Source organism: Bombyx mori, chromosome 9 (genome assembly GCF_030269925.1).
Source record: "Bombyx mori chromosome 9, ASM3026992v2".
In the NCBI taxonomy this organism is placed as follows: domain Eukaryota; kingdom Metazoa; phylum Arthropoda; class Insecta; order Lepidoptera; family Bombycidae; genus Bombyx; species Bombyx mori.
The window spans coordinates 172,082-282,932 of NC_085115.1; the positions used below are offsets into that span (position 1 = coordinate 172,082).

Below are 110,851 nucleotides of genomic sequence, written 5' to 3' on the forward strand. Positions count from 1 at the left end.
TTAGTTAGTTGACATCTTTATACAACCATCCTGAAGTCTGAACATACTTATTATAATTTCGATATAGTACATATTAGTACGATATAGTACATGGTTTCGCGTAAATAATGGTACGAATCTAAGGCAACTATTTTTTGCATAATTTGCTTACACTAATTTGGGTTATTCTTTTGAAATGGTATGGCTGACAAAAACATTCTTTTCTTGTTTTTTCTACCTAATTTCAGGATTTGTATACGGGGCTAATAATATTTTATTGAAGTTCTATTCGTAATAATAAATATTACCAAATAATTTACACATGTTACAAATTGAAAATTAACGAGTATGTAATATTAGGGGTTAAAGTATGAAATTGCCGATTTGTACTGAAAAATTGAAATTCGTTTTTTATTTCCATTTAAAATATTTATTTAATCAAAATATCTACCATTATTATCTATACATTGTTGCAATGTAATAAGAGGGTCATTTGTGCCTCTGCGACAGAACTCTGGTGATCTAGATTCTACAAACTGTGTGAAAGCATTTTGTACTGCCTCCTGGGAAGAAAACTTTTTATCACGTAGAAAATTGTCCAAATTACGGAAAAAATGGTAGTCCGTTGGAGCAAGGTCTGAAGAATACAGAGGGTGACGAATGGTTTCTAATTGCAGTTCCTCTCTATGTCAGTTCGAAGTACCTATTACAATAAAACGGCAATTTAATACTTTAACCCCTATTATATCCATTATAGATTCCAATCAATAACAATTTCAAATGTTAAATTCCGAGTTGAGGCTATATAAATATAACCTTATAACTTTACGCGTGAGCTAGCAAATGATTCATGCAGAGGTGAAGAGAGTCGATCTGCTGTCTAAATGCTATTGCATCGAAGAGAGTGACTTAAAATCAGAAGAAAAGGTCTCAGGCGGGCGCATCACGATGCTCAGCAATGAGCGATCGATTGGAGGAGGAGGAGGAGTGACTAGAGGTTCCACGTGTTGTAGCGTGAGCCGCCACTCCACAGTCATGTGATTGGCCACAAAAGTCATTTACAATTCAACAATATTTACATTAAATAGACTGTTGCAATATTCATGTAAATTTGTTTGCAGCCCAAAGCAATATGGGTGTTTCATTTACCGCCGAAATTTCCCGAAGGACACGCTGTGACTCGACAACTAAGCTCTGTAAGTTGTTTGAGCTTTGAATCTAATATTTCATTTTAAACTTAAATAAATTATTACAGGCCGACACGACATCAAAAGCAATTTTTTTTGCATGTGTTCAACTTTGTATATTTAGGATCTCTCCTGATAACTTAACCTTACGGTAGGCAGCGGCTTGGCTCTGCCCCTGGCATTGCTGAAGACCATGAGCAACGATTACCACTCACCATCAGGTGGGCCGCTTACTCGTCTGAATACAAGGGCAATAAAAAATAAAAACTACCTACTTTATTCATGCCAATGTATAACCAATGTCTTAAGAAAGTAATTTAGTTCTCGGAAAAAATCTTTAGATTTATTTCCAGAACTGGGTCATCTTTTATTGATAGACACTAACACGAGGAGAACTTTCTTACGCTACAAATTCAACAAATAATCACGAACAATGTTGTTACCTTACTGATTGGCTCCCACTTGACAAATTGCAAAAATTTACACTTGAATCCCGATTGCACTAGATGGGCGGAATATCGCACAGCTCACTCGACGTTAAGCAATCATCAAAGTAATTTTTCTTATTGCCTTTGTAGGCAGATGAGCATATGGGCCACCTGATGGTAAGCGGTTACCGTCGCCCATGGAAGTCAGCAATGCCAGGAGCAAGGCCAAGCCGTTGCCTACTATTGAGTTACTCTCCGTAAGCCTCGTTTGAAGAAGGACATGTCATAGCGTTCGGGAAACACCGTGGAGGGGAGCTCATTCTAAAGCCGGATGGTACGTGGCAGAAAAGATCTTTGAAAACGTACGGTCGATATGAACGCAGCTGTTCCAGATAATACGGATGAGCTCTGCTCCGGTGGCGGGAGGTGTGATTGTGAAAAGTGGATGAGGGATCATCGAATCGATCGTTGAGACCCGAGTTCAACGTTGATTACTTCACCACAGATATTATAGGCAGGATAGTGGTGCAGCTCCGTTGTGATGGTAATTGTTTCTTCACAGAATTATTTATCGAAACCTGACGCTATAACTCAGCGAGCGATGTTTAACGCGGGTAAGGAATCGTTATAGTTACATTGCCTAGTTAAATTTGGCATCAAAATAATAACCTGCGGCTATTCGCAGAACTCGTTTTTTATGAACAAATAAAGATTAAAATTCCTTTGTAGATACAATAAAATTAACTTTGTATCGTAACCAGAAGCTGCAGGCAACTGGTTTGTTTGTTTGAGTATTTTTATAACATATATTTTTCTCTTTGTAGCTTATGTTTGCAGACGAGCTGGAATTTGAACGCAATCGTCACTTTAGGCTTTTTTTTATCTAACTAGCTTAGAAACTTAAATAAATTTTGGACAATAGTAGAGCAATAAGTACTCGTGAGAACGGTTTACGTTACGTCAATAAGATAACTAATAGCGTCGAATGCCCTTCATCTTGATCGTTTACAAAAATATTCAGAAAATCACGTTTGAGTATTTTGCGTTAAAAAACAAAGGCCCTAAGCATTGCCCAGTTCATTGTACATTTGATATTAAAATGAAAACAAAGTTAATTTCTGCGCAGGACCAAGCGATCCGTAAAGCTCGAAGGTTGGGGCTGGTATTTCAATATCTACAATTGTTCTATTTGTTTTAGCCGGAAACGCTTCAACATTTATATTATTATATTATACTAGCTGACCCGGCAGACTTCGTAGTGCCTCAATCGATAAATAAAATACCTAAACTTTTGTATAAAATTAACTTAAAACAAAAAAAGGGAATCCGTCCGACGGGGGACACATCAAAGGAAAAACAAAATTGTTATTTTTATTTAATTCCGAGCATTTTCATATTTATCTACCTTTTAAACCTTCTCTGGACTTCCGCAAATAATTCAAGACCAAAATTAGCCAAATCGGTCCAGCTGTTCTCGACTTTTAGCGACACTAACGAACAACAATTCATTTTTATATATAAAGGTTTATATTACTTGATAGAAAACACCGTCAAATAAAATAGTAATATTTTTTATTAATCGATTCATTCATACACAAAACTGACTAAAGTCACAACAAGAGCACGTAACATTAGACATCATAGTGGACTAGAGCTAGACTATAATATCAAACACCTTTCTTGTTCACAGATGCTACGTACGATTGGGAATATGCAGGTATGTACATACGTGGATGGGTATGTGCTTGGAGAAAAGAATATTTAATATTTATTCACGTCGCAGTCGCGGTATATACTGTCGCATTAAGCTCTGTGAAGTGCATACGTTGCTTCTTTAATCACCCTGGACATGTATGCCGCGAAGTTGCGCGTGCGGTTTCAACGGAGATTCCGTAAGGGTACTTCAGAAAAGAGTCTTTATTCTCATGTCTCAAGGCGGGTCACATTGCAGTTGTGTTGTCTATTTGCTCTCGTATCCACTTAAAACCAGGCGAGGCGAGTTTGGATACCTTTTTTTTTGATAAGATGGTAAACGGGAAATTTATTACGTTTCTGGAACATTACATCTAGTGTTAGTTAACGCACAATAAATGACTAAAGTTATTTAACTTGACTTAGAAAGCTTTTATATGAATTTCATAATTTGCTGAATCGCTGTTATAAACTTGTTAATGTCTTTTGTTTTTGACACAGTGATACATTCTGAGGAACAAGTTACTTTTAACCTTGAAACTTAATCGTAAATCAGAAATAATGATGAAAGTGAGCGAGAATTAGTTATCTTCTATTTTCTTCTTCTATATATATAAAAATTAATTGCTGTTCGTTAGTCTCGCTAAAACTCCAGATCCGCTGGACCGATTTGGCTAATTTTGATCTTGAATTATTTGTGAAAGTCCAGAGAAGGTTTAAAAGGTAGATAAATATGAAAATGCTTGAAATTAAATAAAAATTACAATTTTGTTTTTCCTTTGATGTGTCCTCTGTCGGATGGATTCCTTTTGTTTGTTTTAAGTTTATTTTATACAAAAGTTTAGGTCTTTTATTTATCGATTGAGGCACTACGAAGTCTGCCGGGTCAGCTAGTGTATGATAAAATAGTATTAGGTGTTCATCTACGAAGTTGCTGTTCAGTTTACAATAAGTTAGTCATTTTTTATTAAATTTTATTATTTGTATTAATTAATATACGCATCCATAGTGTTGAGTCCTCTGTCAGCGCAGTGGTAATTTTTCAAAGCCCTTAATGAAGAAATCAGGTATACGGGATCCACAAACTCTTCAAAGGAATTTTGTATTGCCTCTTGTGTATTGATTTTTTTCCCTGGCAAGAAATGGTCCAAACTTAAATAGAAGTAGAAAAAGAAAAAGTAGAAGTGGATGACGAAAAACATCCAACCGTGGCTCGCGCCACTTCATGCGGCACACACTTATCAAATTTTTTTTTAATATCCAATTTGACACAAATGAACCAACAATGTTTTGATACTAACCTTGAAAGCTGCTGCTAACTCGGCGGTATATTGAGTTGCCGTTGTTAGATTTAGGTATTTTTGGGCGACCACGGGTTTCATATTTTTTTAATAAAAATTTCCACGTCGGAAGCTTTTATCGTGACCACAATCCTGATTAGATTATAAATGTAGTGAAAAGAAAATACTAGTCAATGATTGAATTTTAAACTAAAATTTCTATATTTTTTAACTAAAAATAATTTGAATTCAGAATTGATCATCAGCCATACATAAACTACGTTTTAAATGGGCAGTATTATAAAACGGCAACTTCATAGATAAAGACATAGATTACTATCACTCGTAGAATATTATTTATGAAAATGTACTCTGCGTAAAGGCTACTGTTCCACGTAGTACTTTGATCCAGCGACTAGTAGTATAGTTTTCTTTAGAACAACCACCATCACCGTTCTAATAGTGACGACACGTTTTATTTTCTAAAGTCCATATTGATTTGATTTGATGAATTGATTACAAGCTCTTAACAAATGACGAATTTTATTTTTAGAACAAAACAATTGGTGGAAGAAGTACCCTCAATGCGGTGGTAGATCCCAGTCTCCAGTCGACATACCAGTTAAAGGACTAATAAAGGCGCGTAGAGGCCGGCCGCTGCTCTTTTGCAACTATGATGTGCCACCAGAAAATATGACATTAATTAAAGACGAGAGGAGAGGCTAGTTTCCCAAATATTTTTCTTCCAGTGAAGTTCCCGCCCAGGTCGCCCAGGTCGCCCAGGTCGTCGGGTTGAGCTGCGCACCTAGTAGCAGTGTTGACCGCACTTACCTCTATGGGCTACGTCTCTTGGACGAGGATCGAACACTTGAACGCTTAAGACGCATATTTAGACGCACATAAAGGAAATTGAAAGCACCTAGAAAAAGCCCATAAGTCGGTCCTCTCAAAGGGCGGGTTAACCCAGTGCCTACACTTAAATTTTGAATTATTATAGGAATATGATCATATAAAATGAGCTGCAATAAGATCTTGTGTTTCCTACCTTACCATAAGATAGTCGCTAACTTTTGTTTGTACTGCAGGTAGACACGATTCAAACTGCTATTCAACCGAAAAAAAAGGAGACTATCAATTCGATACTAATGTGTCATTATGTACACGTGTAATATTATTGGAAAAGCATTAAATTGCCATAACTTCAAAATAAATGTACAAAATAACAATAGGCCTATTTGTGATAATACAAGTTTTATCAAAATCCAAAATAGGAGCACACATTTGTTTTGGAGGTCGGTCCCCGTCTAGGGGTGTTATCTGCGAGCGGTATAAAATGTTAAGGCGACTAGTGTTGTTCATGTCGCCGCGCCGCGCCGTGCTTAAAATGTAATTGGCGATATGTTTTGTTTTGGTAATAAAGAAAGGGCTATATACATATTTTCAATAATTCAAAGTTTTTTCTAAACGTTTTGCACTATTAGATAACATCGTTTTTATTTATTTAAAATTAGAATATTTTGATGAAGTTTTGCAAAATCAGTTTTTATTTGATAGAACAGCAGTTAACGATAACTGTAAAATTAGTCGAGCTGGTCGGAGGCCAGGTTCGCTGCGGAAACAACGAACCTGATATTTCATGTCTACCTACAATTAGCATGCTATTGAGATATTCCGATTCGAGGCAAACCCTCGGAACGTAAATAAAACCAATAAGGTTTTGATATACACTACGTTTTGTGTATCAATCCGATGATCGAACGTGGATTTCCATTAAAATCGCAGTGACCCTCACGGGATTCTGGGATCCGAAACATCGTCCGTTATTACACGGAGGCGCAGCTCACAGCCATCGCTACGTATTCTATTCGCTGTCCCTTCACTGGCCCTCTGAACACACAATAGGGAACCTGCAATACCCGTTGGAGAGCCAAGCTCTCCATATATCGGCGGAGTACAACACGCTTGATGAAGCCGTTGCCGCGTCTCGGCGGGACCCATTGGCGGTGCTCGGAATAGCCAATTTATATAAGGTAAGCAACTCATCTTTAATTTATTGTGTAATGTTTTGCCATGGTACTTTTTGCGTGTTGCGCTAATGACTTGTATAGGACTTACTTTAATCTGAGCATGTGTGTATTAGAGTCGTAGAGTAGTCGAATGGTACGTGGCAAAAATATTACCTGGACATACGGTAACGAAGACCGCGAGTGCTCGACTGTTGTTTTTAAACCAATAATACACCGGGTGTGGGAGATCAAATATCTATAAAATGGAAGACTGTTATTATTATAATGGTTCGACGGGTGAACGAGTTCACATCTCTCCTGGAACGTAGTGGTTGCCAGAGTCAATAGCATGACACCCCAATATAAATCCACCATGACACTTGGCGCGTATCGGGTAGCAATAACAAAACACAACAGAGACGTTTATGCCTCAATTGTGTAGTAATATGAAGTCGTCGTGGCCTAAAGGATAAGACGTCTTGTGCATTCGTATGTAGCGACGCACCGGTGTTCGAACCCCGCAGGCGGGTACCAATTTTTCTAGTAAAATACGTACTTAACAAATGTTCACGATTGACTTTCACGGTTAAAGAATAACAACGTGCAATAAAAATGAAAACCGCTAAAATATAATTTGCGTAATTACTGATGGTGGATTTCTTGCGAATCTGCACGGGTCCACCATCCTGCCTATTTCTGCCGTGAAGCAATAATGCGTTTCGGTTTGAATGGAGGGCAGCCGTTATACTGTAAAAACTGAGACCTTAGAACTCATATGTCAAGGTGGGTGGCTGCATTTACGTTGTAGATGTCTATGGGCTTCGGTAACCACTTAACATTAGGCGTGCTGTCAGCTCGTCCAACCATCTAAGCAAACAAAAAAGTAATGACGCAAATTATACGTTTTGCGGGTTTGATTATTTATTGGAAAATGCTTTTTCTTCATCATAGAAGTAATCCGTGATCGTGAGCTCAATAGCTCAATAAAAATTTAATTACAAATTATTTCCTGTCTCCGCGATTCCCGACAACAACCCTCCAGGGCATCACGACTTCAAAATTAATAATGGTAATGACTTCTAGAGCTGACCTTGAAGGGCTCTTAGTAAAATTATTAAGCGTTGAGTCCGTTCGATTTGTTTTACGGATAATACTCATATCGTTCGCTACTTTATTTTTAATTTATTGCTTAGATGGGTGGACGAGCTCACAGCCCACCTGGTATTAAGTGGTTACTGGAGCCCATAGACGTCTACAACGTAAATGCGCCACCCACCTTGAGATATAAGTTCTAAGGTCTCAGTATAGTTACAACGGCTGCCCTACCATTCAAACCGAAACGCATTACTGCTTCACGGCAGAAATAGGCAGGATGGTGGACCCGTGCAGATTCGCAAGACGTTCACCACCAGTAATTACCCAAATTTGCAGGTTTGATTTTTATTACACGATGTTATTCCTTCACTGTGGAAGTCAATCGTGAACATTTGTTAAGTACGTATTTCATTAGAAAAATTGGTACCCGCCTGCGGGATTCGAAAACCGGTGCATCGCTAAATACGAATGCACCGGACGTCTTATCCTTTAGGCCACGACGACTACTTAAGCTGCTATAATTGTTCTAATGCCACATGTGGCAGCTGGGATGGATCCGGCGCTGGCTTCGAGTTTTAAGCTGGATAATCCTTTACTTGATAACCGTAGAAGCTTTGTAACCTTATTTTCTGGATTCAATTATCGGGACCCGTTGAGAGTTATAGCCTAAGTTTCTTTCAATGCACGTATACTATAAGCAGTATATCACATTCCAGACATTTCATAAATCAAGTAGATCTGGGAATTTCATCATTTATTATAGGAAAAATTTTAATGTTTTTTGTCAATCTTTACTATTGTAAATTTTACCTAAGTTATTATTTTAATACTTTTTTGGTTTGTAGGTACTGAGACCGGATGAAACTTGACACCTGTTTCTATTTATTCTTTAAGTTTTTGTTCACTTTAAGAAATTATTTTCCGAGTATCTTACAATATTAAATTATTCAAGGCTTTTGTAATATAGTTGAAATCTTCGTGGGCTGGATAAGACGGTGTGCTCGTGCCCAAGCGATGCGACAATACCATTAGACCTATCGACTTTACACAAGATTGCAATGTTGGCGCGAATTATTTTTATTTTTACTGGTGGTAGGACCTCTTTTGAGTCCGCACGGGTAGGTAACACCACCCTGCCTATTTCTGCCGTGAAGCAGTAATGCGTTTCGGTTTGAAGGGTGGGACAGCCGTTGTAACTATACTGGGACCTTAGATCTCATATTTCAAGGTAGGATGCGGCATTTACGTTGTAGATGTGTCTGGGCTCTGGTAACCGCTTAACACCAGGTGGGCTGTGAGCTCGTCCAACCAACTAAGCAATAAAAAAAATTATATATTATAATTGATTTTTTAGTTTGCCAACAAAACACAGAAGGGACTCAAGATGTTAATCGAGGCAGCGTCGCGGGTGACTTTGAAACGCAAAGGGTTGCCGACGAAGCCTTTGAGCTACTTCAATCCGCCCTTCAAGGAATATTCGTGCTACCACGGCTCTCTGACCGCGCCTCCGTGTACGGAAGCGGTGCTGTGGTTCGTCAGAGCGAAGGCTTTACCCGTTCAAAGAGTAAGAGCTTAAACGAGAATCCAATATTTATTTACGCTATTTATATTCCCTCACTCCGCTTTGTACTAAACAGGAAAGAGGCTTAAAGAAATACGGATTTAGTTTTCGTGCACAAAGGCAGCCCACTGATAATGTTCAGTACTAGCGAGATGAGCGAAGCCCGTAGACATTGACCTGAACTGTTGGACTTTAACATACCAACAGTTTTGACATTGGTAACCCAACTAATTAAAATGTTAACTTATTATTCTTGCTTTTTTACTACAATCGGTATGTTAATTATAGGCGGCTAATTATTTGGAAATTAATTTTTATTTCTTAACAGGAAGCAGTTGAGTCCATACGTCAAATCCTGATTTCTGATGAAATGAGAAAATCGTATTCCCGCCAACCGCAGCCTTTAAATGACAGAAAAGTGTACTTCTTCAATTAAAAGTATTTGTACATGAACAATAACATTGTCTTTCATTTACTATAAACTAAATATGCTGTTTATTTGCTGATATACTGGAAATGGCTTAGATAATACTATGTATCTCCATGAAGTCTTCAAATTGATTCTATAAGAATTGCATCTAGATTGTCGAGAAACCTGATATCATACCTACGTTTTGCACGGCAATGTGTATTTCGTAGGGAGTGTACTGAAGCGATGTTTGAGATGAACTGTTACGCGCTGGGGTTCGGGATAAATAAAGTTCCACCGAAGTATAACTTAAAATTGTATCCAACACTTGAATAATTTAAAACTGTATTCAACACTTAGAACACTTAAAACACTTTACAAATACTTTAAAATTCCCAATTCGCTTTTTCCGCTTCGCTTCAGGTGATCCGTTCGCTGTTTCATTCGAGTAGTTCCGATTAATAATTGACTGCGTGTTATCTCTGCAATGCTTTTATAGGCGATACCACATCCCTAGAAGTATCGAGAATATTCCACACATTTCGAGTATTGTGTTTCCGCTATCTGACAATAGATGGCGTTGTACTTCTCGAGCGTTCTAGATGCTATTAGATACTTCGATATTCGTTCGACTATTCGGCGATAGATGGCGTTACTCTTACCGGCGTAACAATACCTTTATCAAGATCATCTCCTAACTTGCCATTCGAGCATAAATCATCTATAATATCTGATACCGGCGTATTTATGAGTTTTCAGTCAACATTTTTGCTACATGTTATACGACTTTGTAGTAAGTTCTTCTGCGCGGTATTTCCTGAGCGTTATCACATGTTTACCTTCAGGTGAGGTTTGAAAGAAACTGGCCACAGGCAAGGACTCGACTATACGGTATACGGTATAGTCGATGAACATGAGTGACGATAACTACTTAATATTAAGATAGTCCTAAGCTCATCTATCTGTCCACGATGATAAAAAGCAAACCTGGATGACCTTGACTAATCTGACCTTGAGTTTACTAATGGCGGATTTATTTTCTCATACGTATAGGTACCTCTGTTTTAATTAATTCTATTGAAGTATGTAGTTGCTGGATTCCACGAGCACTACAGTTGTATGACATGTGATACAAGGGACATTTGTCATTGCCGATAGCAAGCGTACACTATTACCAGCGGTTACTGAAATTTATACATTTTGTTCATTTTTATTATTGGGCATCGTGAATCATCTAAGGTCAGGTGAGCCGTGAGCACCTGTTCCCAACAACTAAAGTAAAAGTACATACTGTATGATGACCAATATTTACATTTAGTACATTCTGAAGTCGTCGTGGCCGAAAGGATAAGATGTCCGGTACATTCGTATCTAGCGATGCAACGGTGTTTCAATCCTGCAGGCGGGTACCAATTTTTCTAATGAAATATGTACTTAACAAATGTTCACGATTGACTTCCACGGTGAAGGAATAACATCGTGTAATAAAAATCAAACCCTCAAAATTAAAATTTGCGTAATTACTGGTGGCAGGATGTCTTTTGAGTCCAAACGGGTAGGTACCACCACCCAGCCTATTTCTGCCATGAAGCAGTAATGCGTTTCGGTTTGAAGGGTGGGCAAACCGTTGTAACTACTAAGACCTTAGAACTCATATTTCAAGGCAGGTGGCGGCACTTACGTTGTAGATGTCTGCGGGCTCCAGTTACTACTTAACACCAGGTGGGCTGTGAGCCTGTCCACCCATATAAGCAATAAAAAGAAAAAATATAAAAAAAATATTTTAATAATTAAAACAATACAACCGGTTTAGGGATAGGCTTTAACCGTGTGTGTTGCAGTGAACTAGGCTAATGGGTCACCGTGCGACCGATGGGCGACGGGGAAATGACACGTTCAATGATAAGTCGTCAGTAGGTATTCTATCGATTCCTTTCTTATATTAAATTAATGCAATCTAATCGTCCCGAGGACTACTGGCCTGTTATCATTTTTAAGGTACTATTGCACCAAGACTAGCAGTAGACATCGGCTTGAATGTGCCTCTGACGTCACTGATTTTTATGATCGATGGTGACTGCTTACCATCAGACGGGACATACGCTCGTCTGTCTACAAAAATAATAAAAGCATAAACAAAAAACACCAATTGGTTCTATTACTACATACATTTGCATTACGCAGAGACGAAGTTAAGCACAGCGAAATTAACTTTTAGTATTCGTAAAAGTTTGTAGATCACCAAATCTCGTGTGATTGTATTTAAAAAAATCGACTTATAAATTATTTGAAAAGCTATGAATACTTCGCTTTCTGTCTTATGCGTAAAATCCCGGGTTGAGGTAGTTAATAGTTAAGCAACATAATTCTGTAAAGTTGTTTTTGAAGTCAAAAATAATATTATTATGAATAGTTGTGACGAACTGCAAATGTACCTACAGCCACTGGCGACTACACTTTACACAGTTACAGTAGAGCACAGGTAGAGAGACTGGCAATCTGTAACTAGCTGTGTTATTACAAAAGTTAAATGAATGGCACGTTTGAAATTAGAGACTAATTATTATTATATTTAGTTAAAAGATATGTTTTTAAGAGAGAGTTAAGAGTTAAAATGCTTTTAACGCGGCGCCGCGGCGCTCGGAACCCTTTTGGGGGCCATCCACGGTCCAGCTGCAATGAATTGACGTTATTTGGCAGAGTATCGGAGCTATTATCAAGTATACAGTGTAAAACTTGCTGTTAACAAAATTATTGGTGCCTCCAAAATCAATAAATGAAAATACATAATTAGTAAAATGCTCGGCACAAACCCCTACCTAAAAAACCTATAAATTTTATTATTTATATTTATTTAATAATTTTTCTATTTCGATTTGGTGCCTCACACATTCACGACTAATTACCTAAATTGTTTTTATTATACAAGCTGCATCAGTGAAAAAGTTCCTTATGACGCGACGTAGTCTCTTCCTGTCAAAGGCATGCTTGCTCTATCTAGTATCTTATCGCGTTCGTTTCGTGATCCATCGATAAATTTGACACTGAACTCTACGACAGCGAAATATAATAATCACTAATCCCAATGGACGCACATGATAGATTGACGGGCTAATGTAACGGACTAAGTTCACTTATGATAGATTACAATGTTTTTAAGGAGAGTGCGTGCGCTCAATACCCAAACATTATGAGCTGCTCTGTCCTTGCTTCTTTATGTTGTCATACCTGTGTGAACCAGACTACGACCGGAATCGTGAGTATTAATTGTTAAATGGATAATGAATAAAAATGCTAAAAGCTACCGAGCTCTCAAAATGATGATAAAGGTATCCTCCTCCTTAGTATTCCTCAATGCTAAGGGTCATGACCACCTTCGGTATTTCTTTCTCTCGCAGGATCTTTCTTCATTTGTTTTTGTCTCTGACGGCGTTGAAGGCGAAATGTGGAATCAAGAGTGGTGCGAATCTAGTTCGACCAACTTATTGGACTGCGAGCCCGAAATCTTTTTCCATCCACTTTACAACACTACAAAATTGAGACGTTAGTTCGAAATACTGTCTACTAATACGGAGCATCTTTCTTCGGCACCACATCACAAAGGCATCAATGCGTTTACGGTCTGAAGCTTTGAGTGATCAAATCGAATGAGCCATTGTTACTGATGTTGTAGTTATCTACTATTTCTAGGTTCAATGCGCTAGTGAGTTCTAACTTTCCAGACATATCTACCACCATGACCTTGGCTTTGGAAAGCCCCATCTCCTTGCTCATCTGCTCTATTCGATCTAAATTTACTGCAAGAAAAGTAGTATCATCGGCATAACGCAGGCTGGAGATTTTCAAGATATAGGAAGGGTGATGGTACCTAACCGTACGAACTCACAAGAGGTCCTATCCTACCACCAGTAATTACGCAAATTATAATTTTGCGGGTTTGATTTTTATTACACGATGTTATTCCTTCACCGTGAAAGTCAATCGTGAACATTTGTTGAGTACGTATTTCATTAGAAAAATTGGTACCCGCCTGAGATTTGAACACCGGTGCATCGCTCAACACGAATGCTCCGGACGTCTTATACTTTAGGCCACGGCGACTTAATTCTGGCATCTTACGAATTCTGGCAGATCCGTCAGATTATGTGCTCTCCATGGGTGTTGCAGAGAAGAGGCAACAAAATGCAACCTTAGCATACTCCTTAGTGAAATTTAAAAGGCTTTGAAGCTGTCTCATCGACTCTTACGACTCCCTGGCTTGAGCCATATATATATGTGTTGCGAAGTAGGGCTATGAGATGATTTGGCAGCCCCAAACTTTTGTAGAACTTCCCACTCCAACTCCAGTTGACACATTCGAATGCTTTCTTACAGTCAACGTCACGTATCATCACTGACGTATCCAAGTCGTACGAGAAAGGTAAATGTGGTATAAAATTGATAACTAATTTATTTCAGCAATACTGCACTGTATCAGACATATAGTCAGACTCACCTTAATACCTGCAGTCAACGACTCCACGACAACCACACCCGACGATGAAGACACGTCCACTACAGTTGGTGATCATCCCTGAATACGCCAGGCCTGAAAACTCATTAAAGTAGTACATATTGTCAGTGATAACGATGAATGATGAAAGACACCTGTAACTCGGATGTGTCATGCATAGTGAGTTCAGTTCGGTACCGGTGAGCAGTGAGATTATTTACTGATTTATATACTAAATAAATAAAGTTCTGAGTCCATTCGGCTGACACCATTGCTCTTTCTATTTCGGCCGTGAAACGTTGCAGTCTGAAGGCTGATGCCTCAAAACGGTCTCACGATTGGGTGATAATATTCATTCAAAATAGATTATACAAAAGTTACTTAAAACTAGTAAACAGTTTATAGAATTAAATACATATTTATTATTTCACAGAAATCTGGATATGGATTATACGGAAACAGAAATAATGCGATTTTTATAACAAAAAAAAAGAAATGTAATGAAATATAATTTGGGTAAGTTTATATTGTGTTTCCTGGAGTGGTGCCGTTGGGTGCTCTGCTGAAAGGAATCTCCTTATTTTAATGTTATTGTGAATCCCATATTATCACTCAAAGTAAACGTCCCCAATATCTTTCTAGACTTCGATTACCTCTTAGTACGAGACGACCTTGTCTCCCTATATTTATTTCTCCCTCCGATTGTTTTTTCCTCTCTTCATCTCACCATTTATCTCTGCTGTCACACACTGCTTACAGAGTGGCCATAGTACTGATGGTGTTTAGGGTTCGTAAGTTACTTCCTAGCTACCGTAGCTGTTGCGATTTTGGGACACCTCCCTGGGACCTGCAAGCGGAGGCACTCGCTGCGGATTACGCGTGGCGATCCGATCTCCGCTCCAGGTGTGAGCCGCGTCCCTGCACAGCGGAGGTTTGAGCGCGAAAGCTTAAATCTCGGCGTGCCGTGCTCGAGGCGTGGTCTCGCCACCTGGCGAACCCCGTCAACGGGCGACGGACCATTGTGGCGATCTGCCCGGTCTTCTCGGACTGGGTGAATCGCGACCGAAGATGTCTCGCTTTCCAAGCGACACAGCTGCACTGCACTTTGTCGCCCGGATGCCAAAGTACCATCACTGCAGTGGCTGTAATGAGCACATGGTGGAACACACACTCGCGGACTGCCCCGCTTTCGTGGAGCAGCGCTGCCTCCTCGTTGCATAAATAGGACCGGACTTTTCACTTCCGACTGACTGAGGAGGGCGTTCGTCCAGCTCCACCCTTTGTGAGGAGGCAGTCGGTGATGGTCACGGGGCGACCTGAGGGGGTTGAGGCTGCACTGCACGCTACCGTTACTCTAGTGTGCTGGCACCAGGAGAATGGGACAACGCATCGGCGGCTACGACCTGCGATGCGGTCCGCGTTGTCGACGTCGCTGTCATCGCAGAACATGCTGTGGAAGAGCAATTCGGTCGGCAGTATATCGCGTTCTGACCCGGCAGGCTGGTTCTGACCCAGCAGGGTATCCCGGAACACCAGCGGCATCGCCTGTACCGCGGAGACACCCCCCTACTCTGACCAGGTTTTGACTCCGGACGGAGACCGGACGTTGGGTTTAAGAGTGCAAGGGAGTCGCTTAGTGCGGTAGGGCCCTAAAAACACCCTTGGCCTCGCGGTTCGCAGTCGCGGGCCAATTCCACAAACCACGCGCGCCCTCAGGCGCGGGGACCTTGTAGGAGGATCGGCCACCACCCGGAAAAAATAATAATCAAGGAGTGACTTATCCTAACATAAAGCCACCTTGAAATATCGATGAACTCCAGGAAAATTATCCGAGTAAGTTCAGCTCGATGAGCGCAATAATTTCAGGAAAAGGGCACAGACTCGTATACAGAATAATATTATTCTTTACTACTAATTTACGTAATACATAACATATTTTAGTTGACGAAGCAAATAATATCCGCAAAGAATCTATATCTATTAGGTTTATCTAATCTCACCCGAAAATACTTAGTATCGAAAAACATTTCTTACACAATAAGGAAGTCAAACACATCGAACGCAGGTCTATTCAATTTTAAAATTGCTATTATATTATATAATATTCACGATCAGATGGACAACAGGACAGTGAAAATCGATCCAAAGTTTCTGAGCGCTCAACCGAAGAAAACTTCTTCTGATGGTAAAATATTTTATTTTTGTTTTTTTAACCGTGTTAGCGAAGTTGATCTTTGAACTCGCAATGTTTCGTTAATATTCTTGCTTGTAATATTTACTTAACACGACATGTAAGGGAACTTTTCGGGAAAACAAGGTTGGTAATTAGTGTCTGTGATTATTTATTTATAAAAAAAAGAAAAGTTGTGATTTAAATAATAATAAATATATTTTTTATACATAACAAATTAGAAGACGCCCCGGGGTAGCTACACGCAGGTGGCTCACTAACATAAGCTTACAGCTCTTTTATTTGTAGCTTAGCAATATCTATTTTACGGATAATCCATGGTGAATCCTTTTCACCATGGATCATAGGGTCACAAGGCAATCAGATCAGAACTAGACGCCCGCGCGTAAAAGGTTAGCGACGGGGCACTTCGTACTGAAACGAATTAAAACTCTTTGCCGCGTCAACAATCCGCGTCCGACATTCGCACAAGCGGTGGCGATGGGCCGCTGCCAAGTCCATCGCTTCTCAGCACCCTTCTTCTTTTGATACCAAGTCATTGGTCGTTAGCGAAAACTACGACGACCGGACTTCTCGGTCCACTGTCCGAACGAACTATTCAAGAGTACGAGCCATGAGGGCACCCCCAACATGAACCGGTGGATAAGCCGCGCCAGTATCTACTATCGCCCCACTTACTTCCGCAGTGAAGCAGTTCTGCGTACCGATCTGAAGGGTGGAGCAACAGATATACTAGCTAAATACCTAAAACCTCGAACTCGCGTCTCACAATTAGTGGCGGCATTAATATCCGTGGGACCGGTGGCTCTCGCCTATCTAAGCAAAACAAACATACGGACAAGCGGATATTACAAGGGATTCTTTTATTTGTTTCGCTGCAGTATTAACCGCATTAAAATCAGCCAAAAACATTCAGCCATTTAATACAGATATACACATCTCGCCTGATATAAATTGAATAGTAGTAATGTTAAAAATAGATTTCCACACCGGGACACTGGTTGATTAAATAGCTTAGTTTCATCAGTTAATATTAAACAAGATATTGACAAAAGTTAACACTCGACTTAACAACAATACATGTTTTGGAGTCCGGATTCGTTCATGTGGATACCTGATATGTTTTGTATTGTTTATTCGAGTGTAATTACAATAGAGAAATCAATGAATTGAACATGAGAAGTTTAGTTTACATTATACTATATTTGTTTGTTTAGAAAACAGTTTTATAGTTATACCTATATCTCGCGTTTATTTAATGACTATCATTTGTATTCACTGTGCAATTATATCATCATGAAGATAGCCTGTAGAGCAAGTGAAGCATAAATATACCTATGCTGAGCTCATGTCTCATTCGGCATTCCCGTCGTTATGTCTATGAGGTCTGAAAAACACTTGGCATCAAACACAAAAAAGATCGATCATTTGGGATACAGCAATCACATAATTTTCAATTTTATTTCTTTAATTTCATTTATATTTGCAGATAACACTTCCGTAACAGTTTTATATTAAGGCTACATGCCCATAGAAGATAAATATAACTTTGAAACATGTTTACAAAATTGTTATCATAATTTATAAGTCCCGTGCGCGATAATTTGATTGTTGTGTTCTATCCGCATTTGTGAGGGACGGGCTCACAATACCTGCGGTATCACTTACCACGACGTGAATAAAACCGCTCACCCTAAGACTTTTGAAGGTCGAAGTCCTAATGGTATTGTTACAATAACACGTAACTACTGCCCTGCTTTTAAAGTCGGGACGAATAATTACTTCGCGGCAGTGGTACTGGCACGCGCCAAATTTGTCACTTGCTTGAAATGCTGTTTGGAATATTCGACTTAAAAAGTTAAAATCACAACCTCAGTATGGAGCTGATATCAAGTTTTACTACAACACTGTATTGATACCGTCCATAATTATAATAAATATGATATAATGCAAATTTGTTTTCCGTAATGAAGGCTCGGTGTTCGTATTATTCATTAATCGTGCGTGGAACAAACCCCAATGAGAAATTATTGTTCGTGCGGACCATCAATCACAGTTCGGTAGCGGACGTGATTATATCGCCACATCGCCACGTCGCCATATCGCTTTAAGCGGTTAAGCGAGCGGACACTAATTATTATCGTTTCGATAACACGCAATGATGTATTTAAAAAAGTTTATTTTGACTGCTTAGTGACTAATTTTATAAAATAAAAACCATATCTGTGAAATCTAAGAATATGCATTTACATTAGTGTGATTTTCGAGTTTACTGGTGGTCGGAGGCCTTTCCAGTTTTCCAGGACTAATGGGTGAGCAAGGGCTCGGCCAGGAGGGGTGGGATTTGCTAACAGCTACCCGAGTGCCTCCAAAGAAGATCTAACAAGTCATGAGCTTTGCGAATGAATCTAGAACCGGATCGGAATCGCGACCCGCTGAGAAGATTCGGAGAGAGACTCAGCGAGCTGATGTTAAGGTTAGGTTGCACGTCGAACTATCACTGTACGGGGCTCCTGTGTGGTGCCACGCCCTGACCCGCGACAACGTTGCGGCGTTGCGACGTCCGCAGCGCGCGATTGCGGTCACGGCGGTTCGTGGATACCGCACCCTCTCGTTCGAGGCGGCGTGCGTGCTAGCAGGGACGCCTCCCTGGGACCTGGAAGCGGAGGCGCTCGCTGCGGATTACGCGTGGCGATGCGATCTCCGCTCCAGGGGGGAGCCGCGTCCTGGCGCGGCGGAAGTTCGAGCGCGGAAGCTTCAATCTCGGCGTGCCGTGCTCGAGGCGTGGTCTCGCCATCTGGCGGACCCCGCCTACGGGCGACAGACCGTCGAGGCGATCCGCCCGGTCCTCTCGGACTGGGTGAATCGCGACCGAGGACGTCTCACCTTCCGGGCGACGCAGGTGCTCACGGGACACGGCTCTTTCGGTCGCTACCTGCACCTCTCGCCCGAAGGGAGCCGACGCCGAAGTGCCACCACTGCAGTGGCTGCAACGAGGACACGGCGGAGCACACGCTCGCGTACTGCCCCGCTTTCGCGGAGCAGCGCCGCGTCCTCGTTGCAAAAATAGGACCGGACTTGTCGCTTCCGACCGTCGTGGCTACGATGCTCGGCAGCGACGAGTCCTGGCAGGCGATGCTCGCACAGAAGGAGGTGGCGGAACGGAAGAGGGAGAGCTCTTCTTCCCTCTCGGCGCCGTGCCGCCGCCGTCGGGCCGGGTGTCGGAGGAGGGCGTTTGTCCAGCTCCAGCCCCTATGAGGAGGCAGTCTCCTCCCGGTGATCGTCACGGGGCGACCTAAGGGGGTTGAGGCTGCGCCGCACGCTACCGTCACTCTAGCGCGCTGGCACCAGGAGAACGGGACGGCGCGTCGGCGGCTGCGGACTGCGATGCGGTCCGCATTTTCGTCGTCGCTGTTGTCGCCGAACATACTGTTGAAGAGCAACCCGGTCGGCGGTGTATCGCGTTCCGACCCGGCAGGCTGGTTCTGGCCCAGCGGGGTATCCCGGAACACCAGCGGCACCGCCCGGGCGGCCTGGTAGGGCCGCCGTACCGCGGAGACTGACGTCGTTGGTCGTCGACTATCGCCTCGGCGACCCGTCGGTCGGGCGTCCTCGGGGTGGCGCCGCGTGTCTGGTTGTAGTGTTGACCGCGGGAACCCCCCTACTCTGAACGGGTTCTGACCTCGGACGGAGATCGGACGTCGGGTGTAAGAGTGCAGGGGAGTCGTTTAGTGGGTGGGCCCTAAAATCCTTGGGCCCGCGATCTGCTCTCAACACCTGCCGATCGTTGAGTCTCACATACCCCGCGCGCCCCCTAGGCGCGGGGACCTCGTAGGAGGTTCGGCCCCCGGCCCGAGAAAAAAAAAAAAAAAAGCACGTCGAACTATTTGTTTAGTTCGACGTGCTAATCGGGCGGTAAGTCGTCGGATGATTTTTTGGTTTACCGAGTTTATGTATGCCGATAACGCCCGCTTCTTTCCACACCGCGGGAAAGATGCAGATCGTTATAGCGGCATTGAAAATAGATGCCAACATCATGATGAGTCGGGCGGGTTAATAACGTGGTAAGAAATACCGCCTGAACCGGGCATTATAACCTAGACCTTGCTGTTTACTAATTCTAGAGCAAGGTCTGCGGGTTTGCTATGAGTCAGCCAGCACTTCTGCTTTTTCGTCATCATCGAACGCCGCGAGTCAGCCTGAGGGGCCAACGAGGGGGCCATAGTTATTACCGTATCTGATTTAAGAGTTCGAGGTAAGCGGTAGTACACCGTTGGGAGGGCGCGAGTCCTTCCAAGAAATCAGGTATCTCGGACTTCGGCGATGCGAGACTTTGCGTCACGTTGTAGGACACGCATTCGAATACGATTTTCCTCAGTAGGATACCTATCGTAGGCACAGATTGAAGCGTTCTTGGCTCTTAGGAGTTCCCTAACATCGTCGGGGAATTTGAAGCGGCGAAGGAAGTCCTCCGCAACAACTTGCTTCGATGACCTATCTAGTGTCGAGGTTAGCGGTGTCTTGAGGAGACGGGGTAGAGTCCGGGTGGAACGGGGGCGATGGTGGATCAGATTCAGCCAGGTTGACGCTCAGTGTGTGCCAATCCACCACAGTTCTCGTGACAGGAACGGAATTGGGAGCGCGACCGAGCTTCATGACGACGGGACGGTGGTCTGAGTCTAGTTCTGAAACTACTTCGATCGAATGTATGCGCAGAGTTACGTTTTTTAGTAATGCTATGTCGAGTATATCCGGGCGATGCGCGGTATTTAGCAGATCGGGGTTAGCGGAGCGATGATATCGAAAGCGAGATCATCAACTACGGGGTCCAGGCGTCTGCAGTTGGGGGTTGTGGTACGCGAGTTCCATTTGATACGCTTACAATTTAGGTCACTCGCCAGAATGACAAAGCTTCCCATGCTGAGCTGCGCCTCAATATCACTGCTTAAAACGATCTTATCAGGTGGAAGATAAACAGCGTATAACGATTGGCGTGTGCCATTTTAGTGCGAAATACGGATGCTTCGATGTTAGAGAGTGCGGGAGGATCAAGCGGGACGCAATGCAGGGCTCTTCTGTAGTAAATGATGGCACCACCAGCGGCAGCGGGGCCAGTGAGGCAAAGGTCTCCTTACTACGAGAAATCCGCCGCAGCCGAGCAGGGCGTCGGGATCGAGGATCGGTCACCTGTCCCCCTAAGAACTTCGAGCTCCAACCGTTTTGTGCGGGAAGGGACCCAGGCGTGGGGCAGCGCGCTCGTCCGTAATAAGAATCCGGGTGATGGTAGGCCGCGTTCCCCCGACCGCTCCGGGGGAACATGCAGGGCGGCGCCATCAAGGCGGGCGCCCGGCCCGTCGACCGAGGGAATCGGTGGTTGTGTCGCCGGCGGCCGCAAGTCCGGCGTCCCCAGACGGTGGGATAGATGTAATAAAATATGCTCTACGTCGATTCTTTCCCGCCGTCTCAATGGCCCCGACTGGGCTTCGGCCCGAGCCCCGGCTGTGAGTGTCAGAAGTTTTTGATACGGTGATTTTCTCCCGTAAAAATCTCCCTATCCTCGTCCTGTATACTATCTCCCCATGCGAACTTGTAGGACCATCAATATTATCCGTCCGTTGATTTAACTCGTATTCTTTTAAGTTTAAATTTAATTTAGTGAATCACTAATTTAATTTAGTGATGACTTACGGTTCCGAGACGTGGTGCTTCACAAGGGATCTTTTCAGGAAGCTTAGTGTCGCGCAGCGAGCTATGGAGAGGGCTATGCTTGGTATTTCTCTACGAGATCGAATCAGAAATGAGGAGATCCGTAGAAGAACCAAAGTTGCTGACATAGCCCGTAGGATTAGCAAGCTGAAGTGGCAGTGGGCTGGCCACATAGCGCGAAGATCGGACGGCCGATGGGGCAGAAAGATCCTCGAGTGGAGACCACGTACTGGCAAACGCAGTGTGGGACGGCCACCTACCAGATGGACCGATGACCTGGTGAAAATTGCTGGGTCACGTTGGATGCAGGTGGCAACGGACCGGCCGCACTGGACATCAGTTGGAGAGGCCTATATTCAGCAGTGGACAGAAGACAGGCTGAAATGATGATGATGATGATGATGATGATGATGATGAATCACTAATTATTTTGACTGGAGAATTTCAGCATATTTTAATAGGTAAGGTCGCGTTTACTTAACCATTTTCAACTTTTGCTTATTAAATAGTTTACTTGACAAAGAGTTGCGAGAACGTAGGCTACTGGCCCATTGTAAAATCTCGGATTCTGTCATTTTCTTCTGCGAAGCAAGAACGCATTCGAGCGTATGCATTTATATAGAGTGAGATACAGCATCATTGAGGCTATAGCATTGACATTTTATCATCGGAATCTTATGTCTTTTGAGGCCTCCTGTTGTGCAGAGGCAGCCCCGTTGTGAAGTCTATTAACTCCGGTAAAATTGAGATTACAATGAACAGCCTGTCTGTTGTTCCGACATCTACCAGTGCTCTATCAATTTAAGTATAATTAAAACATCAAGAACCACAACTAAAATTCATTGTTTTTGTTTCACTCTCAACTAATACAATCTACGTATATTGTAAATTGTACATAATAATTATATACACCTCAAAAAAAGCTGTTACCAACAGACTTTAATATGTATTTTACACACCAGAAGGTCGCTGAAACTAAATATTATTGTTATCAGAACTTTTTTGGTAAGAGTAATATTATTGTCAGTACAAACGTTTGATATTCATGTTTACATTCGTAGTTGATTGAGTTTATATATTTTAAAAGCTTGTTTATGTAGGTTCGGGCAGCCGATGAAAGTATTGAATCCTTAATGGAACATTTTCGTGTGTGTTTGCTTTCTGTTTGGGATTATTTTCTTACAGTCTCTATGGAACCATCGAGAAACGTACGTTTGAGCCCAACTGTTCCCGAAAATGAAAAAGAGAATTCATAAATTATTAATCGCAACAGGAATACCCGACACCCTCGCTCGTCCCTTCTCCGTACATTTCTGTTTCATTATTTCAAGTTCAAGATTACTAAAATCAAATTAGAAATGGCAAATAGTCTTCTTTTCCTAAAGCGAGCAAAAATACTTGGACCTGTGTAAATATGTGCTGCGCGCGAGACTTCACTTGAGACAAGTGGTGTGGTGCTTTTAGGCTCTTCAAGCACTGGTCACTGTCCTCGTCGAAATCGTCGACCCCGACGAAAAGTTCGACATGCGAACTAGTCCATAGATACAACACATTGAGTTTCTAGCCGGATCTTCTCAGTGGGTCGCGATTCCGATCCGGTGGTAGATATTTTAACGAAGCATTGCCATTTATAGGGCTAATTGGAAGCGCGAAGTTGGAATAGCTCCTTAAGCTATCAACGATTAGGTAGGGAAAAAAAAAAGAGACCAGTGGTAGCAATCGTGTTTGTCTAGTTGCTGCCCCACTCGTCGAGTTGCTACGCATGACCTACAATTTTGCGATTTTAGTTTGGAACTCCATAGTTTTTTGGCGTTGACGTTTCCTCTAACTATTTTCACATCTGACAAAACATTATAAGCATTAAGAAACGCTCCAAAGAGTATGTACATGGAGAACATATTTCTTGTTAATTTACAAATATTCATTTAAATAAAAACCAATTATCAAATCACAAATCGATCGGGTCTATTTTTGCTAGATAAATTACCAGAAGATGTGCTGTGAATATTAGACCAATGAGGTGATTATACTGTCAAATCGGAAAAGGTCATACTATTATTTTTAGGTCCACTGTCCTAAGTGAAAAGGTCATCGTGTTTATGATTTTGGTTTGCGTGTGTACTTTCAGTACGCGATTCTGTCAATCAATCTGCAGCACCCACAGCTTTATTGATTTACATTTATATCACAGCACTCGGTAACGGTAATTGAATGTCAAAGAAGTTCTCAAAGAAACATCTCGTTACTGCTATATTGTAATCATAACGATGTTCCCACAATAACAACCAGTTGCACATTTCTTTTATCGTCTTTAATAGCATACTTGGATTTACGGTGAAGAATGAGCATATGTCCCTATTTATGTTTGTTAACATTTGACAATTAACCAATTTACCATAATGTGATATGTATGTTTATTCTTCCACAATTATTTAGTCCTTCTGTATGATGTCGATTTACTAATGGTTCTTAAAAAAATTTTTTTTTTAATTATTATTCAGTCGTGTTCAACCACCACAAGAAGACACAAGATGACTCTGCCGAAAACAATATAGGTATCGATCATTAACATTCCAAATTTTGTTTTGTGTTTTCTTATATTCTTCTATAACTTCAAATAAAGGATTTTTTCGTATCTTTGGAGCGCCTTCTTATTGTATAATGTCGCGTTGTCTGAACCTTATTTTGACTCTATCTTTTGCTTTTCTTCATATCACATTGTCAGTTTATTAACGAGGAAAGGGCCACTGATTCTAAACATCATTTTGTCAATGAAGCAACCGAGACTTATACTCGTAAATCTATGAATTGTGATAGTTGTAGTGACGAATAGTTTACTTATCAAAACTTTAACATCCTCTTTAATAAAGGCGGTGCAACCTTCGATCAACCACGGTACAACCTGTAGACGGAGTAATTACCAAGCGATATGATTATTTTTGTCTAATACAAAATCTATTGCTTTAAAATATTTTAAAAAATGTATAATAATGACCAAACATATTTATCTTTTTTTATTTAGACGTTCTGTGAATGTAAAGAACCTTAACCATCAAAAAAATCCATTAAACCAACACATTGAATTTGCGATCGTCAAAGACAAGTGCTTGGGCCTTGTTATTTCCACTCGTAACAACATTTTACTTATCAAATCTCATTGCGTAGGTGACGTCTACGTAAATATGAAATGAAAATGTTTACACAATTTTTTAGTGTAAGTAGTTAATATTTTATTCTCTTGTAATTCTTACTTAATTTTGAGGTATCAGTGCGCTAAGTTTTTTTTTTTTTTTTATGATTGAAAGTTTACTGGTGGCCCGAAGGCCTTTCCAGTTTCACCAGGACAGGTGGGCGAGCAAAGGCTCAGCCAAGAGGGGTGGGATTTGCTAACAACTGCCCGAGCGCCTCCGAAGGAGACCTAACAACTCAAGAGCAATTGTTTCGCGAATGAATCTACTACCGGATCGGAATCGCGACCCGCTGAGAAGATCCGGCGAGAAACTCAGCGGGCTGATGCATGGGTTAGGTTGCACGTCGACCTCTTTGTCGAGTTCGACGAGTACGGTTACCGGGGTCCCTAAGCCTGCCCCTAGTATTAGAGCTGAAGGCATCTAATGCAAAGGTCATTGGATCTGATGGATCCGTAAGGACGTGTCTAGGGCGTCGACGGTGACTGGCTCCTGCATGATCAGGATTCGGGGAGTAGTCAGCGGCGGCAACGATAAGGCGATTATCATGACGCATAGCCTTATCGAAGTATCGTTCCGACGCTGACTTCATGTATTTCCGAATTGATTCGAGGCCCAGGTCGTCGTGTAGGTCAACGTTCCTCACGAACCACGGAGCCCCGACAGCTAACCTGCAAAAGCGGGATTGTAGGGATTGGAGGGTGTCTATGTGTGTGCGGGCCGCGTGAGCGAACACCACACTCGCGTAAGTCATGACGGGCCTTATGCAAGTTTTGTAAAGTGTCACCTTGTTCCGAAGGGACATTTTACTCCGCTTACAGATCATGGGGTAGAGTCTACCGAGAATAAACGCGGCACGGTCACGGACTGATTTTATATGCGGGCGGAATGTCATCGATGCATCCAGGGTAACGCCCAGGTACTTGACCTTCCTGGCCCAGGGTATGGGTTGTCTAAAGAGAGTAATCGGGGGTGTGAGATTCCTCCTCCTAATCCGGGAGGAAATCCGTGTGGAGCTTCCCCTCTGAAATAGCACCGCAGTACTTTTCGCTGGGTTGATGTCTATGCGCCATTTTCGGAACCACTGTCCTAGGGCTAGGGCTGCGCTCTGAAGCTTCTTCGCGATTAGGGACTTATTTCTACTAGAATAGTAAACAGTCGTGTCGTCGGCGAATAAAGCTGAATGGGTCGGCGGCGACCGGGGAATATCGTTGACGAATAAGCTAAATAGGAGGGGTGAGAGGACAGAGCCTTGCGGGACTCCAGCTGTGAGAGGTCGTGGGGAGGAGCGGGTTCCCTCGACTCGATATCGAAAAGAGCGGTTCGACAAGAAGTCCCGTATGATGAGCACGAGACTATCCGGCACGCCCATGTTGAATAGTTTGAAAATCAAACCATTGTGCCAGACTTTGTCGAACGCTTTTGCGACGTCGAAGAAGAGAGCTCCCGTGTATAACGGTTTTGGTCGATTAAGCCCCACAAGAATGTGCTCCGTGAGGCGGTGCACCTGTTGAACGCATGAGTGATTTGTACGGAATCCGAATTGTTCATCGATGAGAATGCCCTTGGATGAGACGAAGTCTCTGAGGCGTTTGTAGAGCAGACGCTCATACAGTTTGCCTAGAGACATGAGGAGGCTAATCGGGCGGTAGCTCGTCGGATGATTTTTTGGTTTACCGGGTTTATGTATGCCGATAACGTCCGCTTCTTTCCACACCGCGGGAAAGATACAGTTCGCCATAGCGGCATTGAAAATAGATGCCAACATCACGATGAGTTGGATGGGTAGAAGTTTAATAACGCGGTTAGATATACCGTCGGAACCGGGAGCCTTGCGAGGACGTAGGTCTTTGATCAAGTCTTTAACTTCTATCGGGGTGACGGGTGGTAACGCATCCGATAGTGGCAAGGAGGCTCTGCGTTCTACCTCACTGTCTACTAATTCTACATGAACAGGGTCCACGGATTGAGTGCTGGGCGTGCACTGGGTTTGCAATGTATCGGCCAGCAGCTCTGCTTTTTCGTCATCATCGAACGCCGCGAGTCGCCCTGAAGGGCCTACGAGGGGGGGCATAGTTACTACCGTATCCGATTTGAGAGTACGAGCTAAGCGGTAGTAAGACCTTTGGGAGGGCGCGAGTCCTTCTAAGAAATCAGACCATCTGGCATCTCGGACTTCGGCGATGCGAGACTTTACGTCGCGTTGTAGGGCACGCATTCGAATACGATTTTCCGCGGTAGGATACCTGTCGTAGGCGCGTATCGAGGCGTTCTTAGCTCTAAGGAGTTCCCTAATATCGTCGGACAATTTGAAGCGGTGAAGGAAGTCCTCCGCTACAACTTGTTTCGATGACCTATCTAATGTCGAGGTGATGTGTGACGTTAAGATGTCTATGGCTTCAGCGGTATCCTGAGGAGACGGGATAGAGTCCGGGTTAAACGGGAGCGATGGTGGATCAGATTCAGCCAGGTTGATGCCCAGTGTGTGCCAATCCACCACAGTCCTCGTGACGGGAACGGAATCGGGAGCGCGACCGAGCTTCATAACGACGGGACGGTGGTCTGAATCTAACTCTGAAACTACTTCGATCGAGTGTAAGCGCAGAGTTACGTTTTTTAATAACGCTATGTCGAGTATATCCGGGCGATGCGCGATATTTAGCGGGTAGTGAGTCGGGGTTAGCGGAGCGACGATATCGAAGGCGAGATCATCGACTAACGCGTCAAGCCGCCTGCCATTCGGGGTTGTGGTGTGTGAGTTCCACCTGATGTGTTTACAATTTAGGTCGCCCGCCAGAATGACAGAGCTCCCCATACCGAGCAGCGCCTCGATATCACTGCTTAGAACGATCTTATCCGGTGGAAGATAAACGGACGCGATAACGATCGGCGCGTGTCCCGTCAGTGAGATTCGGCACACTGATGCTTCGATATTAGCGAGCGCGGGAGGATCGAGCGGGACGCAATGCAGGGCTCTTCTATAGTAAATGACGGTACCACCACCACGGGCAGAGAGCCTGTCGTTCCTGACCATGTTATAGTTCGCGATTTTAGGGTCACGGCGCGCGCGCTTAAGTAGGGTCTCCTGCACTAAAAAGATATCAATTTGATGGTCACGCAAAAAGTCAGAAACCTGATCACGTTGATTTGCGAGACCGTAAGCGTTAAAAAATCCTATTGTTACGGATAGGGGCTTTATTCTACTTATATACGCCATTAATTACCGGCGGAGTGAGGGGAGGACGTACGTATTTAATGACGCGTATACGTCGGCGTATTCCTGCACAACGGCGATAAAGTGTTGTGCAGTGGAGGCAGCGCGAATGGCGTCGCCCAAAGCGTTAGCGCGCTCAAAGTTGATCGACTGAAAGAAGTCGATCGCTAAAGCGAGATTTTCGGACGCGGTCGGAGGGCAAGTCGCGGGAGAGGGACGAGTCGCGGGGGCGGGACGAATCGCGGAGGAGGGAGTTGTAGCCGTGTTCGTGTACGGCAGCGGTTTTGCCCAGGCCGAGACACTGGGCACCGCCGCCGGAACGAACGCTGGCTTAGCCTGCGACGCAGAGGGTGCCGAGGCTTTGATGTCTGGGCCGGAAGCTCGGAGGCGGTTTTGGCGGGCGACGCGGCGATTTATTTTAGGGGCTCGGGGGCAACCACGGTAATTCGCGGGGTGACCCTGTGTTCGACACAGGACGCAGCTAGGCGGTTCCGCCGCGGTTTTTTGGTCGCGAGCGCAGAGGGCCGTGGCGTGATCGCCCAAACACTTAACACATCGGGGGCGCGCGTGACAGTTACGGGAAGAGTGCCCGTACAATTGACAGTTATGGCACTGGCTAGGAGTGCCTTTTTTATGGGGGGCTTCGATGGCGATACCGGAGAGCCTACAGACGGTCTGTGTGTTGAAGATTTTCTTACCCTCGGGGGTAGGCTGGAGGGTGACTAGAACCATATTATATGGCTCCCTACCGCGACCGGTGTGCATACGGTGCACAGAATTCACTGGAAAGCCCTGTTCTAACAGATCGACCTTGACGAGCTCTACATCTAACTCTTTAGGGATTCCGCGTATTACAACGCGGAGTTCGCGCTCCTCCTGGAGCGTATAAGTATGGAAACTTATACGTTCCTTACGGAGGTAAGAAGAGAGGGCCCTATGGTCGTCGGGTGTTTGAACCTTAATTTGAATGCCGTTCGCGAGGTTACGGGCATTCGTGAAATTTATATTTTTAGCCTTAAGGGCCAGGCAAACTCGATCCCAAGCTGCCTTCTCCTGAAGGATAACCGGGGGAGGGGTCTGGGTTTTATTTTGTGCCACCGGACGCGGCGACGGAGTGGAGTGCGCTAAGTACCTCAGATACTTTCGAGATGACATTATAAATAAATAAATAAAAAATAAAATATCATTATTCTCCTGTCCTTCTCCCAGTCACCTGGGGTCGGCGCAACATGTTTTCTCCTTCCATACTCCTCTATCATATACCATTTCTCCACCCACTCCCCTTTTATACATAGGTATCATCTTTCACGCAATCCATCCAATTTTTTTAAGTTTATCTCTTCCTCTAAGCCCTTTCATATTCATAGTTAAAACTCTCTTAACAACCTCATTGTAATGACGTTATAAAAAATATATATATATATATTACTAACTGACCCGGCAGACTTCATAGTGCCTCAATCGATAAATAAAAGACCTAAACTTTATTTAATTCCGAGAATTTTACCAATATTAGCCAAATCGGTCCAGCCGTTCTCGAGTTTTAGCGAGACTAACGAACAGCAATGCATTTTTATATATATAGATTAAATTATATTTAGAACTTAAAATGAAATAAAATCGCGTTTTATCAGGAAAGATATTCATATACACACATGTAGATAACTATAAAATATAAATATTTGTATTATATTTTGTAGATAAATGCATATAAAAATCTTATCTAAATACAGACTCTGATACAAATCGTCAAATCGTTTATCTTGCGTCGTACGTCGTTGTCATACTACTCGTGGTAGCGCGGAGCCGCCCGGGCTGGTACCATCGTCCGATTGTTCTTCTTGAAGCAGTCATCCGCTCCGCCATTACACATCACACTCAGAACAGAACTGTAACCTCATGTCTCATGTCACGGCGGGTGGCGACATTTCCATTGTAATACTATGATGTCCCACGAGCCAATTTAGGTATAAATTAGCTATGTTATGTTTTCAAAGTTTTATCCTTATGGGAAACGTTATTATTTTCGAGCAGGAAAACTTTTTAATTATCATTTCGTTTCGTAACCGGCCCTCTGGGAATAGTGACGACGCGCTGCCTTTATTAATTATCCGGCTTACAGCTTCAAACACGATCGAAATAGAGAAATCACAGGACGAGGTAGGATTCGTTACAACTCGTTTATTAATAAGTTCGTAAACGTAAGATATTCATTAAAACTGAGCATCCTCTTACGCCTTGATGTCGTGGCTTGTTACTTTTTATTCCAAAGTTAGAATTATAATTTAATTTTGTTCCTGATTATCATGTTCTGTAATATATTTTTCTTATTTTAGCCGAGCACATTTCAAGATTAAGACCTTCACAATCACCGATTGCTATATCATTGAGCCGGTGTCCGACTTGGTCTTCGCTCGATCCTCTCAAGTTCAAGGGATATTGGGACAGCAACGCTAACGCCATACTTTTAAATAATGGATCTACTGGTATGTAACCGCTCACCTATTTGCGAGACGAGTAAGTGACCTGAAGCAATTAACCAAGGCCATTATTAGATTAATACACTTCTAGCGTACCTCGTACTGTCAAATTTGAGAACTTAATTACGCAACTACAATTTAGACACTCAGTGTAGTCATGCGGCCATCCGAGTAACCTCGACTCGGTCCATGGGCTTGTCATATCAATATGTCTAGTAAAGTTCCTAATGATTACATTTATGAATGACCTCGTGACGTATTTGAGTCATCAAAATTAAATTTTAGATTGATATTTCTTCTTGATACCGGCCGTCTCTTTAAGCCATGCTAAGCTGTTAGACTTAACTAGAAACGATTGAGGAAAGTCTTCACGTTACGGTTTCTTTGTATAACCCACTGATGCACAGTGAGCTTGAGGAGCACGTCTCACTCGCGAGTGATATATACTAATTCAATTAGATTTGTAAACGTTTTCCAATGTATTTGCAATGAGCCCCGAGTGCCACTAATAGCCCTGACTCTTGCTACCGATAGAAGTAATTGTGGCCTAAAGCAGAGTATAATATTACGTTATGTTGGTAAAGGCGTTGTGGATAGAGACAAGCTAATCGTTCATTTGGTGGTCTTTTAAATGGAAACGTTTGTATTAAACACAAATATTATTGGAGATAATATGTAACTAGAGTTTAAAAAAAAAAGCAAAAAAATTAGTTGCTCAATATAAAAACGCCTATAACTAAATATAAAAAAGATATGTGAGTTCCGTTTTTCTTCGTCATAAGGCCGGCCGGCTCTATTTCTCGATCAGGTCCGGCGGTGACAACGCGGCCAGTCTGCACTGTATACTCACAGACCTTAGATTAAGTACCACACTAGATACAGACTGACTAAAATATACAGTTTTCCTTTTCTCTTTTTACAAAACGAGTTTGTTTCATATTTTTGTTACGTTTTCTTGCAGGTTAACTCTAGACTATAGACTTTGGCAATCGTTCTCTATGCACTTATGATTATGATGCCCGTCGTAAATATTGTTAACATAACCATAACCTATAATGAGTAATCACAAACTATTTTAAGTATACTACATAATTTATTAATATAATGTTTCAATATTAATTCGATAAATAAGCACTCGAGAACTATTATTAGTACATACTAGTTACAACTACACAGACTTCAGTTTTATCTTATCAGAGCGCATTGATAAATGAGGTAGCTAAAATCGTGATTTAGTGCGAACAAAAATTATTCGCAAGATTCATACAGGTATAACATAAATATTCTTTTAAAAGCGTAAATACATCGCAAATGACATTCGGGGCGTACAATCCAGGATTTCGTGCCGAAAAACTGTTCTCGTAACAAGCTAGACCGGGCGGCAATGGCTTTACCCTGATTTGGAATAAGTCTAATATTCTCATAGCACACTTTCAGTATTGTACACAGACGAACGAGTAGCTTGCCTATTTCCATCGAGGTCACCGCATTGGATATGTATGATTTTTAGTGATTTAGGAAAGGGAACCTTATTTACAGAGTGGGTTATTTTTTTTCAAGATGGCAATCGAGACGTTGTTGGGATTTATTTCACCCTCTAACTCAGTAATCCTCGTACTTACAGACAAGCCCTTTCATAGCTGTATTGCTGTTTTTTTTTCTTCATAACAATGCTTTTGTGATAGTTGAAGTAAGTATAGAATGACCCAGATAAGTTGTCGGAAAGAAAATAGAATAATGACGAAATGGCGTATTCTCTATTTTAATCGAATAAATACAAACTTAGGGCTCCAATAACGTATAAGATGTGACACGGCGGTATCGTACGTACCTGATAAACGGAAAGTCACTACTTTGAAAATGGAAAATTAAATATTTATAGTTTGTACAAAAAAAAAAAACTTCTGCTAAAATAAACATGAACTACATACTTGTCGTTTTAGAAACTTCAAAGTACCGGAATTTTTAAATCCAAAAGGAGGGTGTCTGCCGCGGACTATACACGTCCATTTTTTTATATCTGATACATTACGTCCACTACAAATTTTCATAATGATTCCCAGAAAATTATATTTATTTAACCAACCTGATTGTGTAGTAATATGATCATTGTTGTCATGATTGTTTCCTTACACCCGTTGCTAAGGTAGATTTTATGTTGTAGCATATTTCACGTTCAACGACGCGTCAGTGAGACCGACCCTCAGCGGGGGCCCCCTGATCGGAGAGTACATCTTCGAGCAGATGCACTTCCACTGGTCCGTAGATGACTTCACCGGATGCGAGCACGTGCTCGATGGCCACGGGTGAGTTAATAATATCTTTATATTTTTAGTATGATCTTTAAAATACAGTACCAAATTTATATAGAGAAAGTATATATAAAGCAAAACTACAATCTTGTTTAAAAAAATATACTGTCTTTAAATTCTCTTTAAATTTTAATGTACAAGTGATTTCATAAAAACTTGTTATAAAATGTCTTTCTTTAGAATAATTTTATGATCACGCCATACACGTAATAAACAACACTAATAATAGTAAAAAAATACCTAAAACTTCATGACACTTCATTATTTAAATCCATTTTAACACTAAGCCTCATAAATAACTAGAGGATCTAACTTATAAACGAAATTATAATATAAGACTTTACTTCCGTGACAGTCGGCTCAAAACTAGTCTTCGAACAATATGCCTATCAAATAAATTACTGTCCATTTATAACATAAAAGTTTACAACGAATATACGTTACGTTGTTTTATGAACTCAAAGCTACAACCGAAGGAACTAAGCTCCCAATTTATCTCTTGTCTTAAAGGGCTAATAGTCTAGTCTTGATAAATTTATAGAGTTTACTGAAGAAGAGAAGGGTTGAGAAAGGAAAAAGGAATTCTGGTTACATGTATTTATAAAATATATAATACGTAATACATATCCGGGATCATACTATTTAAGTACACTCCACATAAAAAATGTCATCCTGATCAACTACGGTCACTGTTAACGATGAGAGGTATCAGAGAGTGCTGACAATCTTCTACGCGGCGCGACTCCCCTTGCTCCCCTAACTCACACAAGATCCGATCTCCAGCTGGGGTCAGAACTGAGCCAGACCGACGCCCGAGCCCGTCGTCGTAGTCGTCGACTATCGAGTCGACGACTACACGTCGGCCGTCTCGGTACGGCAGCCCGCCAGCCGACCCAGACCGCCCCAGGCCGCTAGCGGTCAGGAATACCTGGTTGGACCAAAACCATACTACTAGGTCGGAACGCGATACACATCAACCGGTTGCTCTTACACAGCAGTTCTGAAGAACTGCTTCCATGCTTAGCGAGATAGAGTGCAGGTAGCTAGGTAGGCATCGCGCCGCATCCCGATGTTCCACCTCCTTCACCACCCAGTCCATGAGGATCGGGCGCATCGCCACGACGGTCCCAAGACCGGCCGACCGGTTCGCTGGTCGGCGACAACTCGCCTCCTGCACGGACCACCGAGATCAGAGTCTTCACACCCAGAGACCACATCTCACCCACCTAAAGGCCACTGGTTCAGGTCCCCCGATGTTTGACTAGAGCCGATTCAACGAGCCAGGCGTCACCATGAGTTGGGGGCCCAGCTTCTCGAAGTGATCGCGGAAGTTCCAACAACCGTCCCAACTCCCCCTTAGAAACTCCGGCGAGAAACTCGGTGGATTGTGTCTGTGTATTAAGTTCCACGTCGAGCCCTTTGTTCAGTCATTGCATTTTAATAAATCACTAATCCAACTTGGCGATCCAGGGAATGCAAACGATCTTATGTGTTATACCACCCTATAAACGGCCCGGCGAGAACAAAATTTGAATACGCCGTATGTAAGCTATTCCTTGCTTCAAGTTTTCGTCGAATAAGCTATATTTGACTTCATGATTCAGATTAATTTTTCATTTTACATACCACATAACATAATGATGAAAGTGATGATCCTAAATATTTTTCTTCCCAAAACTAAAGCAAGTTAAAAAAAAAAGAAAATTGATTCACAGACTGAAGACAAAATGGTATTGAACTGAAGTCTGCTTATTTATTTATAAGCTTTGAAGAAAATGATATATTTTAAATGAAGCTTTACGTCATTATACCCCTAAACAATTAAGCTACGCAAGTAGTTTGACATCATGTTCAGGGTTGTAAAGTGACCTTCACTGATTAAAGTTCAGGTCGTGGTTATCCGTGAAATTGTTAGCAAATTTTCATTTGTGACCCGAACCGTTTTGTGGAATTTAGAGATCGCGCGATTACACTTCTGTCCCATAAATACCTTTTTTTTTTTTTTTTTTTTTTTCGGTTAGAGGGCCGAACCTCCTACGAGGTCCCCGCGCAAGAGGGGCGCGCGGGGTATGTGAGACTCAACGGTCTGCATGGTGTTGTGAGCAGACCGCGGGCCCAAGGATTTTAGGACCCACCCACTAAACGACTCCCCTGCACTCTTACACCCGACGTCCGATCCCCTCCGAGGTCAGAACCCGGATGAGGTAGGGGGGCTACCGCGGTCAACACTACAACCAGACGGCGCGGCTCACCCCAAGGACGCCCAGCCGACGGAGCCTTCGAGGCGAATCGAAGGCTCTGAAACGTCGGCCGTCTCGATACGGCAGCCCGTCGGGCCGCCCAGACGGTGCCGCTGGTGTCCCGGAATACCCCGCTGGACCAGAACCAGCCTGCCGGGTCGGGACGCGATACACCGTCGACCGGTCGCTCTATTCACTCCACGGCAGCGCGCTAGAGTGCTGGTAGCGCGCCGCGCGGCCTCACCCCCTCAGGTCGCCCCTTGACCTTCACCGGGGGGAGGCCGCCACCTACAGGGGCCGGGACGTACGGGCGTATTCCCGCCTCCGGCCCCCGGCTCGACGGCGACGAATCGGTGCGGAAAGGGAAGAGCTCTCCCTCTCTCGCTCCGCCGCCTCCTTCTGCGAGATGGTGGACTCGCAGAAGTCGAGCATCGCCTTCCAGGACGCGTCGCTGCCGAGCATCGTAGCCACGACGCGCGGCAGCGAGAGGTCCTCTCCTATGAGTCCCATAAATACCTAACTACTTAAATGTTTTATTTTAACAGAAACGAGCAAGCTGCTTAAGTTCACTATTATTTATGTTATTAATTACTTCGGCCCCGAAGCTGGGGTACATTGTCACATGGCCGCATTGTATATAAGACAAGTAACAACTGGTCGTTCGGTTGCTATAAAAACTCACACAGAAAATTTTCAGAAATTATTTAAGATGATCCCGTGATCTACTTTATATTCTCGCACCATAGAAAAAAAAACATCCTTACTTATTTACTTACTGCGGAGATTTGCGACCATCCGCGATACGTGTTAAGATATCACTTTTCTCACGTATCATCCGACTCCAAAATTAACTTCCCGTAATAAATGTCCAGTATTCTGCGAGATATATGAAATATTTTTCATTGGATTCGAAAATATTCTACACCAGCAGTCAGTTTCCTGGTCATGCCTGGCTATTACTGTCAGATGAACCATACGCTGTCACCAACGATAAGGAAAAAATTATACCAATCCCCGATGGTCGAGAACCTGTTATTTAAACATTTGTATTTTTATACGTTGAGATGGTACAGAGTTTTCACGTAGTTTGACCTACAGCGCAAGCTATTACAGACTTTAAATACCTTAAATGACTGCTTGCTCAGGTACGCCGCAGAATGCCACTTCGTCCACTATAACAGTAAATACGAATCCTTGGAGACGGCGGTGGGCCATCCCGATGGATTGGCTGTGGTCGGATTCCTCCTGGAGACTGTCGACGCTCCCAACCCGAGGTTCGATAGACTAGTACAAGGTCTGGAGGGGATTCAGAAGAGGGAGTCAGTCATGAATGTTACTTCAGGTAAGATTCTTCAAAGAACAAGTATCGAATCCTGGTAGGCTAGGGCCGACGCCTGAGATACGGTACACTGACAGTTGTTCACTCCAATCGAGAATCGAGCCCGGGACCCGTGCTACAGCACAGAGGGTCCCGGGCGGTCACTAAAGTGGGATCACACCCGTAGCATTTTAACTCAATAACTTCCAGGCAGAATCCTTCCCTGATACGCGATCAAAACAGTCATCTTTGCTAGTCATCAGGTAAGCCAACTGAAGCTTATTACCGACATCTGCATGTTACTGAACCATTGAACACAACGCAGGCCATTCGTGCAGACATAGTTGGTAACTTCGCCAAACAGCACGACCAGAACTCTGTCAATAAAAATAAGCTTTATACTAAATAGTTTATAAACGGTATTCCTTGATCAGAAGGTCGCAAAAGTATTTCTTAACAACCGGTGCGACTGTAAAAAAGGTATAAAAAGAAACTAAACTTTACCGAGATTGTTTGCATTGGGTGTTCTATCTTTCTCATTTAGGAATCGGTGAAGGAAACTTTAGCACTAACTTGACCTTTTATATAAGTTGCTTTATTTTATTTTATTCCATGCTTGTTGGAAGATACGTAGTAATCTAATCTATTAAGGTATAAAGCTCGGTTATAGCTATTTCGTTTAACACTGTCTTCTAGAATCAAGAATTGCTTCTTAAATGATCAAAAATAAAATTCCTACTTATGAATTCAGCATAAAATTATGTAATTCACTCGTTACGTTTCCGATCGTATTTCTTTTTATCGTTTCCGAGAGTTTTCCTGTATTTTTAACAGTACTTATACCACTGCTGATTTGACAGAAAAAATTCCAAGGGTCAAGGTTCGCGGGCGCGGAATGCCCACTCTCGGCGGTCCGTGCTCGAGTCGTGGTCGAGGCGATTGGCCAACCCCACGTGGGGGCTACGGACCGTCGAGGCGGTTTACCCGGTCTTTGATGACTGGGTGAATCGTGGCGAAGGACGTCTCACCTTTCGTCTGGTGCAGGTGCTGACCGGGCACGGATGCTTCGGGAAGTACCTGCGCCGGATAGGGGCTGAGCCGACGACGAGGTGTCATCATTGTGGACACGACCTGGACACGGCGGAGCATACGCTCGCTGTCTGCCCCGCTTGGGAGGTGCAGCGCCGTGTCCTGGTCGCAAAGATAGGGCCTGACTTGTCGCTGCCTGGCGTCGTGGCGTCGATGCTTGGCAGCGATGAGTCATGGAAGGCTATGCTCGACTTCTGCGAGTGCACCATCTCGCAGAAGGAGGCGGCGGGGCGAGTGAGGGAAAGCTCTCCTCACTACGCAGAAACCCGCCGCCGCCGAGCAGGGGGTCGGGACCGGGGTCGTATCCGTGACCTTTTTTTTTTTTTTTTTTTTTTCGGGCTGGGGGCCTAACCTCCTACGAGGCCCCCGCGCATACGGGGCGCGCGGGGTATGTGAGACTCAACGATCTGCAGGTGTTGAGAGCAGATCGCGGGCCCATGGATTTTAGGACCCACCCACTAAACGACTCCCCTGCACTCTTACACCCGACGTCCGATCCTCTCCGAGGTCAGAACCCGGATGAGGTAGGGGGGTTACCGCGGTCAACACTACAACCAGACGGCGCGGCTCACCCCAAGGACGCCCAGCCGACGGAGCCTTCGAGGCGAATCGAAGGCTCTGAAACGTCGGCCGTCTCGGTACGGCAGCCCGTCAGGCCGCCCAGACAGTGCCGCTGGTGTCCCGGAATACCCCGCTGGTCGTATCCGTGACCTGGCGGGGAGAGACCCAGACGTGGGGTGGCGTGCTTTGCACGCTCACCCGCAATAGGAAGCCGGGTGATGGTAGACCGCGTTCCCCCGACCGCTCTGGGGGAAGGTGTAACGCGGCGCCATCAAAGCGGGCTCTCGGCCCGCTGAACGAGGGAACCGGTGGTCGTGTCGCTGGCGGCCACCGGTCCGGCGTCCGTGGGACGGTGGGATGGATGTAATGTGCTCTGCGTCAACCCTGTCCCGCCGTTTCAATAGCCCCGACTGGGCTCCGGCCCGGTCCGAGGTAGGGCGCCGGTTGTGAGCGGCAGGAGTTTTTAGTGAGGTTCAACACCCACATACCCCACCTGCCGCGCGGGTGGGGATGCGGCGATTTTCTATTGTTGAAAAAAAAAAAAGGGTCGAGTGTCGAGCAATTTGCCCCCAGGCTTCTAAAATCCAAAACACCTATTACTTTATTGAAGCTCGGACCCAGCTATAATATATTATAAAGACTGCCCTACCCTTGAAACCGAACATACAAATGTCTACCTCCCGGCACCAGCAGGCGATCTGCGACAAGACGTCCACCCACAACTATATATTTGTGTTTTATTCTATATGCAATTGATTTTTCATTGAATGGTCACTATAAATTTTTAGTATAATTTGGCGAGGAGATTCACCACGCGAAGAAAACAATTTCAGTTCGTTCGTATTTGCTCGTTCCGAAATGATTAAATTATGTGGAGTGCCTCACCTTCCCGCTATTACTGAGTGGTCAAAATAAAATTACTGTTCTTTGAGTTTTTATTGAATTCATTTCCGTCCCGGTGAGGCGTTGCGAGATAATGCGACTGTACACCATCACGCGCCGATGTCTACTGCTAAGTAATTTTGAATTTCAACTCAGACGATTCCCGCTAAGATTTCCATGGGTTGGATAAATACTTCAGTCCAAATAAGTGTTATCAGTAGCTTTATCATTTGATCTCCATCACTCCACCATCATCTATCATACCTGTAAATATATGTATGTACACATAGTAGATTTTGAAAAAATACATTATTATCAAAGCGTGCCACATCATTTTATAACAAAATTGTACGTAAGTCATATTCATTGGGAACATTTATCAACAAGATGACCTGGGCCGCGTTCCTGTTTAAGTAAAAAAGAAAGGTGACTCTTGGAGCTAGCGTCGTTCGCCAGCTGTACACGGAACGACTGTTGGACTCTTAATATATAGCTTTTTAATATTTTACTAACAAACGTAGCACGTCGTTATGGTTTCAAGGTTTCATGAATTATGTTCATTCCATTAGTTATTTATTTAAGCTTTATTTATTAGTTTTTCAATGACACGCCCTGCCTGCCGAACTAGTGCAATATCAAAGGAGGCTTTCAGTACGTACCTATGTGGGTATTTGAATATATACTTAAGGCCACTAAATTGTATAGCAATTGCGCAAACCGGTATCTGCCGGTGCCTCTTTTAAGCCACGACAACCGGAAGATTTGCCTCTCATAACTTCTTAACTATCAAATTTGGTGTTTCAGAAAATAAGGTATCGCTCATTCGTCATGAGCAGCTTTAGTGCTATTTTCTTATAATAATTCAACACACCTAGTTTCAGGAGTATTTTAAATAGTGGTGTTTATTAACAAATTTAATTTAATAATTAATAACAAATATTCCAGAATCCCTATTATGGATGGACAGAGAAGACCTTCAAATCGGCAACTACGTGACTTACAAGGGCTCCCTGACGACACCGCCCTACACCGAGTGTGTCACTTGGATCATTTACGAGAAACCTGTACAAATTGGTTCCGAACAGGTAAATAAGAATACAAATATTGTATTTCCATCAAACTTGTGATATATATGTCGGAGAAACCGCATTATTAAGACCGATGGATGGTGGTAGACATATTCTAATAGGGTGATTGAGTTAAGAGAAATAGTGAGTACACCAAACACATTTGTTGACTTAGAAAATTTTAGAAATCTTGTTTTGACGTTAGTAAACCATAACAAATGACAATTCTTAGGATGGAGGCACCGCCCTTCAAAAAGGCTGGTTGGTAAGTGAAGTGGCATCCATGCGCGCCTCCATGAGATAGGCTCTGTCGTAGCACCAAGATAGCCCAGTTCTGATGATATTACGATCATGTTGTCATCATGTTCATGATGAAAGGCGATTTCATGCAGCAGAGATGCGAATGTTGCGATGAATGTGTGGAGTAACGAGAACGGATAGAATACGGAATGAATTTGTTAGAAAATGTTAACTATGAATGTGGAAGGATATAGAGGAAGAGGTAGACCTAAGAAGAAATTGATGGATTGCGTGATAGACGATATGGTTAAGAGGGGAGTGAGCGAAGAAATGGTATATGATAGAAGAGTATGGAAGGAGAAAATATGTTGCGCCGACCCCAGGTAACTGGGAGAAGGGCAGGATAATGATAATGATGATGATGTTGTCACCTCTCGGAAATCGTGCTGCGCTTCTTTTTATTACCAAACGAATGACCGTCTCCGACATATATATAAATGGACATGGGACATACGAGTATAGTTCGAAGTAGGGTCTAGGAGCAACACACATAATGTAATATTTATAAAAGTAAATTTACTATGCTATATTCGCCGTTTATGAGGATATATTTGTATGAATAGCAGTAATATTAATTGTCATCACTAACCGCATTAGACTCTCTAAGTGTTTTGTTGTAGTGGTGTCACGCGTAAGTGCCTCATGTCTCGGAGCTCACAAATTCAAAATCGCATATTATAATAGTATATTGTATTCTGTGCGTGATGATGACGTAACGTGATGAGCGCTTAAATTTTATGATGGATACTTCAAAGAACACGGATAACTGTCGCATCTGATTTTTCTACGGAAATACATATTTTTCTAAAATATAAAAAATACTCACTCGCTAATGACTTTTTGTAGATGGACAGCCTAATTTATCTCAACATTAATAATTCCAAAAATCCCAAGTCTATAATATTGTCCTGCTCTCTCTTGTCGTCAAATAGTTTTGTTCGAGAAGGACCGAATATTTAAAGATCTTTAACTTTGACCCAGACATAATTGACAGGAAATTGGACATCTCGCAACGTTGAATAAGGATCATTAATTAAGAATCTTAGTTTCCTTAATGTCGCTTATGATCACATAATTAATAATAATAAGGCGCTTCTCGGCTCCAGGCCAATTGATTAATTTACCTCTATTGTTTTATACTCGTAGTCTAACGATTATTCGTGGTGTAATTTTATATATAAATCGGCACAATAAGAAGTGTCGCAAAATCACGTCAGTTGCAATGTTAAAAGGATGCCTAAAAATGTTTTATGTTTCTAAAAACTACTAGTACGAGTAGTACAAGCTGTAGCATTCTACAGAGTAGTACCTACTCGACGTATTACAACAAGTTGATACTTTACTAACCTTGAAATCTTACTGATTTGTAATGGGTTTATGTTGTATCCTTCTTTTCCATATTCTATCTTTTAAATTATAGTTCTAACATATTATCAGTTTACCATCTATTATTATTATTATTATTATACCTTACTTTATGTCTTAAAAACCTTGTTATATTATATTGAGTTAAATTAAATTAAGATGATTGATGAACAGTTCGCATCATTTGTACATGCACAACAAAATCAGCAAAAGCAAATTTTACAAATCTTGAAATTGTTGGTACCAGCAGTTTGTAATACAACAGCCAAGATCGTGACGAACGACTTTATCACAAAACATGGTACGGATAACAAGATAAGTATAATCAAAAATTTCAACATGGGTAAATACAACCCAGATACATTCAGAATTGACGATTACATTGATTTTTTGGAAAACAAATGCAAAATTCTTGATATCGATAACAGCGAACAGAAAGATTTGCTTCTGAATTTACTAACACCAGAGATATTCCAAGAATTAAAAGTAGCTTTAACTCCTGATTACGATATAGCCACATACAGCGAAATTTGTAACAAGTATCAGACTTCTATGGCATAAAAAAGACGAGGTATCGAGCCCTAACAGAATTTTGGAATTGCACTAGAGAACAAAATGAAACGATGGGACACTATGTAAACATATTATAAAGTCTTAATCGGGATTTGGACAACACTAATGACTTCCTGGAACGAAATTTACGTAACCGCTTTGCCACTGGATTGAATCATCAATATTTAGAACCCGACTCGAAACAAAGATGGCCCGATTTAATTCAAATGGTAGATGGAATATCAAGAGAAGTAACCTTCCAACAATTTTTTCAATCGCTCAATCCACAGAACAGGTATAATAAATCACACCACAAACAAGTATTAAAAGAATAAATAGGAGCAAAACAAAAACGTACCATTACATCAAAATATACCACGAAAATTAAATCCAATGCATTGTTTACGCTGTGCTGGGCATACATCACCTACACTAAAGGGAGCCGTAAATCAGTTAAAAAATAACAAGACCTCATAGGTCCTCAATATCATCATCGTCATCTACCAGTAATAACGAGGAAAAAAGCGATGATGATGTTATCTGCAGCGTCTTGGGTAAACGTAAGAGAGAATGCAAACAAATCGATGTACGGATCAATGACATACATTGCACTATGCATTGGGACCCCAGCTCTGCGTATCCAATAATAACCACAAAATTATGGGAAAAATTAGGATCAACATCTTTACAAACCGCTCCGAAACTTAAAGCATACGGCAACACAAACATAAAACAAAGGGAATTACAAAAGTGACAGTCGAAGTCGACGGACTGCAAAAACTCCTACTTGTTGCCGTAATGAAAAAAGCCAAATCAATGTTATTTGGCTTAGATTGGAGCGAAGATTTTGCAATGGAGTTCCCAAAACCAGTATACTCCATCAAAACATCAACAGCGAGGACTCTTAGACAAATACTGAATAAACATGTACAACTCTTTAAAAAAGTTAGCAATTATTACGTAAAGATACATGTAAAACCAGAAGCTGAACTGATCCACCTTCCTGCAAGGCCTATAAAATTCAGTATGAAAAAATATTGAAAGGGAGTTAGATAGTCTGATCTCAGAGGGTATAGTAGAAAAAGTAGATCCTAATATTACACCTATTGAGTGGGCTACACCCACAGTTAGCATTCTGAAATCTACAAGAGAAGTTAGAATATGTGGAGACTACAGAGCTACACTTAATCTAGTACTTATCAAACATTTACACCCAGTTCCAATTTTCGATCAACTACGCCAAAATCTCGCAAACGATAAATTATTTTCAAAAATAGACCTTAAAAACGCATGTAATACTTACAATTTGAAATAGCACCGGATTTGAAAAAGTACTTGACGCTGTCAACACATAAAGGATGTTTCCAATACAATAGCTTTTGGGAGTATTGACTGCTCCTTCCATTTTCCAATATTTTCTGGATAAACTGCTAGACGATAGCACCAATGTAGTTGTATATTTTGACGACATAGCTATATCAGGGAAAGATCTTTCAGAACATTTACAAACTTTACCTATTGTATTCAATCACTTACAAAACGCTGGCCTGAAATTTAACTTAAAGAAATGTAATTTCTTACAGAATCAGACCTAGGTCATGTAATATATGAACATGGCATCCATCCAACCAAATCCAAAATTAACGCCATAGCCAAGGCCCCAGCACCGTGTAATGCAAAAGAACTACGATCATTTTTAGGAATAACTTCTACGATCGGTTTGTACCACATCTTCAAGGAATTTCTTTGGATCTTCACGATATAAGTAATGGAAAAAAATAGATGGCGCTGGACTGATCATGAAAACAGATTATTGAAGATACAAAGAAATGCATAACTTCTTCACAACCATTGATTGCATTTGAAGAGAAACGTCCCCTTTATTTAGCATATGATGCTTTCGAAAAGGACAGAGATTAGGTGCAGTATAAGGACTCGAACATAGAACAATCAATTGATTTTGCTTCCGACCAGCGCAAATCAAATATTTTGTTATTGATCATGAGGCTTTAGCAATAGTATTTGATATAAAAAAAATTGATCAGTCCTTGAGAGGAACGAAATTTAATAAATAAATAAATAATATAAATAAATAATATAAATAAATAATATAAATATTTACTAACACTCACACCACGTTAACTGGTCCCGTGATAAGTTCGTAAAGAACTTGTGTTACAGGTACCAGATAACGGAAATAAATGTAAGATTTTTATTATACACATACATATTATATTTAAGATACATCCATAACCCTGGAAAAGACATTTATATTTATCATACAAATACCTTCCCTTGGCGGGATTCGAACCCGCGACCCCCTTGTATAGTGACCATGTCACTTACCACTACACCAGACGGCCGTTATCTTTAATTAATCTAGTTACGGACCATAAGCCAGCCTCATAAACATATTATGAGAGCACGCCGCAACCTTCCTAAACTAGCCAATAACAGATTGGTAAGAGCGGTAAGGCCCTAGTAGTGGGAAGTTATCAATATGACATTTACTATAAGAAAGGTAAAAAATTTTACACGTTATCTGATTGCCTTTCTAAATTACCAAACCCTGAAACGGAACCCTCTGAGATAGAAGGGCTCGTACATAAAATAGAACTAGTATTTTGAGCACTCGGATGACTGACCTTAACCAATCAGAACAGTTACTTATGAAAACAGCTTCATAAGATCATACTTACAAAACTTTGTCAAAATTTAAAAACCGGCTGGAGAGAATCAGGATACAATCCAGAAATAAAACATTCTACAGAAACGTGACTGAATTATATGTTGAGAATAAGATACTCATGAAACAAGGACGCATCGTTACACCTACAGCACTCCGAAAAGCCATTCTTACATACCTTCATCGAAAACATTCTAGCATTTCTGCTATGAAAGCACTTTCACGTTACTATATCTGGTAGCCTAACCTTGACGAAGACAGAATTATTTGTCAAGAAATGTACCAGATACCAACAGATCCGTCCTTGTAACCCTGAATTTCCTGTATTTTCCTGGTTCATACCAGAAGAAGTATGGAAGAGAATCCATATCGACTTTGCTGGACCGTTCGAAAGATGGTATTGGTTGGTACTGTGCGACGCTCTCTCCAAATGGGTGAAAATACGACCTATGAAACACGTCAACACTAGATCACACAATCTAAGCAAATAAAGCAGCCAAAAAGGAAAATAAATAAATAAAAACGCTTTGTCTTACATTAGATAACATATTTTGTACATTTGGTTCACCAAAAATTATTATATCCGATAATGGACCTTAATTTACAACTCATGAATTTAAAGAATATTGCACAAAACAGTGTATTTTACATGTCACATCATCTCCATATTATCCTCGAACAAATGGGCTGGCAGAACGCTTAGTCAGAACATTCAAAACTAGAATGGCATCGGCAGACAACACAAACCTCGTTCGCCGGTTATTGGAATTTTTGTTTACATACAGAAACACGTCCGGAAATCTGGAAGATTGATGCAGTATTTACAATTAAAAGAAAATATTCGTACCACATCATCGATTTACCGACCAAGTGATCAAGTATATATTAAAACACGCAATGATAAAAGATGGGAGCCAGCGGTAATTACATCCCGAAAACATAAATATTCATATACTGTTTGTTGATGTATTGTAAAAATCAGAAAGCTATAACCCCTACTTTCATTCTTAAATGGAGAGTAAGTTAGGCGAAATCGTTGCGGTCAAACGATTATCCTAATGTGAACTGAAAATAGTGTTCATCTACAGATTACTCATCGCCGTAACAAGTTAATATTTTTATGAACCTTAGTATACACGAGGCCTGCCAGACGGTGTTCTCTCGTGTCGGCTGATTTTTAATTGTAATATCGTATGACAACTCCCAACAAAGTACCACCCCAGCTTCATTCTCATCCCTCACGCGCGGTTATGGTTAGCTAGATTTATTGGGAGATTCTTATTTCTAATTAAATAGAAGCCTATCTAAGGTCAGTCAACTCGCAATCCTGATGAGGGTGAAACGTCATGTTAAAGTTTAAAAAATAATCCCTCATTCTCACATTATCTAGCGCGGGGGAGCCTCACGGGAACCTCCTGCGAGGTTCGGCCCCCGGCCCGGAAAAAAGAGGTTAAGTATTTAGGTATCTACTGAAATAAATTTCAGTAGTCATTTGTCGATTAAGTATATATTAAGTGTTTTATACAAAGATTAAGTAATTGGATTTATCCAATTAAATATCGACAAATGACTTGCAAAGTGTACGGATAAAAATAAAATCCGAAAAATTAAAATTTGTCCAATTATGTACAGGTGGTAGGGTTGTCCTGTGCGCTCGGTCGAGTAGACACCACCACTCTGCCTATTTCATGATGAGCTGGATGCATGTTTTGTAAAGCGTTACCTCACAATGAAAGAACAGCATACTCCGTTTTGGCGTGATCGAGGACTATCTTGATGTGAGGACGGAAGGTCATTAAGTAATGCAGGATGACTTCCAGATATTTGACCTTCCTAGCCCAGATCGCCACATCAGGCGAGCTGCAAACTGTTCATATAGGCTAGTCGTGCTTCTGTTGTACTTTGTAATTTGATTTTATTGCGCTGGCCACACATTGAGTTAGTTTGTTAATAAATAGCAAAACAAACCGACGAACATGGGAGAAAACTAAGCAGGCCGTCGGTTCGCTGCTCGTCAATGGATCACTCACTTTCCTTAGAAAACTAACAGAAAGTCTACAATTTCGTGAACGTAATCCGTAATATTGTATTTGAACTGACAGCTTGTTGGTACAAAACATTTTGTCTGACTATACAAAAAAAAAGATTAGATTTTGATTTGATTACATTCTTAAAAACATGAGTTTCATTTTTATTTTTACTAGTACTACACTATAAAGTTACCAAGCAACTTTATAGTGCAGTACCGGTTTTTTTGTACGAGTATAACTTGTACAAGCAGACAGTCATTTACTGTCAACTCGTATATTAATATTATGTTCATTTTTATAGAATATTCTAATGCAATGAAGAGATTGATCTAGTACCTCAACATGGGTGTCATGCTGTGGTATCAATCTGTACAATCTTCAGTAATAGCTTGGCACCCAAAGATCTGTCCGGTTGTTATACCTGACTACCGGCACTGCCCGACTATCATTGCACTCTTTGGGAGAGAATATTCAAATTGCTATTCGTTGCATCAGTTACACTACATACCCTCAAAGAGGCTATTCAGCAAAATTAGCTAATAATGGAACCCACCCATCCTAATTTTCAATATCGGCATATTGCCAGTACTTGAAAACTACGGCTCTACATACTGGGGATTTAAAATGAGAAATAGATGAGGATAGGAATACTAAATAAGTATTGTATGAAACTACGTAGGCTGGTGGTCAGTCGCAATCTCATCAGTTAAAGTGCAACTGACTGGGTGACTTTGTTGTTGTTGGCAGAAGTTTGTGCTCCTGCCGACAGTCGTGGATTCGATTCCCACATCGAGCAAGCATTCGTGTGATTTACAAGTTTGTTTGCTCTTTATCTAAATGTTCAATATCTATATATTATGTATCTATTTAAACGTACATAATTACATATATCAGTCTCCGTGTCCCATAGTACAGGAAAACCTAGCTCGGGGCTGTATGGCCGCATATGCCTTGTTCGCGGTTATAAAAAATGTTGAAGGCCAACATTGAATGCTGTACTGGCACCAATAAAATTGAGAAATAATTAGGGTAAAACGTTACTTAGCTTTATTGCTTCATGATGCCTTTTACACTTGACCTAATGCATTGTTTTATGAGAGCGTTTTTGTTCCCAGCTGGGTCTACTTCGACAACTTGAGGGGCCGGACAGTCAACCCATTGAGAGAAACGTTCGTCCGACCCAGAGACACCCGCCGGGCCACTCCGTTATTTACGTTAAGCAAGTTAGGTCAAAACTCTGAAAACAACTAATTTTCTGCGATCAATGAAACAAGAACTAGAACAGTGTAATGATGTCGTAAGGGTACTCTGTTTGTGTGAGCGATTTGTATTAACAATAAACTCACACCAATTAAAACTCGGTTCGTTATTAAGTTTACTGTAATTTGTTTAAATATTGAAATGTTTATAACGTTTTCGTTATAGCAACCCGCACTACCTCTTACGAAATTTAATAGATTAATCAAATTATTGTTTTCGTTTAAGTTTAATAAAATACTATTTATCTATTTTTGCGTTTTGCTGTGTTTTATTATAATGACTCTACCTACTTGAAAGTTCGAATTATTAAAATCATATATAGGTAGGTAGTTTATACATATTAATTACGATAACTATGTACATTTACTTGTGCATGAAGCATGTCACTTGTATACATAGGTATAGGAGTATTCTACGTGACTTTAAGAGTTCATCGAAAGCGAACAGAACATTTAACAAAGCTCCACTGGTATGAGTTAAATGAGGTGCACTGAACGGCATTGCTTAATAATTTTAATTACAGAAAACTACTATGAAAACGTGGAAAATAATAACATGAAAACTAAACCTTTTTTCTAACAAATTTATGATAGCTTATAGGGCTTCTCCACTTACGTGCTAGCTAGTATGTCAGCTCACGGGGCTAACTTGATTTCTAGCACTAGCCTTAGCAAGAGCAGTGCTTCGCTGAATCTACCACTGGGTCCGAATCGCCGACTCAGATCCGATGAACAATTCAGTGGGTTAAAACTAAGCATGTGGTCAAACCGTAATAGAAGTTTTAATTTTATACCTTAATAATTTCATTGCTGTAACATATTTTTTATTGCTTATATGGGTGGCCGAGCTCACGGCCTACCTGGTGTAACGGAGCCTATAGGTGTCTACAACGTAAATGCTGCCATAAACCTTGAGACATGAATTCTATGGTCTCAATTTTTACAGTAAAACGGCTCTGCTACTCTTTACACCGAAACGCATTACTGCAGAAATAGTCAGGGTAGTGGTACCTACCCGTGCGGACTCACAAAACGTCGTACCACCACTAATAATTACGCAAATTGCAATTTTGCGGGTTTGATTTTTATTACACGACGTTATTTTCCTTCACCGTGGAAGTCAATCGTGAGCATTTGTTAAGTACGTATTTCATTAGCAAAATTGGTATCTTCCTGCGGGATTCGAACACCGATGTGTAACAATATACGAATGCACCGGTCCTTTAGACCACAACAGTTTCCAAATTTGTATCAAGACTATGCGTATACATGGTACCCCGTCCTGACCAGTGCTGCCACGAAGCAATCGTTCCTCTTGCCTATTGAGGATGTGATAGTCATCTTTAAAGCAAGTGAGACCTGGACATTACGTCTCAGAGTGCAATGACGACGTCCACGTCGCGCGGCTACTGAGCTCCTGTAGCCAAGCAAAAGTACAACAGGGCGGGTCGTCTATCTATATTTTTGATAGTAAAATGTAATTTCAACATAAATTTACATTTTCGATTACGAACGACTGTCATGCTCCTAGTCCTAAATTTATTATTGGTGCTGCTTCTCACAAAATTATTTTATTCATTAGGAAGATGGGGATACATAGTCGAACAATTAAGGAACGAAAGTCTGTTTTTACAAATTTATTTTCATTTATCTACAGATCGTGTAGATGGTTTTAGATATTGTACATTCTTTTAATTACTAAGGCTTCTTCACGTCCGACAGAAATCAAATTCTATCCATCGATTCAAATCCAAGCTACTGAGGATGCCGGAGAAAGCTTCGACAGTAATTGCGACGTGGTCGTAAACGTGTAGATAGAAAATATTTCTCAACTTCTCAGACTCAACGACGGCTAAAGTTCCTTCAGTCACTGGCACTTTTGAGCTCAAGGAAATATTGCTGTCGTGTACCCAAAACTTTCTCAACCTATCATATTCCTCATCAAGCTTATCAGCCAATTGACCTAAAATATGTTTCGTTATTCGATACTTATGCTGCATTAAATCTTCGCCTTCATGCCAAGGCCTTAATAACTCAGCATGAGACTCTTTCAGATGCTCATAGTAAGTCATTCGTTCTTCAAAGCCTTTAGACATCATTAGTGCCCTCCAAGTGGTTATGGACAAGTCCCATGGAGCGTCTGGTAACATCTCTGAATACAATTCCTTCATCCTCATCACTTGTGTTTGATGATAGAAGCATACCGGATTTTTCATCACAAACAAATCCGCCTCCAATAACTTGTCTTTATAAGGATACTTCAATGATTGTTCTTCCGTAGATTTTATAAGTATTTCTTGTAATATCTTGCGAATATAATCAATTAAAACTTGATCTGTAATGTATTTTTTTATGGAATCAGCCTTTTGCAGTATTTCTTCGATATTTTCAACAGCATCAGCGTACAAATTTAAGGTAAATTTATGAGCTAGTGTATCAAAGAAACATATATTACAAAAGTTGAGTTCCCAAAATTCACTAAAAACTCCAGGTTTTTTAGATAAAAACGTAAAATTAATGTTTATTTTTTGCCCTGGATGTAGAACATTTTCGTTTTTATTGAAGAAGTAAACTTGTTCATAATAATCTTCGGGTATAAATGGTATTGTCTTTTTTATTTTTTTCCAACAATATCTCAAGGAGATTGTCCCAAGGTTCTCAAGCATCAAACTAGTTCTACTGGCAATTTTGGTTGGCGCATTAAAGTAATAACTCCAAGAGGTTCGATCCTCGTGCCAACACTCACTCCGCATTTTTGTGAAATGATCCACGCATTGTTCAGGAAGATCCTTGTATATTATTGTATTGTTAATTCGAACCGCGTAGATGTTTGAAAAGTCTTCTGAGCGACTAGCGGATGATGTTACTGTTATGGAAGGTATATTAGGTTTTCTCGGTGGAGGAGATTTAGGTTTCTTACCAATGACTAACAGACCGTCTATTTCTGGCCTGAAAAAAATTCCGGAGAATTGACATTAGCTACATTTCTATATTGGAAAGGGTTTTAGTTACACTTATATTTTGAAAAGGTAAGTACTACGATATTAAAGTATCACAAATGGTACATATGCAGTAGCTTAAATAGTGGCGGGGCTGATAATTTTTTAGAGGTAACTATGAAGGGAAAATCTTCCACCGATTGGGTGAAATTGGTCGATAGACCAATGGTACGAATGTTCAAATGTCAAAATGTTCAAAACTTTTATAAACATAAACTTATCTCAAAAGTGCTGTTAACGACATTCGCCAAATATCTTTTGTTCTATGATAGCTCGATTGAAAGGCAGGAAGAGAGGAAAAGAAAGAAAATGAAAACCTCATAGCTAACCTGAAGCAAGTGTACAACATTGTTAGTTAAAAAATGAAAGTTTTTTTAACACGTTCACTGCGACATTATTATCAAAGAACTTTCAGCTGGTGCTTGGGAGACCTAAAAGAACTCGAAACTTACCCACCCTTTGGTGCGTTTGAGACCTAATCAGTCTCCTAAAGATACAGTTTTGAAAATAATTTATATCTTCCAAAAAAACAATGACATATACTTTGAAGTTTTTGTGGATGAAAGATAGCCTATTGATTTATATTTTGCTAGGTTCGCACGCAGTTATGACATTTGAATAATCTATAAATACCAAAAAAAAATTTGATATCGATTGTATCTCGTACCGCAACCGAAGATAGTTCAATATGTGTAGTAAGTAGTGATGGGAATAAAATAATATCTCAGTTGTCGATTGAAATAGTTTTATTAATTATGCAAAGTGTTTTTCATTAAAACATGTAAGCACATTGATTGCTTGCATTGCGCGCATATGGTAAGAATTCGTTTAGTTTTTTTTAGAAGCGTCAGTGCTGTTTAATGTGCATCGTAATTTTTCGTAACAACCCACACAACGTCTTTTTTTGTCACCACGTTGGAAAATATGATCAGTACATCTTCCTTCGGGGAATCCTGTAAATTTGAACATTTTCCAAAATTTTTATTTTACTGGACGATGCAGCAGTATAATCCGGCTTTGATTTTTTGTTAGAAATCTCACCAGAATAAATAGAATTTTTTACACTTTTTTCTTTTAAAAGAACTCATTGTTTATCAAAAATAATCAACACGTAGGTATATACGCGAGTGTTATTTCCAAAACGTACGCGCAAGCTCCCACGTCGATGCTAGGACAACACTAAAACGAGTCACGCAGCGCCCGCGCCGCCCACCCTCCCTCTCTTGCGTCTACGAGGCGTACGATTCCACGAGTACCGACATATCTCCTAACGCAAGGAATGAATATAATTACAGTACTGTGCGTTAGGGATCTAATCCATCTCTAATTTCTTTTTTAATGCCCTTGAATTCAGCTTTAAGTAGGAAGCAAATATGTATATTTGTCGTACTCATACTTAAAGAACTTTACACGTTAGATCCTCCCGCAAGGATTGAAACAACACGATTATATTCAACGCACAACACAAAAGTCCTGCAAGAGATCTGATAGATCTCGTAATGCAGCGAACGTGTTAAAGCTGTTGTATTGATATAGATTGTAAACAGTAAATGGAGAAAGAAAAAATTATAGAGCTTGTTGACAGTTAACTAAGGCAAAAACACATAGTCCTAACTGATTTTATTACCTGTCAGAATATATAGTGTTTTAAGTAGTTAAAATAATAATTTTATACTGACGGCTGCTGGGTATTGGCAATGGGTAAAATACAACAGTCGCTTGTGGTAGCTGTAGGTCGCTATTAACCGTAAAATAGCGAATCACAGGATTCATGACTCTCGCAGATACCTATATTATTCTCATTCTGGTCCTATGATTAATAAAAGGGTCCAGATTCAACAGCCCCAGACTGGAAATTTAAATTTTGTTTGACACGAAACCTGTACCTTGCCTGTGCCTGTACTTCGAGTACTTAATCTTTGTCAATGAAATTGTGAATCCAACCGGAAATCGAGCCAGGACCCCATAGTATGTAGATAGCATCACTGACCACGAAACTAGTGAGGCGATCTCGAATTCGAAAAGCTGGAATAAATAAATAATGAATAAAAATCTGTAAACCGTACCTATAGGGATCTATTTTCTTTAATTTATCTTTTAAAAGGAATTCTTTTTTTTCTCTATATCTTTGGTAATCTGCATCCAGTTTCTTGCATTTATTTCTTTCCGAGACCCCTTTTAAACCTTTTTCCTCCTCTTGTATTTGACGCGGTACACCAATGTGTTTTACAATATGAGGACGACCAACTTCTGCTGCAGTTCTTTGGACTTCATAAATGGGCCCACACTCACATGTCTGGTGTAACCTTAGTGGCTGCTCCCAAAGACTTCCTCTCAAAGATGGCTTCTTATCTATCTGTGCATGTTCTAATGCTATTTTACGCTCTCGTTCCTCTCTAACTTTTTCTACTAAGTTCATTGTTAAATCTATTTGTGGCCTTTTAACTTTTTTGGATATTTTCATTGCTTCTTCTTTTCGTACCTGTATCCATTTCTCCCACAAAAGTAATTCGGGATCCGGTTTTAATTCTTCTTCAAATTCTTTTATAGTTTTAATGCTCTTCATTTTTCTTCTATTTATAATAAGCAATTATATGTATTATCTATCTATCTATCTAAGCATGTACTGTGATGACATTTACAATGTCAATTTTTTGTTTAGATTGTGACTGATTGATTATAAGAAAAAGCATCGATTACATTATCTTTGAACACGGTGGTAAAAGTTTTATTGAAGTTTCTTATGAATGAATAAAAAAAACTCAAAACAAATAGATAGGAAACAAGTTAATTACGCTTAGCTACCGCTAAGCGTTTGAAGTGAAAGCAAAAGGCATCACGCTTACCGTGCAGAGTGAACTCGCTTTCAAGATTTATTGCTCAAGAAAGCTACATCTGGCAAGGCCCAAACAATTGAAATACCAATACATTTCAGCTTGGTTCATATCAAATCATCATGAGGCCGTAGATACGGAAACTCAGATTGAACTAGATCGAACTATGCGAATGTTCTTTCCTCGACTCACATTCTCCTGTGCGTTTTCTTTTATCTAACATTATAGCTAGCATCTAATGAATGTTTTTAGTTTGCTATAGTCGCGATACTAATGTAACTGTAATCATGAGATACTGTTCTATATCAGGCGGAAGAGAACGAATTTAGATTGCTCTCGGCATTCTTCTTGGAGTATCAAGATCAACCAACATCAATCGGCACAGGCCACGCCACGCTGCTCGCCCGAAGAGCTGGCGACCAATTGTGTACAGGACCGGAACTCGTATAGGCCACGTCTTCCGCAAACGAACATTTTACATACATACATACATATATCAGACATCGATGATGTACGTTTCGTATCTTTCGTCCAGAAACTATGACGTTACATAATCTATGTGGTATATTGTTGTCATTTTGACATTATGAGGAAAATATAAAAAAAATCCTGTAAAAGTAATATCTGTTTGGTTTTCGAAAATCTAAATTTTAGTGTTAACGCTTAAAGTAATAAAATGAAAATCACAGAACCGAAAACGGGTAAACAACGTTTGAATTATCCATCCCTTCAAATTCCTTCAAATGATATGTTTACATTTATAAAATAGCACCTGGTGTTAGGCTTCGTAGTCTTCGTACTCCTCATCCATGAACGAGCTTTCTCGGCAACAGACGACCGCACACGTTTTCTGTCTAAATCTGAAATAGATAAAAATGTGTTCGCGAAGCTCCATAACATTATTGTATCGTTGTGTGAAAATAGACTTTTCCCGCCTCACGGTACTGTACCGATAGAATATACTAAGTATATTCGCCCAAGTTTAATATTTTGTAAATTTTGTGCATAAGTTCTGTAATAAAGGCATAACGATTTGAAAGCGCCCGTAGACGCCTGTTTGAATACTCGTAATAATGTAAACTTTTTGATTTATTAACACATTCACGAAGTAAGACGATAACGACATCGATATTCAATATCAAAGGAACGTATTAATTTAATTTCGTAATAAAGCACCTCTCTCTACCTTGTATAATGATCGTAAAGGCAAAGAAAACGTGCACATATGTACAGTGCGGCCCACTATAAACGACAGCAGGGCTGAGACTTCTTATCGAATTCATAAAATATTAACTGAAGATGCTACTTCTAGATGAAGTGAAAGAAACACCAAACGAAGAAGCAGAAAAAGTCCCTCTCTATGGCACGTTGCAATGGATATACTACTGGAGTGACTTCGAAGGTCACCTCCCAACCCCCATCAATGTTTCCATAACTGGCTCCATACCATATACGTGCCCTGAATTAAAATGGTACAACTTTGATGTTTTCCCCCATAAGGTTAAGCTTTCAAACACTGGATATACAGGTACTTATTTCATTTTTTAAAGTAAGCCTTTTATATAAAGTAATATCATATCAGTAAATATTAGAGGCTAGCTCTTGCTACGTATGAGCGAGCCGACGGTGGACCCATGACCACCTCCACCACATAGCTCCCTTGCAAGAAAGACCACTTAGTCTTGATGTTGCAGCGTTGCCGAGGGAGCTTCTGGACCCTCGCTATGGTGTGATGGAGTGGTATGGGAGCGCTCATAATGAGTGCCCCCGTGGGACGAGCTGTCATTCCCCCCACATCGTTGAAGGGAATTATCCCACCCTCTCTCTACCCCCTTGGGTGGCCCACTCACACTTTCATGGGGTATGTTCGGTGCCTTCCCATTCCGGCCTGCCCGGAAAAAGGTGTCCAGAGCGGGTGAGCGCCAACAATGTGCCACAGCTCCTCTAACTTGTAGAGATCGGGCCCCATGGTGGCGGGTTCCACCTCGTGCTTTCGACTGTTGTTATTGTAAATAGTGAGTTGTAGTTAATTTTTAGTTTGAGCTGTAACGAAAAAGAAAGAAGAAGACCTCTCCTCCTCCTGGTACCGGGCAACACACAACTGATCCAATCAAGCCTCACTCATTATTATGTATATTTATATATCTGTCGATGTGGCTATTTCACGCACCTCACCCCGTGCTCAGCGTGGCAGGGAGATCACGCCCGGGTAGAGGGGCTCGCCCCTAGGCCCGTTCCGCGCCCCCATAAGGGGGTAACACGAGCTTGTTGATTGAAAGTAAATAACAAATTATTCTGAACTTATTTTGTGGTTCCAACTGTTTATTACACCAGTCTTTCAAACGTGTGGCCACAGGTCTGTAACTGTTACTATTTAAAAATAATTTGACATTAAATTTACCATAATAGTGAATAGATACCTACTCGCGCAGAACTTATTCCTACTTATTTAAAAGTAAAGCAAGTAAAGCGTTAGAATTGGTACAAAATTCCTGTTAAGAGTAGAATCAGCACAACCGCGACAAGCACGCTTGGAGGTTGAGCTTGAGCGGCGCTAACTAATTAATTTTGTGGCGTTCTTTTTTTTTTTTTTTTTTTTTTTATTGCTTAGATGGGTGGACGAGCTCACAGCCCACCTGATGTTAAGTGGTTACTGGAGCCCATAGACATCCACAACGTAAATGCGCCACCCACCTTGAGATACAAGTTCTAAGGTCTCAAGTATAGTAACGACGGCTGCCCTACCCTTCAAACCGAAACGCATTACTGCTTCACGGCAGAAATAGGCAGGGTGGTGGTTCGTGTGTGGCGTTTGTTTTACTTATAAAAGCTTGTTTGCTTATGTACGACATTTGCGCAATACAAAATTGTTCAGCTCGTGCCCCGAGCGCTTCGCATGCAAACGAGCGCTCGCAATAATTACGGTTGGAAACTTGCTTGTAATATTTAGATGTTTATAGTGTCGAGGAATTTAATATGGCTTGCTTGTCGGCCAGCGTAGTCCTAAAGTAAACACAAGAACAACATCATAAACACACAACGCAACTACAATTATTGCCATAACTTTAAACGTGTACACACGGTCTGTCTGTCCTGTCTCGGTCCCCTTCTCCTTCCTACTTGTGAAAGGATGCATATTCAGTAAATAATGGTTTTAGCAAAAAAAGGTTTATCATTGAGTCGTCGTAGTCTAAAAGATAAGACGTCCGGTGCATACGTATGTAGCGATGCACCGGTGTTCGAATCCCGCAGGCGGGTACCAATTTTTCTAACGATATACGTACGCAACAAATGTTCACGACTGACGTCCACGGTGAAGAAATAGCAGCGCGTAATAGAAATTAAATCCGAGACAATATAATTTTCGTAATTACTGGTGGTAGGACTTTTGTGAGTCCACACGGGTAGGTACCACCACCCTGCCTATTTCTGCCGTGAAGCATCAATGCGTTTCGGTTTGAAGGGTGGGGCAGTCGTTGTGCTGCACTGAGATCTCAGAACTCATATTTCAAGGTGAGTGGCGACATTTAAATAGCAGATGTCTGGGCTCCGGTAACCACTTAACACCAGATGAGCCGTGAGCTTGTTCACCCATTTAAGCTATAAAAAAAGTGTATTAAACAAGTTGTTCTGATTTCACTATGCTGATTAGATACAGCTTGGTCGATCCTATAAAGCTATTATATAATTTAGCTAATAAAAATATTAGTTTAAACTCAATTAACATGCCTGTAAAGCTACGAGCAAGCGCATCACAAGATGAGTTCCTCCGATTGGGAGTCACAAAACAGCTGAATAAAACTCACTTAATCATTGTAGAAAAGGTTCAAAATGGTACCATATCCCGAATATTCAGCAGAGAAACACCAAAACTGTAATGATCTATTAATAATATAAAACCAACCAACTTTACCAACTCAATTATTAAGCTTTCGCAGATCTCCTTAGTTCATTAAGCTGCTTTATTTATTAATATTAGATTTATATTTGGCTTACGAAAATATGATCACGTCTCAGAGTTTCGCGTTAAGCTCAAGTGGCTGGCAATTCGCCTACGCCGGATTGCTTATATTCTCTCTTTGCTTTATACTGTTCTCTTGAAGAACCCAAAAATAGAAGTCTAAAATTTACCCTGCCAAACACACAAAAAGATATATAAATTCGCAGTCCTCATTGGGGCGAAATGGAAAGCAGAGCGACCGTACTTAGAAGGTGGACCGTTCCAAGACAAGCACATCTTTTCGCAAATTCATTTCCACTGGGGAGCTGACATGATGGAGGGCAGTGACCACACAGTCGACGATAGAAGGTATCCTGGTGAAATGCAGGTGAATCATTCTTTAGGACGCACATAAGTATGAAATAAAACAGACGTATTAGTAGTTAAACAAAAAATATAAATTTGAAACACACAATTTCAGCAGCAACATCCGCTGACAACAAAGTAAACATCAGTGCACATTTGAGTTTTTATGTATTGCTTAGTTGTGTGGACTAGCTCACGGCCCATCTGGTATTAAATGGTTACTGGAGCCCATAGACATCTATAATGTAAATGCGCCACCCACCTTGAGATGTAAGTTCTAAGGTCTCAGTATAGTTACAAGGGCTGCCCCACCCTTCAAACCGAAACGGATTACTGCTTCACGGCAGAAATAGGCAGGGTAGTGGTACCTACCCGTGCGGACTCGCAAGAGGTCCTATAACCAGTATTTGGAAAGAAATATTTTGAAGTTATACTTCTTTAGGCGCGTTATGAAAAATTGATGAGAGTGAAATTTTACGATGCGCGCGCACCGTGACACAAAATTAACAGAATGAAGTTGCCCACTAAATCGCTCATTACAATACGACCGACGTAACTTGGCGAGTCTGAATATAGCCGCAGGTGAACTTTCGCGCATGTACACTCGTAAAAAAAGTGTTATTAACATTAATTTTTTAGTAATATAAATGACAAAATTATTAGTTAATATAATTGATACTAAATATTATTAAATTATTAACGTTAAATATTTATTATTAATTATTTAATATTAAAAAAAAAGGAAATAAATTTAATAAAAATAAAGTATAACTACGCGCGTACATAAGTACACGCCCCCTTTTTTTTCTAACTTGTCAAACTTCTAACATATTATTATGTATCATCAAGTAGCTAGTAATAATTGCTTTTTGTGATGGTCGTAAATCAACACGAGACTGGTACCATTAGACTGGTTTGGTGAACTGAACTGTACTGAATGACTACTATTATAATTATCTCACATAAATTTTACTCATTAGATTTCTGTTTTAGTTCTAAAAGAATAATTTATTAAACGAACAGGTAACGTTCTTCCGATCTGAGTACATGACGCAGGAGGAAGCTCTGCGTCACCCCGACGGAGTTGTAATGATATGTTATTTGATAAAGGTTGGTTAGTATCTATCTACTAGGTCGAATGGCCGTACTATCTCCTCAATTGATAAAAAAGAGGATGCTGGTTGTACAAGCTATATACTCATTAGATCTGATTGTATTTCAATCTGTTCACTCACTTAGAGGTGATGCTCGGACTCAGCAGTTTTTCCTCAGGGCATTAGTATCGAAAGAAAAGGCTTATTTCGGCCATTCCAAGATCGCAAGGATATTTGATATTATCTGAGTGGTCAGTTATAAAATGTAACCCAAAGCAAAATGTAATAGGTAGGTACCAGCAGAAACAAAGGATGCCATGCGTATTAGCCGTTTCCATTTCATTTGGCAGCTAAAATATAAAGGCCAGACAATAAGTATCTTGTTAGTTGTGCCCTCAATAACGATGCTTTCCCAGAGCTTAGTACCACATCTTCGTATTCGAGCCTTAAAAGTTGTTCGCGGAAAAATGGTTTTGACCCACGGTTGGTGGAAGTTAAGTAGTTAATGTCTGTAATCCTTGCAAAACAAGATAGGCCGTGAGCACGTCCGTCCACCTGTGTTCCTACCCTCTGGAACTGGACCCGCCACCCATAATGCCATGGATAAATATTTTTGCTAAACCACAAATTTCAGTACGGAGTGAATCCTGACAAACATTTAAGCTGGGTAGTCGAAGGATTCTCAAGGATTCAGGAAGCTAAGACGAGTACCCGCATAGGTCCGGAGCCACTGTCACACCTACTGCCAATGTTTTACGAAGATTACTTTTTGTATTGGGGCGAGCTGAGAACTGTCAAGGGGGACAGCTTTGTGGTCCGCTGGCTGGTGCCGAGGGCTTGCTTGTTTGCTTCGTTTGATCAGGTAATAGTACCCTGATATAACATACTATTATTAATCTTGCTCGCAAACATTTTTAGCGTGAACAAAGGACAATCTCACGCATGAAAACTATTTATTTTTTGTGGTTGTCATGGGTTTTTTACTCACAATAAGTAATACTCAATGGCAAAGGTGTATTAAATCAATACTGACATTGGGGCGTATTTTCTGTCATTTTTTGGTGATTAGTTAAAAAATCTTAGTTTAATTATTTAAGTAATATTTTTTATTTCGAGTTTTTAATCAAACAAACTTGTTTAAATTTAAGAGACAGCATACTATTCGTGCGTTGCGACCGTAGATAGTGGACGTCTCCGTGGTTGTTGTGGCATTATTGTTTCATTTAAGTTTAAATTTGTTAATTTTAAATTGTGATTGGTCGTTTTCAATTCATCGGTGGCTCCTTGTTCTTCCTTAACGTTTTTAACAGCTGACTCCACCTTTTGGGCGGTGTAACAGAGATAGAAGCTTGGTAAGATACGCCTTAGCTTTCTTATTGTGGCTGCTTCTCGCTTGAGCCTGCCTGTGGGTGCATGTTTGCTTGACACGCGTGTGCGCTTTGAGTGTGTCGAGTCGAAGAAATTACAAACATTCAAAAAAGTACTCGTGTGGCCGGGCGTGAACTTGCGTCGCTGGACCTGCGTTTGGTCGTCGCCCTGTTGCTCCAACAATTAACTGAACTCACCTGCTAAATTATACATTGCCTTCATATTACTTTGAATCTAATCTCGTAATTTATAATTTATTATGGAGTACACCTGCTGTAATAAAGTGGTCAATACTCGTGACAATAAGAAGTCAACCTTGGTGTGTACAGTGTGTAGAAATTATTATCATATCGGCTGTGTTCTTCCTGCAAAAAAGGATTGGACGCCGGATTCAGAATTTAAGTCTACATGGATATGTCTTAATTGTGCGACTAGATCACGCACTGTTAATGATGACACTCCTGTCCGAGGCAATGTGAGGCCTCGAGCACCTGATACATCCAATGTTACGATGAGACCGTTGCGTACTGGATCCAGGGAACGTGAGGGACCTGAATTACAGGTTGTCCCTTTGGAACAGGTCAGGAGTATAGTGCGCGCGGAAGTCCAGGAAGCTGTTGCTTGTTTCAGGGACACTATTCTTGAACTCAAGAGTGAAATCTCAACTCTTCGTGATAGTGTCTCCTTCATTAGTGACAAGTATGAAGCCATATCAAAAAAATTTCTTGAGTTTAATGACCATCTGAAAGTTATTCCAACACTCAAAAACGAGCTCAGTATACTGGATTCAAGAATACAATCCCTTGATTCTCAATTCAACTTAAAAGAGCAGTGGAGCAGGAGATCTAATATAGAAATTCTGGGTATCCCCGAAAGGAAAGGCGAAAATCTAATAGAATTGGTCTCGAAAATTGCCGAGAGGGCGGGTTTTGCCTTGAATCCTCAGATAGACGTCGATTTTGTTACAAGGGTTGCGCCGATGGACAGAAGCAGTAGCAGATCAAAGCCAGTTATTCTTAGATTTGTATCCCGATATAGGAAGGATGACATGTTGGCTAAATTGCGGAGATTAAAGGAATTGAAATCTTCTGATATTGGATTCCCACATGATTCATCTAGGCTTTATTTTAATGACCACCTCACGAAAAATAATAAACTTTTGTTAAAAAACGTAAAACATTTAGCCAAGGAAAAATTTTATAAATACGTGTGGGTACGTAATTGTACTGTACTGGTGCGAAAAAACGATGTTAGTCCGCCAGTCGTGATTGCTTCCCAAGATGATTTAAAAAAAATTATATAGGTGTTTTCCTTATTATTATATTCATTATTTTTAAAGTACATGCTATTTTTTGTAATGTAAAATATATCATAATTTTGTTTTTTTCTTTTCAAAAGTTGATGATCGGACTATTTCAGTTTTTTGAGAAACTTTTAAATGTTTTTTTAACTATTTTAATAACATTATGTAAGGCTTGTTATGATATAGCAACATACTTATTGTTTAGCATTGGAGAATTTTTTATATTGTTCGTTTGGAACTTTTACTCCTGGGGTGGGTGTTTGAATAATGTTGAGATCTATATTCTCGTTTGTGTAGGTACTTATGTATTGACATGTCAATTATTATGCTGTGGTTTGAGCCGTGGACTATTAATACTGTTGGTTAATTATTTATATGATCTATTTTTTCTCTCTCTCTCTAATGGCTAATTTAAAGATTTTTTACCAGAACGTTCGTGGTTTACGTAGTAAAACTAATTTGTTTTATAGAAACATTATTTTATGTGATAATGATATTATATGTCTTAGTGAGACATGGTTAATGCCGGGTATTTATGACTCGGAGTTGTTTGATGAGCGTTTTGTTGTTTACCGTTGCGATCGGAACTATAACTCTCGAAATGATTCTTTGGGTGGCGGGGTACTTATTGCTGTGCGTAGAGGAATTACCGTTTTTAATTTAACCTGTCTCCCTTCCAACAGAAACCGATCAGCTGATATTATTTCGATAAAAATAAATATTAAGCACAATAACGTTAGTAAACTACTCCATCTTTACTGTTGCTATTTTCCTCAATGTTCCTCTCAGTTTGAAGATGAAATTGGTTTTTTTGAGGATATTTCTGACACAATTATTACTAATCCCGGTGACGAATTTTTGTGCGTCGGCGATTTCAATATAAGGAATGCTTCTTGGGAGCTGATCGGTGTTGATGGACCTGCTAGACTCTTGAATGGTGATCGGTGGGACTCACTTGTCTTTGGTCTTTCTAATTTTTTAGCTTTTAATAGTTTTAAACAATTTAATTCGATTTCTAATATAAATAAAAGATGCTTAGATTTAGTAATAAGTAATTGTGCTTGTAAGGTTGTTCGTTCGTCCCTTCCTCTTGTATCTGAGAATGATCATCATCCAGCCTTAGATATTCAGATTCAGGGGTTAGACGTGAGACCCCTACGTTCTCCTGGCCGGTCCATATTGCTTTTCCATAAAAGTGACTACTCTATTATTAACGAGGAACTTTCGAAAATTGATTGGAAACAATCTTTTATGAATTTAGATGTCGACATGGCCGTGGGCAAGTTTCATGAAATCTTAGACAAGATTATTTCTGATAATGTGCCTGTGAAGGTCGTAAGAGGTAACTCCAATTTCCCTTACTGGTACTCCTCTGCTTTAATCAAGTTGATTAAAGAAAAAAGAAAATTTCACAGGAAATGGAAATGTTATGGTCGATTGGCCGACTATTCAAGTTTTTCTGTTCTTCGTGAAAGACAAAAAGCCTTAAAAATTTGCTGTTACAATGCACACATAACAAAGTGTGAGGATGATATCTTGAAGTGCAGTAAGCAATTTTGGAGATTTGTTAAATCCAAGAGGAGTGCTGGGGATTTTCCTAACGAATTGTTCTTAAATGATAGGTGCTCATCTGATGGTTCTGAAATATGTAATTTATTTAATGTTCATTTTGGTTCTGCCTTTTTAACTAACAATACACAGTCAGCATCATCGTTAAGTTATACCCCTGCTTCTTACGACCTTAACTGTGTAGATATTTCTTCATTTTTTATTTCGGTGGGTAAAGTCAAGCAATATTTAAAAAATCTTGATATTTCCAAGGGTGCTGGTCCGGATGGTATTCCGCCTGTTTTTTTGCGACAATGTTACGCTCAGCTGTGTTACCCTTTGCATCTTCTTTTTAATCACTCATTATCAACTGGTGTTATGCCCCGTATTTGGAAGCGGTCGTTCGTGGTGCCAGTCTTTAAGAGCGGTGATAAACATAACATAGCTAACTACAGACCAATTTCTAAAATTTGTGCCATCCCTAAGATGTTTGAACGTATAGTTTATGATTTTTTATTTCCATTGATTAGGCCTCATATTATAGAGCAACAGCATGGTTTTATAAGCCATAGATCTACTGAGACAAACATCTGTGAGTTTTTGGATTATGTATTGAGCTCCATGGAGGATGGTCATCAGGTTGATGTGGTGTACACGGATTATTCCAAAGCGTTCGATCGAATAAATTTTGACATCTTGATTGAGAAATTGCATGGACTTGGGGTCCACGGTGATTTGCTGCGATGGCTTGAGTCTTATGTTAGAGATCGCAGTCAGGCTGTGACTTTCAATGGTTTTTGTTCATCATTTGCACCTGTTCCCTCGGGAGTTCCTCAGGGCTCTCATCTCGGTCCTATGTTATTTAATATATATGTCAATGACGTTTCGAATGTTTTCAGGAAATCCAAATTCATTATGTACGCTGATGACAAAAAAGTATATAAAGTTATAAAGTCCTTAAACGACTGTTTGGAATTACAGGATGATTTGAACAACTTATTTGTTTACTGTCAAAATAACTTACTCACAGTGAATACTAATAAGTGTACTATTATAACATTCTCACGTGGAAGATCGAATATCTTGTATGACTATTCTATTAATGGTCAAACTTTGGTACGCACCACAGTTGTTCGTGATTTGGGTATTTATTTGGATTCCAGTTTGATTTTTGATTTTCATGTTAATGAAATAGTAAATAAGGCTTTTCGAATGTTAGGCTTCATACTTAGAGTTGGTAAAGACTTTAAAAGACCATCTACTTTGATTCTGTTGTACAACAGTTTTGTACGGTCTATATTGGAATATGGCTCCGTCACATGGAACCCCCAATATAATATTTATATTCAGCGACTAGAAAGAGTCCAAAAAAAGTTTTTTAAGCATCTTTTATACCATTGTCGTCGCTTTAACTCTCCAGAACCGACAGAATTTGTCTCTCTAGTCGATCGCAGGCTACTGAGGGATCAAATGTTTTTATATAAAATAATAAATAACGAGATTGATTCTAGCTATCTACTTTCCAAAATTTCATTTAAATGTAGTCGTATTTCCGCGCGTTCTAAACAGACCTTCCACATGTCCACGGCTCGAACGAAATATGCTTCTAACTCTTTTGTCCGTAGATCTTGTAGGTTGTATGATGCTAAGTTCTCTAATGCTGATATCTTTTGCTTGTCACTTGTAGCATATAGAAAAGCTATTTTGGAGTGTTTATAGGGTGATTTGGCCCGATAAGTGTTGTAGTTTTATAGTGTGAGTTAATGTATAAAATGATATGTGCGTATTGTGTTGCTTTTGTTTTTTTTTTTGTAATTTAAATTTCTAAATTTCTCTTCTTGTTCACTATCTACTTATATGTGATTTTGATTGTGGAAACATATTTGGTTATTGTTTTAGCTATATTTTTTAAATATTGTATGTTTTGTATTGTACTGTTTGTTTCCCAAATAAATAAATAAATAAATAAATAAATAAATAAATAAATAAATAAATAAATAAATAAATACTATTCTCAAGTATTGGTAAGATTTCTTTAAATCCTCATTTGAAATATTTTATTTACAGATGAACGAATTCCGTCAGCTCTGGGACCCGTGGGACGAACCTAATCTCCGTAATTTCAGGCCTCTCCAACAAAACGAAAACAGACACGTTTTTTTTATTAATTCACACTGGAGCTTGTACAATACTCTACTGCCGCTACCGAGGGTACCTGAACCTTCAATATCAGCTCTTTCACCTGCCTATGAAAACAATTTAAGTTTGCTTCCACCACAAAATGCCTATATGCTACCAGAAGAATCTAAAGAATGTGAAGAAAAGCTGTAGTTGCTGGAGCTATGTACTTGTATTGCAACCTAATCTAAGCCATATTATGTATAAGTTTCTGTTGTACCTATGAAGACGACAAAAAAACAAGAACTGGATATCGGGCGCGCAATTACCTACGAAATATAGGAAAATGGCAGCTATAATCGGAGACGCTAAAGGTAATAACGCAAATACGTTAAGGTACTGGTGACAGGGCAAAGTAGCGTGAGTAGTTGTGAGTAAACACGGGTACCACCACCCTGCCTGTTTCTGCCGTGCAGCAAACTGCGTTTCGGTTTGAAGGGTGGGGCAGCCGTTGCCCTGTAAAAACGAAGTCAGTCTCATATCTCGAGGTAGGTCACGGCATTTACGTTGTAAGTGTCTATGAGCCCCGGTAAACACTTAACACGAGGTGGGCCGTGAGCTCGTCCACTCATCTTAGCGATAAAGTTTTTTTCCAAAACAAGAAGTTATATTTCGGTTGCGTAATTCGATTATCTAACAACTCAAAATTCACAAAATATAAATATATTTTTTATTTAAATATTTATTGCAGAAGTGTCGTCCGGCGGTGTCATTCGCCAAAGCTGACGGTAGTGCATGCTGTAACATTCTGGTCCAGCGAGATATTTCGGGACACCAGCAGCAACGCCTGATGCGGCCTGAATGACTGCCGCACCGGAACGGCTGACATAGTGTCGTCGACTATCATCTCTACCCCTTCTACTCTGTCCGAGTTTTGAACCCCTATATAGATCGGACGTCGGGTGAGAGAGTTCCAGGGAGGTCGTTTGGTGGATAGGGCCCCATAAACATCCTTGATCTCATGGTCTACTCCTAAAATCTGCAGACCGTGAAATCCCATATGCCCCACGCATCCCCTAGGGGCAGACACCTCGTATGAGGTTTGGCACCCTGTCCGAAAAGTCGAGTTCATATTGGACTCATAAGCTATTTATCACAAGGTAGGCAGTGAGCTCGTTCAACCACCTAATCATAAAGAATAAAGAATATTTATAATTTTAATCACACATACATATTGTTGATATATATATTATTATATACTCTTGATACACCCTCTTTAGAATCAAATAAATTAGGTGCTGTATCAGCATGTTCATCTAAGCATGCAAAGGCAATAAATTAAAAGATACATGACGTTTAATTTTGTTTATTTTATAGGTTATTGACTTTACAAGAATTATGGAATAATTTTCACGCATATTAGTGACTTTTGATTGTTCGAAATACCCTAAATATATAATATATGTCTTAATGTGTATTAAGAGCAGAACAAAGATTTGCCTGAAATTTCAACCATTGCAATATTTTGTCGTCTTTTTTGAAATGCAAAATCATATTATCGATCAAGATAATTATTAAAAGGCAACGATTTTAAATCGTTAAATCGAGTATACTATTAGAAGTTTCCCTTTGCGAATGATACAAAAAGTCAAGGCTGACAATGACAAACGAGACGTCACATTGACAATATTAAGTCAACAAACTTTAACCTCCTGAAGAATGCATATCAAAATAATATTACGGAGTAGAATTTAACGTAATGATTAGGAATATAATACGTACCGGCCGGTGGCTGGTGCGGCTGCAAATCAATAGTCTCGCCCCCATCGCGATACGAAAAAGCAGTAGTATACTAAAAGACTTCAGACTGAATGTTAGTTGTGGTTTTAATAACCGAAGATTATCTGATAATATCCGCAATGAAGAGGAACCTCTAGTATTTGAAGAGGCTTGCAACGAGACCTTAGAGTCGCTGTGTGATTTTTTTGAGCAGTTAATCGAAGATGCACCGAATTTGAAAGGAGCTGACGTAACATACAGCGTAAGTTAAATTTTCAATGTGGGTAACTACATACTTAACCACTTCTTACTTAATAATTTCTTTAAAGTGGACATTATAAAACCTTTTGCAAAAACTTTAGTTGTGAGAGAAACTGAATCCAATAATAAAAGGTGGAATTGAATGAAACAAATGCTTAAGTTAACATAAAATTTAATATTTAAAGTATGCTCTTCCTAAATTCCAGTTGTAACTTAAAATATTCTTTTCAAAGCGTAATGTTACTACACCATATTAACAGTCAATAATTTAAAAGAGTAACCTTATTTTCTTATTACATGTAATTTTCTGTGCGCACAAAGATTAAAGTATTTGAAACATAAAGAGTAAAGTAAAATAAACTAAATAAATACTGTTCTATACTGTTAAAACAGTTTAATTAATATTAAATATTAAAAACGGATAAAGTCTGTCTATATTTTTTATGGTCATCTTATCTGGTTATAAGAGTAGAACAGTAACAATTCTGATAGCATTTGAGACATAGACTTTTTTTTTGTATGCAGATAGGCATGTGGCCCACCTGATGGTGAGTGGTTACCATCGCTTATGGAAGTCAGCAATGCCAGAAGTAGAGCCAAGCTGCTGCCTACCATTATCTACCCTCCACAAGCCTCGTTTGAATAAGGATATGTTGTAGGGCTTGGGAAACACCGTGGAGTAAAGCTCATTCGAAAGCCGGATGGTACCTGGCAAAAAAGATCTCAGGAAACGCATTGTGGATGAATGCAGTGGGTCTACATCTCAAGGAATGTATTTTGTGGGATTTAATTAACATTTAATAACTGGATTGACTGTCAACTTGTCTACTACTCTAGAGCAAAAAGCAAAAAGAGGCAAAATTACATTCCAACAACATATCTTGTTGTAAGATATGCTTGCTATGTTCAATGTGACAGTTTTAAAGATTTGTCTTTAAAACAGTACAGTACAGTCTGGGCAAACCCAGACTGATAATGATAATGAGTAATGATAATATAAAAGCCCTAAACATTTCTGCCTCTTAATTCTTTCTTAGAAATAAAATAATCCATGTTTCAGGATGGTGTATTAACCATATCATTAGGAAAGCACGGGACATATGTGATAAACCGGCAGATACCAAATAAACAGATTTGGTTGAGCTCCCCCACGTCTGGACCAAAGCGCTATGACTTAGTTCTCGAGGGAGGAGGCTACTGGATCTACAAACACGATGGAGTCACACTCCACAAACTCCTGCAACAAGAAATATCAGTGATAGTTAAAGATAAAGTTGATTTATCAAAGTGCTCACACAGCTTAGTTTGAAGTTCATAAGAAATAAGAACATAGTGTGTATACTTTAGCATAAGCTTTGCTTTAGTTTCAAACATTAACTGAGGCAATCTCCTTAGATTTGGTTTGATTTCAGTTTTTATTTTATTTTAAATATACAGTTGTTTTTTTTATTATTGATTTTTTTATTTTATTTGATAATGGAAGTTATTGAGGATGGAAATATTATTGATAGGATCCCAATTTTGTTGCAAAGAGATTTGGAGTATTATCAGGTTGGTTTATCCAAAGTTTTTATTCAAATTAATAATAACATAACATTAATAATAACGTAATCAAAATTTCATAATAAAAAGCTAACTCAATTTTATGTACTAAATACTACTCAAATGGGTAAATGTCTTATTTATACACATATAAAATACTAAAATAATGACTACATCAACAGGCTTAGCTTTTTATCTGATTTCAAAATTGGTTCAAAATTTATTTAGGTTAATGTTAGTCAAGCTGCAGCTGTCTGCTTATAAATAAGTATTAAATTTCCAAAAAAATCAGAATTTAATTATGGTATCTTAAAATAATTTCTGTATAATTAAATAAGGGAAGTAAATATGTCTTTGTTTAAGAAGTTAATTATTTGTTAACATATACATATATAGTTATACATATTAGGATAAAATTTCGTTAAATTAATAAAAGCATGATACTAAAAAATTTGCTTAAAAACTGAGAAACCATGTTTTGCAATAGCAAGTAGGATAAATGCAATTGATCCTTAAACTTCAGGTGCCGATATTTTATTTATTTGGGTGTTTTCAGAAAAACCAAACAGTTTTGTCGGAGACAATCTGCCGCAGTGTAGTCGGTGGTAGACTCGATTTCCCTAGGAACGCTTCTTTCGCTGCTGTCAAAATAGTGCTATGGCTAGAAGAGGAGTTTTCGATTGCTTTCAAGTAATTGTATCTTTTCAACTATTTATTTAGAAATGGTTGCTATAGTGGAACAGGGTTAAATTATAGTTAAACTAAGTGTTGCTGAGCCTTTATAGCTAGGTACCATAGTACTTACAAGGGTAGGAACTGTCTACAAACAAACTTGCGATTGACCTCACATCTCAAGATTGGTGGCATTAAGGTTTCTGAGATCCGGAAACCACTTAACACCGGATAAGCCGTGAACTCGTTCACTCCTATAGAAAGTAGCAAAAATTAAAATTCTTATGATTATTGGTCTTGTCTGTGGATAACTTAATAATTATTCCTTGAAATAACGAAATTTGATGCAGCTTTCATTAGTGTTTAGGATAGACTCCTTTTCAGAAATAACTATTGAGCTTTAAGTGCTCTTATCAGTAGACAGCTATTAATGATAGTTCTAATGTGTCTTCAGACAAGGTTCTGGAATGTTCGTGAACACCGAAGAAGAAGAAGAGAAACTAGAAGGCGGAGTGGCGAAGACTTCTGATCCGGATAAATTCGTACAGTTGACCGTCAAGTCGAGTGACGCGCTGTTAGGTAACGGCCCGGGTCGGGAAATGAGAACAGAAATGACATTGAACACTTCGAAACAGTTTTCTCTCAATTTGCAAATTGATTTCGATGCTATTCAAAAAAAAGTTTTAATAAAGCGGACTTTGATGTTACGTATCAAATAACGTTACGTGCATACTAAATACTAAAAGTTACCAAAGCCTTAGAGTAAGTATCTGTTTTTATTCCATAAGAGAATAGCGCCCACATTTATTTGGATACTTATCTTTAAGCGCCCATTGTAAGCACCGGATGATTTGAGTATGTTCATATTTTATGACCTATAACAGCGGTACGATAATAAAATGGCGTTACAAAAAGCTAGTCGCGGCTCTGAGTTTTACGAGCAAGCTTAATGTTGTATTAATGCTTTGTCTGGAAAGTTCTATTTGGAATCGTGCACACGTCCGCACGCAGTGTGCCAGCCCTTCATCGCATGTCATTGAAATAAATAAAACAAGTACTTTGGCAGCAGGTCGCCAATGATGATGGTTGTAAATATATGTCATGTTACGTATGTAATAATTATGTATTAGAATACATGGAACCTCACAGATATCAGACCTCTAGCAAAAAATTTTTTGTTAGAAAATATCCACGCTTCTTCAATATCCCTAGGATTCTACAGATTTTAACCCACTCTGGTAGGTATAGGCAGCCGCATGGTTGCGTCCCTGGCCTTGCTGTCCTCTGTAAGCGGGACCACTCACCATCGGGTGGGTCGTTTCACTACAAATACATATGCTCTGAGGAATTGTTTGAATTATTCCATCATCTCGTTTTTACCATCACACCGCGCGCCACCGGAGCAGAGTTCATCCATACTACCTGTAGCCACTGCGGTCATCCACAGTGCGTTTCCAGAGATCTTTTTTGTCACGTATCATCCGGCTTTGGAATGACTTCTCCTCCACGGTGTTTCCCGAGCGCTATGACATGTCCTTCTCCAAACGAGGCTTGTGTAGAGTACTTAACGGTAGGCAGCAGCTTGGCTCTGTCCCTGGCATTGCTGAAGACTATGAGCGACGGTAACCACTCACCATCAGGTGGGCCGTGTGCTCGACTGCCAACAAGGGCAATAAAAAAACACCTTTTTTTGCCGCAAATCAGTAATACATTCCCGTTTAAGACATTTGGCTACAGTGACTAGGCTTTGGTAAGCACTTACAATAACATGAACTGTGAGCCCGTGGACATAAGCAATGTTAAAACGGAAGCGATTGTTGATTACGTATTGAATATGTATACGAAAAAAATTACTAAAAACCCTTGGTATTTAATTCACCACTAATAACAAATACCAAATTATTGCTTGGAGTTATAACTAATCTTCCATTTTTGTATAGGTAGCTACATTTTACTGGTGGTAAGACCTCTTGTGAGCCCGCGCGGGTGGGTACCACCACCCTGCCTATCTCTGCCGTGAAGCAGTAATGCGTTTCGGTTTAAAGGGTGGGGCAGCCGTTGTAACTACTTGAGACCTTAGAACTTATATCTCAAGGTGGGTGGCGCATTTACGTTGTGGATGTCTATGGGCTCCAGTAACCACTTAACACCAGGTGGGCTGTGAGCTCGTCCACACATCTAAGTTATAAAAAAAAACCCAATTTACTTGACTCGTTCAAAAATCTATTTCTCAAACCATAAAGGGGAAAATTTACAATTTCATATTATTATTATTAATCTGTGTACATTTTCCGCCTCTAGAGCATCTCCACATGTTGGTGCAAGAGGCACTGGACCACGCCGACCTCCCGGTGCTGACCGCCACCCTGGGAGCCGCAGCACTGCTTAAAAACAGTCTGTATTGCTACTTACAGCACGTGGAAGACTCTGGCAACGCTGAAAGATTCTCTATATTGCAAGTATGTGAAGTTACAGTATTCTCTTCGGTTTTCGCGCTTCGGAGACCAAAAGTACTTTAACTGACTAATCTCGCGTTTATTATTTCCACATTATTCATTTCAACGTTTCAAATACTTTGCTGTGTAGCTACGTGGTCTCGGCTGGTATACAAGTGTTCATTTATTGGTTGTGTATTTTAAAATTTTGTTCGCGTTCACATTGTGACGTGATTTGGCAAACATGATTCAATATAATTGAGACATTGACCTCATCATACCTCAAGTGTGGCGTGACGCTCGCGTGCAAGGGGGATTGGGTTGCAGTTCTTGAAATTACGGTTATATCCGGTTATCATCACATCACACGTGTGACTCATCAGTGATTTGTTCTCTGATAGCTTTTAAAGTGATACTTTTATTACATCGTTTCAAACTTTTTCGTCTGTGTGTTGCATGTCGCGTGACGGTCGGCCGCGGAGTAGGGATAACGTGAAAGGCGCTCGTCAGAGCAGCCAAGGCCAATATGGCGGCGGATTCAATAAAAATATTAGTTGGAGACTTAGTCTACTTTTATCCTTTCCCATTATCATTTCAATTTTCCAAGCATAAAATTAGCATTGATAAAGCGGTTTTTATACCCTTAATAGAATATTACTTCAATTTTTTTTTGTTAAATGTCTATAATGTGAAGAAAAGTTTCACTTTTACCGTGGTCTCATAAAACCACACAATCTTTTTTTTTATTGGCCTTGTAGGTAGACGAGTATACGGCCCACCTGACGGTGAGTGTTTATCGTCACCCAAGGACTTCAGCAATGCCGAGGGCACATCCAAGCTGCATCCATACCACTTCTAAATTACTAATTGTATTGCAGCACGACAGTACGTTGTCTGTCGACGCGTCACGTGAGTGGTGCTGGTACAAACGAATCGATTATCTGACGATTTGTTTAGTATACATTTTTTTTATTGCTTAGGTGATTGGACGAGCTCACGGCCCACCTGGTGTTAAGTGATTACTGGAGCCCATAGACATCTACAACGTAAATGCGCCACCCACCCTGAGATATAAGTTCTAAGTTCTCGGTATAGTTACAACGGCTACCCCGCCCTTTAAACCGAAACGCATTACTGCTTCACGGCAGAAATAGGCAGGGTGGTGGTACCTACCCGTGCGGACTCACAAGAGGTCCTACCACCAGTAAAGTAGTTGGAAGTATGGTGATGTTCCCAGGCGTGCTACAAGCGCTACGTGGCCATGTCGGAGGCGGTCGCCGAGCGCGTGCTGGACCTGCACTGCAGGGTGCTGTCCCTGTACGTGCTGCAGGACGCGGGGGGCCGCGGGGGCGCGGGGGGCGGCGCGCCCTCCGTGCAGGGCTGGTGGCTCTACATGAATGGCGAGTTGCACATTACTCGTAGTACTGGGGTAGAGCATGCTGTGATTATAAATGAAGATTGTTGAGTGTGTCATACTGGTGGAAGGACGTCTTGTAAGTCCGCACGGATCCACCATCCTGCCTATTTCTGCTGTGAAGCAGTAATGCGTTTCGGTTTGAAGGGTGGGGCAGCCGTTGTGCTGTAAAAACTGAGACCTTAGAACTCATATCTCAAGGTGGGTGGCGGCATTTACGTTGTAGATGTCTATGGGCTTCGGTAACCACTAAAACCAGGTGGGCCGTGAGCTCGTCCACCCGTCTAAGCAATAAAAATAAATAAAAAACATTCATAACTTATTTATATTATTGGCTCCAACCGTCTAGAATTTTGTAATTAAATAAATAAGAGTGAATTGTAGGTTATAAAATATGATCTGTTTTGAGTGGCGTTGAGTGAAGTTTTTCAGATTATTTTTCAATCTTAATGAATTATAGTGGCCTTTTAATGACACTTGAAAAATAAAGTTAAATATACATAAATAGTACTATTTGGAGATAAGAACACACGTTCATTGTTGCCAGGGAGTCGGCAGGACCTGTGGGACACGGTGCCTCCTCGCGTCGCGCAAAGGATTTTCGCGGGAATGCTTAATGAATCTCTTACAATACTAACTGTTCGGTATTGCCAGGTAATTACTGTTAAAATATTTAAAAAAATAGTATTCGTTTTGAGGATTACAATGTAGCTTACTATATCTAAGTAAATATGTCTCCACCGCGGGCGGCGTCAGCGCCAGCTGTATCTGAGCAACTTCAATTAAACTTTCTAATTGACTAAAAATCGTGAGCTCCGTGAACATACAGCTTAATACAAGCTTAGTCTGAATAGTATTGGTTTGGAAACAGCAATGTCTTTAATGATAGTCAGGAACGTATAACCATACAACATTTATGAATTACAAAATTCGGACCACGGTAATGGCACTAAAAAAGTCCTTTTATTGGGGTGGTGGAACTGTAGAACTATACTAATATTTCTACAGTTCCACCACCCCTAGCATAAAGTACGCACTAGCATAAAGTACTTGGCCCTATTGTTACTGCCCAGTACAAGTACAAGTACAGTACAAACTGGACTATGTTCGCTTCTCCAGATATTCGTAAACAGTCCTCTGAAGAGACCATGCACATAGAGGACAGTGGTCGTAGTATATTACACCGACGATTCATCTCTGGACTCTCGCAGACCAACACGAGTACATCGACAACTCCACTGCTCCTCAACGACATATTGAACACGCTGCTGTGCGTGGCGCAGCTGCTGCCGGCCGTGTGCGGGGGCGGGCGCGAGCTGGCGGGCGCGGGGGCGGGCGCGGGGGGCGGGGCGCGGCACGTGCGCGACGTGCACGCCAAGTGCAACGAGCTCTTCAAATGCTTCGTGTACAGAGGAGCCCCGTTACATTTTATACACCAGGTGTATTTTTGATTGTCACACGTTAAGAAGCTTCCGTTATTCAGTACACAGAGGTTCGAAATTGTTTTACTTAAACAGTGTGCCACGGTAATTGTCAGCCCGACTGTAAATTAAATAATATTTACTATCCTGGCTCCCCTAATTAGTCTTGCTTTCGAAGCCGTTCTCCGTTTCCTACATTCTACTTCTGCCGTGATACCTGTCCCAAGCCCGGGTCGGTGTCACAGTTGCCGCCTGGTCACTCCATCTTGTCGTCCCTAGGTGATAAACGTCTGGACCCTGAACACATTCATTGAGTTTGAAGTCGTCCTGATGTTTCAAGGCGTCTTTGCTTTGCTTAGTTTAGAGCAGCTTGTATTGTAATGGCTAACAAATGTTTCTAGGCCTTGACAAACGAAGATCAAACGCAGATCCCAGCACAGGACGGCCCGCAGCCCTGGTACACCTTCGTGAGTCCTCAGCTCTTCGACCGCGTCAACGACGGAGGGGCGGCCCGAGGCGCGGAGCTGCCCAGCAGGACGGCGTTGGCTTTAGAGCTGATGGTGCTGTTGGCTCAGCCGCAACCTTCCTGGGCGCTGATCGTTAAGGTCAACTTAGATTTTCAGTATTTTGTTACAAAAAGAAGACACATTTTCGTTCTGTTTGAATTAAAGTTAACTTCAAAGCAGTTAATTAAAACAAGCGGACATCGTGTACCGGCTTGTACCGGATGTCGGTCAACGATAGTAAAAGGTATGAGATTGGGTTTCGTCTGACCGTAAGTGTTGCTAAGAGCACCATTAAGGAAATATTACTATTTAAATATATACTTTGTAACGTCGATGTGTACCTGCATGTTTCGTGACAGCAATGAACTGATAAGCATAGTTAACCCTTTGACTACCTTGTGGGTCACCGGTGCCCTACGCGGCGCACTGAAATAACTATGTCGATATCTCTCTTTGAACTTCTCTTACATAGGCACCGGAATATCTCTGAGGAAAGACGAACTCAAACGATACTGAAAATTAATCTGTTTCGAAGAGACATAAGACTAAAACATACATTAACAAACAAAAGAAGGGAAAGTTAGGCAAACCTTGGGCGCTTTAGTAACGGAAATCGACATAATTACTTCAGTGCGCCGTGTAGGGCACCGGTGACCTACACATCAGTTAAAGGGTTAAATAGAAGTGAGGTATTAGCACGCTGGCTGCACGCCGATACCTTCTCAGTTCAATCAATTCATCAGTTCTCCACTGAGAAGAACTTATAAGTGTTAATTCCAGGTGTTGACAATGCGAGATTGCTTACTGGCCCGCATGCTGCTGGTCAGAGCTCTGCGCAACATGAGCCCGGACAACAGCAAGTGGTCGGTGCGGGCGCAGTGGTACGCGACCGGCGCCGGCCCGCAGAGCTGCGACGGCTTCCTCTGCACTGCCGACGGGTACTGCAGGTTTAAAGGGGACAGCGACGGTACGTACCCCCGCCCCCCGCGCCCCCCACCGCGCGTCCGCCTCGCCTGTACCCCTCCCCCCTCACTTCCAGACGGCGAGGAGTACGCGCGTGCGGCGGGCGCGCTCACCTACATCCTCGTCAGCGTGGGCAGCAAGGCGGAGATAAAGTCCACGTTGTGCTACGGCCTCGAGATGTCCGGCAGGGACTGGGCCGCCGGCCTGGACCGGAGACAGGTGGGCGATCTCTCACTCGCGTTTATCTGGGTGCCCCCGTGGCACCACTAGCACTCAGTTTTTACTTATGCAATTTGTGAACATAAAAGTACGTGTTGTTTTATTGAGATTGTTTTTTACAAAAATCGGTCCTAGACTCACAGACCAAAAGAATATCAGCTAAAAATTTTGGTTTTCTAGCTTCAAATGACATCGCGGAAATCGCAATAATAATGTTAGCAATCTGCCGCGATCTGCCGCAACTTTCCGTGCCGATGCGCCATCTTGGATCGCACCCCGTCTGTCCGGGGACGCGGCGGCCGCTAAGTTTCATTGTACCGGTACACGCGGTTCCTCATCTGCTCAACAAGTTCCTCAACAAGCCATGTGCTCGGGGCGGCATGCCTCGCTTCTCTTACCGGTAGTAAGGCAACTCGTGAGCCCGCTGGGCTGGGTACCACCGCCCCGCCTGTCTATGCCGTGAAGCAGTAACGCGTTTTGGTCTGAACACAATAACCCTCGTGTATAGATCTGGAGCGAGCGTCGCGCGGCGTGGCTGAGCGCGGTGGCGGGGGCGGCGGGGGGCGCGGTGGTGCGGGGGGCGGGGCCGCTGCTCGCCCGCGCCCTCGCCTCCCGCGCCTCACTCTTCCAGGTAACTTGTGATTAAATATGTAACTTTGTATGTCTTTTAATAGGTAAATATTTTCGAGTAAGAATACTTTTTTGAGCAGGTCATTTTTGATCAGAAGGTTGCGTGTTCAAATCACGTCGGGGTCACCAGTTGTAGGTATACGACAAAGGGAAGATCTTCCACCGAGCGGGTGATGTTTGCTCGGTAGACCGACGGTTTACCGCTACCTGCCACATTATTAAAAAACAATTCATCTTGTTTCCCGATTACAGAGTTTTTAAGGTAAAAATGGCTTTAAAAGGCATTCAAAAGACTAGAGGCCAACAACAAAAATGAAAAATAACCGTAATTAGGAAAACTAGAATAATTTATGGGGATATCACAATAATTCTGTGATTAGTTCTTAGTTAACATTCCACGCGCGGTGCTGTCCGCTTCCGAAACTCGACTCGGTCTGCTTATATTTTGTGTTTATTGCCGCCTTCCGAAGGTACCGTAACGTCGAATAAAACAGGCTAATTATTGGTTTATGGCAGACATTGAAGTTATTAGACACAACATTGAACGTCCGCTTGTGTGTCGTTGTGCAGACGGTGTCGCTCTGCCTGACGTACGTGGAGCGGTCCGTGGACAGCACTGGGGCGCCGCTGCAGCTGGCGTGCGAGGCGCTGCAGGCGGCGCTGCCCGCGCACGTGGCGCCGCTCGGGGACTCGGTGCTGCTGCAGGTTCTGATCATGATCGCTTACGAAGAAATACAGAACTGGGCTAAGAAAGAAGAGGAAAAAGGGAAAAAAGGTATAGTATATACTCTATTCCAATTACGAAGTCCCTTTTGACACTTCGTAACTTTTCACGTTTCGAGACGAAGATTCGGCGAGAAACTCGGTGGGCTGTGTCTGTGAGTTAATTTACTCGCCGAGCCCTTCGTCGCAAGCGACGGGTTCGACGAGAACGATGACCGGTGCTTGAGGTACCTAGAAGCATCGTTATTGGATCGGGAGGATCCGAAATGACGTGCTTGGGGCGACGTCGACTGCTTTCCATTCTGCGGGTAGCCATAATACAACGCAAGATATTTGACAGATGCCTGAATCTCGCTTACGACATTTTCAAGACAAGCTTGCATATATACAAGTTCCGAACAACAACATTCGGACCGTCGGTCTACCGAGCAATATCACCCACTCGGTGGAAGATCTTTCCTTTCGTCGTTTAATCCTACCCACAAAATTATACCAATACATTAGCTGTTTATCTATGTAGTTTATTTTCTTTCCCCGTGCGATTGGTTGTTGAGGTCCACGCGTGGACGGGTTAGCTCAGTGTGGTGGTCCGCAGAGAGCGCGGAGGGCGCGCGCTGCGTGTGCGAGGCGCTGTGCGGTGCGGACCGTGGGCCGCTGGAGCCGCAGCTGCAGCGCCTGCTCAACAAGTCTCGGCGACCACAACGTCTGTCCCAACAACACGGTCTACAGGATTTCCCTGAGTTCGCTCAACTGAAGTTACAGGTTAGTTCTATTAATTTGAATTATCAATTCCCGCGCGGAGGGCATGTAGGACGAGCCTCCTCTGTCTTTCTACTCTCTTTTTTATTGCTTAGATGGGTGGACGTGCTCACACCTACCCACCTGGTGTTAAGTAGTTACTGGAGTCCACCCACCTTGAGATATAAGTTCTAAGGTCTCAAGTATAGTTTCAACGACTGTCCCACCCTTCAAACCGAAACGCATTACTGCTTCACGGCAGAAAATAGACAGGGCGGTGGTACCTATCCGTCTGGACTTACAACTACGCAAATTATAATTTGCGTGATAACTGGTGGGTGATAGGACCTCTGAAACAATATTTTCTAATTTTCAAGTTCTATGTAGGTAGGTATTTATCACAAATTATAATTCATTAATAATATAAAAACCTGAATCCAAACATTATTTGAAGTAGTCCCGCCCATCAGTATCCGTATGCGTACGCGCAGGGGGACGTGGCGGGCGCGGGGGCGGAGCGCGGGGGCGACGCGGCGGCGCTCACGGACCGCCTGCTCATGGCGGCGCCGGGCCGGGACAGTCTGCGGGTTCCTATCCCCTTTTAGCTTGACCCTATAACTTCCCTCCGCCTTGCCCCCTCCCCATTCGCTTTCCTCTTCCTCTTGACCGCGTTTTTCATTCCGACTTCTCATACGTCATCTCTGCGCTCCCATCCTGCTGTCTCGTACTGTCTGTCACACAGTCCATCCACATATAATTCTTATTCAAGCTTCAACTTATAACATTACAGGTAATTCTAGTATGACTTGGTTTCATTTGTTTGTTATCAGTATATTGTTTTACATACCCGATCCTGTAGACCGAACGGTAAACAGTCGACGTCGCCCAAAACAGGTCATTACGGATCCTCCCGATCCATTAACGGTGATTGTAGGTACCACCACAAGCACCGTTACCGGTCACCGTCCTCGTCGAACCCGTCGCTTGCGACGCAGGCTTCGACGAGCGAATTAACCCACAGACAGAGCCCACTAAATTTCTCGCCTGATCTTCTTAGTGGGTCGCTTTTCCGATCCGGTGGTAGATTCTGCAAAGCACTGCTCTTGCTAAAGTCAGTGTTAGCATCACTCCTGCTTGAGCCCCGTGAGCTCACCTACTAGTTAAGGTTACGCTGAAATAGCCTCTCAAGGCTATCAGCTTAAGTAGGAAAAAACATTTTTTTTTTACGTTGTCACCGATTTTAAAGAGCGGGGTGCACTATAAAGACTATAGACACAGTACTTCGTCCCAACGGGTGGTGGTAGCCCGAGACGCGCTGGGCGTCAGGGATACGCCTGGTAGCGGAATACGTACTAATGCTACTCCAATGCGTGTTTGTGCCGCGGAGCAGTGCATGCGGTGGGACCGGGGGGACAACCGCTCTGCAATTGAGACGTGGCCTTCGATGTATTCAAACTACTGATCTGCCGGCGTGAGCGAGCGTCGTATTGGTAGCGAGTACTGATCAATTGAAACTATTTTGACGGTCGAGAGAAGTATAAGGGTCCTTTTGTGACAGGACTGCAAAAAATATTTCTGTCAAATGAAATCTTTGAATTGCAATCTGTCTGCACGTCAAGTGAGTTCAGTACAGAGGCGCGCGGTGGTGCTGCAGGTTGTGTACGAGCACCTGCGGCTGCACGCGCGCTGGGTGTACGAGCAGCTGGGCGCGCCGCCCCCGCCCGGCCCCCGCGCGCCGCTGCTGCACACCATGTTCCACATAGGGCACCAGCCCTTCGACCAGGTGAGTGTACCCGGCGCCTCGCTGCGTGCTGTCGTATCTCCCCAACCTCGTTACCCATTAAGTTTCGACTGTTTTTATTTATTTATTTATAGATTCATATACTAGAAAGTATAAAGGCGGACTTAATGCCATAGGCATTCTCTAACAGTCTATCTTAGGGGAGTGCAGAAATGAATCTTGGTAGGTGTAGTGTGAAAGTGATATTGCTGAAACATATGTGTATATATAACATACATAATATTTATAGATACAAATACTCGTACTTAAATAAATACATATATAGGTACATAAATATATACATATAAAAACATATATAAACAAATATTATCAATTAGATGACTCTGCTAACTCTCTGAGAAACAGTTCTCGAACCTTCGTCTTAAACGCTTCACGTGTAGTGGTCAACCTTATTAGACATTATTAATTTATACTGTTCCAAACCGTATTGTTGTCTGGGCAGTTTGTCGAGAGCCAAACAAAGAGTACCAACGTCGAAATAATTTTTAGGTGTGTGCTGGGTCTAAAAACCGTTTATCTACTTCCAGTATCTCAGAGACGAATGGCCACTCCCGTGGAGCGAGCTGGTGTCGGCGGCGGGGGCGGGGGGCGCGGCGGGGGCGGGGGGCGCGGCGGGGGCGGGGGGCGCGGCGGGGGCGGGGGGCGCGGCGGGGGCGGGGGGCGCGGCGGGGGCGGGGGGCGCGGCGGGGGCGGGGGGCGCGGCGGGGGCGGGGGGCGCGGCGGGGGCGGGGGGCGCGGCGGGGGCGCGCGCGCACGTCTGCCGGCGGGCGGACGCGCGGCGCCTGCGCGAGCTGTGCCGCGCCGCTGGAGGGAGCTGGTAGTCTCGAAGCTGTACCGGCACCGCGCTGCGCAGGGAGCAACAGTTGCGCTCTAACATTGACTCTCTCAAAACTTTCTTCGCAGAGGGTTAAATAATATCATAACGTACAGTACTGTCGTAACACTCTGAAGAAGAGACGCGCTGCTGTCCCGCACCAACAGTCGTTACAAAAGTGGCTTATTAAATTTAATTCTCAAATTTAGTTTTGGAACAAAAAATTACATGTTTATTTATATTAGTGTCCAGAGAGAAAAAATTAGCTTTTTTAGCATTTTTATTTTTATGAATGCATTCAAAACTTATTCGATTTATAATAATTATGACCGCACTAAACACCCCTCGTAAATTATATTTTACTGAATCGAATCAATAAATAAGACTCGATCATTAAAAAAAAACTGAAATAAAGTATTAATAATAATAATAATAATTACTGTACGGACGGGCTCCTCGCTCAACCTAATAAATCTAATCGGTAGGTACCAGTAGACAAGCAGATTACTTGATAGTAATATTGATATATAAAATAGCTTAAATTTCACCGTCATGCCATTTACAGTTCCTGCAGGGCGGAGGTACTCCATCGTCGAATCAATTACTAAAATTTAAACAAAATCAAAATAACGACTTCATCTTCTGTACAATCTAGTCCCACGGACCCGAGAGCCTTCACTAGTCCCTGCCGCCCTGAACTTTGCTTAGGGTTATTAGCTTAATCACTTGCAGCGTATAAACAAACTGATGTTAATAGCGCTATAGTGAATTTAGTAAAAATAAATGAACTGTGAAGCCAGTGGCAATGCCGTTTTTCATTGATTCATAAAAAAAAAATCCTACCTAACCGATAATCTCAAGAGACTATTAGCGTAACCATAACGTGTAGGTGAGCTCTCAGGGCTCTAACCTGAGGACGCTACCACTGGATCGGAAACGCGACCCACCGAGAAGATCCGGCGAGAAACTAAGTGGGCTGTGTCTATAGGTTAATTCACTCGTCGAGCCCTTCGTCGCTGGATCGGGAGGATCCATAATGACGTGTTTAGGGCGACGTCGACGGGTATGTAATTTCCGGAGGCCACAACATGAGGATCTTCGTGTAGTGTCGCCTTCCCAAAGTAATGTTCCTCATTAACTACGGTGCGCCGATGGCTATGCTGCAAAACCGAGATTGAATGACTTGAAGGGTTTTCAAATGAGTGCGGGCCGCGTGAGCGAACACTACACTTGCACAGGTCATGACCGGGCGTGTACAAGTTTTGTAGAGGGTCACCTGGTTACGAAGCGACAATTTACTTCGCGTGCAAATCATCGGATAGTTGATTAATAATACCTCGTGAAGAGCTACTAAGGATATTATTGAAACAAAGCGGTCACTGGCCATGTCGAAGACAACGACAAGCCCTGCCTACCTCGAGCGCACAAGGACATATCCGTGCTGAGATCCCACGGGGGGACTTCATTTAAAGCAGGATGTAGGAGCCGTCTGCACTATAGATTGGCGCGGCGATTCTACTATAAAAACGGAGACCTTACAACTCATGTCTCGAGGTGGGTTGCAGATGTTTATGGGCTCCGGTAATCACTTAACACCAGGTGAGCCGTGAGCTATTCCACCCATCTAAGCTATAAAAACCTGGTGTTAAGTTGTTACAGAGCCCATAGACATTTTTTTTGGTACAATTTTTCCTTATTAGGAAAGGCAAGGGGATATAAGCCCATACAGCCTTGTCTGTTCTATATAATTTCTGATGCCCATAGACATCAACAAGGTCAATGCTGCTAATTACCTTGAGACATGAGTTTGTTTATTAATTATTTAAAATCACATCGGGGTCACCTAAAATGGACGCTTAAATAAAAGCGGCTCTAAATAAAATAATAAAATCTTTATTTCATGTAAAAATGTACAATGATTTATGTTAATGGCGCCGGGGATCATGGCCTTCTAGATTTCTTCGGTCGCGCATGCGCGTGACAGATCCAAATTATTTTCATGAACCAAAACTGCAAACTTTCTGTTTTTGTAATACAATAACTATAAACTTCGACGGCAAAAAAAGGCAGGTAGTGGTACCTACACGTGCGGGCTCATAAGAGTGAATTCGTAAATAATTATTTTTGCGGGACTAATTTTTATTACACGATTAAATTCCTTCACCGTGGAAGTCGTTCTAGAACATTTCCTAAGTACACAGATCCGGGTCAGTGGTTACTGGAGTTCACAGGGCTAATGTCGAACTGTAATTGGCATTTAAACGACTATAATCGCTCTTGTCAAACAATCTTACAGATTACAGAGACAATAATTCTTACAGATCGCTCTTTCTGGTTAACTTACTTTACCTGGTGACCTAGCACTGAACCACTGACTTTTGTAACACAGGTTTTTCCTAGCATAAAAGTCAGGGAATAATGTTATTGTATACCTCATAAAAAGCCATGTATATTATTATACTAGTATTAAGAATTCTTGTACGTATTTGTAATTTAAGAGGCTTGAATAAATATTATTATTATAATCAGCATTCAGCACAATGTAGCTTAAATAAACTGGATGGCGTTTGAAGGGGGGCGGTGCGGTCGCGCGTCCGATCTTTGGTACACTCACAGGACCTTCATAAAACTCATTATTTATTATTGCTTAAAGTGCACAATAATTATATCTAAAATGAACATATATTCTTTCATTACTACAAAATAATGAATTTACATTCTTTGTCTTCATACATAAACGAAAAACACGAAAACAAAAAACAAACACGCTTCGATACAATAACAATCTTATGTTACATTGATGTTTTGTAAATTAGATTATCATAATACATGAATACCTAAAGTATTACAACTTTATATTTTGGTCGGCTTTAAAAAGGGGGTAGTTCTCAATCCGACTGTATTTTGCATTTTTTTTATTGCCATTGTAGGCAGACGAGCATACGGCCCACCTGATGGTAAGTGGTCACCGTCGCTCATGGACGTCAGCAATGCTAGGGGCAGAGCCAAGCCGTTGCCTACCGTTGCATGCGCGTGTTATCTCGTACTCTTTTTCTGTGTGAACCGGTTTTGATGACTCTTTTTTTCTTGTAGCTGGTGCTTTGAAATGGTGGCTTAGTTAAGTTAGTTATATTCTAATTTTATTTTGTTGAATTCGGTCTTCTTTTAGGTACATTAAAATATTGTATTATATTATTTTCGACAATGTATAACAACTAGGTTATATATAAGTTTGGCTGTGCTGTTTTGTGTGTCTATAATTCTCATTTCTTTTGCGACTTCCATGACGTCATCGATTAATTCTTCCTGCAACTCTTGTCCTACTTTGAAGGGACTCACCGCCTCTAGTAGATCTAGAAACAGAACAGCTTCTAAAAGAGTTTTTAAAGGGACTGCTTGTAATCACTGCCAGACATGTATGCGACTTCATATTAACACTTATCCAGGTCACTAACAAACAGTCCGCTCAATGTGATCGCACGTGAATACACAGGACACCACATTACATCACAAAATACAAAAACATCGCTTTATCGCGAATTTTACCATATTTTACCTATGTAAATTTATTTAATACTCCGTTCTTTACCTAAATTACTTATATAAAGGTCAAGTTGCATATTATATTCTTATTTATTTACACAGGTTTTTTGATCAGGAATGTGGTTATTTATTGGAGCCGGTGGTAGAAAGAACAGGTTTAGACATTCAACAACTAGATTATGATGACAATTAAGTTGATAATATTTTCGGATAAAAATTACGTATTGATCAAGCAAGCTACTGGCTCTACTTGGAGATGGACGCATCAAATCGTTTTTGTTGAGAACTTTTCCTAGTTTTTCCCAAAACGATAATTGCCTGATTAAGGTTTCCAAATGTACTCGTACATTAGAATTCTCATTACATACCTACTATATTTATACTCTCTGTATAAATATAGTAGATATCTAATGAGAACTATATACAGGGAGTGTAAATATAGTGCGAGTTAAATCTGTAATCTCGAGGAATCTCACTCAAGGGTCACGACAGTCGAAAATCAATGTGAGTCAGAAAATAACAAACAAGCATAAATTGTAATTTTCACAAATACTGGGCACGGGAAGCCCTAGAATCGGGCAAGGGAAGGTTGCAAGAGGTTTTTTTTTTATTATTATTGCCCTTGTAGGCAGACGAGCATACGGCCCACCTGATGGTGAGTGGTTACCGTCGCCCATGGACTTCAGCAATGCCAGGGGCAGAGCCAAGACGCTGCCTACCGCTTAATACTCTCCACAAGCCTCGTTTGAAGAAAGACATGTCATAGCGCTCGGGAAATACCGTGGAGAGGAGCTCATTCCATAGCCGGATGGTACGTGGCAAAAAATACCTCTGTAAACGCACTGTGGATGACCGCAGTGGCTCCAGGTAGTATGGATGAACTCTACTCCGGTGGCGGGCGGCGCGATGGTAAAAACGAGATGCCGGTATCATCTCGAACAATTCCTCAGAGCACTCCCCGTGGAACATACGGTACAAAATACAGAGGGAACCGAAGTCCCTCCGCAGACCCAGAGCTTCCAAACGATCCGTGAGAATGGGATTATCGACAATCCGAACGGCCCTCCTCTGTATGGAGTCAAATGGAAGAAGCTGGTATTTGGGAGCCCCGGCCCAGAGATGGGAGCAGTACTCCAAGCGGGGCCGGACTTGTGCTTTATAAAGCAAAAGTCTTTGTCTAGGCGTGAAGTACCGCTTCGCTCTGTTGAGGACTCCCAGCATTTTGGACGCCAACTTGGCTTTGCCTTTCAAATGACTCCGAAACTGGACATCGCTCGAAATGTCGACCCCAAGTATCCCGATACTCTCGGAAGGTTGCAGGGATACTCCAATTGCGGCGCCATGACAAAGAGGTCCTTCTTCGCAGTGAACGCGCAAACCTGTGTCTTCAACGGGTTGAATTGAACTAAGTTCGATTCACCCCATTTGGAGACTCGCCCCAGAGAGTTATCCACTTCAGACACAAGTTTTGATCGTCTCTCTTGCACCACGCTCCGAGAGAAACTCTGATGACTGATATATCGCGCATTCCCCGTGCTGTCATCCGCATAGCAATGCATGCCATCAATAGACAGCATGTCATTGATATACAGGATGAAAAGCGTGGGGGAGAGCACCGAACCTTGTGGAACGCCAGCGTTAATGGTCATGGTATCAGAACAGTCACCGTCTACAACGACCGTGATACTCCGCCCATCCAAAAAGCTAGCGATCCACTTGCAGAGACCCTTGGGGATTCCGTAAGATGGTAGCTTCGACAGAAGTGCCCTATGCCAGACCCTATCGAAGGCCTTCGCGATATCAAGGCTCACAGCAAGAGCCGCGCCCTTGCTCTCCAAGGCTTCAGCCCACCTGTGAGTAAGGTATACAAGAAGATCGCCAAGTGAGTGACCGTGACGGAAACCGTACTGTCGGTCACTGATCAGCTGGCGATTTTCAAGATACTGTGGCGGGTAGCCATCATACGACGCAAGATAATTGACAGATGCCTGAATCTCGCTTACGACATTTTCAAGATAAAGCGCATATATACAAGTTCCGAACAACAACATTCGGACCGTCGGTCTACCGAGCAATATCACCCGCTCGGTGGAAGATCTTCCCTTTGTCGTTAAGCTCTCCCAAAACTGGTGACCCCGACGTGATGTGAACACGCAACCTTCTGATTCATCTTCAGCGCATCAAGAACTCCGGCTACCACAATCCCCGCATTCTCGCAGATAAAAGCACGTCATTGACAGTTGTCCCACAGCAAGCCAGCATCGCAGCCTCAACAGGACCATCGCAGCCGACTCACCGCGCTTCCTGGTCCTACGGCACGCAACTTCACTGCCTCATCACGCCGCAACAGTTCATCGCAGCCCACGACCGGATCATCAACGCTTGGGGTCACACATCTCCGGCGTGGCAGCTCTGCACACATGGACTACTGGCGACACGCACGCAGCATTCAAGCTCAGTCTCGACTCACCGCAGACTTCGAGCAGCACTGGCGACACGCACGCAGCATTCAAGCTCAGCCTCGACTCACCGCAGGCTTCGAGCAGCACTGGCCCTTGCAAGCTAATCTCAGCACGGACAACGCTAATTAAAAATGACACGACCTTCAGTCTCGGAGGGGAGTGATGTGGCGGGTAGCCATCATACGACGCAAGATAATTGACAGATGCCTGAATCTCGCTTACGACATTTTCAAGATAAAGCGCATATATACAAGTTCCGAACAACAACATTCGGACCGTCGGTCTACCGAGCAAATATCACCCGCTCGGTGGAAGATCTTTCCTTTCGTCGTTAAGACTCCCAAAATACTTCAGAAGTTGTATATTTATTATTCGCTTCATCACCTTGGAAAGCAAAGAAGTTATCGCGATAGGCCTATAGCTCGATGGGTCCAACCGGTCACCCTTCTTGGGGATAGGGTGGACGTGGGCGGTCTTCCATGAAGACGGGACCCTGTTAGCGCAATAAGACAGGCGATACAGACGCGTTAGCGCAGGCGTCAGCTCAGGGGTGCACGTTTTCAGAACCACTGCAGGGATGCCGTCTGGCCCACTCGACTTATGGATGTCCATGAGTCGGAGTTCCCGCCTGACTGCACACTGTGTAAAGCAGATCTCCGGTAGAGAACTATCACACCGGGGGATTTTCGGTGGTGTGGCACCCCCATCGTCCACAGTCGAGTTAGAGGCGAAGAGTTTGATCAGAAGGTCAGCCTTCTCTTTCGCACTATGGGCCAGACTGTCATCGGACTTGCGTAGTGGTGGGAGACTAGACATGCAAAAGTTTTCTTCTGCAGCTTTGGCGAGCGACCAAAAAGCACGGCTCCCAGAGGGATAGCTCTTTAGTCGCTCGCCAATTCTAGCAACGTGCTCCGACTTCGCCCTGGCAATAACCTTCTTGTAGGACCTAGAAGTGGCGTTATATTTCCGCGTTTTCTCTGAGATGTTAGGGTCCTGACGTCTCCTGGCGTAAACCCAAGCCGCGTATGCGGACCGCCTAAGGTGTGCAGCATCCCTACTGGCATTGTTATACCAGGGTCTGCTGCAACCCCCAACGGGCACTTCAGAGGAGGGAACAAACAATTCCATCCCCTGAAGCACCACGTCTTTAAGACGGTCCGCACAGACGTCAGGATCAGTAGAGGAAAAGCAGAACCGCCCCCATGGGTAGGATGCGTAAAATTCACGCAATCCATCTCAATCTGCTGACATATACCGCCAAACTCTTCGATACCCGGTCGTCGTTCGACGACCAGGACGAGAGAGAGGCACGGTAGCACGAATAAGGCAGTGATCAGACGATCCAAGCGGAGCGTCGACCACCACACTGTATCCGGCCGGATCTGTAGTCAGCAGAAGGTCCAACAAAGAAGGCTCGTTCCCCTCGATATCTGGGACACGGGTGGGCTGTGTCACCAGCTGGGAGAAGCCGTAGGCCAAAGCGAAATCGTAGGCAGTCCGACCCGGGAGGTCAGTAGTTCTGGACCCCAACCACTCTTGGTGGTGAGCGTTAAAGTCTCCAAGAACCACCAGCGCCGCAGATGGGTACTGCTCAAGCACGCGGTTAGTCCCCTCTTGCACATGCTCAAACAGAGTTGAACTTGCATCACTGCTGTGGGACCTGTATAGGCACGCGCAGACCGCACGACAGAATTTTACACCGGTTGGCGGGACAGCTTCCAGGGGCGGAGTTTAGTAGTGACACCCGGGTTCAGGTCCGCTACTGACCGGCGGGCGGAGCCGAAAACCGTTTCACTGGGTCTCCCTATACCCCCGTCGAACAATCACGTCCCGCAAGCTCGCACACACGTCTGCTCCGCATGTTCCAGGTATCATCAAGACTCACCCCCAACAAGGAAGAGGAAAGGGAAGGAATAGAACTGGCTCTCCAACCCACACACCGGAACACAGCTAGGGTATTTGGCGGCGGACTATAGTTGGAGGGTGGTCGCCAGCCAGTCGGACAAGTCCTACCACCGATTATGTATTCGGCTCCCGTTTAGCACCACCCAGGGGTCACTTGTAGGGAATCGCGGTTTAAACCTACGGAAGCGGGAAGCAATCAACCCCCCTTGAATATTGAATTGAATATATGATGGTATTCATTGTTCGTTCTGTTATGTATCTGTACTGAACCCTAAAATGCTGATACCCTCGACCCGCTGACTAGGCGGTCCGAGGTAGAGACTTTAGAGGAGACCGGAGAACAGGCAGTAGAGAGTGAATTGTCTTAGAGTTCAGGTGCGGCTGCCGGGATTGCTCTGAGAGTTATCATCCATATTGTATAAATCCAATAAATAGTTCGTATCCTAAAAGTTTTCTTTTTAAAACGACCTCAGAGTAATTTCCCATAAAAGTTCGCTGTAGTTCCGTATTATAGTCCTGACGGTAGAGTCATACTCACTCCGAAATGATTTTAAGTCGTAAAATTCAAATTTCTTTTGTCGACAGCGCACGTCCACGTAACGAAAACCCACTCTCTTAAGTAGTAACTCTATCACCACATCTGGATCCTGAAATCACCAAATGCCTTAATTACGTGCTAGTAGCTGGCAATTTTTCTCGCCAGGGAAAATATTGAATGACAGTATCGCTACAGTCCTAATTCACCCCCGTTAGCACCGTGAGGCCTAGAAAATCAGTACACTCTCTCGACTAAAATTTATTACTTTACAAATTTGGATGCTCCTATTCATTATTGAATAATCCAGTAAAACAATCCGTTTTCTCCACCCAAGCTTTGTCACTATTCCCAAGTGGATGATCGAAGTATTTATTATGTTTTCTAAATTTTATCATCGTCAGATCACGTTGTTTGCATTACTCAGTAAATAATAATATGCAAATTTTTGAGCGAATACAATGAAATTACATGATTTTCTGTTTGTCAATAAGTTTTACTACTTTCTACTTCTCCTGGTGTATCACAAAACTTTTCGTCATAGTTTTAATGGCATTATACTAACAAATTGTTATTATAAAATATTATCTTTCAATTTTAAAATATAAATTTTTTTGTTTGAAAGTTAGGGCAATGATGTGTGATCATAATTGGAATATACTGTATATATGAAATAGAAAAAATATATAAATGTTGATTGTTTAAGATAATATTATACTAAAAAAACTTGACGTACAGTAATTTATATAATATAAACAAATCTGTCTTACCGAAGTCTCATAGTATGGGGAGATAAAGTTTTTGATGTATCTGAGCCAATGTCGCCATTTTTCAGTGTGTTTGAGAGCATCAAATAAGTTGAAGACAGGCATTTGAGCCAGCAAGGTTAGGAAGCACTCACCGTCATCTGCCGTGAGATCGTAAATGTTTTGAAAGGCTTTCCTGGAAGTTTCATATGTGATGAAGCAGTACTAATAAACTAAAAATCATGCGCCTTGTATCTAACGCCATCGCGGCAGGAAGATACCAGAGTGTACACTATGATAAAAATAATAATTGTTAACAACGGATGAAGGCGGAAAACAGCGGATTTGAATCATTCTGGATAGCGCCGGTCAAGAGTCGCTTCCGCTTTTGAAGCCCATGAGGCAGTCCAGTAGCCTGCAGTTCCATGAGCTCTTCACGGAGTACCGGCGACACCGCGCGAGCGGCCTGGGTCTGACGGCCTACTGACCGGGATAGCCGACGTGGACTCATCTTCGTTGTCGACAAATAAGTGAATGCAAAAAGAAGTTTTGTGGAAGGTATAACGATGAAGGGAAGTTCTTCCATCGAGAGGGTGATATTGCTTGACCGACGGTCCGAATGTTGTTGTTCGGAACTTGTTTAGATGCAAGATTATCTTGAAAATGTCATAATCGAAATTCAGGTATCTGTCAAAAAACATTTTTTTCTTTATTGCTTAGATGGGTGGACGAGCTCACAGCCTACCTGGTGTTAAGTGGTTACTGGAGCCCATAGACATCTACGACGTAAATGCGTCACCCATCTGAAGATATAAGTTCTAAGGGTCTCAAGTATAGTTATAACGGCTGCCCCACCCTTCAAACCGAAACGCATTAGAAATAGGCAGGGTGGTAGTACCTACCCGCGCGGACTCACAAGAGGTCCTACCACCAGTCATTGCGCAAATTAAAATTTGCGGGTTTGATTTTTATTACACGAAATGTTCTGTGATGGCTACCCCCACAATTTCATTTGATACAAAGCATTTGATTATCGAAAACTCACTCTTGATTCTCGATCCAATGCAGCGTGTAAAATGAGAAGACGTGATCAAACTTTCCTTTCATTTCCTTCGGTAGGTCACTCTCTATATCCATGACTCTGAACCTCATCTTACTGGTTCCGTAATGCTCCGTAGCATATTTAACAGATTTAACGTTCACGTCGCACGCTTCAAAAAGTTCAAAGTCCGTGGGACAGCATGAGCTAATGATATTTGTGACACTTCCGTCAGCACAACCGATGTCTAAAATCTTTTCTTTACTTTCCTTCCATTTAAATTTAGGTAAATATTCAGTTAACGAATTCAAAGCGTCTCGCCTTTGCATACTGCTACTGTTCCGATACAGTTCAGCGTCATCGTTCATGGTAAAACTGAAATGAGGAACTTTTACAATAGTTGTTCATTATTTTATGGTTTCATCTATTTCATGATCCAAAGTTTCATGTATTTCAATGTTGTATTAATATACAACTTTGGGTTACAAAGGGGATTGACGTCGGAGTGAAAAGATTAGCAAAACTATTTTCATAGTACAATATAATATTATATTTACGCCCATTCGATATTGTGCAGGTAGAACTATGTTTTTCCTTTACAGAATTATTAAGACTTTTTGGCGGGAACGCGAGGAGTGAAGTTGTGTGATTTGTTTTATTTTGTCTATTTAGTGTTTCTTCAGGTTTAAATATGTAATAACGGTGGTTTATTAACTGTTTAATATCTGTGAAAGTGCACAAATGTGGGAAAATGAAACAAAGCCGCTGGACGCAACTTCTCGGGATCCTCCAAAAATTCCACTGAAAAAATCTTAGTAAATGACCACCATTTTACTAAGATTATATTTCATCCCATATCATCTCATTTCATTTAATTTCATCCCAGTTGATTAATGTCTCAAGTTAATCATTTTCATTTCATTTCACTCCATATTATCATTTTTCATAAAAATAAGAATATAAATTAAAATAAGACATGACTTAAAGGTCTTAGTTACCAGGTCATAAAATCACTTAAAAAAAATAGAATTATTATTTCATCCAAACAAAAAAATATAAGTTAAAAGGAATGAACGTAGAACTAAACAACTCAAAATTCATTTTTTTCTTAGCAAAGTTTTTTTACAAAATATTCACTTGCAAGAAAAATCATGTAAAAAATTATTTATTACATTAATTAATACATTAATTCTCATACCTCCTTGCGTTAGAGTCAGTCTCGCAGTGCTCGCTCATTGTAAACTGTGAACTGTATCGCGCCAAGCTGACTTAAGTATTTATTACAACCGGATTCAACATTGCAAGCAAATATAGCTGCGTTTCCAGAGGACATTTTTGCGACGTACCATCCGGCTATCGAATGAGCTCCCCTCCGCGGTGTTTCCCGAGCGCTATGACATGTCCTTCTTTAAACGAGCCTTGTGGAGAGTATTAAGTGATAGGCAGCGACTTGGCTCTGCCCCTGGCATTGCTGAAGTCTATGGGCGACGGTAACCACTCACCATCACGTGGGCCGTATGCTCGTCTACCTACAAGGGGAATAAAAATAAAATAAAAAAAGCTTTAATTATACAAAGGATGAAATTTAATACACATACTCCTACAATCTTATATATGTATATATTTAAATATACACGTGTCTATGTATAACCCTACATACAAAAACAAGTTCTAAATTATAATTCGGAACAGAGAGAGTAACCGGACTAGTGACTGTAATTAACTCAAAGTGTAATTCTAATGTTCTGCAATTGAATATAAAATAATAATAAAAACAAAAGACAAATATCAATAATATCTTTGTATTTCAAAAAGAGAGATTTTGAACTAATTCCTGTCCATTTTATCTACTTTCGTATGCATTATTACCTATTTTAAGCACAAATTAAACTAATTGATCTTACCGTTCTTTCCTAATACCTACCCTTTTTACTTTTTACCTAATACCTTTACCTTTCTTAACATTTATAAAATTCATAAGCATTTTATGTGAAGCACGGTTTAAAAAAAAAATATTTTTTTTGCTAATTTGTAATCCTCCCTCTATGTAATGACAGCTGTACCCTGCTTCATAAGCATTCCGTAACACAAACGACTGTGTACGCTTTACGAATAGATTATGTGACGCCACATGACTTTTGTTTTTTGTTTCTGATGGTGATTTGTCGTCGCCGACCCGGAGGCCAATATACGATCCGGCTCCTACGGCTGGCGGCGGTCTCCCCCCGGTGATGGTTACATGGCGACCTGAAGGGGAAAAGCCGCGCGGCGCTAACGACCATTTTAACGGACCGTATGACAGCATTTCTACAGAGTTGCTGCTAAAGAACAATCGGTTGGCGGTGTATGGTGCTTTCGATCCGGCACTTGATTTTGGCCAAGTGGTATAGTCCAGAATGCCGACAGCAGCGCCTCTTCCAAGGAGATATGGCCGGCGGATCATCGAGGCGGTAGTTGGATACTCTACGTCGGTCGTTCCTTTACGGTACCTCACTGGACCAGAACTAGCCTGCCGGGTCGGAATGTGGTACATAATAATATGTATATACTATACATGGCACTTGTCACCAACAAACAAAATATGAATTTGTTGAGGATCCAAATTGTCACAAAACTTGTCGCAGCTGTCACAAAATTAGCATATTATGTATATTGTTAATGCCTTTTACCAATTAGCAGCAGCCACTTTTAGTACTATACCCTTAAATGATTTTCTGTCGTACTGTTTGAGTGGTGTAACAACATTTTGTTATAGTGCCATCTGTTGACAAATATCCAAAATACATTGAACACAGCAACGCAATGAATTTGAATTCTGAACATTTTCAAACTTAGTATTCGTAGCCTCCTCTAGTTGTTTTCTTCGATAAGTTTTTGTCCCACATCACTCGGATGCGATATCGAGTATCAATGGGTCCGCCTACCCGGAGCTAATGATATGAGTTCAATGCTGTAACTGGTTATTTGGAAACATCGACAAAGGGAAGATCTTTCACCGAGTGCTTGAAATTGCTCGGCATACCTATGGTCTCAATGTTATTGTTCGGAACTTTTATTTAAAAACTCATCTTGAAAATGTCGTTGGCATACACTAAATGTTAAGACATACTCACAGACTATTTATTTGCAAAAGACTAGCTAAGTTAGTTAGCTAAGCTAAGTCACCTCAAGGAACAATTAAAGGCAATATATCTACATGCTGTTAAAATCAAACTTCTTTTACAGTTTTGATGAATAAAATTGAATTCTATAAATACAATACTAACTGAATTTGGTGATAAACATGTAACCATTTTGATAAAATTACATGAAGAATGTATGAGTTCAAAACATTTCTCCCTGGTCGGAGCTTTGTGGAAAAGTTGTTGAAAACTGGAAAGTTCGTGTCACAAGTTATGCAGTAAATTTATTTCAAACTATAATAATATGGTCTGGGATCGACGTTGTGACTTTATTAAACTTAAACTTTGACGCTACTTTTTGAAAAGTATGCTCTATAAATATGGAAGTAAAAGGATCCGATAACGGCAGAGGGGCGGTTTCTTAATTAGGAGAAGGGTGCATACGTTCCACCTCCTCGTTTTCTTTTGTTTCCCTCACCACTCCACGTAAGGAGGAGACCCGAAACACTGGGGATTTGGGCAATCTTAGCTGTAGATATCACTCTGCCCACAGCTGCGTATATCAAACTGTATTTTAATCATAACTAAGAGAGTAAATATATTTGGGAGCAAAGTGGAACAGCGCGATTCTTGACAGTAATAAAGTGTGGACTTGGTGAAAAGGGAATGATGAGATTATCTCTTCAGTTCCTTAAAGAATCTCACTATGGAAATACGGTAAATATCAAAACCAGAGATAATATAAATCCATGCGTACACCCAGAGGTTTCGAACGATTAATAAAATAGGTATATTGGTGTTAGTTTGCAATATGCGAATTTGAATGGTCGGTTTCTACCATTCCTTGTAAATGCGCAGATATTCAACTAATTCGCGGGAGAATTATCGATTTTTCAGTTAGTTTCAATCTTTCATTCCCGTTTGTAGAGTAAGAGCCATTTTACTAATTAATTTTCAGGTTTCAATATTACGTCTCATTTGCTGACATTCGAGCTGTATTGCTTATGAGTTTCGGTAGACTTATGACGTCAGATGAGCCGGGCTCGTCGGTATGACGTCATTAAATCTGTCCGCTACATTTAGCTACACCCGCTTTAGAAGTTCTTTTTACACATTGTTTCCTCTGAGTTACATAAAGAATTCAAAATACTATCAATATTAAAGATAAATCAAAAGGAGTACCGCCCACCTGACAACTGTGAGTACTTATGAATCTTCAACAATAATAGCATCCGATAAGTCCACGATTGAAACAAACCCAAAAAGAATAAAAATAAATCTGTTCAGCGAAAATTGAAATGACTTCTTTTCCTTATTCTCACCAACTATCGTCTGTCAGAGAGCCATTGTTAACAGACAAAAGTGGCAAAAGTCATTGCAATCCGCAAGCTGCCGGCTGCACCCAACAACAATGGATCCAGGGCACAATTTGTGGGAGAAGACTAAGAAAATCGATTACATGGAACGGAAACCAAAGGTGGTGATGAAACAATACGTTAATCTATACTAATATTTAAATCTGCAGTGGTTTTTACGGATGTTCCGTTATAACTACTGAACAATGCATCTGATTGACTTGAAACTTGGTATCCATGTAGGAAATACATGTACTTAATGGATAGGCGAATATTTATATGAGCGTTGGATTCTCTACACCAGTTGCGGGGGTGTTAATGATGAAATTCTTTGTGGGGGTGAGAAACAATAATGTTAATTTTAAATGCCCAGCGAAGCGGACGAGTACAGCTAGTAATTTTTATATAACATAGCAAATAACACATAATATGCAGATAGTTGATTATGTACTTAGTAGTGCCAAAAATATTGTTACAAAGAAAATATTTATCTTATTACTTATATATTAAATAATATATTCCATTCACTACCGCAGTTTGTTGATGTTGCATTTTTTTAGTTTCCTTTTCTAAGCTAACGACCTTGCGGCCTACTTGACGATGAGTGGCTACCGTGGACGTCAGCAATACCAAGGCATAGCCACAAGCTGCCCACTACTGAGTACTCTCAGACAAGTTCACTCCAAAACCGCTTAATATGCCGCAATAATGATTTTTGGATGCACAGCGGGTGAACGCAGTGGTTCTACAAAGCTTAGATGATCTCTGCTTCGGTGGCGAGCGGTGTGGTGATACAAATGCGAGGACCTGATTTTCTCAAATATAGCCTACGAGAAGTATCTATATTTAAACTGTACCTATTTTTGCAATGGAGCAATTATTTTTTTCCAATTTTGAGGGTCGAATTGTGCGCTCGCTCCGGGCATTTCAATATTGTAATAATTGTTATGTTATAATTACTTATTGTAAAAATGAATATTTTAAAATCCAATTTAAAAAAAAATTAATCTAATATTTAAAAAAAAAAAGACATGCCCGCTGAGTTTTTTGCCAATTCTTCTCAGGACGGAGGCTAGTTCTTGTGAATTGGCGGTAGTTCTTTTGACGTTCAACAAGTATGTACTTTCATTTATGTTGAATAAAACTTTTTTGATTTGATTTGATTTGATTTGTTTATTTTAACGCAATTAAATTATAATTGACATTTCAATGAAATCAAACTGTCTGACTGTTTCTTTCCTATCCCGGGCTTTAGTTACAAACTATTGGCCCGGGAAGGGGACAGTCGGACATAATTTATAGCGGCCCGGACTCCGACAATGGGTTAGTTATTCGACGTCGGTCTTGATCTCAGAATCGTGATCTTAACTTTGACTTGACTATATTGTTTATCGATTTCGCCAAACTGTTTGGTGCAATTTACAATTTTCATCCTGATTTAAATTTCTGATGTGCTCTCAATGACTGAAATATTTGATAAGGGGCAAATAAAAATTATAATGTCCAATGATGGTTCGGGTATGGGAGTCCTCAACGTTGTTGCACTACTGACGGCATCATTCTGTGGTCTGTGATCTGCATGTCTTTCGGTAGAGATCTGTTTTAAGAAAAAATAACATTAAAGTGATAAATAAACAAATTACTTTGGTTCTTTAATTGTTCTAAGCACATCCGCCACAGCTGTAAAGTCGCTCATTTTAAAATAGTATTATAAATGAGAGATATGGTGCTAGCCGAGTGAACGGGAAATTAATACACCTAGAAAAAGAGCTGTGACGAGAATTATAAACGTTTTTTTCTCTGAAAAGCTCTATCGATTCATTCATCCCAAATGAGATAATCGAATATACAGTGCTAGTTCAAGTTTTAATTTAAATATTTTTCTATTTAATGCATCTACATTACCAAAATCATTAATGACTGTTACATACGGATGAAGGAAGTGACAGTTCGATTCGACTAAACGATGAGGATTCCTTCTTTGTCATTTTTTAACAATAAAACATATTTGTAGTTATTCTGGATTCAATGAAAGAAAAATATAGTTCCTTCGACTGTAAGGCAACACTAGAGACTCGGAGTGAGATGGCGAGCTCCACCGCTCAACAGATCAATACACTGTTAATATGTTTTGTTTACAATTTCTTACCACGAATACAATAATAAAACGAAATGGGAAAATAAATATAGAAAAACTTACATGACGTACAAATGTCGCTAATTGACGCGCCACTCGAGCAGTCTAGGGGCATCGCTAATACAATACATCTGGTGGCGGTTTGTGAGCGTGGCCGCCAGATTAGCTTTTTTTTTTGTGTTAAGTGGTCACTGGAGCCCATAGACATCTACAACGTAAATGCGCCACCCACCTTGAGATATAAGTTCTAAGGTCTCAAGTATAGTTACAACGGCTGCCCCACCCTTCAAACCGAAACGCATTACTGCTTCACGGCAGAAACCCGCGCGGACTCACAAGAGGTCCTACCACCAGTAATTGCGCAAATTATAATTTGGCGAGTTTGATTTTTATTACACGATGTTATTCTTTCACCGTGGAAGTCAATCGTGAACATTTGTTGAGTACGTATTTCATTGGAAAAATTGGTACCCGCCTGGGATTCGAACATCGGTGCATTGCTCAACACGAATGCACCGGACGCCTTATCCTTTGGCGACGACGAATTCTTACATAAAAAACAGTGAAATGCTTATGGCATAAAGCACTAGTTTCATAGTTCGAATGGAATTTCAAGCCCGTGTCTACATCTATAAGCATTGTCATGCAGAAGAACTCACATCCCGCCTGAGATGAGACATGAGTTGAGACATAATTTCGACCTCAAAACACATCACATATGTGAAACTGTATTCCTCATATATCTAATCTAATATTTAGATCTCATAAAGATCAATTCTTATAACGTGGGCTAATAAAAATAGCTTTAATGCCGGCGCTTTTATTGGTTGCCTTATCTTTTTATTAAAATCAGCATAAAAATATTAGTCCGAGGACAAAATCTAATATCATATAAGATATAGTCAATAGGATCGTAGTCAATACGTGCAGTGAGCTTTGTGTTGGCGACGTTCCAAAAGGAATGAGGCTCGTGGGTTCGGTTTCATTTGGAATACAAATCAAAGTACCCTATTTCGTACTAATTTCGCTCCAAGGAGATTTTTGTTTCAGAATTAGGATGCTCAACAAAGGCATCATGTTTGAATAAAGCCTCACGCTTGTAGTACAGGACGCGCGAATCAATTAGACAGAACCGTAAGAAGCATCGGGCGTGCACGCGTCTTACCACCATCTCTTACCAATTACTTTGGCACCTCAGCTACACGATTCTGGATCCACGTATCGAAATGATCACGACACAAACTTAAATATTTGAATCGGTTATTCTTGCTAGTGGCCGGGTATGTAATGCGCTCTTGGTTAGTCTTATCCCTCCTCGGCCTTCTCTGCCTCGCTTGCGTTCGATACAGACTATTGGGTGACACGGAATCGACTCGGAATGTATTCAATTCCGTGTCCCGGGCACCCCTAATTTGTAAGCAGAAGGTAGGTGCAATTATCTCATCTCGAAGCAAAGAAAAACTTACACAAAACACAAAATTATCCTACTTATATTCCAGATTCCTTAAAAGCCAATTAAAACTGTCTAAGCTCCATCTAAATCAAACAGAGACTCCCGAAGCATGAAACAAGAACAAATATAGTACAAACGTTATAGTTATGTAGTATGTAATGTAACAGAATATTAGAGGCTTACCTACTTTCATTTGCTTTGAAACATTGTGTGTACTTGTACATATTTGTATATGTCGGCGCAAATATGACTATTTACCTACTGATCATCAACTAATTACTCTGTGATAAGAAATTGATGTTAAACAGTCCCTTTTATTGTAATTTCAATACTTTAAAATCTTGTAAACACGCTCACGTGTTTAATACTTGTAAACACGCTGACGTGTACGAAGTCCTATAAATACGGCCGTGCTGTCTAGCGTTTAGTCATTCGTGTCCGAGCCGTAGTACAGTTCGGATCTCTCTGTAACGTTGTTATGCTTCTCGTGCAATATACGCAGTTCTCGTGAAGTTTTGTTTTGGAAGCCCAAACATGAGTCATCGTCGAGAACTTAATGACCGTGACGTCAGCAATGGTGACGTCACACTTTTTAAAAACATTCCTTCAGCGTTTCTCCTCCGTCATATTTAATTTGAACAGATGCTTCAATTTCGTATGTATTTGATTTTGATAAAAATAAATAAAGTATTATCTATTTTTTATTAAAAAATCTTTTTTTTTTATAAATTTATACTAATATTATAAAAAGGAAAGATTTGTTTGTTTTTTTATATTGAATAGGCTCCAAAACTACTGAACTGATTTCAAAAATTCTTTCACTGTTTGGATGCTACACTATTCCCGAGTGACATAGGCTATAATATTTTTTGAAAAAATTGGGAATCCTTACTCAAACTTTGGCGGTAGGCAGCGGCTTGGCTCTGCCCCTGGCATTGCTGAAGTCCATGGGCGACGGTAGCCACTCACTATCAGGTGGGCCGTATGCTCGTCTGCCTACAAGGACAATAAAAAAATAATAATAATAATAATGTTACCCAAGGTGTAAAAAATTACCTATAATCTTCTTTACATCGCGTACCCTGCGAAAACTATTGATTATAGAATAAAATAATGTACTACGACTTTGTAGAACACATTATTATTTACAAAAAGTGTTACGACAGCATTACATTATTGGAGTTTTAGTAAGGATCTCTATTTTTTTTTCAAAAAAGATTATAGCCTATGTCACTCGGGAATAGTGTAGCTTCCAAACAGTGAAAGAATTTTTCAAATCGGTTCAGTAGTTTCGGAGCCTATTCAATACATACAAACAAACAAATCTATCCTCTTTATAATATTAGTATAGAAAATAAAACAACGTCAAACGTCTAGACATAGCTAATTCACTGGGAGCTTGGCCGGTAAAAATAAAATTCCTCTGCCTACCTTGTAAGACCGAAATTTGGTTCTGGTACCATAACCACTTCTTTAACTTCGGTAAAAGGTCGTCAAATCAGTTTATCACCTAGCTCTCCCCTGCTCCTAATTCTAAATACTCATGGTAGGAAATATTGTGAGCACGATCTTGCAAATTTCTTCCACTAAACAATCGTGCTTATCGGTTTGAAGAGTAGCAGCCATTTCCATGCAATGAAGAATCACGTCGGGCCTCGAATACTGCGTCACCATTCTCGTTCTAAGAATCTGCTAAAGTAACACCACAGTATAGTTAAAGGATAATCAGTTAAAGCATTAAAGTGAATCCAAAATGTACTTGGCGGAGTTTTTATGAGGGGCTGCGGAGGTACAAGGAAACGGTTTTGATAATGTGCCTAGTAACATCCGCGTCTCGCTACGCTTGTCCATAACTCGCAACGATTCCTATTCAGCTCGAACCGATTGTAATCCAACTGAATAAGTCTCGAGAATATTCTCACGGACATCGCAAATTGAAGGAATCGTGTAATTGACAAGAGTCGCTTCTGTTGAAATTCTCGACTGAGCACTTCTAATACAAAAGTCAACATTTTGAATTTAAATGAATATATTATTTATATGAGTATATTTCTTTGGGGACTTCATTGGGGACGATTTTATAAAAACTTGTTAGGTGTGTACTCGTTTTTGCCATTCTGTCCTAATAGAATTTTGTAACTACTTCGGCATAGACGAATCAACAGACGGAAATACACCGGGTCTCTTACCGATTACGTTTTAGAAACTACAAAGCTGCACCACATTCACGTAATAAGTGATGACAATAAGAAATTCGCGTAAATTTAGCGCAAACATGTAGCCAAATGAGACTTGAAAATAATATAGAGGTTTCAAAAACTATTTTTTTGTTAGATACACGAAAACTCATAACTATGAAACAAATATTATTTCAACGAATATTCTACTACTACTGAGCTGGCGCTATGACCCCGAAGTGGGTCTTGGCCTCCGACAATAAACTTTGCCATTCATCCCGGCGCTGCGCAACACCTTGCCAGTCCGACACTTGGAGCTCCCGTAAATTTCCTTCCACAGCGTCACACCAGCGGTACTTGGGCCTCCCTACGGGGCGGCGTCCCTCCGGTACACCCGTGTACACCCGTTTCACAGCCCGATCCTGCTCCATACGTACTACATGTCCGAGCCATCCGAGCCTCCGTGCCTTAATCTCCCCCAGAATATTTGGCTGACCAAAAAGCCTCTCCACATCCTTATTTTTTCCGGACGTGCCAAGAACCGTCTTCTTTCCGAACTGGTCCTAGTATTTTTCTCAATACCTTTCGCTCCGTCACGAGAAGTTTTGCCTCTTCTTTCTGTGTGAGCGTCCATGCTTCGCATCCATACAATAGGATCGGTCTGACTAGAGTCTTGTATATCCGAATCTTGGTGCGCCTGCTTAGTAGCTTCGAAGAGAGAACCGGGTGTAGGGCTGCACTGCATCGTAGGGTATTTTGTATACGAATTTCGATTTCATCTTCCCTGTCATTGGTGTCTGTTACAGTGCAGTCAAGGTACCGGAATTTAGCCACTCCTTTGAACCTCGTATTTCCCACCACTAGGTCTTCTCGCTTCCGTCTTATGTTTTTATATCGACGCATGTGAAGATATTCTGTCTTCTCGTGGCTCACGCGAAGGCCAATCCGAGAGGCTTCTTGTTGAAGGCAGTTGAGTGCGTCTATAACGTGCTGCTTTCTTTCTCCAAGTAGAGCGAGGTCATCGGCATATCCTATCACCCTATGCTGTCCGTTGAGCCACACTCCGCCACTAAGTGTGTTCACTTTCCGTATGGCGTGTTCAAGTACCGGGCTGAACAGCATTGGTGACAGAGCGTCCCCCTGCCTGAGTCCAGTCACAGCGTCAAACTCATCAGTGAGAGAAGCGCCAACTCGTACCGTCATTCTAATTTCCCTAGTAGCAACCTCCACCATTCTCACAAGTTTCTGTGGGATTTTAAAGCGCGTGAGGATTCTATATAGAGTCGGTCTATCTATGCTGTCGTAGGCCTTAGCAAAATCAACAAAGAGCGAATGAATACTTTGTGCATACTCCCATCTTTTCTCCATTAACTGTTTCAGAGTAAAGATTTGGTCGACTGTACTACGATTACGTCCGAAGCCGCACTGATAATCCCCAATGATTTTTTCTGAATACGGCTCTAATCTGCTTAGTAAAACGTATGACAGTATTTTGTACGCTGTAGGTAGTAAAGCAATTCCTCTGTAGTTACTGCATTTCTTCCGGCTGCCTTTTTTGTGTATGGGGCAGATGACCCCCGAATACCACTGGACAGGTTGTTGTTCAGATTCCCATATCATTTTAATAAGATTGTACAATCTGGACTGCAAGGCTTCTCCGCCGTATTTCCACAGTTCAGATGGTAGGTTGTCAATACCTGGCGCTTTGTTGTTCTTAAGCCTCATAATAGCGTTTTTTATTTCTTCGAAGTTCAGTGGCTCCACTTCTTCTTCCTCCGCAGGATCTTGGGGGTTGTCATCTAAATCTTCCGTCGGTGGAGGGCAATTCAGAAGGTTTTGAAAGTACTGACGCCACATTACACTGATCTCACGAATGTTAGTCACAAGATTTCCGTCTTCGTCTTCAAGAAATTGTGCGATTGGCTGGTATGCCTTCTTTACCGATCTTATTTCCTGGTAGAATTTTCGAGCCTCATTCGTTCTTAAGTTCTTCGTTAAGAACAACGAATATTCGTTTAATGAAAAATAAATATTGTGTAGTTAGTTGATCAGAATATTTATATTTACAGAACAAATCTATAGTAGTTATATGCGAGACACAAGTTAATAAAGTTGAGTAAGGCGAGCTGTACACAGCACTCTAGTTACAACTCTACAACTAATCCAATTAGCACCGGGAAGGTCTTTCGTTTCCATCCTTCATCCCAATTCGACGCATACTGATTGCCTATTTGCTTTTATTTGATTATATTCGGTGTATAAATAGGATTATCGTGAAGATCAGCGCCGCAGTACCGATTGTCTCGGTACTGTTAGGCTTTGCTGAGCCGATAACCGTTTCCAAGCCTTGTTATTTTTCTTTTAATTTTTGTTTCATTTTTTGTAAATGTTTGTTAGGTTTGGAATACATTTTTATTATTATTATTAATATTAGATTTTGCGATCATTTCCTTAAAATATTTCCTATATTTTTTCAATTGATGAAATACAATGTTTTTTTTTTTTTTTTTTTTTTTTTTTATGATTGAAAGTTTACTGGTGGCCCGAAGGCCTTTCCAGTTTCACCAGGACAGGTGGGCGAGCAAAGGCTCAGCCAAGAGGGGTGGGATTTGCTAACAACTGCCCGAGCGCCTCCGAAGGAGACCTAACAACTCAAGAGCAATTGTTTCGCGAATGAATTTACTACCGGATCGGAATCGCGACCCGCTGAGAAGATCCGGCGAGAAACTCAGCGGGCTGATGCATGGGTTAGGTTGCACGTCGACCTCTTTGTCGAGTTCGACGAGTACGGTTACCGGGGTCCCTAAGCCTGCCCCTAGTATTAGAGCTGAAGGCATCTAATGCAAAGGTTATTGGATCTGATGGATCCGTAAGGACGTGTCTAGGGCGTCGACGGTGACTGGCTCCTGCATGATCAGGATTCGGGGAGTAGTCAGCGGCGGCAACGATAAGGCGATTATCATGACGCATAGCCTTATCGAAGTATCGTTCCGACGCTGACTTCATGTATTTCCGAATTGATTCGAGGCCCAGGTCGTCGTGTAGGTCAACGTTCCTCACGAACCACGGAGCCCCGACAGCTAACCTGCAAAAGCGGGATTGTAGGGATTGGAGGGTGTCTATGTGTGTGCGGGCCGCGTGAGCGAACACCACACTCGCGTAAGTCATGACGGGCCTTATGCAAGTTTTGTAAAGTGTCACCTTGTTCCGAAGGGATATTTTACTCCGCTTACAGATCATGGGGTAGAGTCTACCGAGAATAAACGCGGCACGGTCACGGACTGATTTTATATGCGGGCGGAATGTCATCGATGCATCCAGGGTAACGCCCAGGTACTTGACCTTCCTGGCCCAGGGTATGGGTTGTCTAAAGAGAGTAATCGGGGGTGTGAGATTCCTCCTCCTAATCCGGGAGGAAATCCGTGTGGAGCTTCCCCTCTGAAATAGCACCGCAGTACTTTTCGCTGGGTTGATGTCTATGCGCCATTTTCGGAACCACTGTCCTAGGGCTAGGGCTGCGCTCTGAAGCTTCTTCGCGATTAGGGACTTATTTCTACTAGAATAGTAAACAGTCGTGTCGTCGGCGAATAAAGCTAAATGGGTCGGCGGCGACCGGGGAATATCGTTGACGAATAAGCTAAATAGGAGGGGTGAGAGGACAGAGCCTTGCGGGACTCCAGCTGTGAGAGGTCGTGGGGAGGAGCGGGTTCCCTCGACTCGATATCGAAAAGAGCGGTTCGACAAGAAGTCCCGTATGATGAGCACGAGACTATCCGGCACGCCCATGTTGAATAGTTTGAAAATCAAACCATTGTGCCAGACTTTGTCGAACGCTTTTGCGACGTCGAAGAAGAGAGCTCCCGTGTATAACGGTTTTGGTCGATTAAGCCCCACAAGAATGTGCTCCGTGAGGCGGTGCACCTGTTGAACGCATGAGTGATTTGTACGGAATCCGAATTGTTCATCGATAAGAATGCCCTTGGATGAGACGAAGTCTCTGAGGCGTTTGTAGAGCAGACGCTCATACAGTTTGCCTAGAGACATGAGTAGGCTAATCGGGCGGTAGCTCGTCGGATGATTTTTTGGTTTACCGGGTTTATGTATGCCGATAACGTCCGCTTCTTTCCACACCGCGGGAAAGATACAGTTCGCCATAGCGGCATTGAAAATAGATGCCAACATCACGATGAGTTGGACGGGTAGAAGTTTAATAACGCGGTTAGATATACAGTCGGAACCGGGAGCCTTGCGAGGACGTAGGTCTTTGATCAAGTCTTTAACTTCTATCGGGGTGACGGGTGGTAACGCATCCGATGGTGGCAAGGAGGCTCTGCGTTCTACCTCACTGTCTACTAATTCTGAAATACAATGTATCGAAGCGCAATCTCCATGTGTTGTTAGATATGCTAACGGCATTACTCACAGTGATCTATTTCCTATGACGGCTAGACGAGCTCAAGAAACTCAAGGCCCACCTGTTCCTAAATGCTTCTTGCTTCTCATCTTAGGCTATGAACAATTCTTTTAAATATCAAAACAAACCAAACCACATACTGTAGTTTCTAAATGAGAAACTCACGATTAAACTGGTTAAATTTACTGGTGGTAGGACCTCTTGTGAGTCCGCACGGGTAGGTACCACCACTCTGCCTATTTCTGCCGTGAAGCAGTAATGCGTTTCGGTTTGAAGGGCGGGGCAGCCGTTGTAACTATACTTGAGGCTTTAGAACTTATATCTCAAGGTGAGAGGCGTACTTATGTTGCAGATGTCAATGAGCTCCACTCAACACCAAGTATGCCGTGAGCTGGTCCACTTACCTAAGCAATAAAATGAAATAAAAAACCGATAACTTTATCGCGATCTGATGACACAAGGAAGTTGAAAGTTCCATGACTCAAGTTGATGCCGTCACTACTACGGACAGTCACATCAATACGAAAAATAACTAGCTTTCTTAAAAAGAAGTATGCACGATGAATTATTTTACTGCACAATTGTAATTATAATATTATTATACATGTTAAACTTCGTCACTGTAAATTATGCGCAATTATTAAGTCACAAGTGGTACGAAAACTTCCTCTACCTTTCTCCCACGTTGTAAGCAATTTCTACTGTCAAGTGTAAGGAAGAGCTTTTTTTTTGTTCGTGTTTGCATTTTTTGGGCCCGAAGGAACACGCGGGGCACCTTGACTTCAGTAGTTTGGGAGTCACACCCTAATGGAATCCTTTTTTGCTCGTCACTCAATCATGATATTGTCACCAGATAAGCCAGTTCTCTACGGCACACCGACTGACGACCTTTCGGTCACTACAAGAAGCCTTTTTGACGAATCCGCAAGCATCCTCGGTACAATCGATAATAAACAAAGACAGGCATGTATATATCCAATAAATAATAATAAAATAACGCTAGAATTAAACGGAAACTAATTTTGACGCCTCGAAAGCTTGAAAGTGTTGAACGATGAAGTTTAGTAAAGTGGTATTGTTCTCAGAACGCCTCAACACGGGGATGGTGCTGACGGTAATTTTTAAAATATCTTTACCATTATCTCCAAATACCTAGCCAGTCTTGTTGAAATAATAATATAAATATCAGTATAGAAAGATTTCTGTGATTAGTCTGGGTTATTTAATGCGTTTTTATTAATTAACACCAATAAATCTATATTGTATTTAGGGTGTTCCAATAATCCAGGTTTAATTTTTAAGGACCCGCTATTTTCGCAATTGTCATTATTAAAAATACCTCTACTTGCCGGATGACAAGTAAACATTACGTCATAAATAAAAATGGAACTATAAACACTTCAACAAAACATGCATTGAAATTACTATAATATAATTCATTACAAAAATGGTGTAATTTCGCAGTCACAGCTTGCAAAACTAAAGCACCTGTGGATTATCGTCAAGCACCTCCTCGACCAGCTATTGTGAAACTGGTGGAATACTTTGAGCTGAGCTATATGTTCGGTATAAGTACTGTAAATCCTATCAATAGTAAAATTCTTCAAAATGTCTCTGTCCTTTTATGTGTAACAACAATAGAAGGATCTCCGAAACAACCTCTCAATCCGATCCGTACAATGAAGCCACCGTTTTAGAAAATCAATCTATCGGAACCAATTCAGTATTGTACATCAATCGTCCATTCAACTCGAGCTGATTACAACAGATTAGGGAGCCAGCGTGCTCTATTATGTCTTTGGTTGGTAAGTGATGTGATCTGATGAGATTAGATTCATTTTGAATCCAGGGTTCACGATGCGCTACTGACTGATGTATTTTTTACTGGTGCCGGGGACACCTAAACTACTTAACTCCTAACCTAAGTTCTTATGGTACCTGAAAGCCTCAAGTTAACTAGAATCTTGCATTTCCGACCCAGTAAACCAAAACACATGATTACTTTGCGGCCGAGCACAATGTGTCTTACAGTAGAAGGATTCTGGGCCCACAAGCAGAACAAAATCTTGAAATCTAAGTCTGTCCAATTAAATTACGTACTCCCGATCTACACTGCATCAATGTCCAGGACTAGGATGTCAGATAAACATAGATTTATTAATGGATAGCGTCGTTATGACACAATTTCAATTTACAAGTGAAATAAGGCAATGATCTAATGAGCTAGATGAGAAATTCATTACATCAGATTTTTTTCAAATGTCATGAATTTCTGGAAAAGCTCTTAAATCATTTTGTTTTTATCTCACCTAAATAAACATCATTAAAATGCCGAATCTAATTCTTTGTACTCTTCTTTAAATATTTAAAAAAACAATTCTAAGAAACAGCATCAACTAACGTTGTTAATTTAAAATGGACAAAAGGAGTCAAATTGTGCCTTAAGTCTCCATGAAAAAATAACAAAAAAGAAATAAGAGCTTCTTGTCATTGAAAATCTCCAAATGCTTAAATTTTATTTATTTATTTTAACAACATACTATATTTTTGAAACATGTTTCTGATAAGAAATTGTGAAATAATAAGGTTCAACCGTTTGGACCATCAGACTCTATCAACGTCTCCTACGTTGCTATAGCGAGCGGCTACCGTCACTCATGGACGTCAGCAATGCCAGAGGCACAGCCGACCCGCGGCCCACCGTAATGTCTCAGGGTGGGGGCAGCCCAGCTGTCATGCTGTGATGGCTATACACTTCGGTAGCCGCACAACACCAAGTGAGCGCTAAAGAAAAATGTAATATCCACAGAACTTGAGTCTTTCCCCGACTTACCCGCGCGTACCTTTTGCTTTGTGGGAAAATTGTCGCGTATCCTCGTTTGATACAGAGTTATAGCAGTGCTTAAACCGAATTAAGCTTTATTACTGGATCAGAATCAGAGGGAGAGATCAGAGCACATGGTATACATGGTAAACTGGGTGACATTAGATCGTCTGTCTGTGTGTAAAAAAAAAGGGTGCGTGTACTTATGTACGCGCGTAAAAAGTTATACTTTATTTTTATTAAATTTATTTCTATTTTTTCAAATAATATATAATTAACAATAAATATTTAACGTTAATAATTTAATAACATTTAGTATGAATTATATGAAATAATAATTTTGTCATTTATATTACTAAAAAATTAACGCTAATAACACTTTTTTTTACGAGTGTACATGCGCGACAGTTCACCTGCGGCTATATTCAGACCCGCCAAGTTACGTCGGTCGTATTGTAATGAGCGATTTAGTGGGCAACTTCATTCTGTTAATTTTGTGTCACGGTGCGCGCGCATCGTAAAATTTCACTCTCATCAATTTTTTATAACGCGCCTAAAGAAGTATAACTTCAAAAAATCTCTGATAGTAGTTGCTGCCTAAAAAGCCCTCTCAAACACAAGAGTGCATCCCGCAATTCTCTGTTCTCTGTGAATTACACTTTCTTGGTGGCTTTATTACATTTCTATTGGGTGTTCGTGAATAGCAATTAACCAGTCTCTCTATACGTATTGACGAGGGCTTTATGATCTGACACTTAACTAATGACAGTCCAGAACCCTGCTTACTCCGCTAACCTCATACTAGAGGTAACTTAATCTTACATTTAAACTTAAGCTTACTGGTAACCTACTCTTTAAGGTAATTTAATCACACCCATTACGACACCTTACTCGACCTAGCACTCCTATTATAATACAGCCTCTAATTCAGAAAACAACTCAGGGAATGCTTTTGATATCGGCAATTGCGATCCATTTTGTCTGCATGAATCTGAGGAGACGGTTGATCCTCTACTGAATAAAGATCAAGTCACTACTTTCCGTTGATTCATCAATCTATAACATTGCGTTATGTTATAGTC

General features: G+C 41.3%; 8 protein-coding genes and 1 long non-coding RNA gene across 12 annotated transcripts in view; 7 read left to right on the plus strand and 2 right to left on the minus strand.

The window, feature by feature from the left end:
• The window catches only part of LOC101745653 (carbonic anhydrase 1), a 13,568-nt gene extending 3,881 nt beyond the window's left edge, over positions 1–9,687 (plus strand). The window contains exons 3-9 of the mRNA XM_004922824.4: positions 1,101–1,175; positions 2,157–2,208; positions 3,285–3,311; positions 5,120–5,287; positions 6,349–6,596; positions 9,022–9,231; positions 9,557–9,687. Of these exons, the coding sequence (XP_004922881.1) occupies positions 1,101–1,175; positions 2,157–2,208; positions 3,285–3,311; positions 5,120–5,287; positions 6,349–6,596; positions 9,022–9,231; positions 9,557–9,664 (888 nt within the window). The 3' untranslated portion in view covers positions 9,665–9,687. The remainder of the gene's footprint in view (positions 1–1,100; positions 1,176–2,156; positions 2,209–3,284; positions 3,312–5,119; positions 5,288–6,348; positions 6,597–9,021; positions 9,232–9,556) is intronic.
• A 2,947-nt stretch (positions 9,688–12,634) lies between these two features.
• LOC119628916 (uncharacterized) lies at positions 12,635–14,650 on the plus strand. 3 transcript variants are annotated; one of them, XR_005245047.2, is made up of 3 exons: positions 12,635–12,893; positions 14,096–14,329; positions 14,563–14,650. It is a non-coding gene; the product is annotated as an uncharacterized LOC119628916 (long non-coding RNA). The 3 variants fall into 3 exon arrangements; XR_009973766.1 differs by having other exon boundaries at positions 12,637–12,893; positions 14,096–14,309; XR_009973765.1 differs by having other exon boundaries at positions 12,663–12,893; positions 14,096–14,471.
• Positions 14,651–16,110: 1,460 nt separating this feature from the next.
• Positions 16,111–48,818, plus strand: LOC101745801 (carbonic anhydrase 2). The gene is made up of 6 exons (XM_004922825.4): positions 16,111–16,314; positions 30,765–30,914; positions 33,073–33,214; positions 36,606–36,802; positions 40,256–40,395; positions 48,426–48,818. The coding sequence occupies exons 1-6, from the start codon at positions 16,245–16,247 to the stop codon at positions 48,549–48,551; spliced, it is 825 nt and encodes a 274-aa protein (XP_004922882.1). The 5' UTR covers positions 16,111–16,244; the 3' UTR covers positions 48,552–48,818.
• A 1,373-nt stretch (positions 48,819–50,191) lies between these two features.
• LOC110386859 (uncharacterized) lies at positions 50,192–54,195 on the minus strand. Its single transcript, XM_021353259.3, has 2 exons — positions 53,635–54,195; positions 50,192–51,518 (listed from the first exon to the last, which is right to left on the minus strand). The coding sequence occupies exons 1-2, from the start codon at positions 54,132–54,134 to the stop codon at positions 50,279–50,281; spliced, it is 1,740 nt and encodes a 579-aa protein (XP_021208934.1). The 5' UTR covers positions 54,135–54,195; the 3' UTR covers positions 50,192–50,278.
• A 769-nt stretch (positions 54,196–54,964) lies between these two features.
• LOC101745943 (carbonic anhydrase 1) lies at positions 54,965–67,499 on the plus strand. 2 transcript variants are annotated; one of them, XM_021353260.3, is made up of 7 exons: positions 54,965–55,103; positions 55,715–55,930; positions 58,570–58,730; positions 59,732–59,818; positions 60,437–60,664; positions 66,089–66,513; positions 66,891–67,499. In XM_021353260.3, the coding sequence occupies exons 1-6, from the start codon at positions 55,079–55,081 to the stop codon at positions 66,350–66,352; spliced, it is 981 nt and encodes a 326-aa protein (XP_021208935.1). In that variant the 5' UTR covers positions 54,965–55,078; the 3' UTR covers positions 66,353–66,513; positions 66,891–67,499. The 2 variants fall into 2 exon arrangements, with proteins under 2 accessions (XP_021208935.1, XP_021208938.1); XM_021353263.3 differs by lacking the exon at positions 59,732–59,818.
• A 299-nt stretch (positions 67,500–67,798) lies between these two features.
• Positions 67,799–69,631, plus strand: LOC134199322 (frataxin homolog, mitochondrial). The gene is made up of 2 exons (XM_062669991.1): positions 67,799–68,180; positions 69,240–69,631. Exons 1-2 carry the CDS (start codon positions 67,899–67,901, stop codon positions 69,486–69,488), a joined length of 531 nt encoding a protein of 176 aa, XP_062525975.1. The 5' UTR covers positions 67,799–67,898; the 3' UTR covers positions 69,489–69,631.
• On the plus strand, positions 69,597–72,665 carry LOC134199323 (uncharacterized). The gene is made up of 3 exons (XM_062669992.1): positions 69,597–69,730; positions 70,278–70,411; positions 70,848–72,665. Exons 1-3 carry the CDS (start codon positions 69,656–69,658, stop codon positions 71,110–71,112), a joined length of 474 nt encoding a protein of 157 aa, XP_062525976.1. The 5' UTR covers positions 69,597–69,655; the 3' UTR covers positions 71,113–72,665.
• A 40-nt stretch (positions 72,666–72,705) lies between these two features.
• LOC110384752 (uncharacterized) lies at positions 72,706–82,712 on the plus strand. The gene is made up of 11 exons (XM_038013024.2): positions 72,706–72,852; positions 74,066–74,228; positions 75,362–75,681; positions 76,065–76,268; positions 76,950–77,351; positions 77,860–77,982; positions 78,552–78,756; positions 79,300–79,466; positions 79,913–80,029; positions 81,001–81,225; positions 82,623–82,712. The coding sequence occupies exons 1-11, from the start codon at positions 72,706–72,708 to the stop codon at positions 82,710–82,712; spliced, it is 2,163 nt and encodes a 720-aa protein (XP_037868952.2).
• Positions 82,713–83,934: 1,222 nt separating this feature from the next.
• Positions 83,935–93,678, minus strand: LOC101742377 (juvenile hormone acid O-methyltransferase-like). Its single transcript, XM_038013025.2, has 5 exons — positions 93,486–93,678; positions 92,294–92,662; positions 91,273–91,444; positions 90,506–90,614; positions 83,935–85,410 (listed from the first exon to the last, which is right to left on the minus strand). The coding sequence occupies exons 1-5, from the start codon at positions 93,521–93,523 to the stop codon at positions 85,250–85,252; spliced, it is 849 nt and encodes a 282-aa protein (XP_037868953.1). The 5' UTR covers positions 93,524–93,678; the 3' UTR covers positions 83,935–85,249.
• Between the last annotated feature and the right edge of the window lie 17,173 nt (positions 93,679–110,851).

Coding starts and splice junctions, on each gene's coding strand:
- LOC134199322 (XM_062669991.1), top strand. CDS start 67,899: ATGATTAGGAATATAATACGTACCGGCCGGTGGCTGGTGCGGCTGCAA. Junction 68,181..69,239: donor GAGCTGACGTAACATACAGC/GTAAGTTAAATT, acceptor TCCATGTTTCAG/GATGGTGTATTAACCATATC.
- LOC101745943 (XM_021353260.3), top strand. CDS start 55,079: ATGAAAATCACAGAACCGAAAACGG. Junction 55,104..55,714: donor AATCACAGAACCGAAAACGG/GTAAACAACGTT, acceptor TGCTACTTCTAG/ATGAAGTGAAAGAAACACCA. Junction 60,665..66,088: donor TGTTTGCTTCGTTTGATCAG/GTAATAGTACCC, acceptor TTTTATTTACAG/ATGAACGAATTCCGTCAGCT.
- LOC110386859 (XM_021353259.3), bottom strand. CDS start 54,134: ATGAAGAGCATTAAAACTATAAAAGAATTTGAAGAAGAATTAAAACCG. Junction 51,519..53,634: donor AAGAAAATAGATCCCTATAG/GTACGGTTTACA, acceptor AATTTTTTTCAG/GCCAGAAATAGACGGTCTGT.
- LOC134199323 (XM_062669992.1), top strand. CDS start 69,656: ATGGAAGTTATTGAGGATGGAAATATTATTGATAGGATCCCAATTTTG. Junction 69,731..70,277: donor GAGATTTGGAGTATTATCAG/GTTGGTTTATCC, acceptor GGGTGTTTTCAG/AAAAACCAAACAGTTTTGTC. Junction 70,412..70,847: donor GAGTTTTCGATTGCTTTCAA/GTAATTGTATCT, acceptor ATGTGTCTTCAG/ACAAGGTTCTGGAATGTTCG.
- LOC110384752 (XM_038013024.2), top strand. CDS start 72,706: ATGTTGGTGCAAGAGGCACTGGACCACGCCGACCTCCCGGTGCTGACC. Junction 79,467..79,912: donor TCGCTCAACTGAAGTTACAG/GTTAGTTCTATT, acceptor CCCGCCCATCAG/TATCCGTATGCGTACGCGCA. Junction 81,226..82,622: donor GGCACCAGCCCTTCGACCAG/GTGAGTGTACCC, acceptor TGCCATTTACAG/TTCCTGCAGGGCGGAGGTAC.
- LOC101745801 (XM_004922825.4), top strand. CDS start 16,245: ATGGACAACAGGACAGTGAAAATCGATCCAAAGTTTCTGAGCGCTCAA. Junction 30,915..33,072: donor TTTAAATAATGGATCTACTG/GTATGTAACCGC, acceptor TTTATGTTGTAG/CATATTTCACGTTCAACGAC. Junction 40,396..48,425: donor TACAAATTGGTTCCGAACAG/GTAAATAAGAAT, acceptor TTTTGTTCCCAG/CTGGGTCTACTTCGACAACT.
- LOC101742377 (XM_038013025.2), bottom strand. CDS start 93,523: ATGAGCGAGCACTGCGAGACTGACTCTAACGCAAGGAG. Junction 92,663..93,485: donor ACTGACTCTAACGCAAGGAG/GTATGAGAATTA, acceptor TCCTCATTTCAG/TTTTACCATGAACGATGACG. Junction 91,445..92,293: donor CATTGGATCGAGAATCAAGA/GTGAGTTTTCGA, acceptor TGAAACTTCCAG/GAAAGCCTTTCAAAACATTT.